Genomic DNA, 139,321 nt, shown 5'->3' with positions numbered 1-139,321 from the left:
TAAAGATAATAACTAGAAGTATGGTTGAAGTGAGTCTAAAACAGGTAAGCCAAAACCAAGCATGTGCTGCTAAGAGATCTGTGCTGAGAGAAGTCTGTGGTGTGGGCCAAGGGTGGGGTGTTAGTCCCAGCCGGAGCCCGCAGGTAGTGCTGGGGCTCCTCTCGTGAGCTGGCCTGGAGCTGCCGTTGCAGTGGGGCTGGGATGGAGCTGCCAAAGCACTCTCTTCTGCCAAGAGATCTCTGTGTGAGATAATAACTTTTCACACCTATCCTTTGCTATGGAATTATTTTTACATAGTAACACCTTTTAAAGGCTTGTCTATCTAGGTGCTTTGATGAACACTTCTTACCTTTATTCAAGCTTCCAATAAATTCTTCTTCTGTATCTCTGTTCCTTTCAGATTCCTACACATGCCTCTGTACCTTAAGACCTATTAATTTATTTTCTTTGGTTTTGCATCTCTCTTTTACCTCTGCTCTGCAGAGGAATAATGTGACAGTATCATCTGTCTGCAGGAGGGAAATTATTATTTCCTCACTTTCTCACTGTGAGAGGCTCCTTGATGTATCCTAATAAAGTGGGTCCCCATCTTCAGGAAAACCCAATCTGTTTTTCCCACTTCCTAGCACAGCTACAAACTCTTTAACAATCTGTCCAACACCTTTTTAAACAGAGGTAATTCAAACATATTTGTGAATTCTGCTCCTTCTCCAAGTACAGTGATAGACAGCTGCTCTGATTCAAGCTTAGTCAAATGTAACAGTTCAGAGACCAAGAAATTAAACAAACTTAAGGCTAAGGCTTGTTTTTCTGAAAAGATTTTCCCAGCATTAATTTACCTAACTCAAGCCTGCTTTTGAGACCAGACCAGGTTACTGGATGGGTAGATGGAAGCAGCTCTGTCAATGACATTACAGCTTCATACCAGCATGCTGATTGTGCACGTAAAAACATTTTTAGCATAGGTACACACTAGAATATAATTGTATAACCACCCCCATCCAGTCGCATCTGCAGTAACCAACACATTCAGAGCATGGCATTCAGTTGTATTAATCAGTGTCAGGGCCCTGAGTGCACTAATGAGCCTTGACTGCCCTGGCCAGTCTCACCTGGGGCTTCCACTCACACACCCTCTGTGTATGGCCCCAGTGGTCTATTCAAGCTCAGGAATGAAGGACATTCACATTTGGTGTATTGTAGTTGTGTTGCTCCTGAGTTGATCTGTAAAGTGTTTCATTATCTTGATATATCTAAGTTTGTTAATAGATCTTGTTCCAGTCACTACCCCTGCTCAGGTAGTGTGGTACCTCACTGCAGCCTATGATGTCACTGCATTGCCCATGTTTAATGTTACCCTCGCTTCCTGATTAATCCTTTTTCATGGAGCCATCCTGTTCTTTTTGCTCCTTGACAGCTGACATCCATCTCTCTTTCTAGCCATAACAAATACATATTTGCCACTCTTACCTGTCTGGTGCAGATAGTATCACTTGGAAATAAGAGAGCAGAGCAAACTGTCAGTATTACAGGGTGACCAGAAACACATTTATTATGCCTGCTTTACTGCAAACTGGAAAAAAGGAGGTTGAGGGGAGACATCGTTCTCTGCAACCTGAAGGGAGGTTTGTCACGAGGTAGGTGTTGGTCTTTTCTCCCAAGTAACAAGCAAAAGGACAAGAGGAGATGGCCTAAAGTTGTACCAGGGGAGGTTTAGATTTGATATTAGGAATTTTTTTTTTCACCAAAAGGGTTGTCAGGCACTGGAACAGGCTGCCCAGGGCAGTGTTTGAGTCACCTGGAGGTACTTAAAAGATGTGCAGACATGGTGCTTAGGGACATGGGTTAGTGGTGGACTCATCAGTGCTCAGTTAGTGGTTGGACTTGATCTTAAAGGTCTTTTCCAACCAAAACAATCCCATGATTCTATAATTTATTCTTTATGAACACAAACAAATATAAATACACCGAACTGTACTCTCACAAAATCCTTTCTCCATCATTAAGCACATGTCCACAAACATGTTTCCCTGTACTACTTTCCCACTGAGGTGACATCATGGCTGTGGAGTACTGTGCTGATCTTGGCTTGGCTAAGTGTAGTGGGTAACCACTGCCTTATTTTTCCTTTTCTCAGCACCTCTGTGGGTGGGAGGGGGAAAAAAAAAAAAGATGGATTCTGTTGTCAAGAGTAGGAGGTAGATCAAAAGGTTTGTGGGTGAAGGTACATGAATCTGTAGCAGCCTTTGACATTTCTTGGTTACACACATGCATTGGTGCTCAAAGCCACACAGCCAAAATGGGAACCCTGATATAATCTTCCTTCTGTCTCTGATGTTTGACAGCTGCACAGTCAAACAGTGCAGAACAATCTGCACTGCATCCAAAATCGTTCCCTTTCTTTCATGCCTGCTTTGAGGCAGAGCCAATGCCAAGGGTTGCTATATAGCCTCCTGTTCAGGGAGAGGAGAGTTTAACTACCTGGGTATAAGATGTTTCAGGTTGCTTGGATTTGGCAAGTAGCACGTTGAGCCTATGGCAGCTTGGCCAATGCTTAGAAGGCCAGCTCCATCTTCTCACCTAGTCACAGATGTCCAGAACAAAATGTACTCACTTTCCTCACCTCTGTTCATATCCTGCAGAGGAGCACCAAGCATCCTGCTTTTGGATGCTCAGTAGTGCAGGCTAGTGGAGGGATGGCAGGGATGGCTTTGACAACTTAATTGCACAGTGCCTCAAAAAAAAAAAGTCTTGGCAGAGGAGTCCACTGACCCCTGCAATGCAGCCAAGAGGGAATGACAGAGTCTGTATTTCAAACTTTCTCGTTCCTTTGCTCCACTTAGTGCTTCCTATCTGTTTCTTGGAGGCAGAAGTAAGTCTTCATTTCTGTCCTGTGCTAGGTATGTGTCTGGGTGTGGATCCATGTACATTGTGTGGAGAGACACTTTCCTCAAGATACAAAACTCCTTGAAAAGGAGTGGAGTGGAAGATGGCCATGACAGATTTGTTGAAGAGAGGAGTTGAACCTGAGATAACTGATGTTGTCAGAGCTGTGAACACAAGTCAGGCTGGGCTGTGGAAACAAAAGGGGAGGGATAGTATGAGCTGGGCCTAGGAATCAGGAAAGGAACAGTCCATGTGTCTCAGCTAATGCTCTCTGGCAGAGTAGCAACGCTAATGGATATTAAAAGTGTCAGCTTCAAGATTTAGCAAAATGGTACCTCTCCTGATGCATCTCATCCTGGCACCAAGAGCCCAGAGCAGAGGAGGAATTAGGGCCAACAGACTGTATATGTCGAGTATGGGATTGCCCTTTCCTCTTGCCAGGGACCTTACTCCTGTGATTCTGCATCTCAAGATGACAACCCTGTGCAGTACTGTTCGCTAACAGCATGCCTGTTTCTAGGTGGGAAGCCATTCTCCAACACAGAGAACTGCTGTCCTCCTCTGTACCCAATGGTGCCTTGCCCTTGAGAAGAGCAAAGGGAGACATGTCCATCCCTCAAAGGGAAGGAGGAAGCTTGGTATGGAGCCATCTCCCCCTGCCCCATGGAGTGGAGTGAGGTGGAGCAGGAGTGGCTGGCTGCCGGCTGGAGCTCTGTGAGTTGGGTCTTTCCAGCCTATCGCCTGAGGGTGGCGATACCATCCTCAGTCAGGTATGACTTGCTTCTCTGTAAGGGAGAAGCATTTCCCTGCACACAGGGAAATGAGATAATGCCATTCCCCAGCCTTTGAAGATCCTCTGTGGAGAGGTGGTGAAAGGAAGGGTTTCGCATGCCTTTCCTCACTGAGCATTTGGGACACAACTGCATACGGGGTACCAAAAGGAAAAAGGAAAGTGAAGAGCATTTAGGGAGAGGTGGAGCCATGTACCCCTTGCTAGCTCCATCCCTGCTCTCCCTCAATCTGCTCTGCCTTCCCCTTGTATCTGGGGTAGGGGCAGGGAGTGGTGGGGATTTGGCACAGCAGTGTGGGCAGCTGGTGTCTGATTTGGGACAGAAGGCTAATGAAGGAGTAAGAATGATGCCCCAACCTTCTGCTGATCATAGTGACACTAGGATTCACTCCCATTTATCCATACCCAGGCCTCACCCTCCAGAGTGCCAAAGAAAAGACTCAGCTAAGTTTTGTTCTTCTACTGCTAACCAGCCACAGCCTGACCTGACAGAATTGGACTCCATCTCCCTCCTAGGTTTCCTTTGGCTGTGTTATGAATTGATCCATCTTTTCCACAAGCAGCTGACTGCCACACTGCCAGCACTGGAGATGGATGCTCTTGTTACCCAGCCAGGGAGCATTGCCTCTGGGGCTCTGGCCAGGCAAGTTGTTAAGCAATGCAGTTTTCCTTCAAGCTTGCCCACAGCTGAAAAGCAAACCTTCAGGTACCTTCCTGGCTTCCCCTGGGCTAGAAAGGAGCAGCATGCACAGAAATGCCTCACACGTTCCTTGTGCTGATGCTCACCATGCCAGAATGTCACATGGGGCACTTTAAATATTCCAAACGGCACTGACAGATCTTCCCTTACTGTAACCCACATCTCTTGCACTTCCACTCAGGCTTACATTTTGGGTTGAGGGGGCTGTAGAGGGAGGGAAGCTAACTCCAAATCTGTCACAATGGCAAAGCCTGGGGTCAGGTGGGCTTCTGTGACATCTTGATGGCAGATAAACCAAACCAGTGTGGCAGGGATGTTGCCCAGAGGCATCCTCACTCTTCCCTCCTACTCTCCCTGCCTGCCTACTCATGGCAGGGGAGGAAAAGCCACGCTGGCTGGAAGCCAGCCAAGTGCAATCCCACTGAAGGGCTCAGGAGAGTGCTAAGGAGTAATCATGGGAATACAGAGTGGGCAAAACCTCAGAAGAGTGGATAAGGAAGGGGGATATAGGAAGGAAAGTGTACATGAGTAGGAGCCAGGTTCTCCAGAAAGTCTATCAAATTGTAATTGTTCTTATGATGAAGAAGGTATCTGTGAGTCTGCAGTCCACTCTTTTGGTTACAGGTACCAGGGTTATTTCCAGTAGCCCCAGCAAGAATAAGAGTGTCATTGTATGCAGGCACTGTGCAGCTGTAGTAAGTGCTAGTTACTCCAAAGCGCTTGCAGCTCAGTAAATGAGCAACCCGTGGAGAAGCAAAATGGTTACTCCAGTATAATGTCTCATTTTAGAGAGTCAACATAAGGAAAAGGTAAAGCTGAAATAGCAAACCCCCAGCTACACTGGGAGGTCTGGAGCTCAACTCTCTGAAGGCGAGTTCCTTGCCTTCTAATCCAATGTGAAGTCTGGGCCTTCAAGGGTTAAGGGAGTGAAAAATCCTTTTTGCCTTTAAGAGAGTTTCTGAAGAGGCTGTTGGGCCCTATTTCTCCTGGCATCCAAACCCTCTCCTTATGATGAGGTGTTTTCCTCCTGCCACATATTGTATGCTCAGACTAAAATTGTCAGGCAAAGGAGGAGACCACAGCAACACTGATAAATAAGTGTGAACACAGGCTGCCCTGGTACCTCTCTCTGTAGATCTGGCTGCTTTCTTCTCACTTTTTCATTATTTTGTTCTTCCTTGCTGATCTTCTCTTTCAGTCCTAATATTGTCCATACTCCTGTTTTCTGCTAACAGCAAACACATACTCCAGATCTAAACAGGTTCCCTCAACCCTTCATCTGCACCCCAGAGTCAGCTCTGTGGGACAGAGATAGCTGCAGTGCCTGAGGTCTCCTGATCCAAAAACCACTGAGACAGTAAGGCAGGAGTAAGTACAGTAACTAGGCTTCTCCTCAGTTGTGCAAGCCCTGCCACTACCTCTTTTGTCCCTAATGCATGGGCATCTTAGGCACTTTCCCTTTATACATTCCCCTTGTTGCAAAGTCTGAGCCCCACCAATATATTTGGGTGGTTCTCCGTTCACCAAGCTGTGGGGTCTGGGAGGAAATCTCAGACCTTCCCTGCCCTCACCTCTTCTGGGCAGCTGCAGAGGTGGGCAGGTAGCACAATCAGCTTAGGATGGTAGCTCCCAGCCTTGGAGTCCCATGCACGATAGAAGGAGGGTTCACTCTCATATCCACCCTTATTTTGCATCTTGTTTTCTTCCTTCTAAGTACTACAGCTGATTAATCAGACACAGAGATTATGGTCTCTGCAACAGTAGGGAAACAGCTTTGCTAAGTGTCTGTCCCCCAGAAGACGTTTGACCTCCTCACCTCCTCCAGGGCACAGGATGTAATCAGATGAACTCTATTAAATAATTTGCAGAGGAGAGGCAGATCCAGCAGAACAAATCCCAGCTTCCTGATTACAAAGTGGCTTTTTCTAAGAGAAATTCACCCTGTGGGAAATAGTGCAGATATACACCTCCCTATAATGCACATCCTGCTCTCCCCTGACCACATACTGCAAACTCCTGTTCAGACCCAGTGCTCGCCCTCTCACAGACCCATTTCCTGGGTACCCTTCCTCCCAGTGACAGGGCCCTGTCCACATCCTCCTTAACCTGAAGGTATCCCTCCCCTAAGCTATTCCTTTGTCTTTCCCTGGAGCATCCCTCCTCCTAGTTTTGCTCCATGCCTTTCCTTCATGTCCCATTTGTCATTTGATCTGTCTCTTCCCAAGCCTCCTTTCCAAATGCATCTGACCCATCTCCCCAGAAACTCATTTCCTTGCTCCTTCATCCTAAGGAGCAATTCTGCCCTGTCCCTTTCATGGCTGATGTATTCCCACCTATAAAAGATCCTTATTACATTCCTAAAAGGAGCAGAGGAAGAAGCCAACAAGCCTGTGGGGCTTGGGTGGGCTCGAGGGGTGAAGCCCCCCTTCCTCCTGTACAGACAGACATCCTTCTGAAGCCTCAGGGCTGGGATATGCCCTACAGGCGGGGGAAGAGGGACTGGAGCAAGAAGGAGGTATTTAAAGCATGCCTGATGAAGCAAGATGCTGAGCTGGTTTGGGTATTCTGGTCACAGCACCATGCAAAATCCCATTATGACTTTAGTATGGTGAGTTTAATACTCTGAACCCTGCATTGCTCCAGCTGCCCCTGCCAGGCATCTCTGAAATTCACAGCAACAAGTTTTCAATCTCTTAGCAGTTCCCAGCTCACTGGAGCAGCCTGCCTGCTCTGGGGAGGGGAGAGGAAATATGCAGCATCTTTCAACTTACCTAGAAGCCAGCAGCTTTCCTCTTCTTCCTACCCCACATCAAAGGCCTCAAGGCTTTGCTAAGGGCTACAAGAGCCCCATGGTTTCACCTGCAGCTCTGGGCGCTGGCTGCTCAGGCCGACAAGCCTGGTTCTGCAGGGGAGAGAGCTGCCCACAGCGTAACAGTGTAGCTGGGCAGTATCTCTCACAGCTAAAGGGCTGGAGGTTGGGCTGTGGGCTCTGCAAGTGCAGGGCTTTAGAATCACAGGGTGGTTCAGGTTGGAAGGGACCTTTAAAGATCATCTCGTTCCAACGCCCCTTGCAGTGAGCAGGGACATCTTCAACTAGATCAGCTTGCTCACAGACCTGTCCAACCTGACCTTGGATATTTCCAGGAATGGGGCTTCTACAAGCTCTCTGGGAAACCTGTTCCAGTGTCTCACCACCCTCATTGTAAAAAAATTGTTTTTAGTAACTAGTCTAAATCTGCCCTCTTTCAGTTTGAAACCATTGCTCCTTGTCCTCTCACTACAGGCCCTGCTAAAATATTTGTTCCCATCTTTCTCATAGGTCCCCTTCAAGTGTTGAAAGGCTGCAATAAGATCTCCATGAGAAAACACATCATTTCATGCCACTTCATGTAATTCTTGACATGAAAATTGTAGCCTTGCATTCTGCTAATCAGACTGAAGGAGGCGGTATCTTTTAGCAGCATGCTGAACACTAACACTTTCTGAATTCCTGATTTTCCTCAGGGTACATGCTACGTCTGGTTCCTTTATTAATTTGGGCAGCAGTCATAAGAAGGTATCATGGAGGAGTCTGTGCCATGGACGTGTATATGGAAAAGCTGGGAAGAAACTTGGTACCTTGTCCTGTGGCAAGAAGAACATTGGCCTTTCCTTTAAACAAAGTTACAAACAAACAAACAAACAAAGGTATTTTCTGTGTGTGATTTCAAGGGACTAAGCAGAGCTGCTTGTGGTACATAGAGATTTTGGTCAGGTGCTGGGGAATGCAGGAGGGCAAATATTCGGGACAAGACGTGAGTGTAAGAGAATGCCTCTCATCAGGAGGAGAGGTGTCTGATGAAAGGAGTGCATCGAAATGATGCAAACTCTCACCATTTTGACCAAAGCACCATGATATTTAACATTTTCCTTAAAACCCCAGCACCTGGAGTCAGGTGACTCCAGAACAGACAATTTCAATTCTCGTACCAATTATAAAAAGGAAGGAAGCACGATTTGTTTTCTTCAGAGCAACAAATTATACTGAAAATCTAACTAGGCAAGGTTCCCCTGGACATTCAAATACAATTCTGTGATTTTCTAAAAGTCCAGTCTTATGTTTGGAGAAGTTGGTGATATTTTGGTCTAGCTTGGGAAAGATGAGGAGGGGTCAAATGGGTATAAGAAAGTATGGTAGTGGAAAAGGATCGTGTGTGGATGTGCATGTGTTCCTAGAATTACAGAAGGGTTTAGGTTGGAAGGGACTTTCAAAGATCATCTGGTTCCAACCCCCTTGCATGGACAGGGACACCTTCCACTGGACCTGGTGGCTCAAAGCCCAATCCAACCTGGCCTTGAACATTTCCAAGGATGTGGCTTCCACATCTTTCTTCATCTTTCTTACAAGTCTCATTCATATATTGAAAGGCCACAATAAGGTCTCCCCGAAGCCTTCTCTTCTCCAGCCTGAACAACCCCAGCTGTCTTAGGCTGTCTTCATAGGAGAGGTGTTCCTGCCCCTCTGATCATCTTCATGATCCTCCTCTGGACTGACTCTAACAGGTCCATGTCTTTCTTCTGTTGGGGGCCCCAACACAGTACTCCAGTTGAGGTCTCACAAGAGTGGAGTAGAGGGCTAGAACCACCTCCCTCTACCTGCTGGTCATGCTTCTTTTGATGCAGCCCAGGACACAGTTGGCTTTCTGGGTTCCAGGTGGACATTGCTGGCTCATATGCAACTTTTAATTCACTGGTATCCCCAAGTCCTTCTCTGCAGTGCAGCTCTCAATCCATTTCTCATCCAGTCTGTACTGGTACTTGGGATTGCCCCAACTCAGGCACAGGACCTTACACTTGGCCTTGTTGAACTTTCTGATGTTCAAGGCCCCTCTGGATGTCATCCCTTTCCACTAGCATGTCAACTGCACCACTCAGCTTGGTGTCATCTGCAAACTTGCTGAGGACACATTCAATCCCACTATCTATGTCATGAATGAAGATATTAAATATTTTCATTTATATTGGTCCCAGTACTGACCCTTGAGGAACACAGCTTGTTACTTGTTGTCTACCATGGGTTGACTACTGGTTTTCTACCATTGGCTGACTACTGGTTGTCTATGCAAACCTATGTGTTGTCTATCATTACATTAATTTTCACTGCATCAGAGTAAAGGCATCACTTTATGGGCATCAGGCTTTGTGAGGTGAAGCTGTGCGTGCCTGGGGATGAGGGTCAGCTGGCATTTCCAGGAACCTCTGTGTGCACTTCTTCCCTACAGCATGTGGCTCTGAGCTGCTTGCTTCTCCCTGCCCCTTCCCGTATCATCTCTTGAAGTCCCTCTAGCCTTTTTGTGTGTGAAGCACACTTTCTCCTGCTGAATGCCCTCTGCAGATGAGGCCAAGCAGCTCATTAGCTCCTGGATATTGAAATCACAGCATCTAGAGCACAGTGGAGCAGCTGATGAGGAAAGTCAAGGACTGCAGCAAGACAAGCAGAGCTCTGCAGAACAGAGCCCTTGTTGTATATGATGATAATGATTTCAGGCTTGCCAACACTCCCTTTTCTTTCCTCCCCTGATACCTTCCTGTTTATTTTTGGTCTATATTGGCTCCCATCTTTGTACTTTCTCAGTCCTGTGTTGGCTCAAGGCCAAGCATCATCACATGAGAGGAAGGGAACCTTGAATTCGAAGGATCTTTCTTTTACTGTGCCACCAAAAGCCACAGGATCCTTCCCATGCAGAAAGTGAAAATGTGCAGAGCTGTCTCTGTCCCTCTCCCTCTGCTGAGTGCTGGAAGCCCTACTGGAATTTGGGGTGTTTTTTCCCATTCAGAAGGCAGCAGGAAATGGGCAAATCACTGTTATCTATGGCTCTTCTTTCTCAGGGAGGGCTGTGTATTTTTTTCATATAGGTAATAACAGGCTCTTGGCAGTGCCTCCAGCACAAACCCAGCTGCAGGTGAGCAGCAGGAGCTGAAGAGTTTGGCTCAGGTTTAGTTAGGTTTAAACTCACTTTCCACTGATAATAAGGGGTTTTCCCAGAGCCCTGCCAAGGCAGACTGAGTCTGTTCAGGGAGCGGGGGGGCAGGAGAGGCAGCATCCCTCACCAGGAAAAGAGAAGAAGTGGATTTGTTGAAAGTAAGAGGACAGTGGTGAGGAGAGGGCTGAACAAAGCACAGAGGACAGAAGTCACCATGGGAAAGAAAATCCAGAGAGAGAGGTGAGGTGAAAGTATTAGAGCAGGGGGAAAGTAAAAGGAGAGAACAGGGGGTTCTGGAAAGGAGCATACACGTGGGCAAATTTAAGAAGTGTCAAATTTCTGATGATGACAGAAAATCCCCAAAATAGTATTTCTTTAGGACACACAACACTAGCTTTCTGCACAGTTTATGCCATATTGGGAGAAGGATCAACTACAATCTCCAAGAAATCCCTGACTGTTACAAGACTTTTCAAGCAGTTGCAATCTGTATTTCTCTCCTTTTTATTTTCTCTCCCATGTTGCAATAGAAGATAAATGAGAAAGAACACACACACAAAAACAAAGAACAAGCTCAGACTCAGTCATGGGTTAAGTTTTTTAATATATCAGACTATTTCAAGGTGTCTCTCCCCAGCCAGTCAATTTTAAAACCCCAGTTTTTCCTCCCCCAAGAAAGAATTTAATGTGCTTTTCCATGTGCACATTGCCCATGTGCCTCCCATGTCCAGCAGGATGGTTATACCTTTTGGGCCTTTTGCCCCAGTGGAAGGTCTGTGAACCCCAGAGGAGGCTGTGGTTTACCTGTGAATGTGATTCCAGTCAGAAGTGACTTCACTGTCACTCAGAAGCTTGCTGACTAGCAATAAATATTCATAGAACTGATTAGACATTAATTGCACAAATCATTACCTCTTCAGCCAACCCCAGGAACCTTGCTGTACCCACCACAGTTAAAGAACCAGCAGAAAATGTCTTTCCTGTAGGTTCCTTAAGGTCAAACTAATACTTTAGAAGGACATAGCCACCAGAGTCCTTCCCCAAACTCTGCTCCAGGTGAAGGCCTGTGTTCCCATTAATGTAGCCCCCATGGGGCAGGAGTCCTACAGTCTCTGTAGACCTCACTGCAGTCTGTCCTGCCCCCACATGCTGGGGGAAGGACTGCCCTTCCCTGCTCCACTGTGATCTCCCGTCTTCCCTTACAGGTTGCTCCAAGTCTCATCCAACCTGGCCTTGAACACTTCCAGGGAGGGGGCATCCACAGCTTCTCTGGGCAACTTGTTCCAGTGTCTCACCACCCTCAGAGTGAAGAATTTCTTCCTAATGACTTATCTTCCTTGTTGCTGTCAGTTGTGCTGTCCCCACCCTGGAGATGAGGTGAAAGCCTTGCTCTTCTCACCTGCAAGCCCTTCTTCATCAGCTGCCCTCACAAGACCCAGACTCCTCCATGCTCCCTGAGTCTTTCCTCTGTCCCACCATACCCAGCCTCCTTGCAGTTAGCCTGGTAGCATCAGCTTTCAGGAGCAAACTGATGTCTGCATACAGGCACACGTGCACGGGGAAGTGATAACCTAGGACAGGCCACATTCATCTTCATCACAGGGAGGCAGCAGGATTGGAAATGGCATGGCAAGATGAAACAGCTGCACACTCCTGTCGCAGAGCCACTACAGATGTGACAGCAGTGTCACTGCAAGAAACCCCAGTCTGCTTGGACTTCCTCCACCTCCCTAGACTGGTCCTCTGTCAGGCTGGAGACAGAAGTGAGCCAGAACAAGGTGCAGCTGAGAGGTCATGGTGCCTTTAGAGCCATCCTGCCCTCTAGCTTTGTGCTCTGGACTTTCTGTATGAAATGCATATTCAAAGAAAGTTTTAAGAGGAAGAACTTCAGTGGATCCCCCATCCTCAGGTAGTAAGTTGCTTTCCAACCACCAAACGTAAAGGACAGGAAACAGGAAGAACTGCTCCTGTTGGACCCACAAATCTGACTGCACTGTTCAAACCAGTTCCAATACCATGGGGCTGTGCTCCCTTCCATACAAGTGTCTGATCCTAGTGGGTATGAAGTTTGGTTCTCATCCCTCTGAGGCCCTTGTAACAGCCTTCTTTTCCTCCACATTTATGGAACAAGCTGATAAACCTGTTGACCCTTCCTGTTGGCAGTCCCTGCACTGCTATGGAGAGGTGAGGTGCAGGGGCTCATACACTGTATCAGAGGGAGCTGAAAGGCTGGCAGTCCCACTCCAGAGAGCCCTGTTTCACTAGCAGAAAAGAGCTGCTCGATTTTCCTTGAGTGCTGAAGGGTGTGTGACACACAGCTGAGCAGTTTCAGGCCTGCCAGGCAGGGACTGTATGTCAAATGGGTGCTCCCACCCCACCACTGACCACCACTCCTCGCCAACTCTCTTGCAGCCTCTTGCTTTCCTACTGGCCTCTATTTGCTCATGAGCTCCCATCATCAAGGGTATTTACCTCCTGGAAAATGACAGGTTCAACTCATGCCCCTTGATGGGTTCTGAATCCATTATTCAGTCCAGCCTGTCTCCATCTGTGCACTGCCTTTCCCCTCCACCTCCCAAGAGTTTTTCTCTACCCTTTGCTGGATACCTAAGCTGTGCTGAATGAGACTGCTGGCTCCCCTCACAGATGCTCTGTCTCTGTCGCTGCAAACAATTTCTAGAAAGCCTTCTAAAAATGTAATAGCTTTCCAAAAAGGAGCTGATAAACAGGGGACAGGGGGAAAGGAAAAAGGAGAAAGAAGGCAGGATGCAGTGATATGGTTTATTCCACATATCTGCAGTATTCCTCTGCCAGACCTTTTATTAAAATAGATGGACATTTATTATGAAAATGAATTACTGGGTGTGTGCAGGAGTCCTTAGGCAGGCAGGGAATAAATTAATGTCTATGTGAGCCACATATGCTGCCGATGATGAGAAAGGGGAACACGCCTACCAGGCAGCAATGTCAGATTTAGTACCTGAAGGGCTCTGTGTATGTCTGTGTGTCTGCATTCACGTGTGTGGTGCTGCAGTTGCCCTCAGCAACAGGAATGTGTGGTGGTGGCCAGCAACACATTCACTGGTGGTGCCATGGTCGTTGTACAAGTCTTTCCCGTCATAAATTTGCCAGGACTCCAAGCATGGCTGGCAAAGCACATGGGTATGAGTGAATGGTCATTTTACAGACCTGATCTGAGACACCTTGGCCAATACCAAATGCACTGGTATTCAGCAGGCATGAGGTCAGGAACAGTGCCCAGTGAGTGACTGTGTTGTGTTGCTGGTGAGCAACATCAGCTGCCACTGTGCTCATGGCACTGAGGAGATTTGGGTACGGTATGGCAGGGAGTCTGGAATTGAATTTTCAGTTCTGGAGCTAAGGAAAGGCAATGGAAACTCAAACCTACTGTCTCTTTCTCTACTTCGGTTTCTAGGAGAGAGAAAACCTGGTCCATCTCCACCTGACTCTTGTGGTTAGTTTAATGGATGGAGATTGCCCATCTCTGTGCATTGTTTCACCTCTCACAAGTTGTCCTCCCCACCCTGTCCCCACTAGGAATAATTCTGCTTTGCAATGCATGGGTATTTGGGGGAAGAAGGGAGGAGGAAGGGCATAGCCAGCCTGAAGAGAATTGCAAGCATTTGGGATGAGAAGGGACTGGGAAAAGCTTGGATAGACCCTGCTGTCAAAGGAATGATCCAGGTAAATTCTAGTGAGGGCTTGGCCTGGATTCCCTCACCCAACCACCAGCTTGTGGGTAGAAAAGTGGCTCCAGGCTATGTTTTGATGGCTTCTGTCACACAGAGCATGAACCTGACTTTAGAGCAGACATTTCTCACCCAAATCCTAGGCTCTGGGGCATCTTTCACCAACCAAATGCATATTGATATTTCTCTTACATATTTTGGAGATGCTGCCAAGATTAAGGGCCAGATTTCAACTTCTCCTCCCACCTTTGGACAGGACCCTGCCTCCGTGCATTGAACCCGAAGCAAGAGTGAGTATGTGTGTGTGAACACACGTGCTCTAGAGCAGCAGGCAGCAAACTCACTCTGTATCACATCTGTGACACAGAGACTCAATGCAGGAGACCTTTGCAGGCGCGAGCAGAAGAAAACCTTCACGTTCCTTCTCCAGGGTGAGCGTCTGCTTCAACTCCCAGATACGTTCCCTGCCTCTTGACATTAATTCAATGTTCCTGTGGCTCGGGCAAAAATAACCAGAATGCATAATCGGGCTGTGCTGGCCCTGTTCTGGATTGCCTGGTAGATAGAGCCCTCTGCAGGAAGGAAAAAAGGCAAGAGGCTGAGACAGCACGGCTGGGTACTCGAGGAGACGCGAAAGGTGAGGGATGAAACAGTCACCGCTTATTGCCTCCTTTACCCCTGCGGGTGTAACTCCGGATGATTAGCCTCCGTGCCGGTTCCCAGCTGGCAGTGTTACAGCTCCCTGCACCTTCCCTGCCGTCCCAGGACCTGCTCCCGCCTCCCGCGCTGCCCATCGCTGCCCGCCCGTGCCCCGCGCCCAGCCCGCCCGCACTCGGCGTGCGGGAACCCGGCACGTCCTCTGCCTTTGTCACCAAAGCGATCGCGTCACCCTGAGTTTTGGGCTTGTTTCCAGCACTTTTATTTCTTTTATCTATTTATTTATTACACAAGAGACAAAACCCCTTTGATGCGTGGAGATGGGAACGCCTCTGCGTGTGTGTGTGTGTGTGCTTGTGGTGTGTATGCACCTCCAAACTTCTGTGCCTTTCTGGCTGCAGGTCTTTCAGATACAAAGATCAGACCCCTGGGATGGTATAAGGAAGGAATTTGTGCCACCAGCCAGGAGGAGAGCCAGCGTTTGGGTTTCTTCCCTAAGGAGACCTGTGGTGGTCCCTGAGCCTCAAAACACAGACAAAAGACCTAGAGCCACCTTCCTGGAGCCTCTCGTCACTTAGTTACCCCGTATCTCTTAATCCAACATTTTTAACTTTCTAAAACCAGTGATTCAGCTACAGAGCAGGGACTTCCCAGAATTACAACCCTCATGGCTGTAGAGAGAGGTAGAGACAGCTCCTTATCTCTCTGAACAGCTCTTCTGAACACAAGGCTTCTTATCTTCCCTGGCCTTTTGTTTCACAGGGGGGTTCTTAAACATTAGTGGTCCCTTCTCCACAACCACTACACATCTGTTCATGGAAAAGAAACCACTGGAGCTTTTTTGCACTGCACCTGACTGGACGATGCTTTGCTGCTCCTAGAGCATCTACATGGTCCCTCCCAGAAAAATCTCCAGGCCTGGTTTGATGGTGGGAGGGGCTGGAGACATCCTGAAGACATTCTTGTCTCTCCTCAAATCCTGTCCTACATGCCTGAGGGTGTATGGGAGAACCCAAAGGCCAGTTGCTGTTCAGCCTCTAAAATTTGGACATAGGAAACACCATATCCAGGGTTCTGACAGTCCTCAGGGGCTTGCACCCTGCACCTCTGCCTTCAGTTTGGAAAGGGAAGAAGCAAATCTGGCAAGTTGTCCTGTCCATTATCTTCCTGCCAAGTGGGAGGCAGAGGGAACCAATGCTCCCAGATTTCTTCACTGGAAGAATCCAGTGAGGAAGGGAAGCTGTCCAATAACCACATCTTCCTGCTGCCAGTCACCAGGTTAGTCCTCAGTTTTTGCTGGCAATCTTTTTCTTACGGGCAGAGACCAGATCATAGAAAGGATCCTGTGTGATGCTAGTCCTGGAAATAAGAAGAAATGAGAGTAAAGGTAAGATATTTAATGCTGGAGAACATCAGAGGCAACCTAACTGAACTTGCACAGAGAGACCCTTCACCAAAATGTAGGACTGGAGATCTGCAGACCCACAGAATTTAGCTGTCACTAGAGATTCTCCAGAAGGGACCTTGAAACACTCTGAAGTCAAGAGGTGCTGCAGTTTTTAGACTGCAAACACTTCTTTCCACCCTCTTTTTAGAGCTCTGGTAGCCAAATCAACTGCATGACCATTTGTCCCTGGGGCTGAGCAAAGGCAAGCTCAGGCCTCCAGTTCTGCTCTCCTCACCGTATTGCCTCAATCCACTCATCACGTTCTGCTGGTGTGGCTGCTGAGATCTTGTAGGACTGATGCTTGCCTTCAACCACCTTCCCATCCCCATCTGTTTTGCAGGCTTTGATCTTTTGCCCTCTGCAGTTGGGATTGAAGAGCTCAAAGCAGTTCTGTTAGAAAGGGAGTAAAATGAAGCATTAGGGGAGGACAGGGTGGACCAATGAAACAGTGCTGCCTTCAACCATGGGTGACAGGCTCAGAGAGGTTCCAAAGGGGAGGAGAGCATTCTGTCTCTGAAATGCAACAGAGCCAAGAATTGTGCTATGAGTCACATCTCCAGGCCCTCTCTGTGGGGTGAAGGGCTAGACACTTAACATGTATTATGGAGAGATGGAGCATCAACAGTTACCAAAAAACACCTTATGGGATCTGTCATTCTGCTCCACTCCTGAACATCCTCCCCTCTGCCTGCCACCACACAGACAGAAGGCAGTTCTCCCAAGGTAATGCCACATCAAAAAGTGATTATCCATAGGAGATGCACAGGAAAGGAGTGCCACTTCCTGAGCAAGTTTCCTAACACCGTAACACTATCTGGTCTACACATGCTGTACCTCATCATGGAGAGTCCTGGGAAGAGAAATTGAACCCACATCCCTTGGTGCAAAATGTGTGGGGAGTCAGCTGTGTGCACTCATCTCTGATGCACCCCCCTACACAGACACAGATACACAGACACACACAAACACATATGATGCACCCAGCCAAACAATACATCTCTGTTCACACCAGATCTTCCCTGGTAAAATATAATAACTTTTAAATACTGTCATGTTTGGAAGGGGTGACAAAGCAGTGTGGAATGGCACCTTCCCTCTGAGAGGCATAGTAAGAATAGAGTGTGTCAACCCCCTCTTCCCTCTTACAGCCTGAGAGCCTGTGTTGGCAGAGTACCAAGCAAAGGAGACTTACGGGCTTTTTGGGATCATCCACCTTCCGGACTGACAGGTTCTCCAGGGGGATAATGCCCAGAGGTTCTTTGTCCTGAAGGCAAAGGAACATGAATTAACTCTCAGCATGCTCCCCATTATCTATGCTACTATTTACAGCCTCTCTGTTTTCCCATACGTGTGTCTTTGTGAAGGTGACAAGGGCAGCGTATGCCTGGGGAGTCCGTCTCCATTTTCACAATGGGAAGCTCTGTTAAGAGGAGACCCCAGCAAGAGCTGCAGTGTCCAGTCTCCCTCCTCCTCAACACCAGAGGTGAGGAAACATCACAGGAGACAAAGGAGGTCTGAGTTTGGTCTGAGAGCATAGGGTTGGAGGAGTTGCCCCCTACCCTCTGCTCTTCCCTGGCCCCTCAGAGGCTCATAACCCCCCAGGACACAGTTTCCCAACCAGGACTTAAGCCTTTACCGTGGTGTATTCAAAGTAGTACAGGCAGTTATCGGTCAGAATGAACCAACGGCGTTTCCAGGTTTTCACACGTCCTCCTAAAGGCAGCAAGGTCCAAGAGCCATTAGTCACCTATTTTGCTGTCCTTCCTGTGTCCCTACCCCTGCTCTCCCAAGCTCCAGCCATGCGCACACAGGCACACCCTCCCGGCTCTCCCTGTAGATCAGCCCTAAGGAGGCAACCAACCCTGGTGCTCACTGTTGGTGATGCTGGATTGTGGACAGGCACACACAGGGAGCCAGTTTTACTCTGATGGAAATGGGGAGGCGAGGGGGTGAGGGATATCTGTCTAAATCCCTTTTTGAGCAGCTAGAGTCTGCAGGAGACTGGGAGGAGAGGGTAGGCTGCTGGTTTCAACAGCAGGTGTCAGCCTCTCCCCACCACAGCAGACCGGAGTGAAGGAGGGTGGAGATGCTGGTGGGTTCCTGGGGGAGATCTGTGGTGGCAGGCAGGGAATTCAGAGGTTTGAGGGGCATCCTCCCCCTTACCTAGTTTCAGGAGCCAGCCCTCACGGTTAGGGTTGAAGAAAGTATGTGTGAGGTCATTCCCATCGTCCTCAGGTATGGAGAATGGCTCGTTCTTGATGCTTTCAAACAGATTCTGCCCCAGGGCATTGGTGAGGGGAAAAAGAGAGAAAGATTTCTGACAAAAGTTTGTACACAACCCTCCTGGGTCTATCTGGTTCATCACTCTGTTTCCACAGGGGCAAGGGGGTGGATGGTGAGGGGTGAGCACTGGGGTACAATAGGCCTCAGTCTACACCTTGCAGGATCTCAAGGGGAATCACCAGCTCGTTTCTGCTTCCTGTGTCAAAAAAAGAGACCCCTTTTGGAAAGCCACAGACACAAAAGTGAGTACCCATATCAAAAGAGGCTGCAATGACTGACCCCAGCATGTTCCACAAGTTCTGCCGTGGGTAGCACTGAGACAGTGCTGGGGACAACACAGCAGAGACTGCAGCCTCATTTAGGTCCTGGGTTGGTAGTGTCAAATGCTCTGCTAGGATCTTGCATGTAGAGACCAATACACACATCTGCATGACCACCAGGAGGCATATTTCATAGAACCAAGGCATTTCCACTGAGAGGGACACTGTGACATTTGTAATAGCAGAGCAACAGGGAGGCAGGTTACCAGCTTTCAAGGGGTACTGAAATGTTGCTCACAACATTGGATTTGCCATCATTTATTACACAAATCCCAGAGAAAAACTGAGAGTACAGGCTCCTGTAGATTCCCTCAAATTGCCTGGAAGAAACAACATTCTGGAGAAAAATCTAAAGCCTTTCCCCTGAGGGGATGCTGCTCAAAAAACTCAAGTGTGGGATGTAAGAAGCCTCTTTGATATAAGACACAAGTTATTCTCCCCAGGCTGGTTGGGTGAAGCTAGACACATGTAGGCAGGATGTCCCTATCTATCTTGTCTCACAGGGCAGAGGTTCCTTGCCTACTGAGCCCTTGGGAAAATGGTAGCTTCAGGTTTATTAATAGGTGCATCCCTTGTCTCTCTCTCTCCCTCTGCATCTTCATCCTCTGGCATCAGAGACATCACGGGCCTGCTGAGAGCTTTACAGATGTTGGAAGAGATTCTGGAAGAGATCCTGACACCCACCTGGGACTTGTTGGTTCTACTCACTCAAAGATATATCCTAGTGCAAGAGAGGTCAGGCATTGGTGTCCTGACTGATGTGAACACTAGAATCAGCTGAGACATTTAGGTACAAATGAGGGAAAGGGATTAATAATGTGGGCCACTGTAGATTGCCTCTCACACACACAGACACACAAGAAACAGACAGTCCCCTTAGGGGCTGGGACTTTCAAAGCTGGCCAAAAGAGTCAAATGCCCAGCTGCCTCCCACAGAGGTGGGTGCTCCATTCACACAGCCTCATATCTACGTGACACACGGACACACAAAGCTTGTGTCTTCCTCTCTCACACAGCAAGTGTATCTGTTCCTCTTTCCACAAGGACACACTAGAAACACAAACTTTCTTAAAAATAATAGTGCTGTTCCCTGAATGTCTCCCACCCCATCTCTCTTGCTCCATGTCCTCACCAACACAGCCCCTCTCCAAAGCGTTTTCCACACTTTCCAGCTTTGCTTTTGTACAAACTGCCCTTTTTCCTCACACAGCCCATCCCCTTATATGGTAGAAGGTCAGCAGGCCTGTGCACCTTTGCTTCTCAGTGGACCCCAAGCCAAAAGAAAAGAGGGACTGATGAGAAAACAGGAGGTCTTCTTACCTTTAAGAGCTCTTCTGGCAGGTCTCCTCCATTGTCAATGCCTCTGTTGATGGCTACAAACCTTTCAAAGGCGGGTTTGTCTTTCACATTGGGGTTGTGCAGGCTGGTGTTAAGCATGATGATAGAGAAGGAGAGTATATAACAGGTATCTGGCAATGAGAAAACAAAATAGGATGGGTGGCACTTGTCTTAGAGGGCAGATCAATCCACACCCTAACAGGTGGCTTTGTGTCCAGTCACTGGAGAACAGCATCATGCTCTCAGCTGTAGGAGGAAAAGGAAGATGTCCCCTCTGTTAAGAGAGACAGAGTTGATTTCCTATGATGGAGGTGATTCCATCCCCTCAGGGTAATGGGGCAAGTCAGATAGATTTGGTCTGATAATGACTCTGCCAGCAGCAAAGTTTCTACAGACCCATGTCTGTCAGTGCTCTCCTTGCTGCGATGAGGGTCTGGGAGGACTTCTCCAGTCTATTGCCTGTGGGGATGGACTGGAGCACAGTAGCAAAAGGAGGACTGAAGACCCTCAGCCTATTGAAAAGCTTCACAGGAACCGGGCTGCCTCCTTCAGCTTAAGAGGAAATGTCCAGGGTTCCAAGTGATGCCCTCTGCGCTTTGTGAATGGAAAAGGAAGGCTCCCCTCTCTAGCAAACAGTGGAGCTCAGCTTTATAGGCCTTCTTTTCCCCATAACTACCTGTGGACTGGAATACTCCCGGGTTACACTTGCAGTACCAGTTGGCAAAGGCCTCCATCATCCGGTCAATCTTCTGCGCTTCCCCAGGCAGCCGGAAACTCCACAGGAACTGTCTATCAGGAGCAGCATGCCAGAGGGTTAGTCAGATTATGTGCAAGGGCCTTTTATCCTTTCCCTCAACCCCTGGGACACCATTAAAATAAAATAAGTAATCCCACCACACTGGGAAGACAAGAGAGTGTATGAAGCAGGAGGTCTCCTCCTCTATAAATTGCCTGGGCTCATCAGCCTCAAGCAAACTAAAAAGAGGCAGCAGGACTAAGCATCCTGGAAATCATGCCTCCTGTTCCTTAATGAGTGCCCTGCAAGGCAGCAGGGACCTCAAGAGAGAGTCCCACCAGGAGGCTGGCCCATCAGAAAACAGGATGACATGAGACAGTCACTTTGTCACTGACATAATAGGCACTGTGGACAGGCCTGTTTCCTGGTGCAAAAAATAACCTGCCCCATTCCCCCAGGCACTGAAGCCATGATGATCCACCTTGCTTTCCCCACCTTCTCTGCATATAGCCAGGCCAGCCAAGGGGCCATGAAAGAGTTCCCTCAGAAAAAGGCATTAACACCTTACAGAGCATGTCTGAGAGCCAACACACACAGCAGGGCCTTGGAAATCCCTGTTCCAACCCAGTAGGGCTTCACAACCTTCCTGGGTGGTAAGACCCGGTGGCTGAGCAGGCTCCTGCTCCATCCCCTGCATCCGGCGTGCTCACTCACCTCAGTGCCTGCACCAGGTTGAGGTTGGCAAACTGGTGACATGCCACAAAGGCTTGGAGGATCTGAATGTTTGTGGGGTCCCTGGAGAGGATACAGGGAAAAGGTCAGAAGAGAGTTTTGACCCTACTCCGTCTGGATGCCCCTTGTTGTGATAACATGCACCTGGCTCCATCCCACCCCCCACTTCCCCTCTGACCAACAAAAAGCCAAGATGCATGCACTTTTCTGGGAAGACTGACCCCATTGCAGGCAGAAGGATGGGTAGCCCATACAGCCAGCCTTAGCCGCACTCCAAAGCCCACACCCTGGGGTGTACTGCCCACCCAGCCCACTGCAGTTTGAGGCACATTCAACCCCAGCACCTGACTGAAGTGTGCCAGGGGTCATCTAAAATGGTAGTTGAAAGGGGCTAGGCAGGACAGGGCCTCCAAAGGGCCTCCTCATCCTGGCTGGGTTGCTCACCTCCCACCCAGGTAATCCCCAATGGCTGTCTTGTTCAGGCCTTCACCCTTGTGGAGAAATTTGGCGATATCCTGCAGGTCTGAGGACAATACCTTGTGCTCAGTCAGGTACTGTATCCCCTAGGGAAAGAGAAGCAAGCTAGTGAAGTCAGACAGCTCTGTGGGCTGATGAGAAAGCAGGACCCCAACAACTCGATCTCAGCCTTCTTTGGCTTTGATGATGTTGCCTCCTTTGTTACTCTGCAGTCTCTTCTTGGGAGACCACAGCCACCCTTATTCCATCCCTCTTCATCCACCATGCTGGGTCAGTCCCACTTCCATTTCATCCCTAGATTTGGATAAATGTTTTGCTGGGATGGAGACTCAAGCAAACAGAAAAAGGGAAATGAAGGCTAAAAGTCCAAAAGCTCAGTAGATTTAGGGCAAAGTAAAAGTAGTTTGTTCATTTTAATATTTTCAGTGAAAATATGTCAGTGTTCTATTCCTGAATGTCTTTTTTTTTTTTTTTTTTCCAAATTAACTTAAAGAAAAAATGTTTGTTTAAAAAAAATTACACAATTAAAAAATGCATTCAGACAAAAATACAGGCTTGAGACAACGCAAAATTATTTTCTTCTATGCCACAGAACAGAAAAGTGGGCAGTCTTTTAAGCTCCAGCCCCATCAGTCAGCAAGGATGGAGTATGTTGGTTTTTTTTTTAATGAAAGATAGAGGGTCTGAGTTGGGCTGTGCAAAGAGTAAATACTATTTTAGAGGGAATTTCATTATTTTCAAAGTCACAGAAAGTTGAGATTTTGTTCAGGTTCTTAGCAATATCCAAAACCCACTGCAATTCTCCAGACCACATTGCTATTCCCCTCACAAAATACAATAAAGGAATGAAAATTGTTTTAGATCCATCAAAATGTTCTATTTCAACAGAATCAATTCACTTTGCCTTGTAATATATAAGAAAGTATTTCTAAAATGCCCCAAAGAAAAAGGAGTTTCGAAAGAAGAAATTGAAATATTTGTGAGGTTTTTCCACATTATTTTCCTTCTTTTTCCCCAGACAGAATTTTGGTAAATTCAATTTAATCTTGAAAAGCCTTGCAGTGACGATAGGGCTCCATTTTCCAGAAGAAAATGTTTCTCCCGGAAGATTTTGTTCAGCTGGATTGCTGACGCTTACCTCCTTTAGCCTCAGGAACTTGCCCTGAGATCTTGGAGATAGGAACTCTAAGGTAGGGCATTGCATGGATGAAGCGTCACCTTAGCAAGGAGGGGCAAAGAAAGTTCCTTGGATTGCAGCACCTCTCAGCCTGTGGCACGTAGCAAAAGGGGAGCAATAAAGAGAGATCCTCATATGCTTTTTCTAAAGTAAAAATACAGGCACACAGAACAGCGTTTTGATCAGGCTGATCAGCATTGAACCAACAAAGCTAAACTGGTTTGGGTCAGAACGAGCTCAGGTGTTTCTGCACAGCATGGCACAGTGCCATAGAGAGATGCCTCTAGGGCCTCAAACCAAGGTCAGTGGAAAGGCAAAATGAAACCTGCTCTCACACAGGCTGTAAGTACTGATATCACTGCTCTGAGACAGCTCCCATGGGTGGAGGGATGTCTAGGGGACTGGAAAGCACTCCAGCTGTGGTGCAGACACTGGGGAAAAGATACTGTCTTGAGGGTCTCAGCAGGGCAGAGGAGGAAGCATGAAAAGCTGTCACTCAGACCAGCAGCCTCCCAAGATGCTGGCTGGGGTTGTTAGCTGGTGATGAGCAATTGTTCAGTCACAGCTTGTGGTCTTCCTTACAGAGCTCAAAAAAAAAGGTGCACCAGTGAGGAGGAAAGAAGAGGAAATTGTCTTTCTCACATCTTCTCTACTTATTCATGACAATTTTAGAGCTTTCTGCAGAGGGCTGAAGTCTGAACCCCACTGATCAGGGTCCCAGAAAGTAAAAAACCTGGATTCACTCCACAGTCCAAACAGTACTACCAAAACTACTTCCAAAATTACAGAGGCAGCTGGTCCTCCTTCATTATAAATGAGCCAAGAAACCTGGCACTCTCTCAAACAGCTCATCTTCTTAATTCAACCTCCTCCACTATGGGCAGTTCTTAGCCTCCCACAAACAAGAAGAGCTGGGCTGAAGGAGATTAGGCTCTCTTGACCTATTGACAGTTAAACCATCCTGTCTTTATTTCTCTTAGTTTTGGGCTGCATCCCGTGGGATGGCCTATAGGATCATGGTGGGAAGAGGCAACACAGCTGAGCATATCAGGAGACCTTATTCAGGGACAGGAAGGAAGTTTGTACTAACTGGAGCCTTTGTGAGGTAGGAAACCAGTCCCACAGTCCCATGCCCTAGTTCCTTTGGCATGGGTAGCTGCAACTGGACAAGTTAGCCAACAGAAGCTCTTATTCCCAGTTTTACCGTTATTGGTGAAATGAGCAAATCCTACCTTTTCAGGATCCATATTGAATTTCTTCCGGCCCAGGGACAGAAATTTATCCCTCTCTGACAGTTTGCTGTAAACACAAAGAAGAAGGAAAGGCAGACTTAGAAGAAAGGGCCATGTTTCAGTTCACTCACAAGGTACCTCAGAAATCTCAAGGACAGGTATCTGACTATCCAGGAATAAAAAGAATATCAGAGGAGAGAAGGGCATTCCTGGTCTCATTTCCCCGTCCTTGTTGTGATCCAGATCCTATTGGTATTTTTGTTTTCTCAACACCAGCAGAGAGACTTTCTAAACAAAGGAATACCCATTGTTTCCCACTTGCCTGATTTGCTCCCCAGGATTATTGTCTGCCTTTGGCCTCTCCTCTGCATTTTGGAAACACTCAATTTCTGCAAACACTTCAGCAATCTCTTCCTTCAGCTTCTGCAAAAGAAATATCTGGAAGATGAAGGTGATGAAAGGAAAAACAGTGGACAAATACAGAGCATGTCTTACTTCTTTCCTCAATTAAAGGAAAAGGACAAGTCAGATATCATGACCAGCCAAGGATGTTTATGAAATGAGCACTGCTCTGGGCTGACTGCTGGATTTAAGCTGAAAATAATGGGAAACAGAGGCAGAAGGATGTTCTCATGTCTGTTGTTAATCAGGTTTGTTAAATGAACCCTAGCCAGTGTGGAGAGTCAGAGAACTCACTCCAGCATTGATTTCAGTTCCTCAAACAATGTCACATGTGAGACATCTTCCATTGTGCCCATTTCCTTCTAGCTTTTACTTTGCATAAGACCTTCTACACATCCAGGAAAGGGGAAGTGGAACCAGTAACTGGGAGGTCAGTATGAACCTGAAGTGGCCACATTGTGAAATACAGCGTTTTCAAAGCACCTATTGTTCAATAACAGTGAGCAGATACCTGTTAGAAGAAAGAAGAGAGGAGGAATAAAAGACAAATAATTACTGCCTTTTTTTTCAACTGAATTGTAGAATTCAGTTTCCTGTAGGCCTGTGACAGACTGTGGCCACCTTGGCTAGATATTCTGTGTTACCAAGGTTATGAACGTCTGTATCTCCTTGCTTCCATCCTGTGGTTATGGTCCCCCTCAGAGCCAGAGTGCATCACAGCTGTCTTCCAGGAACCACCGAAATTCTTCCTCATGCAAGCCAGAATAGGCAGGGAAGAAGATTTGTTTTATGACAAATCCTGACTCAACAAGGAGGGAGGATGTGGTTGCAGTATGCAATATCCCATAATTTAAATGAGGTTCTGGATTTCAGTTTTGGTTTGGCCTTCATTCTGCTGTGTTTCATCAGTCTCCAGAGCTGGGAGTGCTCCTTACTAAGATTCAGGTATTGCAAAAATGTAACAATGCTGTGATCTTAGCTCCTGAATTTAAAATTATTATCAGTTTTGTTATTTTATTCCTTGCTGCCTTTAGGCAAGTCTCAATCCATCCTCTTCCCTTCCTCCTTCTACCCCTCCAGACATCCCCTCAGGTCTTTGTGTTTAAGGGTATTGCTATATGTTTTCTGAAGAAATTCACCTGGGAAGATTTCTCTAGTTCTAGGTACCTTTCCACCTAAACTCATCCAGCTCCACCAGACAATGCATACTCCACTGGCTAATGGCTTTGGGATTTAGAGTATGTGTCTGTATAGTCCGTAGTCTAGCAGCTTCTCTCTGCCCATAGTGGGCAACAAATCTAGTATTTCTATTCAAGTACCCTGCCTCCTACAGTGTCCATTGCCTATTCTGAAAATTGAAGTGATAAGAACCACAGACAAGCAAACCACACGCACATACATTCATAGCATGTTTTGCAAGAAGAGACAAGGCACCACTCTGATTTTGCAGCAGGGGTGATGAATATTGGAAGCTGAGAAATTACAGGTAGTTTGGCTTAATCCTTTATGCAAGGAAATATTGCCCTTATTTCCTGAGCACCTGGACATCTTCGTGTCGTGGGAAAATCAGTGCAAGTCCAAAGATTCACTCTTAAATGGGAGCCCACATTCCATGGTTGTGGAGACAGAGCAGAGTTGAAAGTCTACAGCACCGTGCAGAACTGTGACTGTGATACCACTGTGATGTGGTATTGCTGACTAATTTTGAATCTGTCACTTTCGGACATTTTAGGAGTCAGTGGAGAAATGTTTGTGTCTGCTAAAAGAAAAGAAGAAAATCCAGTTCAACCATGGAAAGATGTGTGGAAGGTGCTGCCATCACACCTCTCTAAAGAGACAGGATCCTTCATGAAGGACTTGCTAGAGATCTACAAACCAAACAAAACCTTGAATAACACAGGGGGATGCAGCAGGTAGCTAGGACTGATATGTCATTAGCAGATAATCAGTAATTAAAATAATAAATCCTGAGCCAGATCACTGCCAAGATGACTTAGTAAAGTCATACTAATTTCTTTGATCCTAAATATGCAATCCCAGCTCATCCCTACTAATGAGCTGACCAGCCTTTCTCAAATATCCTATTATGGCAGTTGAAGACTCCTTCAGCAGAGAATACCACAGGTCAGATGAACACTGGTGGCAAATATGCCAGGGCAGCTTGAAGCTCAGGGTTCAAGTTGGATCATCCCAGACCAAAGGTCTCTTGTGCAGCAACACTTCTTCATGGCCTGGACTGTTATGTGAAGGCATTTTTTGGTGAAGATAGTTTTGAGAAGGCTAGGCAGACAGCAGGAACAGGATGGTCCTTACCTTAATGTCCTCCAAAAGCTCTTGTCTGTGCTGCCTGATTGCCTCTATTTCAACCTCTTCAGCCTCACTCAAGTCAGTTGACCCTGGAAGAACAAATAAATGCCTGTGAGAATAGTACAGGGATCAACATATCACAGGAAAAGCTGCCTCAACCTGTTAGCATCTATCCTCTCCTAGGGTGATGCCACAGCAACTTTGATTTCTGTGTTCAAGCATCTGTCTTTATAGAACCATAGAATGGTTTGGGTTGGAAAGGATCTTAAAGATCATCTAGTTCCAACCCCCCTGCATGGGCAGAGACACCTCCCATTAGACCAGGTTGCTCAACGTCCCATCCAATCTGGCCTGTTCTTTGCTGTTGCAGCCACTGCACCTCAGCTTTGCCTTACAAATGGTTCTCAGTCCAGAGTGGGCAGCACAGACCCATATACCCCTCCTAGCAGCCAGCCACTGTGCTAGTGGCCTCTGATTGAACCCTGCTGCAATCTACCCCACCTACTCAGCTGATTTTCCTCACTGCAAGCACCGTGAAGAGGTCTTACCAAATGCTCTTTCGTGGTTTTTATGTCAGTCACCCTTATGTACAAGACCCTTTATCTCAGGAAAGCTGTGACCTGAATACTTCATCTACATCCAAACCTCCCCTGAGGAGCCACTGGCTTTGTGGATTGATCCACCATGGCAAGAGACAGAAATGGCTTAAGAGACAGAATCAAGCTTTTTCAAGCTTGAGGGCAGGATCTGGGGAGATAAAAGCCTTGCTGCAGAGGGAGGATCTGTAGGAGGCCGTTGTTCTGTGGACCACAGACAATGCAGAAATACAAGTAGGTTTCCTTGCAATGTACAGGAAGTCAAAGAGATACCAGCAGAGCCAAGGAGGCCACAAAATGATTCATAAAAGACCTAGACAAACTGAGGTGACAGCACTGCTGCTAAATATAATTCAGGTGAAGCACAGCCTCTCAGCAAGGAGAAAGAGGAGGCTGCAACCCTGGAGAAGCAAAGCAGGTGGTAAGCCCCACCTGAAAACAGAGTCTCACAGAAGGCTGAGAGCACTGGAGCTCCCAGGAGGTCACTGAAGAGCTTGCAGTCAGGGTCCTTGCTGCAAGAAAACAGTGCAAGACAAAACTTCCCCAGGAAGCCAAGGTCAGATCACTGGATGCCCTGCTCCACTGCTTCATAAGCCAAAATCCCCCACACCTCCCGTCTTCCTGGAAAAAGGAGAAGTGGCACCAGCTGCCTTGGAAATTATCTTGGTGTGGATCTCATATGCAAAACCACTGCTATAAATAAGAGTGGGGAAAAAAGGGGAAGGAACCAGCCAAAACAGGCAGAAGGAAAAGGGGGCAAGGGCAGTCATCCCAGAGCCCACGTGCTTCTTTCCTGTCATGGCCGCAACAGCTCAGAGGGACCTGCCTTCCCTGATCCTAATCCATCCCCCAGCCTGAAGGCTTGTTGAGTTTCCATGTGCTAAGTCTATCCTATAATTTTTATCAGTCTTCAGTCTCTCTCTGTCACTCCTTCTGCTGTTTTCAAGCTTTGTATTCCCTGGGGAGAGGCTGCTGAGCCTCCAGGAGGAAAGCACTGGGCAAAGAGCCAGCATGAAGCCAAGGTTGGGAAGGTCCCCCATGACCCTTCCCAATTCTGCAATCAGCCCTCCTGAAGAGCTGAAAGAAGCTGACTGATTGCTAGAGCCTGTTAAGAGGGGAGAAAAACCTGCAAAACCCAGCGGCTTGCAATGGCCAAATCTGTGTGTGAGGGGAAAACAATCAAACAAACAAGCAAGTAAGAAAAAAAAAAAAGGAAAAAAAAACCCAAAGCCTAACAAAAAGAAACAAACAAAAAAACCCCAAACAAACACAAAAAAACCACTGTGCAGTGGCTTTGCTGCTTTTTAGGTTGCTGACTGCCACTTGAATGCCAGCCCTGTGCCTGCGAGTGCTGCCTGTGTCTCGTAGCTTATTTTCTGTCTCCCGCAGTTCTGGCATCCATGGGAGATGAGCCCAGGCTCTCTGTGTCCCCAGCATTGTCTCTCTCACCCCCTACAGGAGCTTGTAATTGTAGAATCACTGAGGTGAATCCTTGACAAATTATCACTAGGACCCTTTGTCCTTTATTGCTTTCTACAAAAGCACCATACTAGGACATACCTGAGGAACCTCCTCTTCACCCACCCCATCAGCAAAGTCTGTGGTGTGACTGGTTGCTTTGTTTCAGTTGTTCTGTGTCTACTGAAGCAGCCCAAAGCATCTCAAAGAGATGTGAGGCTTGCAAAAGACACCATCTCACCCACAAGACCCCCACCGAGACTGTAAATAGCTCAGTCCTCCTGAACATCTGAAACCCCAACTCCCAAGGGTTTCACCTGCCCAGTTTGTCAGAATGAGAGAAGTGTGGGAAGGACTGTGTGCATGGAGAGGGCAGGGGAGAAAAAAACATACAAGTCATGGAGAATGGGAGGGAAGCAAGGGATAGAAAAACTGGAAAGGGTGAAATAGCAAGGAAAAATATAGGAATGGATCAAACTTTCAGAGCAATGTAGATTGAGGTGCAGAGTGGACCTTGTAAGGTTTCCTAAGTTTCCTAAACAGCTTATACCCCTGATTGCTTTGGAAAGTAATTCTGAGGTCAGAGCCTGCATGAGAAGGCCTAAAGCTCTGCTCAAGGCTGTTTTGAGGCCGTTCATCAATGTTATTGCACATGTTGTGGTCTGCAGCTGGGGTCAGTGCACACAGATTTGTCTGGGGAACAGTCCAGAGAAAGGCACAGAAGGCAGCAGAGGCAGCTGAGCAAGGAGCAATGAGATAATGAGAGCAAGCTGCTTTGCCTTTCCATCCTTCACACTGAGAATGAGCCGAGCCAGCAGAAGAGGGACTCTGAGCGAAGCACTGCCTGGATTGCTCCAGACACTTGAAATGGAAGAGGGAATTTAACCCTGCACCTCGGGACTGAGGAAAGGCTCCAGCCTCATCAAAGTCCTCAGTACCACCAAGTTCCACTTCCCTCTAGGGCTAGGTCAGGACACACATGAAGCATAGCCCTGGTCAGGGTTCTCTGCACAGGGGGAAATTTCACCCAGATGAAGAACACCCCATGAAAACACATGCAGATTTCAGGTGTACACTGTCAGACAAAGCAATGCTGAAGTCTTCCAGTTCAGACACAAGATAAAAAGCTGGTTAGCATCCTCTCCAGAGAGAACATGAATTTATTTTCAGAGACCAGATGTTGAGAGGAAAGCACATCAGTATCACAATGTGGGGCTTGCACCTGCTCTTGAGTTTGCTTCCCCAGACTCAGAGCAGACCCAGACAGAAAGATCCGAGAGTTTCTAAGGAATTGCTTAGGCTTGTATTTTTAGTGCTGTCACTCAGAACACAGACTTCAGTCCCAATTGTGGTGACTTATGTCCTCAGTCTCCCCATCAGGAGACAAGTTGGAGTTACCCTAAAGTCTGGGTACCCAGGTAGCCAGCAAAGAGTACTGCTGTGCTTGCTGGCCTCATTTCCCATTGCAAAGGGCTGTGCAGAGACATCCAGGTACCAACCGGGGCTTTCAATCCCAAGCAGAAGTATAGGAATAGGAAGGTAGCTTCTGGAGCACAGAGGAAAGTAGGGACTACCCAGGAGAACTGGAAGGGCAGACTACAGAAACAACAGGGGAAGATGATGAAGAATGACTGTAGCACTGTTACAGACCACCCACGTGTTACCCACCCACAGGGTAGCAGCAGAGGTTCAGCTGGCCCATTTGCAAGGCAACGTGGGGCTCCGAGTGTGGCTGCTGAAGGGCTTGAGTGCCTCCACCCATGGCAGCAGACAAGTAGAGCAGCCCAATGGGCACTTGGGTGAGGCAGTCTAGTGGAAAAAAATAATCTGAAATTTCTTTTCTTGTTTGATATGGCTGCTGTGTCATCTCCAGTACAGACCATCGCCTACCCAGCCAGGTACCAGGTTGGTACCAGGCAGATAACAGGAAGCCTTCCAGCTCCTCAGTTCCCTCCAGCTCAACCTGCATCCATCCTGCAGCTACTCCACAGTTCTCTTCCAGTTTGTGTCAGAAGAAATTCAACGTGAACCTCATGCTAGTTTCATTTGCGCATTCCAGCTCTGTCTGAAGAAGAATTTATGTTGTGTCCTGATCCCCTTATCCCATGTGACAACGTACAGCAGTTAGGAGAGCTTCCAGCCACTTTTGCCTATGGCATTCACCCCACACATCCTAGCACATGATAGCATGGTACAAGCCTGCTTTCCCACACACCCAGCTCAAGGATTTGGCATGCAGGCTCTGTGGTCTCACCCAGATAGTCACTAGACGGTCCCGAGGGAAACTGGAAGAGGACTTCCACTGCAGAGACAGCAGTCTCCCCACACACAAAGGTCTCAGCTGCATGCAGCTGGGGCAGACAGGTACCTAACAGGACCATAGTATCTCCAGGTAGGAGCAACTCCAGGAAAAGGTATATGTGCACCTTTGACCTGTAGGAAAATCCCACCATAGCTGCAAAACTTGAAACACATCCAAGGCTCTAAAGCTCACTGGAAACCTGTATCTGGGGGCAGCCTTGCCTCTCAAGGTAGAGCAGCATAACACAAACCCACTTTCCCCCCCAGTTGTTAAGTAACAGGTTGGGAAGGAGCAAAGATATCCTTCAGAACCAGCGTATCTCTTCAGGCATTGCCTGTCTTCGGGGTCTGCCTCTAGCCAGAGCTGGGCAAACCCGCAATGTCCCTGAGCAGGATCTCATTGTGCTACTGAAGTGTCTAACTTTAAAGGTGTCATTAACTCAGTAACACATAACTTGAGTAAATGACTGAGCCAGACCATCAGTTCTGAGATCCTCAGTTGCTGTAGAATTCACCCTTCAAAATAAGTAGCAAAACATGAAGTATCCCCATCCTCCTGCACAGCTTCTCCTGCAGAAGATTTATTTACAGTTACTTTCAGGAGGTGAGGGCTGGGTGATGTGAAAAGACCTGCCTTCCCCAGCATACATGGCCAGATGCTGGTGGGATCTCAGATCCCAAAGGTCCCACAAGCAAGGCTGGTGTGCAGTTTAAGCATGTCCTTTCCTTGGCTACCCACCTAGGAGCTAAAAAGTGCAGAACTTGAAAGCGGGCACTGCTTTTTCCCTTCACTCTGTGCTCTATATCCTATACTCAAAAGCTTGTGAAGAGGGAGTCAGATGTAGCAGAGCCATTGCAGGATGATCTCTTTTCTTCCTGGCCCTTGTTCAGCCTATTCCCCTTCGGCTCTCCCTGTTGCTGCCTTTGCACAGGCACACGCTCAGAGCTTCCTCAGCCAGAGGCTACAGATGTTCAGCCTGGCAGTATGCCTTTCCATGCTGAATCCCAACCACTTTATCCACCACCTGCCAAAGCAGGAAATAAAACCGGAGCTCGCTCTCAGTTCCTCAGATGTGGCTCATCTTCCCCCACCCACATCTGCCTTTTGAGATTATTTCAGGACCAGGCAGGCACACCTGCAGGTCACTTGGAGTTGCTAGAACCTTAAAACAGTCATTTACCTTTAACATAAACATAAGCAAGAGAGGCCTCAGTACCAAAAGCCTTGCAAGCATGTTGCACTGGGACACCAAACTGCATGAGAGGCTCTGCAAAGGCAAACCAGCTCTTGGGGGCTGCAAGGAAACACCACTGAGAAACTTGTGAGCAATGCTAGAGCTGCATGAGGAGAAGCCAAAGCTTATAGGAGCTCATCCCAAGTGTCACATATACCCTTGATGCCCCTGAGTTAGTTTCTAGCTCATCTCGGGAGCATCAGCAACAGACACTCTCAAGCACGAAGGCCATTCAAATCAGTGGGGAAATTTCTCCTGATGTGACACGAGTTTGCTTACAGGAGAGCAAGTAAAAAGAAAAGCACGCCTAGTGCTCAAGGCTGACAAGCAATTAACTGCACCACCAGGGATCTTCCACCGTCTCATTCCTCCAGCTACCAGCTGCAGCATCCACTCTAGCTGGTGGAATTTCATGGTGTGCTCTGCCCCATCAAACTGACTGCACAGCCCTCACAGAAAACAAGGCAAAAGACAGTCAGGGCTTACCAGCAGGACAAAAGTCCATCCTGAAGAGTGCAATGTATTTTCAACAAAGTGTTGTTATTTCTTGCCTTCTGCTTCTTCAGATGCTTCACAGAACTGAAACAGCTTGGAGCCAGTGACCAAGATTGAAGCAGCATCGGGGGGGCGGGTTGCCCTGTGGCTCCGCCCTTCCTCTCCTCATCCCTCAGACCACATCTCATGAGCTTGCATCAGTGAAGGAAACTGGATGTGCCTACCACTCTGAGCTAAGAGGGGCTCCTTGTCTTCCTCTGAAATGGAATCCACAAATGCTTTTTCATGCCAACAGCTTTTGGAGGGAAGCATCTGTGTTTGAGGGGACTGAAATGAGCACTGAGAGGCTGAGAGTACTTTGGGCTTTTGTCTGAGATACTGTGAGGAGAGAAAAGGGAAGTTCTTGATTTAGAAAACCCATCTGATTCGGGAAGTGGTTTCATTTTAAAGGAAAGATTTTTCCTGTCAATTCTGCAGCAGTTTGTGGGGGAATGAACACTCTGAAACTGGAGCATGGTTAATGGAGATGAGAAGAGAGTATTTTTCTTCTTTTCCCTCTTGCATGGCCCACTGGGTGGCTAGTAGTCTGAGTCTTGCTCCTTTTTTCCCCTTAACAAACTGTTTTTCTCAGGAAACCTCCTAAATCCAAGGAGGAAAAAAACCCTCTCTCAATGTTAAGCAATATTCCTGCCAGTGGGAGAGCTGGCATTAGAAAGACAGATTTGAACGAACTTCTGTTCATCTGAGAGGCAGAGAGATGCTCATTTTCCTCTACCCCCTCCACACAGCCCCAGAAGGCTGTACACAGACCCTTGAGTTAGTTGCATTTAATTGATTTATGTAGTAGATCTTTGATGTAGGCAATGTGGGGAAAAAAGAAGTGTGCAGGAGAGCACCATGTCAGAGCCAGAAGAACTAGTGACTGTGAATAAACAGGTCAAGGCAAAATTTCAACCAGGTGTGATGCCCAAACAGGGTTATTGCCTCCTCCAGCAGGACTGAAGCTGTAGAGGGGCAGCTCCTCTCTACATACCTCTGAGGCACTCTACATCCTGAGGTCCCTGAACTGTTGCTGCACTTACAGTAGGCCTTGAGCAGGACAGGAAAACTGATCCTGACTCCTACCATCTTTCCATGAGACAGCAAGGTAGAGTTGCAAGAGCACTGCATGTGTAGAAAAATAAGAACTTACCCTCTGACTTAATATGCTGTGGGAGCTAGCATCTGTGTACACTTGCCACCATGTAGAACAGGCTTCTGTGAGGCTAAAGGTCCTTGACTCACTAGGAAAGGAAGAGCTACTACCTTTCCCCATTCCTGTTAACTGAGTCTGGTCTGAGATCCTCTGGAGAGAATAACTTGCCCTTGAAAAGGGTTGGTGTAAAAGGCAGGACCTGCCTGAACACTCTGGCTAAGGCTCACTGCTCTAGGGCCATTCAGCTTCACAGAGAAAGGCACACATGGTCTTCCCTCCTGCTCAGTCTCTTGCATTTGCTGTTACCCGTGGTTATGCTATAGGTTCATTGCTGTTACTGGAGAAGAAAAGTGCTGCAATGAACCTTCAGTGAAGAGTGAGAGATATTCCAACCTTAAAGATGTCAAACAGTGGCAGAAATTCAGGAAGATTCCACACAGGCAACTACAGGCAAGTTCACAAATAACCTATGATCTTTAGTAAAAGTCAGTGGCAAAAATTTAGCACACACTTTCTTCAAAGAAGAAGCTAGCAGCTTATTTGGGAGGGATAAAAGGAAGAAGAGAGCAAGCTTTGCTAATGCAAACTGATTTTGAACAATTACACGTCTGCCCTGTCCTTCATTACACCCAATGTTCATCCTTAAAATTTATCAGGGGCCCGCCTTTGGGTCACAAATTGCCAAGAGCCCACCTCTTGTAAACTCAATTTCTGTCATGAGAGTCTGGGCCACATCAGAGGAGAATTCACTGCCCCCCAATCTGGCTCAGTGTCCCAGTTCCTGCACTGGGGCTGGCTCCAGCCTGTCACTTCAAGTCCTTCCATTGTTGTTCTCCACAAAAATTAATTTTTCAGCAGTGTTGCAACTGACATCAAGCAGACACAACAACTTAAAGCACTTTCTTGAAAGACCTTATCTTGCCTGCCTCAAAGGTAGGTGACATATATAAAGGCAGCTTGATCAGCTGTTCTTAGACATGTGTCTGTGGGCAGGTGAAACCACAAGCACCCTGCAAACACCAAAACTGATGCCTCTGTGCACTGCAGAAGTACTCTCAGCCACTCCAGCAGAGAGCAATGCAAAAGCTGTACCTGTGTCTCTAATCCATACTTGCTTCATCTCTGAACACCTCGATGCCTCCTTCTTACGGCTTCTCTTGCCTGCCCATTGGAATCCTTCACTGCCCTGTTTTGACACCTTACCTACTAATTCAGTTCAGTGATCACCTCCACTACTTGCATTCTCCTGGTCCTGGTAGCCTTGCTTTTAACAGCAGTTGCCCTTGATGCACTTTAAAAGGTTTTGGCTATTTTAGCCATAAGACTCTGAATTGGAAAAGTACCATTAAAAAACTGCATAGCTCTACTTCACGTAAGAATGAAACACTTGTGTGGTCTTTTCTCATGAGAGTACCCAAGAAGTGAGACAAGATCATATAACTCAACTTAGCCTAGACCACCTCCCCATTCTCTCCAAAGTGCAGGCTAAGTATGTCTCCCTCTCCAGGTCCTTAGTCCCTCACCACTCACATGGCACAGAAACTATCTTGCTTCCAGGCTTACCCTGGAGCAAAACAACCAGTTCCTCTCTTGAGGAAATGTAGACCCAAGTGAGAGGTGAATTCAAGTGAGCAGCCCAGACAGACAATATGGATCTGTCGTGAACCCAGGTGGATACAAATACCATCCCAGCCAGCAATGTGTCTGGAAATGCCCTTAAGGTAAGTGGTCATGCCATGAAAATACCATTAAAGGGCTACAATACAACCTTCTCATTATTTCCAGAGAAAAAAGGTGGAGGGAACCAAAGGAAAAAGCAAAGGCAGAGAGAATAAGGTAGAACAAGAGGGAGGGAGGAAGGAAGGGAGGGAAGAGAGGAAAAAAGAAGAGGAAGGAAGGAGAGGAAAAAAAGAGGGATTAAAAGAAGAGGAAAAAAAGCAGGAAAGCTAGCAAGCTCAAAAGAAAGCAAGAAAGAACATACAAATTAATTATACCCCAAGGGCATAGAAACATCAAGTGGATCTGAGGGGAGATAAGATTTAAATGCTGTGCAGTTTGGTCAGAGCTAGCTCATAGCCAGTGTCTCAGAGCACATGGGTTCTCCTAATGGTGTTGTCAACAAGGCCAGCACAGATACAGACTAGGTCAAATACAGACGAAGCAAGGAGAATTTGACATGCAGCAAAAATCAACTTATGCTCACATTCAACCTATCCTCACATTCAGGGGACTGACTCTTCTATTGGGCACTGATTCTGGCATCTTCATCCTTCTGGACAAACTTGTGGTCGGTACATTAAAAAACTCCACTATGATGACTGCTGCAGTATCTGGGAAAGGAGCAATCCATATGAGATCAAGGCCTTGTCTCATCAAGAAATACATGCTGTGGAAAAGTGAGAGACTGGAGAAAGAGCAAAAGAACATTTTCTAGGTGACAGAGATTATTTTAATAGGACAAAGTGTAGAGCTGTAAATGGCCAGTCCTTGCTCCAAGAGGTTCCATACATGGCTCAGAGGTGCAAGCAAAGTTCTCAGCTGTGCAAGAAGTGCCAACAAGGGAACAAGAGGACCGGGTGGGAGTGGGTGTTGAGGGGGCTACACAATATCCAGGTGAGTGAAGGTGACTGGGACAGGTCAGATATGTCTTGAGTTGGATTGGGGTGGGATTTGTCCCTTTTTGTCCCCTCCTACTCCTCCCCTTCACATCCAACACCTCACAGGTAAAGCATTTCTCTTGTCTCTCCAGAGCTGTTGGGAACAGGGACAGGAAAAATCAGATCCCTGGAAATAAGGAATTCTGGTACAGGACTGGGATTAGATCCAGTAATTGCTACTGCCACTGCACATCCTTCCCAGCTGTGGTTACTTCAGGCCGGGGCTGTGCAGGCAAGAGATGGGAGCATGTGCCATGGGCTGGACCAGCAGTCCTCATCTCATCAAGCATGGGCAGACTGCTGCAGAACAATACTCCAGGCTCCTCGCTGTTCCTCCTGTGCCACAAGCTTTTCTTTCTCTCAGCATGTTCCCTGACTGTACACAGAGGCTTAGCCTGGAAATATCTGCTGTTCCGGTGGTCACAAAGGGAAATACCAAACTGACAGGGTGGGTGCACTTTTCTAATACTTGGCATTGGCTTAAAATAATTGTGTCAGTATGAAGGAAATATAAATATTTCTGACTGTTTTCAAGGGGGTAAAGAGAGTGACAAAGCCAATGCCAAATATTCCTCTGTGCTGAACGTCAAACTGTACTCCTGCAACTATCCACAGAGATGCAGCACAGGTTTGTACAAATTCACCAGCCACCTCAGGAGGTGTCAACTGCCATTCAGGTTGGGCTTAGGGATTGCAGGATGTCAGGAGAGAGCATTACACTTCTTAAATGGTATTGTGGGGATTAAGCACTGCACAGACAGTATTTTGTTGCAAGGTAAAACAGAACTAGAGCAGAGACAATGACAGGATTTGGAAGAAAATAATTCTTGTCCAGTGTGAGGAGCAACACAGACTGTGACAGCCAGAGCAGTAGCTCAGGATGCAAATGTGCTGGCAGCAAGTAAGTGCAGAATACCTGGAACAGCCTGTTCTCAGTTGCATTTACTAATTCAAGGAACTGGAGTCTATTTTGAAGATAGAGAGATGGTGAGTATAAAAGGTCACAGGGGAAAAAAAAGACACCCTCTTATAAAGATGACAGAAGCATCACTTAAGAGTCTGATAAACTTGAATGAAGATTTTTTTTGTTGAGATTTGCTGTTTTGAGGGATTTTTTTGTTGAATTCTGAAGTGCAGCAAGATTGAAGCTTTATGTCTTTAAAAAAAAATTGTAGAAATCAAACAAACTATTTTACTTTGGTCGTTCAGGAAATATTAGTCTTGTAAAACAGAGCATCTATAGCTTTCCTTGGGACTTTAAACAGCTCTTTTCATCCCCCTGATGCAGCCGTTCTAGAAGATACCACAGCTTACTAGTAAAGATATGTATTAGATCAGGTTTTACAAAACATAGTATATCTAACATTCGATAACATACAAAGAGTGGTGGCAGGCAGAGGAGTCAAGTGAAGCAGTTGACATTCAAGTTACTATTTACCACATGTAATCTCTAGTCCCTGATACCTTCCCTCTACAATAGGCAGGTGAAAAATGCTGTTGAACCATCTGAACACGTTGTGGGAAAGTATGCACAGTCAGATATTCGTCTGTATTTATCTCCACTAAGCAACAGAGTGGTATCAGCAAGATGGGGGTTGTCACTGGCTGAGAACGAACGGTCTTAAGACTGGAAACCCATATCAGAATCACTGGGGACTTGCAGAAGTACAGAGAACCAGATAAGGCCAAGACATAATTATTTAGAATCTCTGAAAAACTTCTCAACTGAGGGAAGTGCAAATGCGAATCAGCCATCACAAAGAACTTGATGCCCAAAGGTCTGTGCCAGGGTCTTCTGCTTACCTGGGTACATAGTGGAGAAATGGTGGAGGAGGTGGGTATCCTTCGGTGCTCCAGGTAAGAGGATGATGGTGGACCTGCTATTTTTGCCGAAAACTGGAAAGGCTAAGTGCAGGCACAGCGTAAATATAGAGGAGCCTCCACAACACAGTCTATCAGGAATGGACCCCCTGCCCCTGAATGCAGTAGGGCTGGTCTCCAGAAAAGCCCATGAGCAGTAAGACAGGTCCAAGACACAGTAAACACTATTTGCAAGTTGAGTTGCTTATGACCTACTGGGTAAATGTGGGTAGTTCAGTGAGGCTAGATTGGAAACTTCATTATTTTCCTTAGCTTTTGCTTGACCAGGTAAATTTAGGCTAGAGAAGCTTTTGGCACGGCCATGTTACAAAACAGACCCTGTATGAAGCAACTCTACAGCTTTTACCAGGGCCTGCAGCACATCATGGCCTGAGGTGCATCACCCCACTTCAGATATGATCTGAGCTCTGAATTCAGGGCAGGCTTTGCAGGCGAGCATGGCAGCCACTGAGAAACCACAGCAGTCAGGGGCGCAACGGGGAGGGGTGGGAGCTGTAGAGAAGAGAGCCAGCAAAGCAAGAACTAAAAGCAGGCTGCAGATGGTATAAAGCTGCCTGAATGGGGAAGTGGGAAGACACAAAAAGGGGAATGTAGCAAGCAGGGACAGTTTGCAGCCCAGCCAGGCTGAAGGAAATTGCTCTCTTTCCTGGTGGAGGCCCAGCACACACAGAAAAGGTCTCCTGGCCACCCAGCGTTGCCTGAGCAATAGCTCACATAAAATAAATCCTATCAGGGCCCTGACTAATGGGAATACCTGCTGTGGCCATGTCCTTTGAGTGCAAATAAATGAGCCTCATGCTCCTGCCAGGAAGGGATTCCCCCTGCTACTCCGTCTATGCTGAAGAACAAGCCTCCACGCCCGCAGTTCCTGCCCTCCTGGGTAGAGCTGTGAAGTGCAAAGGTCATTTCTGAAAGAGCCCCCTTAGTCTTTCTCCATCCTCCCTGAGGGACCAGAACCCCACAGAAAGCGGGGGAGAGATGGAGTCACTCCAGTTCCTCACTGTTTTGGGTCCTTGTGGGAGGAAAAATGGTATCATGCATTTCCTCCCTTGCCTGCTGCCCACATGGGTGCTGTGCACACCCAGCACAGATGGGTCACTGGGAGGTGATCCAGCCCAGGGCCCTGAGAGTCTCTCAGAGCAGAACTGTCTCACTGAGCAATTTTTTCCCATTAGCATCTTCCTCAAACGCAGCAAAGGGAACAAGAAACCCAAGATGAGTGCCTGCCTTCCCTCAGCCCTGCTGCACATGCAGAAGGAAACCCATGTCTAGAGCACCTCTTGGTGGTTTGAGAGGACATCAAAGCAGCAAGAGATCTGTACATGTTCAGTTAGGGGCTACAGAGTTATTTCCTGCAGTTTCCTTTCCTTCCCTGCAGCAGGTATAACTGAGAGATTTTAATACAGCAGGTGCCAGTTGTTCTCAGAGTGATTATAATATGTGTTATTCGAACAGAAAATCCCATTTTTAATAAATTAAATATGATGGAAAGGAAACCCCTAATATGATGGAAAGGAAACCCCTAAAAGCTTTTATGTAGATCCCTATTGTCCCTCTACAGTGGCACTGGTGGAGGAAGGATGTTTATAGCTTCACAACACAGACCTCTAACTTGAACAAGAACTGACTATCCATAGCAGTAACAGATGATTATCTTCCAAAAGTAATTTGCCCAGAAGGGGAATGGAGATATACTTTCTTTCCAGGACATCCACAGCTCATTGTTGGGTATACAGAACTAAGGTGTCTTTGATATGGGGCTCACCTGGACATGGGGTCTCAATAACTGTCCCTCCTTCCTGACTGATTTTAACTTAATTTCTTCTTCCCCACTCCCTTCCACACTGCCAGTCTCACAGGCCCATATGCCAGACTACAAGGACAAAAGCACACACTGGCAGTCATGAGGCCAGTGATCCTTGTTCAGGCCCACCACCACATGTGCCACTGGCCAGTTTTCTGTCCTGAATCCCATAGTCTGAATCGCATCCCTCTCCCCAGTGTCCTCACATAACTGTTACTCTGTCCCAGGTAAGACTCAATGTATTGTCCACCTCTCTCCAGCCCTTTTCTCCTCAGTCTCCATCCTCCCTCAGGACTCCACCTGTCCCATCTCCCTGGGGCCCTCAGTTGTCACCCAGATGTCTCCCACAGAAAGCTCTCAATATATCTAACTGCACAAGGAGCAGATTACCATTTCAGATGTCCCAAAAATTTCCAGTGGAGATGTAAGCTTTCCAGACCTTTTTGGCAAAGGGACTGTCATCAAAGCTCAGATTTTTTCACTAATAACTGTGCCCCTCGTGCTAACAAAGTGCCCACGGGTTGCACGTTTTTTGCTGGCTAACTGTACACCTCTTTCTGTGGCCTGAAGGCACGTCTTGACACTTAGTGGGCTAGGATCAGGAGGTAGAATGTGGCACAATGCCAGCTCTAGTATCAATGCTTTGTTTGAGGATTCCTGCCCTAATTCAAGTGGTAAGTGGTTTTTTCCATCCCCTGGTAGCATTCTTTAGAACCAGATATACCTGTCTTCTCTTCTGACTGAGTCCCAATCCCCCTGCCCACTGTATTTCTACACCTGCCTGTTCTTTCCAGCACCTGCTCCTGCTCTCTTTGTAACAGCCTTTGTCACTCTTCCTTCTGTCCTTCTCTGACATGTATTTCTATGGCCTGCTCCTGCTCTCACTTGCAGATGTGTCAGTGGGTTTCCTTCTTCCCCCTTCTCTACCACCCGCAGAGGGAACACCTAGTACAGCTGGTCACTTTGTGCTTCTGAAATAGCTACAAGACTTGGAAACATTCCACAGCTGAAGGTTTCTGGGTTGAGGCCAGCACTGAGTGATGGATGGGAGAGCTCTCCTTCCGAGTAGGTCAGTCATAACAGCCTCCTGTGCCTACAGCAGTGCAAAGGTCACCAAAATTTGGAGAAACACTTTTCCTCAGAATGTATTCCTTCAGGAACATCCCAGCTGAAACCCACTCTTGTTGGTCTAACTGGCCTCCTGAAAAAGCCTGGAAAGTCTAATTAATTTTGTGTGATGACATCCCTTCTGCTTTAAGGTGCATCTCCAGCCCATCCACCCATCAGTTCAGGCTGGAGCACACAGATGTGCACACACTTGCACTCTTCCAGGCTTAACATTGCATGAGAGGAGAAGGAAGGAAGAGGAGGCAGCTCCTCATTTTGAAGGGAAAGGAAGGAGTGGAGCCCCCTGGGATCTTTCACCTTCTTGTCTCTGGGGATGACTGCTTCCTTCTTTTCCTTGCTGCTTAGCTCAAAAACTCTTTTTATCTTCTGAGGACAAGATGGAAGAGGTCTGGCAGCAGCTCTCACGGGCTGCTTTTGCAGAGAGGTAGGGAAGAGTGGAAAGGGAGAAGCTGGTTTGCAGGGAGGGGCTCCTCTCATCCACCAGCTTTGTCTCTCACAGTACTAGCAGTGGAGAGAAAACAGGTCATTGCATCCCTTGATGCATTGGCTCCACTTCATGGTGAGCATGCAGATTCCCACAAAGCTTTATACTAGTAATCTGAGCAGGTGGGGAACAGCAGCAGGAGTTTATAAACACAGAAGAGGAGGGGTGGCTGCTCCTTCCTAGAAGCTGCTTAACTTCCTTGTTCAACGTTGTTCCTTGTGACAGTTTGTCATTGATGCTCAGGAATACTGGGAAGACCTGAAAAAAATCTTTATTGCCTTTTGTCACCTCCCTAATCCCACTTCAGATACCTTTGCCTGTTTACTCCTCTTCCAAAGTTTGGGTGATAAAAGAAGGGAGGAAATCCTCCCCTCCACTTTCTCCCCCTCCCCCTCTTCTAACCCTTGTTCAGTTCCCCGTAAAGCCAGGCAGGTGCCCCCAGCCATTCACTGGGATGGGATGGGGTGGGAAGGGAGTGGGCGAGATGCGTGGGGAGAGAAAAAAAACGAACCCAAATGCCAGCAGTCACCATCCCAAGCCTGAAGCCACGCACGCCCCGCCTTCGGCTAACGGCCTTGGCCGCAGAGCTGCTGCTGCGGTGGGAGGGAGGAGGGCCCGGAGGGTGATCATCGAGTCAAGTTCCCTCTTCCACTTCCTCCCTCCCTGCAACCTGCTCCTCGCGGCAGCGTGAGGGCTGGTACCCAGATTTGCCCGTCTCCCGCGGCTGTTCGCCTTGGCCTAGTCCTCCGCCACGGGTCCAGAGACATGCAAGCCATCAAGTGTGTCGTGGTGGGAGACGGGTAGGTACCCCGCTGGTTTGCTGCGGACGTGGGGAGGGAGGGGTGGTGACAAGGGGGGAGAGACAAGGTGGCTGCTTGGTGAAGCTTCCCCAGCTTTCCTTCTGGCCTCCTATCGACTGCTTTTCCCTCTCTTGCTTGCTCTTCCTTCCCCAGGGCAAGGGAGCTTCCCCTGGGGAGGGCATAGAAGATGGTGTTTTGAAGGGCATCTTCAAAAGGGCATGGAAAGTAGAGCAGGTCTGTCCCATGCACAGAAGGTGGTGGTGTTGCTGCCAGGTTCCACCTGTAGACAGGAGTCAGATTAAAAATCCAAGAGACTCAAGTGCCTCCCTCCAGGGGAATGGCCACTTGGAAGCCATCTGCTCACTGGGGCTGACCTAGAGGGCACAGCACTATGGTCCTGATGAGATGTCCCCTGATTTCTCTGTGTTAAGCTTCTCTCAGCACATTATTTCTGTATCAGGGTGTGGAGGAGACTGTTTGGCAAAGGGTTTTTGTGCGCACAAGGAGGAGGAGCTCTTTCCACTGAGATAGGCACTGAGTATATGCCACTTCGGGAGTGGAAGGTAACACAGCTTTGCCTTCACAGCATGATGGCGTCACTGCCTGTGTCCTGTGATCCCTGGAAATGACCTGATCTCAGCCATCAATAAGTGAAGCAGCCAGTACTGCTGGGAGTGGGAGGCATGGGGTGGACATGACCTCCTCTTGCCCTGTGGGATGAGTAGCTGTAGGGAATGGAGAGGAGGAGAATCCACATTTGGAAGGGAGTAGGTTAATTCATTTCCCAGTTAGGAGCTGGCTGGACTCTTATCTGGGGCAACTATCAGGTAGCAGATGAAGAGACATTTGCAGCAGCCCTGCTCCCCACAGTCACTTCCTCCTTCAAAACTTGCCCAGGGAAGAAGAAATCTGCAAATATAACAGTACATGTTAGACATATTCTCAGGGGCTGGGGCAAGGGGATGAGGAGAAGGGCCAAGGAAGGACAGAGCCCCAAAAAAACACTGTTACCTTGAAGAAAATTCCCCTGAAGGCTGCGAGCTCGAGCTGGATGAACAACTCCACTGGGTATTAATCTGTTGCCCTGTTAAACCCCCAGACTCCCCCTCACACATTGCACCAACTCTGTAACCATCCCTCAAAGTGGTATTCCCCTCATATCATGGCTAGCCCCTCAATACATCCTGCTCTCAACTGCTCTGACTGCAGCTCCTCTTAAAAGTCTTCTGTCATTTTGCTTCTCTGAACCCTGCACCTCCCCTCCCACTATGTCACAACACAGCAGTCCAGTCATCACCCCATAGCACTGAGCTCTTGGTTCATGCCCCTTTGCATCCCTCCCACTCATACCAGCCATGTCACCCTCTGTCACTTGGACCTTACAAACCACAGGACCTCCTGCTGTCCCTCTGCTAAGCCGCTCATGTCCCCCCATAGCTCTTCTGGCTCCATCACACATCACTGACTTCTTAACACTCCCTGAGCTCAGTCCCAGGAACCTCCAGGTGCCACTAACCTCACCTCATCTCTTAATAGCTTTGCCATAACCTTCACCCCTTCAGTGACCCTTTGTTCTCTTCTCTGTTCAGCCACGCTAGTTCAGAACTGTCCCTCCTTCAATGATTTGACCACCCTCCAGCCCCACAGTTCTCTTGAGCTCCCTGTAGAGCTCCAGGAAGCCTTTACAGCCCTCCTTGATAAGAAGGAAGCAAGCAAGCTGGGGAAAGAGAAGGGGCTCAAGAGGGGAGGATCTAGGAAAGGGAGGTGGCAGGAGGAAGAAACAAGTGTCAGACCACACTTAAGAGTTCAGTTTCCCCTTCAGCTTACCCACAGTGCAGTGACAGAGGTGGGTCCTTTTTGACCAGGGCAAAGATGCCAGTTGTGCCTGTCAAGGGAAAGGGAAAAGGCAGGGCTGCACGAGGGGACTTTGCAGGTACAGCTGAGGTGGTCGGAGCATCCCCAGCAGTGGGACTGCAGCTTTCCCCCCAGGAAAGGTGTCTCACTTATCCTGCTGCTGTGTTGGTAGGCTGTGGAGGCAGGTCTCTCTTAGCACCTCCATTTCACACATGCTGTAACTGAAGCATGGCCAGACTTTCCCAGGGCACACAGACCCGAGAAACAGCAGCCCACCAGGAGAAGGATTCTCCTTTTCACACGTGTCCTGGCTGCATTCTCTCCTCCCAATTTCTCTCCTCATCTTCTTTCTCTCATCACAGCCTTCACTTTGCCCATGGCACCTTCACCCCTTGCTAGCCTTACTTGATAACCTTTCCCACCTCCCTCACACTGATGCTCTCACCCAGTCTGCACTCTGCTGCTACCCTGGCTTATTTGCACTCCACCCTGCTGCAGCGTGGGTGTGGGGCAGGCTGAGCACAGAGGAAGCACCAGCTTCTAGCTCAGAAATACCCTCAGCAGCCTCCATCAGCCACAGGGAGAAACACCTGGCTGGCTGCTTACAGCTCTCTCTGTGGGTGATGCTGCAGCTTACTGCAAAAAGGCAAAGAAGGTGATATGGCCAGGCTGAGAAGAGCCTCTGGTCCCAGCACCTGCAGGAGCAGCCTGTCTTCAGGGCCTCTAGCCAGCTGGACAGCTTTGTCATGGGACTCCCCCACCAAATCAATACACCTACCCTGGCTGTGAGCATGTGGAACTGTGTGCACACTGCAAAATGGGATCTCGCCTCCATCTGGAGGGGCTCTGGAGCCCCCAGCACAAGAAGAACATGGACATGTTAGAGCAAGTCCAGAGCAGGGCCACGAAGGTGATCGGAGGGCTGAAGCACCTCTCCTAGGAGGATAGGCTGAGGGAGTTCGGGTTGTTCAGCCTGGAGAAGGCTCAGGGGAGACGTTGTAGAAGCCTTCCAGTACCTGAAGGGGCTACAGGAGAGCTGGAGAGGGGCTTCTTTCAAGGGTATGTGGGGAGAGGGCAAGGAGGAACAGCTTCAAACTGGAAAAGGGTGGATTTAGATTAGATATTAGGAATAAATTCTTTCCTCTGTGCATGGTGAGACCCTGGCACAGGTTGCCCAGAGAAGCTGTGGATCCCCTCTCCCTGGAAGTGTGCAAGGCCAGGTTGGATGGGGCTTGAAGTAACCTGGTCTAGTGAGAGGTGTCCTTGCCCATGACAGGGGGTTGGAACTAGATGATTTTTGAGGTTCCTTTCAACCCAAACCCTTCTGTGATTCTATGATCTGAAGGTAGATGCAATTTAGCTGAGTGATCTCTGTACCAGAACGTAAAAACAAGCCTTCTTTCTCAAAGACAACAGACTTTTTTTGGGTGACGTCTTTCTTCCTGACAGTTGTCTAACCTATGGTTATGTGCTCTCTGATCCTCCAAATGTGTTTCTGCTTCCAAGGGTCTCCTGACAGGGCTGGCATAGAGGTGTGGAAGGATTGCCTCATCCCCATTTCACCCTACAAAGACTGCCTGCACTACCACGACTTCTTTATATTTTTTTCTTTCTCTTCCAGAGCTGTGGGAAAAACCTGTCTCCTTATCAGCTATACCACAAATGCCTTCCCAGGAGAATACATCCCCACTGTGTGAGTAATGCATAAACAGGTCCTGGGGTGGGTGGGAGGCATGGACAGTAGGGTGCAAAGAGGTACAGAATCCTCCCATTCTGCACTCTGAAGGCAGTGTCTCCGTCTCTATGCCAGCAGAGGAGGGGCTGCCAAACTAGCAAAGGTGCCTCTACACTTCAGATCTGTCACCTTTCACCAGAAGCACAAGTGGCCTTACAAAACCCTGGTATAAATGGGACATTTGGGAGAAACAAACCAGCCCAAGGATCTACTTACCTGCTAAGTTTATGAGTAGTGGTTAGGGTCCTGCTAGGCAGAACAGCTAGCCACCAGGCTACAAAAACTGGGCCAGAGCCAAGAGAAGGTGGTTGGATGGACAGGAATCCCCGCTTCCTTCCTTTGTCCAAGTCACTGTCTGTCTTTGGAGCAGGAACTGATAACCCTGGTGGTAAGAGTGCAGCATTTAGCTCAGTGCCAGAGCAGAAGCACTATGTAATCTGGAGGATCTATCTGTGAAGCTGGGATGGACCTGCAGGCTGCTGGGATAAGGAGCAAGCTTAAGGTTGCTTTAGTTTGACTGATCAAATGCACTTGACCCCCCACAGTGCATGGGAATATGTTTGGGAATAGACACCACACGTGCCTGTACCAGACCACTGGAGTGTAGAGTATAACTACATACTCCCCAAAGTGGGAAAAGGAGCAAGGCACAGTGTGTCAGACTGTCAGCTCAGGTTGAGGTTCCTTGGGAAGGACAGGCACAGGAAAACCTTTCACTTTTTTCTCCAGACCAGTTTGCAATGAATGTTGCAAAAAATGGTTGTGTCAGCAGGAACCCATCTCTTCTCAAAAGCTAGATTCTTGAAAGGCACCATCCCTTCCTAGTGTGTAGCCACAAAATGGCCATGGCTTTTGTGTGCCACACATTGTTTCTCCTCCTGTCTGAGGAATGTGTCTGGAGATGTGAAAGAGAGGCCATTTTGTGCTCCTGAACTGCATGGCTCATCTTGCAATGGTGGCATGAGCAGATTCACAAGCTCTTTGTGTTGGTTCCTTCCTGTCACTGGTTTCCCTCACCTTAGCCTGAAAAAAAAGTATGCAAAAGGAACAGGAGATAAAATTTTCTAGGATGAGGGGAGGAACACCTCAATTGATTTAACAGCCTTTTTTTTTCCAAGAAGTTTTTGCTCCCAAACATGCAATGCTGACAGCTGCTCTCAAATATTTCTAAGGTTTTAAAAGAGTAAGGGGACACACCTTGGCATATTGGTCTCAGTTCCAGCAGAGGTGCTGAGGAGTGAAGGGCTTTGGGGGAGCTCCTGAGATGTGTTCTTCTTCACTTTGAAGAAAGTGGATTTTAGAGCACAAAAGACAGGGGTTTGACTAGAGCAAACACAGTTGTGGGAAGGATACTGGGGAAAGAAGTGGGAAACTGAAGGTTACCACCACATGAAAAGGGGTAAAAGTGGAGCTGCAGCCAAGTATCTCTCCAGGACAGTTGGGTGATGTGGAGGAGGTTGATGCTGAGTGGGATGTCCATAAGCTAGAGGCTCACAGCAAACTGGAATCATCCAGGTGAGATGAGAAGAGGAATCATTCCCCTTTGCTCTGGGCTGCACCCAGCAAAACCCACCTACACTGCTGGAAGGGCTCCCTCTTCTCCTGTTTGAGCCATGGCCTATGTCTCTGTGTTTCAGGTTTGATAACTATTCTGCCAACGTGATGGTTGACAGCAAGCCTGTAAACCTGGGACTATGGGATACTGCTGGACAAGAGGACTATGACAGGCTGAGGCCGCTCTCTTACCCGCAGACGGTGGGTCACTGCTCCTCCCTCACATACGGCTCCCTCCCCCGCTGCAAAATCCACATTTGCTGCAACACAGTGACAGGACTGTTCCCATCACTCATTTTACTTTTCTGGGAATGGTTTTGTTGATAAATGTGTGCCTTGAAATCCTGAACGTGAAAAAACATCTAAAGCTATTTTGGACCTTTATCTGAACTTTATTACTGGTGTAACTTAGTAAGAAAGCTGAGATCTTCAAAGATACTTACGAGCCCAGCTGACACTGGTTTCAGTGTGGGACAGATGCCTTACACAGCTCTGGGACAGAAAAAACAAACTCCTGAGAAGCTGAAGTGGTTAAGGGAATTTAGAAGCTGAGTCAGGGGCTTTTCATAGTTCTGTGAACCTTACTGTTCTGGCTTCTGTCTTCAAAATAAATCAGATGTGTGGACGCATGACTTTGATCTGCTGGTGGCTCTAACAGAACAAATGGATGCCTCTCTGCAGATACTGTGGTTACCGGTTTTTCACCACGTTGACAAAGTGATTTCAGGGTTTCAAGATCACCTTCCCTGGAGAATTTCTGTTCCAAGCAGCCTCTTGGCAAACTCAGAAAGACCCTGCTGCCTCAGGCATTGGTCTGAAGGTGGCCACATTGCAACCACAAGGGCTGGGAATTGAGGGCACTGCTTGTTTCAGCTAGGTTCATCCAGCTAAAAGTTGGACACCTGGTCTAAGCTGCTTGCCTAGGCTCCTTTTGCAGACCAAGCAAGCAGGGGCATTTCTCAGCAAAACACTTGCACCCACCCTGGGACACATCCCAAAGATGAGAGCTGTTCTCCAGAGTACTTGGTTGTACTCCAAGGTACTTGCCTCTAACAGCTGTAGAAGTATAGGAATGGATATGTTGGGCCTGACATCCTTGTTTTAGCTAGGTGAAGCTGCATGAAATAAATATAACCCTGAAGAGCTGGTTTTGTTTTGTTTGGTTTTGTTTTGTTTTCTTTTTAGTGGAAATCCCAATTCCACCATGCTCAAGGAGAATCACTTACATGAATAACCAAGGCTCTTGCCTCATTTACATCCCGTGTGTGCACTTTCTGGGCTGAGCCAAGTTCTGTCTCAATAGCAGTCAAAATTGTTTTGGCCTGAAAGCTCCCTGGTGTTCTGTGAGAAACGGGCAGGACAGAGTCAGGCCATTTCCCATGAGGATGAGTGTGCCTACCACAAAAACCCCATCCTCATAGTTAAACATGTGGCTCTTCTGATAATGGTGGCTATGGTTACCGTGAGTCAGGGGAGCAAATATTCTTCTCTCCTCTAGGGGCAATTATCAGCAGTCAGAACTGTGTTACATTGCAAGGGACAGCTTTCCCTAGCATGACCCTCTGCTGCAGAGGGAGGATGCTGCCAACCCAACCCTTTTCTCCCCTCCCTGGCTCTTGTCGTGCAAACCCGTGCTCTCGTCCTAACTCTGCTCCATGGTTGTATGCCTACAGGATGTCTTCCTGATCTGCTTCTCCCTTGTCAGCCCAGCATCATACGAAAACGTCCGTGCTAAGGTGAGACAGAGTTATCCTGGTCCATCAGGGTGAGACTGGTGGTGGTCTTGCAAAGAGAGTGACTGTAGGTGGAGATTGCTAATAAGATGTCTAGATTCAGAAAGGTAATATATTTTTTGTGTCAGTCAGAAGGAACTAAAATATCAGCCTCCTTCAGATGTTTTTTCTGAGTCATCTCAAAGAAAGCAGCCAACCCAATTAAAGGGTTAATATTCATCTTGCTGGGCTATTCAGCTATGAGACCACAGGCTTATGTTCTGATGGCATCTTTCAGCAAAGACTGTCCCAGCACAGACACACAGGATGAGTTCATAGGGTAGGAGAAGCAGATACAGCCTTTGGATGCAAAGGGAGGGAAGAAGGGAGAGATTGATGGAGAAGAGAACAACGTAGTATTTTCTTTCTACCACTTTCAGGCTCCTCCCTGGGCTTCAGGGAGCCAGGAAGGGTGAAGAGCAGCTTGTGCTTTTGCTTCACCGAATTTGAGCTCTGTGTCAGGGATTCTGCCTGTGAACCCAGCAACAGGGGCTTGTCTGGGCCAGGCTATAGTACCCAACACTAGATGGAAGGGTTGTGAGGAAGGACAGGTTGTCAGCTATCTTGCTGACATTTGTTCAGGAATGTCTCCTTTGTTACCCTTGCATATGCATGCCCATACAAGTGATGACTTCTCACGTCTTTGCCATTTTGTTCCCTTGCTAGTGGTTCCCGGAGGTGCGGCACCACTGCCCTAGCACTCCCATCATCCTGGTGGGCACAAAGCTGGATCTTCGTGATGACAAGGATACCATTGAGAAGCTGAAGGAGAAGAAGCTATCCCCTATTACATATCCTCAAGGCCTTGCTCTGGCCAAGGAAATCGGTATGTGCTTGGGGCAACATCTTGGACCCACTGAAAGGAGAGACGAAGAAAATAAGGGCTTTCCCTCGGCCTAATGAGATTTCCTTATAGATACCTCACAGTGATATCTCTGAGGGACAGAGGGAAACCCATCAAGGGTCATGGCACAAAACATATTTCAGAAGGTTCAGGAAGGAGACCTGCCCCTTAAGAAAGCCTCGGCCCCCCAAGGCTCTGTTTTCTGCCTCTCTCTGGCCACTTTCCTCCAGACGTAAACACACATAGACACTGGCACGTTCCCCTCCCCTTTTACTCTGCTGTTTCTATCTGGACCAATATTTTTCTGTGAAAGCCGCAGCTGCTGTGTGGGCAGAGGCCTCTCCTCCACATCCGGAAACAGGCAGAAGAGTGAGTTTTCTAACATCTCTCAGGAAGAGTTGCAACTGCAGCTTCCTGCCTCTTATTACTGGGGTTCATATGTGTAACCCTGGCTATGTGTGTCTCACCTCACCGTTCACCTCAGGGGCATCAGTGCCCGCCTGTATTTCAAGACAAGCACAAACACCTGTTCCAGGTAACTTCTCAGATGCAGCACGAAGGGGTGACAGAGAGGGTGGGAAACACAGCTTCAGGGAGAAGTTTTCAACCAGGAGTTCAGAGCAGAGGGTGTCCAGCTAGGATAACACAGCCAGCCTCATGCCATGGCTCTGCCTTGGCTACAAGAGTGGCGAACAAGCAAATGTTGGGAAGCTTTGCCCTGAAGTCCAAGCTACCCGAGTGAGTGAAGTATGTCCTGAAAATGTTCAATTGCTTTTATCACCTGAGCTGTGCTTATTCAATTCAGACAAGATCCAGATGCCTTGCTTTCCAGCACAAGGTCTCTAAGAATGTGGGAATACAGAGTCCCAAAAGGGAGATGCCATATGATTTGTGATGCCCCCAGACATGCTTGACACTCAACATCTGAGAAGACTTGAGACCTCATTTCAAGACGAGACTTAAAGTGTGTTTAGGTGGTGTTTACATGCCTCAGGATACTGTAAATTGGGCACCGAGGGAGGAGGGTGCTGTGGCTCTGAGGTGATGGGAGCCAGAATTGTACCAGTGATACAGGCACATACATCTCGCTCTCCTTGATGCAATCTGTGGTATTCCTCCCACATGTCTCTTCTGGGGACCCTTTGCAGCAAAGTCCTGGGTACTCCTCTTCTCTTGCTCCCCATCACAGCACCTGCTTTCCTCCCAACAGACTCGGTGAAGTACCTTGAATGCTCAGCTTTGACGCAACGCGGCCTCAAGACAGTGTTTGACGAGGCCATCCGGGCAGTCCTCTGTCCGCAGCCCACCCGGACAAAGAAACGAGTGTGCAGCCTCCTCTAAGCAAGTAGGTCTGAAATGATCCCTGGGAGTGACACCAGTGGCCCTTTCCTGCTCCTGAAAGGTCAAGGCTGCTGCGTTCCTGTGTCCTGCTGTGCCAGATGGGATGGGTCCCCTTCAGAGAGGGAGAGGGAGACAGCAGTCCTGCTTGGCGAAAGGACAGGACATAGTATGATGGGGCACATAGACCCCTAAACCACTTCCTCCTCCTTGCTGTCTGTCCATAGGAAGGTTTTTCCCCATCTCCTGGTCCAAGGCAGCCCAGGATTTTCCACCTCTGCCTTCACAGAGAAGAACTGGAACTGCATCCAGGCTGCCCTGGGAATGACCTGCTGTGAGAGCTGGGAAGCTCTTTCCTTTGCCTATAGGGAAAAAAAAGTCCGTTCCCATGACAGCTGGCTCATGGCCCTTCCTCTTACCAGGCCCTGCTCACCTCAAGGGGGTATTTGCGGTGCTGTTCGTTGGCAGGCAGCAGCCCCAGCACTCCTTTACTCCTGTTTTCCTAGTCTGCCCTTACCCTTCAGCTCAAGGCAGCAGAGAGAGGAGAAAGATTTCAGGATGAGAGGCAAAGCTGGCCAGAGACTGAGGGGAGAGGAGTGAGATCTTTTTAACTGAGACTCTGCCCCTTCATTCTCCCATCATCACTGGGGTGGAGGGAGGGAAAGCAGGAAAACAGCAGAGCTGGTTTCACAAGGTCTGTCATGTTTTTGGCTACAGATCCCGGCCCCATCCTGATGCCAGGCTTTGCCCAGCACGCAGGAGAGCAATGGCTCCAGCATCCCAGAGCTGATGGCTCCAGCATCCCGGAGCTCAGTACCTTATGGCAGCCAGTGAGCTTTTTACTTCTGCTGGCTTGAAAGACTGTTGTGAGTCTGTAGCACTCCTTTGTCCGTTTGCACAACTTCCCCACACTCGCCCCACCTCAGCTGCCCCTTACTTCTTCACTATCCCCCAGGTTACAATGTAGTAAGTAAGACCCAATAAACAGACCATACGTTCTTGTCCTGTCTGTGATGTGTTGCATCTTGGGGAACACAGCTGAGGAGCAGTGAGCCACAGGATGGATGGGCTGGAGGCACCTGCCAGCTGTGCCTCTCCTTCAGCAGTAGTAACCCAGGCAGCATCACACTGAGCTTGCTACCAGGGAGCCCCAGATGTTGTAGGATGAAGAGACTGGGCTGATTCATGCACCGAGTTGCTACATTCTCAGCTGAGCCCCCTGCACTCATAGAACCATAGAATGGTTTGAATTGGAAGGGACCTCAAAGATCATCTAGTTCCAACCCCCATGCCATGTGCCGGGACACCTCCCACTAGGCCAGATTACTCAAAGCCACATCCAACATGGTCTTGAACACTTCCAGGGAGGGGCATCCACAGCTCCCCTGGGCTAGCATTTTATGTGTCTCCTCACCCTCATAGTGAGGAATTTCTTCCTAATATCTAATCTAAATCTACCCTCTTTCAGTTTGAAATCACTCCCCCTCATCCTATCAATCACTATATGCCCTTGTAAAAAGTCCCTCTCCAGCTTTCCTGTAGGCCCTTTCAGGTAGTGGAAGGTAGCAATAAGGTCTCCCTGGAGCCTTCTCTTCTCCAGGCTGTGCAAACCCAACTCTCTCAGCCTGTCCTTGTAGGAGAGGTTCTTCAGCCCCCTCACCATCTCCATGGTCCTCCCCTGGACTTCCTCCAACAGCTCCATGTCCTTCTTGTGTTGTGAGCATTCCTGTGTAAGGTGCAAGTATCATGTGCCAGCCAAAGACAGCAGGGTGATCCCACCTTGGCTTTCGCCCATCCCCTTCTCAGCCTCTGTGTGTTCTAAGGAAAAAGGTGTCTCCCCCCAGGGTCACACAGAGGATGAGGTGCAGGCTTTGGGAGGGGACACCCAGGCCTAGACTCCCCTCTGTGGGGCTGCCCCTGTGGGTTGCTGGGGACACCCTTTCATCAAAACATGTCTGCATTAATGCTCCTAAGCTCACGTCACAGACAGTCATATCAGTACCAGCACTTGCTCACACTGCCAGGCACAGGCAGAGTGAGAACAGGAAGGGGGAGGGCAGGGGGAAAAAAAAAGAGCGAGGAATGAGTCACCAGTTCAGACAAATTGCCTCTAAGTCACTAAAATTAAGCTGAAGAGAGCGGTCCCAGTGGTATGGATCTGGCAGCTGTGAGCACCTGCTTTCCTGGTGCATTGCAGGGACATGAGAGTAAGGAATGTTATGGGGTGGCTGCCACTGCCACTGCATGTGGGTGGGAGGAGGGCTCAGGGTGCAATGATTGGCACTGCAAGATCCTTCAGTCCTTGGAGGGCACAAAGAAACTGTGGAGTTGAGCCAGCTTTCCACTCCCCAGTGCAGCACCGCTTCTGAGTTTCAAAGGCTGCTTCCTGCACTGAGGAGGCTACATATGTGGTGTAGGCAACAACCTGCCACAGTGAAGCCTGAGGTAGCCAGGGAAATTTCTGCAAATTCAGTTCATGGTCAGATCTGACTAAGGCAGTTGATTCAGCGATGTGAAAGATTATCCACCGATAAGATCCAGAACAATTCTGGAGGACATTCTGTGGCAGCGAGTTCCACAAGTGTCTGCATTGCATAGGAGCTGCTGGATGAGTTGCGCAGGCCCCGTGTAAATGCAATGTAAATTGTGTTAACACAAGTCTAGAAGAGCAGAAATCAAGTCTCTGCTGTGGGCATATACCAGTGAAAGGATAAGGGATACAAAGACTGAGATCTAGCTTCTCTTAAACCATCCTAAATGTTACTCAAACCAATGCATTCCCAGTGGGTTATTACTTCCCTTTCAGTCTCCAAGCCCTGGCTTGGAGCCCTCTCAGTCTGTTTTGTTCCCTGTCACATATAGCAATGAGAGAGGAGAGGCTCACCAGGTGCCTAAACAAAATTCATGTATCTGCCTGCCTGTGGAAGGACACAGGCTAAGCTCTCCTTATAACACAGTTCAAGTAGCTTGCACAACCCCATTGGAGTTGAGGCAGAGGATGAGGCAGGACTCTGAGGATTGAGGAAGCAAACTGGAGACCTGGAAGTTGTGATCCTATGACTGTGCTTATGCTAACTAGTCCTGCAAAGGGTAGCTGGCCTGGGTAAAGCTCTGCTGTTGCATGGCTTTGTTCCTTCTGAGATGATAGCTCATGGGCTTTCTGCATGATGCTGCGGATACCTGCCTTGCCATGACAAAGATAGCCACTGGGTGCTGCCCCTGCCTTTCCTTCTCCAGTGATGCCTCATCTCTCCAGTGTGTATCCAGACAGCACTATGGCCAAGACCTAGACTAAGGCTTCCTGACAGCTTTGTAAGCCCTGCACTGCCTTCACCTGTTCACTTTTTGAGCAGTACTGGCTGGACACAAAATTGCTCAACCAAATAATGTTAAGGGCCATGTTTTAGACCCCGTCCTATGTTCTGCTCTGAGAGATAATCCCTGCTTCTGTTAGGGCTGGAGTTGACCCTAGGAGCTCAAATGCTCCTAACAGCAGTGCCAAACATCAAGAGCTCTGCGACTGAACAGCACAAGGAGTCATTGGTGTTGGCTGCAAGGCAGAGAAGAGGGTGAAGACTACAGGGAAGCACTTTGTGCAAGGAATAGAATGGGATGGGGCAATCCTGATTTCCTTCTTGGGAGAACTTCTCACACAAAGAAGCTGAACTGTTCCCACAAGGGAGCTGAATTTCTTGCCCTGTCCCATTTCTTCTGGGTCCACTCCTTGCAACAGAGATGATATCTGGTGAGAGAGTTTTGGGCTATTGAATTGGGACTTTTCCCCAAAGGAAATGTAAAAGGCATGAGATTGTTCAGGGAGGAGGAGGAAGAGAGTAGAGAGAGACAGCCCCCCTGTTTGTCTATCTGCCCTCAGCTCCATACAGCTAGAGGTGCTTATAGGGTAGAGCAGAAAAGGTTTGTGTGCTCAGCACAGAATCAGAAAATAATTTTTGTTGGAAAATACCTTTAAGATCACCGAGTCCAACTGTTAACCTAGCACAGCCAAGTCGACCAATAAACCATGTCCCTGAGCATCAGATCTACATGTTTTTTAAGTATCTCCAGGGATGTTGATTCAACCACTTTCCTGGGCAGCCTGTTCTGGTGCCTGACAATCCTTGCAGTGAAGATATTTTTCCTGTTATCCAATCTAAACCTCCCGTGGCACAACTTGAGGCTATTTCCTCTTGCCCTATCATTTGTTACTTGGGAGAAGGAACTTAAATCCACCTCTCAACAACCCCCCCACACACACACCCTGCTTTCTGAATACCTTGCCAGCCAGAAGACTTTGCCATGTCCCTGCACCTCTGAGCAGCACGGGTCCTGCCCGCAAGATCCTCGGAACAGGGAGTCCCTCTCCTCTCTTCCCGCGGGCATTTCCAAGGCGCTCTGCGCTGCCACAACTCCTCCCGCCCGGGGGAGCCGAGCCGAGGCCCCCTCCCGCCACGCCGCCCTCCCACCGCACCGCTGCTCTCTGCATCCCTCTCTTCTTTCTCTCCCTCTCCCCTCCGCTGTCCCCAGCTCCTTTTCCCGCACTCCCCATTCCTCCATCCTCCCTTCCTTCGCGCTCCCCTCTCCCCTCTTCCTGCAGCATCCCTCTCCCCCTTTGATTCTCCGTCCCGGTCTCTCCCCCCCGCTCCTCTCCGTTCTTCTGCCCCATCCTCCATCCCCTCCTTCTTCTGCCGGTGTTTCCGTGCCTGGTGCCCATTGGCTGCCGGCATCCGTGTCGTCCCCCTCTCCCCAACCCCCGCCCCCCGGTATCCCCCGCTCCGCTCCGGCTGCCCGAGCCCGGCAGACGAAGCCCCTTCCCCCGCAGATGGCGAGGGGAGCGCGGGGGAGAGACCCGCCGGTGTGAGGGTGAGGGTCGCACGTCCCCGGAGGGTCGACACCGGCGGGGCACGGGGGGTGGGCCCCGGACCCACCCCGGTTGCGGACGGGGGGCGATGGGCAGGTCCAGGAAGAAGGACTCGCGTCTCTGGTAGTGCACGGTGGGACTCACTCCCTCCTGGGACTGCTTCACTCGGTTGCTTGAAAGGAAGGGGAAGGGGGGGGAAAAAAACCAAACATGACACGGATTCACCCGCTGCTGCAGAGGAAAATGTACATCCCAACGACACGTAAGTACCAGGCGGCTCTGCCCGCTCTTCCCAGATGCCTCCCTCGGGCGTGAGTCCATGCAGAAGTTAACTCTGCAGTTCTGCAGTCCCGGGGAAGGAAACCTGCTGAGCACCCCCGCACCCCAGCCCCAGGCCCTCCCGACTCCCCAGTCCAAGCTGGTTCCCACCAGAGAGCTCAGCCCCGAGGTAAGGCTGGGGTGTCCTGAGCTGGGACAGGGCCGTGGGAAAAAAAGGTTGCAGGAGGGGAGGGTGGCAAGAGGGTTGCAGGTTCTTACTGGACTCAGTGTTCCCTCCTGTTTTGTAATCAGGTCTAGGCTCAGCTTTTACCACCTTCCTCCTCCTCTCATTCAATGAAGAAATAATGATTTATTGTTTTTTTTTATTCTTATTATTTTTTTCATAAAGAAAGCAGTGGCACCAATTTCCCATCTCCTCCTACCTCTCTACCTTCCCTTTGCTCTCCAGATGCAGACCAGGTATATTCTGGCAGCACCTGCTAGGGGATCCCAGTCCTCTTACAGCAGGGGCAGTCCACGTCGAATCACAGAACGGTTTGGGTTGGAAAGGACCTTAAAGTTCATCTAGTTCCAACCCCTCTGCACAGGCAGGGACACCTCCCACTAGACCAGGTTGCTTGAAATCACTAGAGACAGACCCCAAACAGATGACAACACACTTTTCAGTCTGAGGCCAAGATTCCTCACCAATTCCTACCCATGTGGGTGCTGCCAAAGCAGCCAGCAGAGTGGATCCAACCCAGCTGAGACACTGGAGTCTAGCGGGTTTTTTTCTGTCAAAATGGCCAGAATGTTTGATACGGCGTTTGAGCTGGTAAATGGTACTTGACAAAGTTAGAATGGCAGAGACAGACCATACCTGCTTAAAGACAAAGTTTCTTCACTACAGCTATCTGAGCAGGAGAATGAATTTATGGTGAATCATTGTGTTGCATGCATTTTTTATAGGGCTTTTGGAGCCTTGAAGCTGTGTTTACTTTATTGCTAAACCACAGCCTGAGCAAGCAGCTTTGAGGTCTGGACCCCAGACTCTTCCCCATGTGCTCTCCATCCCCAGCATGAGTTTCCTCATCCATGTTGATGTTTGTAGGGCTCTGTCTGCAAACACTTTTTTAAATTATTATTATTTTTTATTAAATTCCTGTGCCTGCAGGAGGAACATCTGAAGGAATTCATAACTATGCCCCTACCTTTTAGAGGACCATCTCTTTATGAACATAATGTTCTGGTCTCTGCCACCCTTTGCACAGGGATCTTTGTCCCCAGAGCAGCCACTGCCCTCCCCTTTCCTCCAACAAGTGACTTGCGTCACTGGAACAGCACTGGAAAAACAATATCAAAGGAAAGAGCCTTAGAAAGGTCAGTGTGTCACAGCCCAAGGTACCTGTAAATAAAAAAAGTCTCAACAATTCCTGTCCTTCAAAGCTCATTGAAGTACAGCAAGAAGCATTTATGCCTGTCTGATATCCAAGGAACCCACCCAAAGCTCAGGTCTCCCCTAAGCTTTCCAGCAGTTGGAATGACATCTACAAAACCCAATAAAAGCTGTGATACCATGATGTGAATGAACAAAGCTGTGATGCTATGCAGAATCTCCTCTAGTAGAAAAGTCTCAGGAGTATTTCTGGCCTCCTGAAAGTAGTAAATATTGGAAGACCTTTCCTTTAAGGTCCTCAGTATTCACTTCAATAAAAAGAAGCTTCAGAGATATAAGAGATGTGCTAGGGTGGGTAAAGGCAAGCCTTACAGTCCCTGTTCTCTTCCATTAAATCATCCTCACTTACAGGGAGCTAGTTCATGAAGACAGTGACCCCGCCAGTCCACACTTCCAGAAAATTTTGCCAGAGTCTGAGTGATCCTGAAAGCATCGTGATTCTCCTGCAAAAGTTTGCCAGGGTGCCTCTGATCTGGAATATATGCTGCTCTCTGTTCCTCACATATCGTGGAGCCCTGACAAAAGACAAAAGGCACGTCCTTCCCTTATCTGTCTCTTCTCTTCCTGCAGCTTCTCACCCACGGTCAGCAGAGAGCTGGTGGAGAGCTTGTTTGTTCAAGGCTCTCTCTGAATGAGCTGAGTGCTGTTTCCATGCCAAACCCTGATGTGATGGGCAATTGGGCACCTCAGATTAGGAGGGTTGAGACACTGCTTTGGTGCTGCAAACAGTTGGGACAGGCAGAGCCTCTTCCATTAGCAGTGCGTTGTCAGGGCCCAGAAGGAGAGAGAGAGAAAACAAGAGAGAAAGGGACAAGAGAGAGATCTGAACTGATCCTTCTCGGTGTACTCAAAATAATCTGGCACTTCCTTTACTCTCAAACTGGCATAGCACAAACTAGCTACCCTCCAATGGAGGCATTGAGCTCAGCCTCTCGGCTTGGACTGAGAGTAGAGGTGCTTTAATTTCTGCTGGTGGAGCTAAGATCCTCATAGTAAAATGGCTGATGAAACAGACCTTCCACAAGCAAGAGGATACTCTGTGAGTGGGGGAGCCACAGTTGGAACTGCACTTAATCACTGGATGCTCTTCCCTCTTTTATTCATAAGGCACCTCACCCTCCTAAATGAGGCCCTGGGTGACTATGTCCTGAGTATTGGGAGCCATTAACAGAAAATGACAAATTTTCTGTCCCTAACCTGTGGTTCTTTCCCAAGAGGATCCATCTCTAGGGGAAAGGATCCATTGTCTGCACATTGTGCCATGTCCCTTTTGGTCTCTCCATGCCAGCTGTACCTCCCAGGACTAGATGGGGTCAATATTGTCCTACATCTTCCACTGGCTGCCGGCATCCACAAACCTGCCTTGACTTTTCTATACGGTGTGTAGCTCTTCATCTACACACTGATCATGTGGTGATTTTATCTGTAGCTTGCTCAGCTGTCATGTCTACTGTTTCAATGGCATTTTTCTTCTCCTCTCACTTCCAGATTGCTAACTGATCCTGCAAGGACACTCCCCCTGCCTTCTTCCCTGCCTCTGCTATGGACACTTCTGCTTTCAGCCTCCCCACACCGGCAGTGTTGGAGGAGGGGAATGCCTCTAGCAGCTGGGCTGGCTTCACCACCCCCAACAGCTCCACCACCCCCAACAGCTCCACCACCCCCAGCCCTGGCGTGGTTGTCAGCGGTGTCCTCATCCCCCTGGTCTACCTCATTGTCTGTGTGGTGGGGCTGGCTGGGAATTCTCTAGTCATTTACGTGGTCCTGCGACATTCCGTCAGCGAGTCGGTGACCAATGTCTACATCTTGAACTTGGCTCTAGCTGATGAGCTCTTCATGCTGGGCCTGCCATTCCTGGCTGCACAAAATGCCCTGTCCTACTGGCCTTTTGGGTCTTTCATGTGCCGCCTGGTGATGGCTGTGGATGCCATTAACCAGTTCACCAGCATCTTCTGCCTGACAGTGATGAGTGTTGATCGCTACCTGGCAGTGGTCCATCCAGGGAAGTCCTCCAAATGGCGGACAGCACGGGTGGCCAAGGCTGTGAGTGCAACTGTGTGGGTGCTCTCTTCCGTGGTAGTGCTGCCCGTGGTGGTCTTCTCAGATGTCCCCTTAGGGATGAACACATGCCACATTCAGTGGCCAGAGCCTGCCTCAGTGTGGAGAGCTGGCTTCATCGTCTACACTGCCACCCTGGGCTTCTTTGGGCCACTGCTAGTGATTTGTCTCTGCTATCTTCTTATCGTTGTGAAGGTTCGTTCCTCTGGCAGAAGGGTGAGGGCTCTGTCCTCCAAGCACAAGCTTTCAGAGCGCAGGGTGACTCGTATGGTGGTGGCTGTTGTGGCTGTCTTTGTCCTTTGCTGGCTCCCCTTCTACGTCCTCAACATAATCAATGTTGTCTGCCCACTGCCAGAGGAGCCATCCCTCTTTGGTGTCTACTTCCTCGTGGTGGTGCTGCCATACGCCAACAGCTGTGCCAATCCTATCATCTATGGCTTCCTCTCCTACCGCTTCAAGCAGGGCTTCCGGAGGGCCATCCTCAGGCCATCCCGCCGAGTCCAGAGCCAGGAGGTGCCAGCATGCCCCCCAGAGAAGACTGATGATGAAGGGGAAGAGGGTGAGATCAGCAAGATCACCCAGAATGGTAATGAGAGGCAGCAACACCCTCTAAGCAGTGGGGAAGGAGAAAGCAATGAGCAAAAACCACTCCCTGAGGAGCCTGTGGGATGCGAAAAGAGCAGCAAGTTGCATGTCAGTTATTTATGATGAAAGGGATGGTGCAGGGGAAAGAGACACTGGGACATAGGATCCTGTTCATCCTCTGTGCATTTCTGCTTCAAAGGCAACGGGAGACATTGATTCAAGGGAATATTAAAGGCCAAGACTCTGTTTGAAGATGAAGAGGGCTTCATGAACTTGTGGGAAAAGCATTGTTCTTGGCTTTGGAAGGGACACCTGGGGTTTGTGTGGTACCACATAAAGGGAGGATTGCATCCAGGGAGACCTGAAGAGGTGATGGGCACTGACAGTATGGGAAGAGCAAGGTCAGCTCTAGCTTGCATGGTATGTCTTTAGATCATCCAGCTGTGAAGGACATCAGCTGCCGTTTGATTGTGACACCTCAAGGAAGTCCTCAAAAGGCATATGCAACAAAAAGGCATCCCAGTGCCTTGATTATCTTCCTTATACACATAAGAAGCCGTTTGCCCTAAAAGAAAAACCCCAAATGAAAAACAGGAAGGAAGGATGTCTGCAGTGAAGACATACCAGCCAGTTGCATGAATGGCTGACCCTTCTCTAGGTCTCCAGTCAGTCTTAGGGAGAGCTTTCCTACCAATGCTGTTTGTGGTTGGAGACCACACCGACTGCTCAAAGCCTCTGCTTTCTCTCTAGGGCTCTCATGAACTCTTGGCAGCTTGATGAGATCTACCTGGGAGAGCAAATGGAACATTTCTTTCCTGAGCCTTTTGTTCTTCAGGGTTTTCCTGATGCCTCTGCATCCTGGTGGAAGGTATAAGAAGGGTAGAGAAGAAGACAATGAGGTATGGGTAGGAGGCAGGGTTTCTTATAAGCTGAAATGGCCTTTCCCTTCTCCTCTCCCTAAGCCGTGTTGTAAATAAACAAAAAGCTTTTGGACTTAAAAGGCCAATTGGACCGAATCATTCTGTGTATTTAGGGAAGGGGGTGCTATAGATTTGGCTTTCCTAAGAACACACGATGTCTTGGAGATGAGTTGGTGTCTGTATGGAGTAATGTTTGGCTGGTATAGAAGATGAAGGCATGTATCAGTAGAGGACAGGGGCAGGGAGCAGAGAGAGTTCATGGGACCTCCAAGTGTGTGAGTTGATTTGTCTTATGGGGAATGGTAGGGTATTTGACCACAGGACTGTACGTATGTGAGAACGGCTGAAGAGGGTGAGAGACCAGGGAGGCAGTGCTGGTGGGAGATGTGCATGGGTTGGGCACTGATGCTAACTGTGAATGGCCGTGGGGTGTGTATAAATGTGTGCAAATGTGCCTCAGGGGGAATGCTTGTGTTTAAGTGTACACAGGCTCAGGTGGGGAAGAGTATTTAAGTAACTGTGAGATGTTTAGGTACAGATATGATTGTGTAGGCATACAAGTGTATATGTATATACAGAAATGGGCATGCCTGGGTAAGAGTGCAAGAGTCTGTGAGTTGCTGTGAGTGGTGGATGAGTGCTTGCTTCTGTGCATCACTTGTTGGAGGGAAGTTGTGGGTGGGCCCATCTGTGTGCTGGCTAGAGAAGCACCAATGTGGCAAAAGGTTGGGTGAAGGTCTCTCCCTCTACTTTGGCTTCATTCCTGCAGGCTCTGCTAAATGTTTGTTGCCACACCTTGAATTTCTCCATGAATGCTCCTCTCCAGGAAGAGACGTGCATCCCTGAGGTCAGGAGATGTTGGAGGAGCTAGTCCATAGAGGGTCAGTGATGACACCTGGCTGGGTGATGGAAAGATGTTTCACGGGTGGCTTGAGAGAAGGCATAAGGTGGGAAGGGATGGCATGGGGCCAGGTGCAATGGAACAGAAGACAAACGCCCTGGATTAGAAAGCAGAACAAGCAGCAGCAGCAGCAGAGTATGGGAACAGAATCACTTTATGAGGAAGCAAGAGACAAGGTCACCCTACGGTGATGTGAGAAGAAGTGAAGGCCTGGTAGGCATCAGGGGAACAGGAATGCAGGACATCTGAGTTCAGGAAAAGAGCATAGCAGAGCATCAAGTGAGGAGACATATCCTAGCCAGGACAGAGAGCAGAGGAAGTCTGGGAAGGAACTGCAAATATGACCAAGCAAAAGACATTCAGCTGTGCTCTCAGACACGGGTATAGCCATCACTTTTCTTACAGAGGTGATGATTGTCCCTATGAATCTTCTTTTATTTTGTCTTTGAGCCTGGGATACCAGTGCCAAGCTGGGCATACCTGTAGGCTCAGCCTCAGGATCTGAGCTACCAGGAATACCAGACAGCTATTGATTTGCTTCTCTTACCAAGTGGGCTTGCTCCCCTGAGCCTGGGCAGCCAGACACACAGGAGTACCAGCTCAACTAATGAGGAAAATAAAGTGCTTGGCAGCCATTTTCTATCCTCTGCTGCCTTTTCACCTCTCCTTCTTCCATCCCCACATCAGCTCCTGTGGAGCCCTCACTGTGGGCCCCAGTGAGGGAAGCACCCAAACTATTCATGGGTGTGGGATACACAGTCTGTTGGACTAAAAAAGTATCTTTTTTTTTTTACCCTTTTTTTTTTTTTTTTTCCCCTTGAGGAGCTCCTGCAGCATCCACTGGGTGAAGCAGTCAGGAAATCCTAGCAGAATGAAGATGAACTGCAAAAGCTCCTCCCTCTACACAGAGCAACAAGCAGTAAGAACATTAAAAGGCCTGGCTACTGAGTGATCAACTAGATGAGCACTTTAAATGGGGGTCTGTGTTGCTCCTCTTGGAGGGAGGAGCAGGACAAGGTGAATGCTGGGCACCACTGGTGCAGAAAGCCCTGCAGGACAGAGGAGAAATGCTATTAGCTGGGAAGAATGTAGCATTGTTCATGGCTGAAGACCAGGCAGTGAAGAATATATGTGACAGTGAATGATGACCTTGCAGGAGGCAGCTCAGATGGTGGCGTGCAGGTATAGGAAGGGTTTCCTTCTCCACAAGGTGGCTACCCAGCTGCTGTGGGGAGACAGGGAGTTCCCTGGCTGCGAACACACTTACCAGAGACTCTCCTTCACCACTGAATTGAGCCGAGACTTCATTTTGCACACCTTTGAGCTCCATCTGCTGCAAGTCACCACTCAAGAAACTCCACCGACTGAGTGGCTTCTTAAAATACCTACATCTCTGAAGAGCCCAAGCACTGCAATGCCAGCACCGAGCAAGTGCGCCAAGGAGACATCATTTTGATGCATGGAGTCTCAGCTTACCAGCAAGGCAGCTCTGCAGGGGAGCCTGCTGTGGAAAACAAAATGTTTTCCAGGGACACCTGCAGAAAACAGGAGATCTTTAGTTTAAACAGGAGTTTAAAAGAAGAGAGTCAGAACTATCGTATTTTTTTGTCTTGTGTTTTCTTCTCCCCCCTACACCCCAGTCTATTTTTCAGGGAATAGGGACAAAAATGGAGACGAACCAAAAATAAGACTGGGGGAAGGAAAAGAAAAAGCTTTTTTTTAGTCTGAAATGTGTGAGGTGAAAACAAGCACTACAAAATTCTACAAAGATTAAAAGCTTGTTTTTCATAGGAGCGGATGTTTGGAATGATGGTGGGTACCTTGGTGCCTCCTGACCCCTGCTTGCTGTCCTCAGCTCTGTCTCCCTCCTGGGGATCCTCCAGCTTTGTAGTGATAGCATTAATCTGGCTGCCTTTGTGATCCCTTTCCCTCTCCTAACGATGGTGTGGTTGACTTCAGACAACCCAGAGGCCACCAGGACCCTGCACAGTGGCTAAGTGAAATTCTGGCCGTGCTCTGGGGGATTTGTTCCAGTCAGATATGGAAATGGATTTTTCTATTCTGGATGCAGAGACACGGAGATAAGGGCTCCATCAAGCCCTGTGCTGCACAAAAGGTTTTATTCTTGTCACGTAGACATCAGAGCTGCAGGACTAGAAAAGGCCGCAATGACTTCAGCAGCATTGTGCAATGCCTCTTCCCAGCTAACGTTTGATCATAGATGGGGTGTTAGAGCCAATTCTGCCAGCTGCTCAGAGAGCTCATGTGCACACGTCAGAGTGCACAAGAGCAGATCTAGAGAGATATATGTATGTGCTGTGTTTGCACGCACACTAATGAGTATTTATGTGATTGCATGTGTGTGTGTGTGGGTACATGTGACTGTGTGAGTGTGTATAAATATATATATGTGTATATACATATTAATATCTGTGGGTGCTTTGTTCCAATATATCTATCTGTGCATGAGACCATATGTGGCCACCCACAGAGATGCATGCATACCTCAGCTTGCATGTATCCCTTGGCCTAAACATGAATGCAAGACACAACACACACAGCCCACGCACGGACTAAAACCGGGAGATGACAACTTGACCTTGCAAATGACCCTCCACACACTGCCCCACCGTGTGTGCACACCCAAGCCCACTTCTGCCAGCCCACCAGTTGCCTGGGGCAGCTTCAGATCCACCCATCCCTTCTGCTCTGCAAGGGATCTTCAGAAGAGAAACAGGAAGGACAGTGAATGGTTTTTGGGAAGGGGTTCCAGCATGGGTAGGCGAGGGTGCGTTTCCAGGCTGTTACTAACACAGCCCACACTTAATGTCATTTGAAGCCGTTGTTAGGGAACTGCTTGTATTTGCCATCAACAGGGAAACACAGCAGCTCAGCTCAAGCAACAACTACTACAAGACTGTGGAACAAGGAGGTGTGGGGAGGGGCCAGGAAGCAGTTAATCAGTTGTTGGAATAAGTTGTCCCGTAGATAAAAGAGCCACCGAGGTAGAAGAAATGGAAACACCCATGAAAAGAAGATGCTCCTGGCTCTCCTGAGGATGCAACAGAGAATCAAAATGTTTTATCTGCTCGAACGAGTGGAAAATATGCAAATATTTGCTCATGAAAACTTGGTGTTCTTTGCCTTCCCAAGCATAAAATATGCAAACGCCACGCACAGCGCGGCCGGCTCGCTCAGATCTCACACTTACCCCGTCATGCACAAACACACACACACACAGAGCACGTCAATGCAGCCAGCTAAAGATACACGCCTGTGCTGCAGCATGTCCTCCTATGCAATGACAAAGAGGAAATATTTATGCCTTGATTCACGGACTGTGCCCCTTCACTGCTCCCCTCGGTGGTCTTTAACCGCAGCAGCGGCTAAGCTGCCAGCGGGGGGGGGATTTGCAGAGGGGACAAAGGAAAGTGAGCCCACCCAAGTCACCCAAATCACCCAAGTCACTTGGTGGTGAGGCGGTAGCACGGGTGCTGCGCGGCTCGTCCTGCAGGGGGGAGTCGGCAGCCGCCGGCCGGGCACCGGGAGGGGACTGGGCAGGGAACCGGGCAGGGAGACGGGAGGGCACCGGGAGGGGAGCCGGGCAGGCTGCGGCCGAGCCCTGCCCGCTTGTTGCACACCTGCTCTTTCCCCACCTGGAAGTGCCTCGGGCTTGAGGCAGGGCTGTGCCCGGCGGGGGTGCTGGGCAGATGGCTGGTCCCAGCCCCCCTGCACGCCCCGCGGTGTGCTAACTGCAGGAACAAGGATGTTGTGGGGACTTCTGTCAAGAGCCTGATGTTTTCTCGGAAATCCCATGTATGCACCACGCGGGGTAGTGGGCCTGGAGACCCATGGAGAGCCAGCTCTCGGCTGGACCCTCAAGAGGCACTGTAGATACTGCAAGGCATCCATTTCAGCAGTGTCTTGTCTCACTGGTCTTGCTGGCAGAGTCACAAAATAGGGGTAGGAAATGGGAGACTCAAGTTGGAAAAGCTCCTTATGGGGAGAGGGGCAACCTGAGTGATGCATCCTTAGCTGCAAGGCATCTCCAGCTGGCAGTTTGTCAGCGAGTCTCCTATAGACCATTCAGCTGTGTCTGGCAGACATGAGGTGCCTTGGACTAGCTGTGGGGGCAGTAGGAAGTGGAAGACAAGCTGCTGCTTACATGCTCAGTGCTGGACATTGCCAGGTCTAACATCAGCTTGACTCTAGTGACAAGTACAGGTGAACAGCTCTTCCAGCTGCTCCTCAGCCACGTGGCGCTTCAACAATGCACAGCAAAAAATGTACAGCTTTGCCAGGCCTTGCTCTGTGTGTGAGACAGTCCAGGCTGCTGAGCAGCCTGCAGCAGAAATCCCTGCTGGCAGAAGTGCCCTCAAACTTGGCGGCAGCCTGTGGAAAGTCAGGGAATGTGCTGTTCCTGGTTGGTCCAGGCCCCACATGGGCAGAAGTTATGAGAGAAATGTAGCCACGCAGCTGACGTCCAACAGGCCTGCCCAACCTCAGAGAAGTACAGGATATTCTAAGCCAGTAATTTCATACCATGCTGGTGCTCTTGAGTAACAAGGGCTGGCTGTTACACAAGCCTCATGCACAGCCGTGGAGTCCACAGGCTGGAAAAGATTTGCCTTTCCAATCCGCTCTGCAGCCTGTCTGGAGAGGCTCAGCCATACCCATACAGCAGAGGATCTGCTGCTGTTACTGGGTAACTTGGGGCCGCTCCAAAGTACCAAAGCATAAAAACACAGTGCCACCTTTCTATGACTCAGGTGCCCCCCTCCCTGTTTGCAGGCAGGAAAGGCAAGCCAGAGGGACCCAGCTGCAGTCAGGCAGTGACGGAGAGGAGGTGAGCACGGAGCAGCACTGCCCATCGCTTCCCACCGCTTGAAAGTGTGAGCTCTCTTTCAAGGGTAGCAGTAGCAGTAGCTACAAGCCTGAACTTTGCTTCCAAAAGGAATCAGCTGTGGGGCTGAACAAATGGTGATGCTGTGTGGGGTGGGTGGAAGGAGGGAGGGAAGAAAGGAGGGAAAGAGCCAAGCTGATACGGGCCAGAGCAGAGGGGGAAGGCACTCGCAAAAGGCCTTGAAGGCAGGATGGAATAGACAGTAATTACATAAGAGACTTGGCCAGCATCTGGCTGAAGTCAGCTGGGCCCTGCCAGCCCTCCCTCCCCGTGCTCCTAACCAGGAGCAGCTGAGGATACGGATAACCCAGCGCTGGACCCCTCCGGAGGGGAGCGGAGGTAAGAGGTCCTCTGCTTCCTCTCCAGGCTTGCAATGCTCTTGGAGAGTGGGGCAGAGGGCAAGCAAGAAGGGGAAAGACAAAGCAGCTGTTGTGGAGGAGAAGCAGCCAGGAAGGGAAAGAAAATAGGCTGTTTTTCTGCCTCTTGGTGGGGATGATACCTTTGCTCCAGAGGTTTTGGTGAGGGAGGAGCCTTGAAGGATGAGTTGTGTGGGTGTTAGTGGGTGGATGAAAGTAGGCGTGTGTGTGTGTGTGTTGCAGGGCAGGGGGTCCACATGTGCAGGGGGGAGCTCAGCTGTACACAGGAGGTAGAAAGGGAAGGAAACATCAAAGTAATTTCTGTCTGTACCTGTGGTAAACAGGGTTAATAGGATGGAGATGGTCACTGGGGATCAGTCAGGCTTTGTCCTCCTACTGTGCTCCATGAGGGGAGCATTGCAGGAGAAGGGAGGAAATGTAGAAGGAAGATGAAGCAGCTGCTTTTCAGCAGGGATTGTTGTAGTCCAATCTTGCCAGAGATTCCCTGGGCTGCCTCCAAAGCAGAGTATGTGATGAGGGAGTGGGAAGATTGTTGAGCACAAGAGGTGCCTTCAGGCTTGGGTTACACTTAAAAGCATGGCTGGCACAGGGGTTTTGGACAGCATTCTCAAAACTCCTGTCTTTGAGCACTCAGCCATAGAAGCCAAAATCTCTTGCAAATGGGGCTGCCCTGGCAAAATGTTGCTGGTACAGTGAGTCCCCTTCAGGGAGAAAAAAGTGTCTTTACTGGCATAAACTGCTGCCTATCTGGGCAATGCCACCAGCACGAGGCTTTGTCTGCTGGCTCCCGATGGGTCTCTGATCAGCTCCAATGAGACATTAAATGCAAAGTCCTGCTCACTGCCCACTGTAGGCTGTTCTTGCAGTCAGATGAGAAAAAGGCAAAGGCCCAGCTGATGAGGTTCTCCATGAAGAATGTTTGCTTGGTTGTGAGTAACTCAGGACTGCAGATGGAAAGATGAGATGGAAACAAGGACAATGGTCCTCCCTGCTACCTGTTCCCCTTGCAAAGGTAGAGGGGGCAAGACATAAGGCACAGAGCTGCAAAAGAGGGTAATGTCATGCTTGGAAATAAGCCACACAGGAAAACCTAAGGGGGGAGCTACTGCAATAGTTTTGATGGGACAAAGAGGAGCTCTGTCTTCACTGCCAGTCTCTGAGTTTTCATGCACCCCAGAAAATTTATGGGCTTTCAACAATAGTACTATCAGCTGCCGAAATCTCCAGAAGCAGCAGACAGGAGTAGACAACACAACTGATCACAAAAAACCCACTTCTGTTAGCTGGCAAGGCTCCATTAGCAATAAGTGTTGCCCCAACCCTTCCCCCTCTCCTTTTCCAAAAGGAGAAACTGAGGCACAGGTAAACGTGGGGGATTTACAGTTGGTCTCATTACGTGTCAGTGCTGGAACCCAGCATGGAACTCATGAGCACAGCAGCTAATTTCTTGGTCCTCTTCCCGCCCTGACTAGGAGGCATGTTCGCTCCATGTTCATTGAGCTCCAGTCTGACAGGCAGCCTGAGAATATCTCCAGGCCTCCCAGCCCCCCTTCCTCCCTTCCCCCCAGCTTGCAGCACATATTTTCCCAGAGTTTTCCGCTTGCTTCTCCAGTGGTGCTGGGGTCCTGCCAAACGCCAGCCACTCTCTGGGAAGCAGGGCCTCCCATTCCCAAACCAAACAAATGGGAGAAGGAAAACAAAGAAAAAAGTCCAAGCACACGTAGACACGCACAAAGCCCTTCCCCCTTGGAAACCTTGGAGCCTTCTCCAGCTTCTCTCAGAAACTGCAGGAGGCCCAGTGCTGATTTGGCACTTCTGGTCCCCACAGAAGAGAGCTATTGCCCATCCTTCCTTCAGCATCCCAAAGATATGTATGTGCATGCCACCAGGGAGAAGTTTACAAATCTGGTTTGCTACAGGGTAAGACCCCCCCAAATCCTCTTCTTGGCTGATTCTACAACGTAAGAAAAGCCTCCTGTGTTTCCCCTCACACGCCTTCACCACAAAATGCCTTCATTCCCAGGTTCTGGTGCAGCCACATAGCACGTCAGCTTTGGGCCAGGCTGAGTGCAGAGATCACATCAGGGTTTGCTCCAGATCCTCAGCTTTGCTGGCTTTCCTTCATGCAAGGCACACCCCTCTCGTGCGAGCTGCTCAGCCAGGGACCTGACCAGGGAACACGACCAGGGAATGAAATGGACCTGACCTCTGGATATGACCAGGGGATGACATGCTCTGGAGTGCAAGGCTTGGGGTTCTGTCTAGGGAAAGTAGATGACCAGAGAGGGAAGAAATTGATGCCTTTCCCACTTAGCAGATGAGCTTGCTAGAAATATCATGCCTCAGGCAAGAGGCTGCAGTGACGTGCAGAAGAAATAATGCAAGAGATAATGGAAGATTAAGAAGTTTGAGGACTAAGGGTGGGACCAGCACACATGGAGAGAGCAGGGCCAGCCAGCTTAAGGGCTACTGCATGGGACAAGGGACTAAGGCACGGGAGTGAGAGCAGAGTCCTGCACCATCCCACCTGAAGGGAAATCTGTCTTTTGCAGCGATGCACCCCACCTTACCCACCTTGAGATGCTCATGGTGGGACACTGCCCTGCTGCCTGCCCACCCTTTACACAGGGTGCAATCTGTGCTCCCTGCAGTTTGCTGCCCAGGGCTCAGCTGTTTGGAAGAGAAAAGGCAGAGAGAAACAATCAATCAAACAAACAAACCAAACTCAAACAACAACAGAACAACCAACAACCAAAACAAACAAACAAACAAACATAAACAAACAACCCAGCCCCCCCAAAAAAAACCCAAACCAAACTAAAACAAGACAACAACAAAAAAAAACAAACAACAAAATATATATAAGGAAAAATCGCTACCGAAGAAAGAGTTAAAAGGCGCCGAGGAAACCCAAGCCGGTTTGCAGTGGGGAGCGCCCAAAGCCAGGGAGAGAAAGGGAGGGAGCGGAGAGGGGAGGGAGCAGGTCCAGGCCCCGCTTGCAGCACCCAGCCAGCACTCAGCAGTGCCTGTGCCAAGAGCCAGCTTTCTTAAAGCCATGGGCTCGGGGGCCGGCGGTGCAGGCTGCGGGGAGCCCGCCGGCAGCGGCTGGGGAGCGGGGCAGGGAGCCCGCAGGCTGCGGGGTGAGCTGCCGCGCTGCGCCGGGCGGCAGGCGGAGGGCAGGGGCAGAGGCTGGGAGAGGGGCTTTCTCTGCTTGTTTGCGTGGCTTCTTTCGTAAGCGTCCCTCTCGGCAGGCTGCCTGCTCCCAGCTTCGCTTTCTTCGCCCTCTGCGGCGGCGGAGCAGCTCCCCTCTGGTCTGCCTGCAGAAGGTCTGGCGCTGCCCGCCGCTCTCGGAGGAGCGCTCTGGGGAGGTGCTGGGGCTCGGCTGAGGACGAGCTGGGCGTCGGTGATGGGGGGGCTGAGGCACAGAGGGATGGGACTTGGTGGGGGAAGGAGGTGGGGGCTGGAGTTCAGTTCTCAGCCCACAGGAGAAGGGGCCTCTCTGCGGACAGCTGTGGGACAAGGGGGTTGTTGGGTCAAAAGAGTTAATACCCACTGACTGGAGGAGTTTTTTACAGCTCTCGGGGCAGATCGAGCAGCCTCCTGAAATGCACTTTTGCTAAAAGGACTGTGTGGCTTGCCATGGCTCCTTCCTCTATCCCAGCCTGGGGACTGATTCTTCTAGTGGCTCCAGTGGTCTGCCGAGGGAAGGTCAAGCCTTCTTCCAGGGTTGGCACCTAGTCTCCACTGGTCTAGGCAGAAGGGCGTGGGACATCCTCTTGGTTCATGTGGTTGGTTCTCAGATTGCAGCCTTGAACCTCCAGGGACAGCATGTAAACTTCCTCCACAGGACAATGCTATTTCATCCTACCCCTGGCTCCAACCGCAGAAAGATGTTTATAGTGATCTTTGCTCCATTCCCCGTGTCCATCCCTTCTTATACCTCACTCTGACGCTTGTATCTTCTCAGGTCACCATGGGCATAACTTACCTGTGCCCACCCCTGGTCTTCCTCCTTCTCCCTCTTGTTGTGCTTGGGGCACCCACTGATGAACCCAACCTCACTGAACCAGCCCCTGGTGCTTGCAAGCGCTGTTGTGACCCGCTGGACTCTTCCACAGATGTCCCACCACTCCCTCCCAGCCACCACCGCTTGCCCTACCCAATGCTGGAGGTCCGTCCCTATATCAACATCACTATACTGAAGGGTAAGTGCCCATCTTGGCCCTGGGATGCCAAGGCCTGCTCGGGTACTGGTGGCACTGAGGTGGAGGTGACAGCTGGGCCTCTGGCATGCTGGTTATGCTATCCTGAAGGGTAGGTGCCCACTCACACCGTGCCCAGGGTTTTGATGTTTTGTGCTGTGATCAAGACTAGCCCAGGGGGAGTGAAGTCAGTGCATATCCAAGTGGTGACCTTGATGTCTTAGGATGCTGCCTGCTACCAGCTCTTCCTGCCAGTTAGCACAGGAATGGCTGTGGTAGCTTCTTGCTATGCTAGGAGGTCACCTTCCTTGCCTCAGACTTCCAGAGTCCTGTAGTGGCTGAGGGAAGGAGCAGTCTTTATACAGCTGAAAAATTCTGTGATAAAATCAGCAGGTTTGAAGTGTAAGCACTGTTCCCCAGGAAGGTTGTAGGGAAACCTTCTCCAGCTCCATGGGTTACATGCACTTTGGAGCAGGAGGAGGTCAAGGGAAGTCAGAAGCTATTTGCAAGCACCTCCAGGCTAACTGGCAGTGACCTCCAGCTTGTTCCACCCTGCTGTGGCTGGCTTGGCTAATGGGAAAAGGCTCCCTATTTTAGATCAGCTCCTCCCTTCAGGGCTCCCCTTTTAGCCTTTGCTGTGGGCAAAAGCCTGTTTCCAGCTGGATCCTGCTCCACTTGATTGTTGTTGCTCTGTGGTTCCTCTCGGCTAGCTGGGCAGATACTCCCCTTTCTCTGCCCAGCCTGGAAATAGCTGAAATCCATCAGAGCTCAGAAGTGTGTCTGGGGCAGATAGAGGCCTGGACTAGAGTGGGGTGTTGCAGGGGGACCTGCAATACCATGCAGGGGATGGAGAGGAGGAAAAGAGCAAGGCACAAATTTGGGATGCTGTCACTTGTGCTGGAGGCTGCTCTGACTCCCATCTCTTCTCTCTATACACAAAGTACATTCTAGTGCTGCTTGCTGTCTGTATTGATGCATGTCCAAGTGTGTGTCAGACAATGCACAAACCCCAGTATTGATTATACAAGATGCTCAAAGGATGCTGGTATGTCAATGTACCAGCCCTCTAACTTGCACTGCACCCTCTGCCAGGTCCAGCTTGGATCTTTTTGCTCTGACTCACCTCATTGTCCCTATCCAGTCATTAGCACTTCTTCCCCTTCTCCAGCCTACGGCAAGAACAGTGTGCACACTACGTGGAGAATTGGGTCATAGGAGAGGTTTGTAGGAGGGCAGGGGCTGTGGTGGAGGTAAGGGAAGTCAAGTGCCCCAGTGGTATTTGCCTCCCTCTTAGGTTGAAGTCTCCTAGGGACAGGTCCTGGTGCCTCCAGCAATGTAGAGAGGAGGAGAGGGTTCATAAGAGAAGAGACCCCAGTCACACCCAGAGCTCTGCTAGCTCCTTTCCCATGAAGCACAATGATATCATGACTCTCAGGACCTTCCTTCTTCTGGCATTGTCCCTTCCTTAAGCAATCTTCTGCTTCCTCATTAGGCTTTATCTCTCTGGTATCACACAGGAGTTGTGTCCTCTGCTTCCTGTTATAGGAGAGAAAGGAGACCGGGGAGAGCCTGGAATGCCGGGGAAATGGGGCAAAGAAGGACCACGAGGTGAGCGGGGTGCCCAGGGCCAGAAAGGCAGTAAAGGACAGATGGGCACAGCAGGAGAACCCTGCAAGCACCAGTACGCTGCCTTCTCTGTTGGTCGCAAGAAAGCGCTACACAGCAGTGAGGGCTTCCAGGTCTTGATCTTTGACACCGTCTTCGTCAACCTCTACAGCCACTTTGACATGTTCAATGGTAAATTCTACTGCTATGTAGGTGGACTTTACTATTTCAGCCTCAATGTCCATACCTGGAACTTCAAGGAGACCTACATGCACATCATGCACAATGAAGAAGAGGCAGTCATCTTATATGCCCAACCCAGTGACCGCAGCATCATGCAGAGCCAGAGCCTCATGCTGGAGCTTCAGGAAAATGATGAGATCTGGGTGAGGCTTTACAAGCGGGAGAGGGAAAATGCCATTTACAGTGATGATGTTGATGTGTACATCACCTTCAATGGGTACCTGGTCAAGCCCAGCCTTGACTAACTGCCACTCCTCCTCCTTGGGGCCTCTTTGGCCTTTTCCTTCTTCCTTTCTCTCTCTCTCTCTTTACTGCCCATAACCACTGCAAATCCCTTGGAAATGAGCCTGTCAAGTCTCAGGCACTGAGTGTGAAAATTGCCCCACTGACTCCCACCTCACTCTCTCTTGTAGCCAGGCCTGTATCTGCCCACTTACAGCGTGACACTACCACCTCTCTGCCTCTCACCTCATGACCCCAGCTTAGGTTATTGGCTTCTTCTAAATCTGCCAGTAAGCTGTGGCTGGCTTTTAGAGCCCAAGAGCAGGAGGAAAGCCAAAATGCTGCTTCTGGGAACGTGTCCCTTCTCAGGGCTTTATACACAAATGACTCCAGTGTAAAGGGCTAGAAAGTCCCCAATGTCCAGGTGCATCCTGGCTTCTCTCCCTTTCAACTAGATATGCCAGTTTTGTAGCCTGCAGCATGGCCTTCATGTCACCTCTCACACCTGTAGTCTGGAGAGTGGACTGGGATCTGATAGATTCCTGTAGCACAAGGAATATGTAGGAGTAGTGAGAGATAATACTGTCTTTCCAAAAAGGGAGCTGTTGGCCTTCTGAAGTTTGTCATTGGCTTTCCTTAGGTCCTCTTCTGGGTCACAGAGTCCAGATTGGCTGTAAAATCTAGACCTGGTGGGATTGTCCTCCTCCATGCCAGCTCAAGCTGTTTGAGGAGATAAAGGGCCAGACACTGAGCCAGACCCTTCAGAGGCGTCTGCCATGGAATCAGTAGAGCCCACGACTCTATTCCAACCAGGAATTGTAAGTACAGAAGAAGATAGGGAGACATTCCTCCCAAACTTCCTTCCTAAACCACCCCTGGGGTTCTACTCGGTCTCAGTTCCCCAGCTGTGGAAAACTAGTCTGAAGAGTGACCCTGAATATGTTGTCTTCTTTGGCAGAGATGCACCCATGCTCTTCCATTGGTATCAGCAGTTATCCCTAACACTTGCTTATGTGAGGAGAGAGTCAGGTGCCAGCTTCTGTGTGCCTTTACCTTGTCCTCCTGAAGGTGGTTCTCCCACATTGGTATTGAGGGACTGCCGTGTCAGGACTTCAGCTGGAGGTTCAAGTTCCAAAGTTGGGCAGGTTGGCACCTGTTTGCTTCTGTGATGGAAAAGACATGGAGGCGAGACTGCAGCACTTTGCCCCAGGGTTAAAAGCTTCCCTGCCACATGCTCTGTGCCCTTTTCTGGCAGTCTCATCAGAGCAACTGAGAAATCATGTGCTTAAAACAAACCCTCGCTCTTTTTGTCAAGTTATAGGTGTTGCAGTGGGAAAGGAATGTGAGCAGTAGGGTTTTCTAGTACCATTTGTACTGGCCTCATGCTGCTTTCACTCACATTCATCTGGGATTGCGAGAGGCCTGGGGGGAGCAGGTAAAGCTGACTCAGTACTTTGGGAAACCTACTTCCACATATCGTGATGCTCCTGTAAACAGAAGTACCAGGAGTTGTCTCTTTTTTTTGAGTCTCAGGACAGGACAAGCAGGAGAAACTGTATTTCTCCTCTACCCATCACTGGTAATGAAATCTTCTGACTTATTTAGCTTCTGCTGCCTCATGATTAGCCATGGTCTCTGCCTATAGTGTCTGGGACCACCAGAGCTCTCCCATAGGAGAGACGCATCATTATACAGGACTAGGTCCGGAACACTCAGCCCGGGATGGCAAAGGCACAGGGGCCCAGGCTGAATATTAAAAAGGAACATGAGAGAATTGCAGGACATCTTCTCTCTTGCCCTGTTTACCTACCCTCCCTGCTTTGCTAAGGAAGTTGTACAGACTGGAATGATTTTCAGGTACTTTCTGGATGGACCTGGATCCTTCCCACTAGAGTCACTGAGGCAATGAGTATAAAACCAAGGTTTCACTGAGGCATAGCTGGGTTTTTCCCAAAGACACATGATGGTGAGATCATGGGAACTAAAGGAGACTGTGAGTTTCTTCCCCTCCCTTGGCAGGTCAAGCATGTGGAATTGCTCAGAGACAGGATTTCAAGCACTAGAGAGGAAGCAGCATGCTGGAGGTGATGCTCAGGACCGAATCCCTTCTCTCTTCCTCAACAGACTACAAACCCAGATAATGTCTATTTACAGTGTATCATGCCCCTGCATCTCCCTGAAATGAACCAAGCCTCTCTGACACTGAGTATCTCCAGAAAAAAAGCTTCTTCTTTCCTCCTTTTCTGTTTGGTGTTTGAATGCCAGTGATAGGTCTCCTGTGCTGCCCACAAGCAGCCAGATGGTGCCTGATGCACAAGAGAGGAGGGCAGGGGGACCAAAGGGTATGTTTAACAGGCTTCTTGGTGCTAAATAAGATGGTAATCCCTTGGTGCTAAATCAAATTTCAGGAGTATTGGGTGCTTTCTGGAAGGTGTAGTAGGCTGTGTTGTAATGTACTGTGGAATTAATGGTGCTTTATGTTACAAAACCAAACAAACTCCAAGAACTTTTGTATATATATTATTTTCAGTGGTATTAAACTTTTTTCCCTGGTTGTTTTGCACTTAGATCTGCTATTCCTTCTAGCTCTGGTTATTGCTGAATAGTCCAATAGAAAAGACATTGACTCAAAATAGGTAAAAAAATCTAACTCAGGTCTGAAAATTCCATGGGCTTTCCTTGGCAATCTTCTGTTTCCTTTGTTGAGAACCACAACTTTAAAGCTATGTGCTACTTTGACACTTCTAATTAGGACTCTCCTCTCCGCTGGGAAAGCTTTAAGCAAATTCAAGGAAGGATTCTGTGGAAATTAAAAACCAACAAACAAACTAACTAACAAAAAAAAAAAACAACCAACAAACCAGGACAACACAATGGTTTGTAGGATTAGGCTTCAAAGTACTTAACTGATTCTATTGAGAAAGGCTGGGCTAAAGATGGACTTTTCTTAAGGGCAATCAGACCCTTTATCTAGTGAAATTTTTAGCACATCCTTCTGCCAGGTACTTAGTAAGCATGTGTGTCTTCTGTTTTCCCTGTGGTATTTCTCTTTTCTCTGCCATGAGGTTAAAGCCAGGAAGCACAGGCATAAAAGGGACATGGAACTGTTGACTAGACACTTGTGCTTGCTAATAATGGGGTGGGTGGCAGTTAGGGAGTTAAACTGGACACACATTTTTATAAGCCCTGTGTGTGGGAGGCTTGAGATTCAGGTCGGAGGTGGAAAGGCAAGTGGCAATTGCCCATAAAGTTGGGGAAAATGAGGAGACATGAGGGTGGAGTGAAGACTTAGAGGCTTGAGTAGAAGATCTAGGAAGAGCAGAGTCTTAAGGACAAGAAGATCCCTATCAAGGTCTCGGTGCAAGTCAAAGAGGTAAGTGTGAGGGGGGAGAGGGTAGCATCTTTAGGGTTTGAACTGAGGGGAGGAATGGACAAGAAAGCAGGAGTAGATGCCTATATAGGACCTTCTGTTTTGAGTTAAATTCGTCTTCACATAGCTTCTCCTGTGGTTTGACATGTACCAGATGCTTCATTTGGCAAGGAGTGGAAAACATAATCATACGCATCCTTACAGGCCTCTGGTCTTGTGTCAGGCCCAGAGCTGGGGCTATATATATCCTAGTGAATGCAATACTCTGTCAGATCAGGAGCCCAGCCTTCTTGGGGTTTTTTATTTACCTCTGAAGAAGCAGATAGAAACAGGTCCTCAGGAAGTGCAGGGGTTGCACTCGTGAGTGTTCCTGGCCCCTTGAGGTGAGATGCTGGCAGATTGGAGGTGCCTTTGTCACACTCAAAAAAGGTGAGGAGTGAGAGAGGAGTGGAAATGTGTAGCCAGACCTTCTAGAAAAGTTTTCTGTTATTTAGTCCTTCAATCTGCTCGCCTGGAAAAGAAAATGCCACCTGAAGAGTCTCTTCAGCCAAACCCCTTGGGGATAAGATGTATGTGTGACGCATGGATCCTGTACCTGGTGCCACCCATCACACCATGGGTGCCTGACTACGTAGTTGCCATAGGTAAGGCTCAGCTCAGGCACGGTGGACCCTGCAATGCTGTTGAAGGAATGAGGGCTCAGCTGGGTCAGATAAACCCTGCTGCCCTGCCAGTGGGTGCAGCCGTGTCCTGATGGCCATGAGACCTCCAGTCACCTTATTCACCCCAGGGCAGTGTCCCTTTCCATCCAATGGGACTGCCCTGGGGTAGGTGAGCCTGGGGTTGGTGACAGCTGGCAGCTCTCTCCTGGGCAGAGCACGAAGCATACCCCAGAGTGGTATAGCTCTGGGGCCATTCGTCTCTTTTTCCCCTGAAAGACAGGTCCAAGCTCTGCTGCAGAGGGCTCTGTGGCTGCATCTCAAGCTTGCTCTAAGTATGGGCCAAGGGGTTAGCACCTAAAACTGGTTTCCTGCAGGTTTCTGGTCTTGCAGGTTTGAAAGGGAGGGTGGGAGAGGAGGTACAGGGGAAGATACGATTCTGTCTCTGGGCAGGAAGCGTGTGTCAGGGTCAGCTCAAGTGTCCTGGTTTGAGCTGAAGGCCCTGCAATACCTCCTTACAAATGGGGAAGAGAGAAGCAGGGCAAGAAATGTGGTATGAAATGAGACCTTTGACCCTGCTGCCAGCATTTAGGTGCATGTGCCTGCACCCCTAGCACCAGGGAGGGCAAGGGTGCAGCATGGCAGGACCTGGTTCAGCATCTCCCCTGACTCTTTGTCAAGGGTGTGCCCAGCAGGTGCCAGCAAAGCCCTCACCTCCCTCCAGCCTCTGCTTCATAGCTGGATGTCACCAATGCATTGAACCTGCCCCAGATCCTCTGTTTCTCACCTTCCCTTTCCCATTGCTAGCTGGAATCTGCTCTTGGGCCCAAAGAGCATGGATGCAGACCCTGCCCATGGCTCTGTGGGTGACGGGGCACTGATGCAACACAGGGGGCCATCCCTCCACCACCTTGTGTGGCAGGGCCCTCCTCTGACCACAATGGGAAAACGGGCATTTGCCAAGCCATGCCAGGCTTCAGAGGCCAGCTCAGTGCCATGCTCTGCTGTGACACCCACACACGTATGCACACACACGTACCAGCCCCTTGGACATCTCTCACCTTCCTGCTAATGGAAACTGTTGCCCTTTGCAAGCCTGACTCGCTCTGAAGATGCTATCAGGAGGCGGGTTGAGGGAAGCTGAGAGCCCAGGCCTCTTTGGTACAAGCACAGCTCCCTCATTTCGTGACATCCCCCCCACCTTTTCCCACAAGCCCTCTGTGATCTCTCTCCCTGCAGTTATACCACAGTGAGTGCCAGGCCAGCGAGTTTAAATCAAAGGATTCTGACAGTTTCTCAACCCACAGACCAGGCCCGTCTCTTGAGTTTGTGTCACTTAACTCGCAAATGACCATGAAATTATTGCAAAGTCTCACACCTTTCCCAGTTTCTGTTTGCAGTTACTAAAATGGGAAGAAATAGGATGCAGAGGTCTTGGGTTGGAGAAGCTAAGGAATAGGGGGGCTTCCCATCCACCTTGGAAGGCTCGGAATCCAGCCTTGGGTGAGTGAGAGGAGAGGGGCTGGGTTGTTTCTTGATTCACTTTAACCTATTTGTATCCATGCCTTGGAGAAGTGAAGCTGACCTGCATCAACCTCAAAGCTGCTGAGGTGCCTCAACTATCAGGGAGGCCAGACAATGCAAATTGCAATGCACTTCTAAGGCTGGACATGTGTCCAAGACTCACTGGTTGCTACTGAGGACAGTTGCAATACTTGGAAGTAGCCAGGGGAAGGAAATGCCCAGGAAGAAGGAGGACAACATGTTTCCTTTCTAACTCTCACCCACCCTGTAGGCATCATTTTCACTGTACTGGTCACCTCCCCTAAAGTTCTGATGACTCTCCAGGTGTTTGACATAACAATGTTGCAGAGCAAGACTTGGGCAAACATCTTCCACAGGGTGCCTGACGTTCACTGCATTTTCCTGCTTGCCCCACATGTGCTTTTCCAGGCTCATGGCATTCTCTCATTTGCCCCTACACACATTCCCCCCCCCCCCCACCTCCATGTGTCCTCAGCTCTTTCCCTGAAGTAGTGGAATGGAGCAGAGCCCTAGAAAGGACTTCCCAGGCAACCAAGCCCTGTCCCCTGCAACCACAGGCAGCAATTCAGCAGATCTTTTGGGCCAAGGATCCACAGATCATCATTACCACAGTCCAAAACACCTTCCAAGCCCTTGCCTGACTCCACTTCTCTCTGAGTGGTATATTGGTGGCATTGTTTGGCTCTTTAGAAGACTTAGGCAGGCTTTTACAATTGCACCACGTTTCAAGCTCGGTCCTGCAAGGCTTTAAAATGTTTTTGTTTTTTTAAAAAAATCCATTTGTTCATGACCTGTCAGAATCTGAAGCATTCCTCTGACCCTAGGACAGGCTTGCTTCTCCTCCCCCATCCCCATCCCCAGCCCTGCCAGTTCTGCCTTCATTTCGGTGGCTACACCAGGCAGGGACAGTGGGGTGTTCACTCAGCCCATGACTCCCTTGTCCTGCAGGATGACAACCCGGGGAAACGGAGGGAGGATCACCGCATTGCTTTGTCTTTGCTGCAGGGCTTGTTCTGTTCTGTTTTTTCCACTCTCTCGCTCCTTTAAACTCCTGTGCCAGCCCTCCCCGCCACGGCGGAGCCCCGTGCAGAGAGCTCAGGGAATGCAAAGTGCGGGGGAAGGGGTGAGAAGGGTCAGGTGGGGACCGAGCAGGGCGAGAGGAAAAGGTCAGTGACGCAAGCCCGAGGCGATGGCTCTCGGCTGAGCCGCTCCGCCGTTTGTCCGCGCCGCGCTGCGCTTCTGCTCGGCAACAATTCACACATCTGGGGACCACAGCTCCTTCCACCGCCCACGCTCTTCCTCCCCCCCTCACGGGGGCTGAGGCAGGGGAGGGGGGAAGGAGGGAGAGATACTGCACCAGGCTGCCAGCATAATTTCCAAGACCAAAGGGGAAAAAAAAAAAAAAAAAGACAAAACAACCAAACAGCCAACCAAGCAGTCCTTTTGAACAGCCACCTTCCCTCTGGGCACTAAGCATCTCTGATGAAGGAACCTGCTGTCTGCAAAGAAGATGGGGAGGATAGGAAGAAAGGGGAGATTCTCTCTCTTGGAGTGCAGGAAAGGCCAGCACTGGGGAACTGTACTGACACCGCTGTCCTGGAAACATAAAAGCAACTGTATAAGTTTCCCCTTAGAATTAATTGTAGAACCATGAATGGTTTGGGGTTTGAAAGGACCTTGAAGATCACCTGGTTTCAGCCACCCTGCCAGGGGCAGGGACACCTCCCTCTGGACCAGGTTGCTCCAAGCCCCATCCAACCTGGCCTTACACACTTCCAGGGAAGGGGCAGCCACAACTTCTCTGGACAGCCTGTGTCAGTGTCTCACATGAGTAGACTGTGGCTAAGAGAAGGGACTCTGGTACCTGTGGACCCATACTGTCCTTGGCCTGTTTCCAGGGTAAGCATGTGAGTGGAGCCAAGCACTTCATCCTCTCTGTGTTTCCCCACTTGGCTGCAGCTGTGTGTGCTTATCCCTGTGTGTGTTTATGAGCTCAGATGTGTGCACAGGTGCAGGCAGAGGGCATTCCTCCCCTGACCTTTCTCCACAGCCTGCTCCTAACTATGAGGCACAGCACCCTGCCTAAAATAGCCCACCTAGCCCTGTGCTGGCTGTGAGGGCTGCAATCAGTCTTTGGAGCTGCAGGGAGAAGGAAGACAGAATTATGAACTGTTTCAATGTTCTGTGCTCTTTACTGCTTCTTATGCAGGAAAACACGTGCTGGAGCAACAGGGAATGGTGGTATTCAAGAGTGCACTCCTCTCCTATCCATGTGTGCTGCTCTTAGGAATGGAATAGGAGGTGACACCCTGGTCTTGTCTTTCTCTCAAGGAATCAAGTCCCATTTTCCCAGAGACGTCCACGTCCCATTTCCTAAATACAGGTGCAGGTGTAGTGAGATGTGGCTTGGGCTATGTGTTTACAGCAATGAGCCTGGAATGTCTCACACATAATGGACTCAGTATCACATCTCTCTAGGAGCATCTTCAGGCTCCTCAGTGGCCACAGTGGGGCAATTAGTAACTTCCACACTGCTTGTTTTTTCTCCAAGTGGTGATTTTGCAGTGTTCACCAGGATCTGGTAACTAGTCTCCAGGAAAAAGCAGCCCTTCCTATTCCAGCCCCATCCCAAGGATGGTCTCTTCAATTGCATGTAACCATACCCAAAAACCTCATCAAGCTGCAGAGTTGCTCTGCTACAGGCAGTTCACCTCAGAGGAGGGCTCCCTAGGAGGAAAAGTCAGTGGAGCAAGCCCAGAGCTCAAACCCTGACAGAAGTGGGCTCTCAAGATGGATGAGGAGCCCTTTGGGCTGTCCTGTTTCACAAGGCAGTACATCACTTGGGGGAGTGAAGTGCTCTCAAGCCCTCAGCTCAGGTTGTGGAACTGGACTTCACCATTCCCTTCCATTCTTTCCATCCAGGGACACTCGTTGCTGCCATTGCCTTTCTCATCATATCTTGTGCCTCCCAAGGCAGGGAAGAAAGAGTAAAGTGCTCACAAGAAGTGATGCTAGAGGGGCAAATAGGGAAGGAGGAGTGCAGGTGTGGGGCTGAGCCTGGGAAACCACAGAGCAGAGGAAAACATGTCTCCCCTGACTGAGCCCAGGGGAGAGACAGGAGCACAATTTCTGAGCACCGAGCTGTGCAGAGACAGGCAGCTGCATCCAAACAAGTAATTTCTGTTGAGGCATTTTAATGACATGGAAGATAATAATTGCCATAGTCACAAATCAGTAACCCCCAGGAGGGCTGAAGGAAAAGGAGGGGGTGGCCTTTGGATAAGCATGACATCATCAAGAATATTTTAAAACAAAACCAACAATCTAATTAACTCCCTTTCTAGAAACTGCTCAGGCACAGAGATTAAGGAAATGGAGAAGGAGCAAGGAGAACTCTGAGCAGAATGGGGGTGGTTGTTGTAATGATTTTTTCCTCTAGAGAAGGAAGGGAAATGTGATTACACTGGGAGCAAGCCTCACTAAGCAAAGCACTGTAGGGATTTTTTCCCAAGGATCTCCTTGCAGTATCATGTCTTGCCTCTAAGCATTTTTGAATGTACAATAAATCTCTGAATTCCTTTCAATTTATTAGGTCGGGAAGCCTCCCATCGTTGCTTCATATTAGGCTTGTCAAGCATTTGCACACAAACCCCTTTAACTTTAAACAGAGAGAGATATAAGTCATTGGCAGGCTGCAGAACTGAGCAGGGCTCTATCTTTCCAGGACTGCCCAGGTAACAAGGCAATAATTTCCCTGAAGGACAAGAACATTTTCTGGTGCTGAATAGCAAACTGGGCAGTATTCAGTTCATTATCTTGCTCTGGCATGGATTTGGTGTAAAGCTGGTCTCTGGATCCAGTGCTTCCCTCCTGTAGATCACACAACTTGCACAGACACTCCCTCTTCAGTACAGGTCTGCAAACAAGTTCAGTAGGTGCTCTGGCCATGCATCTTCAGCATTTAGTGCCAGTGGAACCCTCATGGACTTGCAAAGACACATTTTAATACTAGAAGTCAATAATGTTCCTACAGATCTGGGCAGTGGACACCTGCGTGCAATGCAGGAGTTGTTGCCTGGTCTGCAAATCTCAGTTCTTGAAGAAGATGGGAAGACGTCCTTTACACCCCTTTCTCTACTGTGGAAATTGAGACTCAGAGAGGATGTGAGAGCTGTATAAATACATTAATAGTCCCACGGGTACACCACTTTCCTTCCAGTTCACACTGGTGAGTTTTCCATTGCAGATGTGCCAGGCTAAGATCATCTGCACACACAAACGCCACGATTCAGGTGACGGAGGTCACTTGACACACTGCTTTGCCTCAAATGCATTCTGTGCCTCATACATTATGTCCACGGGCTCAGACAAGGGCATAGATACTGGCCTTCCTTCATGTTGCTGAGCCCAGGGGTACTGAGGCACACAGAGTGCTAGGCCCAAGGTGAGATAGCCGGTCTTCAATTAGTGTCTCTAGGGAGTGACACCAGGTCTGAGCAGTCCTTGTAGCACCATAAGTACCCATTTGGAGAGGCAGGCATCCACACCTAGGAGTTCTCTTAAGCCTTGGGTCTGCTGTGTGGGCTCCAGCCCTTCAGAGCAGAGTCCTCATACTATCTAGTTCTACCCAAACATAAAGAGGAGCTGGGGCTCAGGTTCTGAGTGGGAGCACCTCATGACAGTCCCGTGCTCATGCTTGTGAGTTCATAGCTATGTGTTCACAGCCAAGCAGGCTGTGAAGCTGCTCAAAAGTAACATGCTTTCCCTCCCACGCTTTTTCCTCCACTTGTCTGGGCCCGTGACCATCACTGGTGGGGAGTGAAAGTGAACACCTCCTCCATCTCCTCCCACCTGTGGCCCCAAACTTGCCGCAGCTGAGAATGCCTGCAAGTGCCTCAGCTTCCTTCCACATTTGCCCATGTTCTGCCGTAGCCTGCAGGGCTAGGGAATCCCTACTTTTGAACATTTTCTGTATTTCTGTCCATATTTTATGTCTTCTGCTTTTATCAGGCTGATCTACCTGGACAATCTCCTTGGGACAGAAGTCGGAAAGGAAGAAATGCAGGAATATCATCTGCTGTTTTAGGTGAGCTGCCTGGAATAGCTGCCATTGCTTTAATGCCTCTCCACTTAAACACTGTGACGGAGATAAACCTGAGGACAGTGTTTGGCCTATAGCAGTAATATCCCTAAGGATGACGGAGCAGGAGGAAAAAAAAACAACTTGCCTTTTTCATGCCATCCCAAGGTTGCCATTTTGATACAAAGCAAAGCCTCTTTTAGACCGGTAATGTGAACAAATTCAATAAAGAGCACACTGATAGACTAAACTGCGGTTCCTCGCAGGGCCTTTTTTTAACACACTTTTTTTTCGGAGTAGAACCACGATTTAAGGGCAAAATAACGGCAGGTGTAGAACAACGTCGTAGTTTTTGAGAAGTGCACTTATACGAATGGCAGGAAATTCAATGTAAAGGTTATAGTTGAAACAACATTATTTGGAAAGTACCAAAAATAACCTACAGAGTGTCTAGAGATCTTCACAGTGTATCCTGTCAGGAAGCGAACTTTGATGGCCATCATGGCATCTCTGCCCTCATTCCTCCACCTCCTGCAGGCTCTGCACTCTTCACATTGCTACATTCCAGAGCACCTTAGGGACAAGACACCAAGGTGGATCCACTGAGCCCTCTACTGAGATTGTCCCCGGTGAGCTGGGTGGTTTGTAAACTGCAGGTGAGACTTCCCTGTTAGCCTGGGACTCCAATCTGAGCTGAGAGCCAGCAAAGGGAAGGGGTGTGCACTAGCCTGATGGCAGCTGAAGAGCTGATGAATCGTGGGGTAGTTTGACAGCACATGGTTCTTTTACCCTTCACACTTCACTCTGTTTTCCTGTTCAACTCTGCCATTCTGCAGAGACTGTCAGTGGACACACAACTGAAAATGAGAGGTCTCAGCAGCACTGCTCTTCTCTAATGAAAACAGAGATGGGCAGGGGTAGGGGGGAAAGGGGAAGATGAGCCTGCACAGAAGAACTTGCCCTAGCCTTGAGGATTTAAAAAACTTACATTGCTTCTGAACCACTGGTCTGGCTCAAACAAAGCCTTTATTCAAACCTCCAACATCACACTCTTACCTGCGTGCTTTAGCACTGAACAACAATGCTGGCTAGTGAGTTTGCCCATCTTGGTCACCGCTATGGGGACAGGAAGGTAGTTACAGGAACACCTCACGTGTGTCGCTCTATATGAGGTTTTGTTTGGCTTCTCACGTTATAAATGGCACCATTTCTAACAATGTTGGTGTTAAGGAGATAACACGTGCCAAATTCTCAGTAGCACAACATCCTGGGCAATCAAGTCTGAAAACTGTGCCGAAAGTGTGTCTGTAACAGATGGAGTCTGGATACAACCATGGTATCATGCCTGTGTAGGACACCCTTTCTTACTTATGCTATGCAGTTGTTGTTTTAATACATTTTAAACTGTATTTCCAAAGGAAATTAAACATGCTGAGGCAGTCTGTGTGTCCACACGTCAGTGTTTGTCTGTCTGAAACATGTGAAATGTCACTGTCTTGCAAACTTCCACCACTCCGCTGCTGAAAGAATCAGAAACTACAGCCCCAGACTAAACTGAGGTAATGGTTTAGTTTAGGATCCTGGGTCCTCCACCACCTTTCTGAAATTAATCTCATATCAACTGCTTGGGAAAAGCAAGATTAAGACAAAGGGGAGCTGAAAGCCTGGGACTTGAATTGAAACTATTTGTCAGACAATCCTGCCTCCCTCCACCATTTTGGAAAATCAATCAATTCCAGTCACACTTGACAAAGAGGTATATCCCTTAGTTCTGTTAACCGAAGGTAGCTAGAAAGAGGAAATCTGGTGCTCTGTTAGGGACCCCACTGGGAAAGTTTTCAATGGGACATCAGTCCTTGCCAGGTAAAAATCTGCATGAGAGACCCAGATCAAGAAGAAAAAAGTCTCCAGTGAACTGGCTGATGAGATAAATCCTTGTTTTTAACTGTAGCAGCTGCTCATCTTCTCTAGGGACTAACTACATGTTAAGTTCTGCACTTCTACTATTTCAGGTATCACAGCACACAACCAACCTAAAAAATCCAAAACAAACAAACAAATAAAAAAACCAACAACAACAAAAACAGAGGAAAAGAGAAAAAAATAAATTAATCCGTGAATTGGTTTGGCTTGGTTTTTTTCTATGATAAGCTGAACAATAAATGGGTGGTTTGAGCTCTTAGTTTCCCAAAAAGATCTCCAGTTTGAAGGAAGGTGCAGTTTTCTCAGGCTGAAGGACAAACAGGAAAAACAATGGTTAACATGAATGCTGCATTGCAGCTGCAGAGTTGGTGATATCAATAAATTACTCACAGAGCACTTCATTGCTTCAGCTGAAAATTTCTGCAACAGAATAAGCTGTATTTATTTTGAGTTCATGGAAAAGGTGGGCTGTGATCTGATGATACATGCCATTCCAGCTCCAATCTAGTGGGAGCCTCCAAAGTATAACAATCACTCACCCAGTGATTACCAGAGCAGGAGAGCACTCAGCTCACGCTCTCCCCTGCACCTCTTCAACAGAGGCTGGCTGGTCAGGTTCCCTAGTTGCCCCTCACAAAGGAGTCTTCAGACAACTAGCAACAGCATCCAAATGACACCTCTCAGACTTCTGGTCCATGTTGTGCATGGTGAGAGAAGGGATGTTGCACTCCATACAACCAGCTAAGTGTACTTGGTGCTGGAGTGGAGTTTGAACTGAAGTGTTATGTGAGCAGAGCTGTGGAGAAGGAGGTGAGTGTACTGGTGGATGGAAGCTGGACATCAGCCAGCAATGTGTGCTCAGAGCCCAGAAAGCCAACTGTATCTTGGGCTGCATCAAAATAAGTGCGACCAACAGGTCAAGGGAGGTGATTCTCCCTCTCTGCTCTGCTCTGATGAGACCCCAACTGGAGCACTGTGTTCGGTTCTGGGGTCACCATTACATGAAAGATATCAACCCACTGCTGAAGTGGGTTCAGAGGAGGGCTGTGAAAATGAACAGAAGGCTAGAACACCTCTTCTATGAGGAAAGGCTGAGAGAGTTGTGGTTTTTCAGCCCGGAGAAGAGAAGGCTCAAGGGAGACCTTATAGCTGCCTTCCAGTACTTAAAGGAAGCTTATAAGAAAGATAGGGACAGACTTTTTAGTAGATCCTTTTACAACAGTACAAGGGGTAATGGTTTTAAACTTAAGATGACAGATTCAGAATAGATATAAGGGATTTTTTTAATTATTATTATGAGGATGGTGAAACACTGGAAGAGGTTGTTCAGAGAGATTCTAGATGTTCTATCCCTGGAAACACTCAAGGTAATTCAGGTTACCCAAAGAAGTTGTGGACTCTCCTTCTCTGGAGACATTCAGAACCAGTCTGGATATGTTCCTGTGTGATCTACTGTAGGTAACCCTGCTCTAGCAGGGGAATTGAACTATATAATCCTCAGAGGTCCCTTCCAACCCTGACCACTCTGAGACTGTGTGATTCTGTCAGGTTGGATGGGGAACTGGGCACAATGAAGACAAAGATGCCCCTGATCACTGCAAGGAAGTTAGAGTAGATGACCTTTAAAGGTCTCCTCTTCCTCAAACTGTTCTGTGATTCTTTGATTCTCCCAGAAATGATCATAAGGATCCACTATTGCATCTTCCTTCAGAATGGCTCAGTCCATGCTTCCAAGTCACTGTTATGCTCTGAGACTCTTACTTTTTCAAGTCTGATGTCTTCTGAGATCCAGACCCTGGGCTGGGCTGCCCATGACTAAAAACTAATTCTCCCACACCCTTTTTCCACTACCTGAAACCAAGATCTGTTTGTTGTTAAAGGGGAGCCCATCCTCCAGGTTTGTATAGTCTTCAAAAAGCAACTGCCTGAAGACTTGAGATTAGTCTCTGGCAAATTTTGGTCAACAAAACTTGCTTGCTTGGGCCTTGAGCTGCTCTAGGAGAGAAAGGTGAGGAGCGCAGAGTGTGGTGACCACTGTGTGTATAAAAGGAGATTCTCCTAATCTGGCCTCACACCAGTGCCCATCTTCGTGCTGCTCAGACCAGACAGGAAATGTGATGTACTGCACTTCAGAGAATTATATTTGTGTCTGGAAAAAGAGAGGTGTGCAGGGACATGTAGGCACGTACATGCCTATCTGGTAACCGGACAACAATTGGGCTGTGGATTTTTGCATTTGTGCATCTCTTTTGGCTTGGAAGGTGAGGGCAATGTGTGCTGAGGAAGATGTCTGGTTGAGGCAAACTGATCTTCTGAAACTAAATATGCACTGCAGAGCACGTGAAGGGTTATCTCTCTGCAAAGGTGAGGGCACACAAAGCTTTGGAAGAAGATGGACACATGTTTTGCATCCCTTTCTGCCCTGTTGAATGGACAAAGCATGCCAAGCAGGCACTGCAGCTACTGCAGGGCAGTGTTGCCTGTCTGGAGCAGCTATGAGGCTCAGGTTGGAGGGGGTGATTCTCCCTTTTGTGGAGTGAGTGAGGCACTTAGCTGGGTAGAGAGGCTGTAGGATGGGTGTTCCTGCAGTGTCACACCATCCGCAAGAGTTAGGGTTGTACCTCAAGTTCTCTCACACTTGGCTCTGCCCTCATCCCACTCCTACTCTGACTCAGAATGGATCCTCTGAAGCTGGGACACTGGTGGGTAAGCTGATTTCATTCTGGTGTTTCTTAGGTCAATGACTCGAGTTATTTTTCACAAAGTGGTCCACAGTGCTTCTGCTGCATGTTGACACCTATCTCTGGTTTCAGATTGATCTGTGCATGTGGGCAGATCCTGAGAGTCTGGGTATCTGAAAGAGGAAGCTAAGGGTCTCTTGCTGGTTTGCCAAGAGGACAGGTCCTTCTCTCTCTCAGTTCCCAGCAATAGTTACAAACTGGTCCCAGTATATCTGAGCACTGCAAGCTAACACCTGATCCCTCCACCCTTGTTTCTGCACCTATTGCTTTACCAGCAGGAAGTAGGACGTGGTTTGGGGCTTTTTATTCTCGGCCTCACTAGCCTTTTCGATACTTCGGGGCCTCGTCTCAGTCTGACAAGGCAAGCAAGCGGCAGCTTCCTGTGCAAAGGTGAGAGGGAGAAGGCAGAGAGACCACACACCTACAAGAGGAACAGCTCCACAGCAGAACTGCTGGGCTGGAGGCATCTTTCTTACTCCAGCAGCATAGGCTGACAGCTGGACATGCATTGAGCTAGGATATCCACCTCCGTCCCTCTCCCTTTCCCCCCCAACCCCACTGCCCTCAAAGTCCAGCACCTGCTTCCGTCCAAGACCACGACCTGGTCCCTGGGGACTCCTTTCATCTGGATCACCAGTTGCCTGGAGCTGGAAGGTAAAGGGGGCAATGCCAGCTGTCTCCCACACAGGGGTGACTGATCTGAAAAGTGTCTTGGAAGGAGTTTCAGTCTGACAAACTGAATCTCGTCATTGGGGAGGGCTGAGCACGTATTTATCTCTCTGTCTCTTCACATTCCTCTCAAATCATACCCACATCTCACAACCACACCACCTTTCTTTCTTTCTCTCTCTCTCTCCGGTTTGTATGTCAATGTGTTGTCATAATGTTTTTCTTCCTCTGAACCTAATCTTCCATCATGATGGGAATTGATATTATGCCCATTATGCAGCCCTTTATAAACCCTCTCCTCCCGCTCCTGTGGCAGTCCCAGCAAGGTTCAGCAGGGCTCTGCCTTGTTTTGCTGAGCCCTGCCTGGGCTCCGGGCTTGCTGAGAGGTGAGGGTGGCCCCTTCTCCTATGGGCAGAGGCAGACCTCAAGGTAAGGGTGTCCATGTGGATGGGGAGAGTGGGAGGCTTGGATGAGAAGCCTGTAAGCCCAGGTTGTCTAATATGGAATATGGCTGTACAGGCTTTGTATGATAAGGAGTCTCCTTGGGTGCCACAGGTGGATGAGGGGTGCTGAAGAGTTTCCTAATTACAAAGCCCAAATTTTCTGCTACACCTAAAAGCACAGCTCCTTTCAAGGCAGTGCAGGGTCTTCTTGGCAAGGGTGGTCCATGGTTTGTGCGTGACTATGTGATATTTTGTGATATGATGAAGCCTTGACATTCCAGAACCTGGTAAACTCCTACTTCTCCCTTACTTCCTCCCCTCTCCCAAACACGCCATTCAAAACCTGCCTCCTGAGCCACGAGCTTGGCAACTAACTTTTGTCAGTTGCAGCCAGAGACCTTGCTTACTCAGTGAGGACCTAGTTATTTCAGCCCCAGGGCTTGCCTATCAAAAAAGCAGCTCTTCAAAACACAAGCTCTACCTGAGTCAGCAAGCAGCCTGAAACAACACACATGGACTGCTGCGCGTGCACACACACATTTCCCGCAGGCATTGCTCCTCCAAACAGCCCATCTGTGTGGCACTGCCAAAGCTCTGAGCAAAGCACCCAAGGCAGGAAAACACTGAGGTGCTGAGGGAAAAGCACCGACTCCAGAGTGGAAAGTCTGAGTTTCTGAGCCCAGAAGGCTGGCACTGGCTTTGAACCCTGCCCTGAGACAGAGGATGCCTCCTGTGAGATGACATCTTCCTAATTTGCATTTCCGAGTTATGCTGGAGGGGCGTCTTCTCTCTTTCAAGGTGTCACCAGTACAGATGAAGTCCTCTTTGCTGCTTCTGTGTCACCTCTGGCTGTTCAGCCCCACACCTCTCTCACAGGCATCAGACTTAGCACAAGGTAAGAAGTGATTCTCCTTCATCTGCGCTAGCTGGGTGAGCAGGGAGGGGGGTCAGCCGGAGGAGCTTGTGTGCCACTGTGTGTGTTGCTGTGCAGTGATTGTGGTGTAACATACAGCCAGAGGAAGCTGCAGTAGTTAAAGGTCTCTTATGAGCACATCAACCTCCTAGGACACAGAGAAGTGCATGGCTCTGCCTTCCTTGCTTTGAGACAGTTGTCCAGGAGACAAGTCTGTAGTTTTGGATGGGGCAGGATTGTTGGGGTGATGGTTAATGTCAAACATCATTGCTAATTTAGTCATGCCATTGTCCATCACTTCTCTGCTGGTAGGCACCTCCAGTCTAACATGTTGGTATGACTCACGGGCAGCTCTCTTCTGTGACTGGAAGCCAGGCAAGGACCTGGTTGAAGCATCATGCCAGCTAGAGATTTTGTCGACCTTCCATCTTTGTGACAGGTGAGTGGCTAGAGAAGCTGATGAAAGCCAATGCTTTGAATGAAAAGTATCCTGGAAAGTTTACCCCTTAGCATAACTGAAGGCTCCCCCTTTCCCAGGCCAGATGTAGTGGAGTCATATAGCCAGGAGGCTGTATCTTGAACTCCGTCTCTAACCCTACATGGGCTGAGATGCTGTCCAATGCCCAGTCAGTCTAACACAGCCCATCTTCCAGCTCCATAACTCTGTCTGTGCATCGTTTTTCAAAAATGCCTTTTCCTTGATAGCCACCCTCTGGACTGAAAGGCATTTTCAATGGGAAAGGAGAATATATAGAGATGCGGGTGGAATTCAAGTTATATAGGGGCCCTTTACCCATTGTTTAAGATCTTGCACCCTGAGTGACAATAAATGAAAGGAATTATTGTTCCCCTTATCTCCCCTGGCCCTTTCATCTCTCTTGGTTCATGATGTTTACCTCACCCACACATCTCCCAGCAGAGGGGTGGGTGTGTGGCCAGTACCACAGTGGGGTTTGAGTCTCTGTGGTCTCCAAGTATGACAATTTCAGCCAAGTAACTTATCAGCCTCCCTCAAGGCTTCCCTGGGTGCCTCTCACAAGGACAGGCTGGGTGTGATTCTGGCAGTGGGTGGGTTGCTCCTGACTGTCATAGAGACATCTCCAGTGGGGTGAGATTGGCAAGTATGTTCTGGGGCCTGGTGCACGGGACTGACAAAGTAAAAATATTTCTATTGCTCTGTGGGACTGAATCGCAATGGCTGTGCATGGAATTTGGGCTGGATTTGGAACTGTGCCATTGCTTGACCAGGGCTCCAGGACTCCACCTCTTCCAGCCATCAGCAAGTCCCAGCTTTTCTGACCTAGGGCAGCCAGCTCAGTCTGGTAGCCCCTCAGCTGCAATCCCACTCTGTCACCCCCTGTGCTATAGCTCAGCTTAGGCTTTCCAGCCATTCTTGCCAGATCAGAAGAGAGGTTGTGGTGTAGCACTACCGAGTGTGATGTACGGTCCTGGCTAACTCAGGTGGGACCTGGTTCAGAAGATACATCTCACTTGGTATCTGAGATCCTGCAGGACTATCAGTAGCTTGAAGGAGACATGTAAACCCTAGAGGGCCTGAAGCAGGTGCCCATCTTCCAAGGCCACATTGGTGTAGTTGTGGGCAACAGGTGTGTTTGGGCTCTGTGTGACCTGTGATATCACCAGGAAGCAGAGAGGGTAGCGAGAGGGTTTTCCAAAAGCTTGGAAAGAGGAAAACCTACTGTCGTACTTTTGCTTGAAATAACTGGGATGCATTGACTCTTTGTGCTTCAGCATGTAAAATTTGACTGAGTGATGCAATGGGGAGGGAAAGCGGAATTATATGCTTGCTGTAACCTGTTCAGCAAATGTGGTACAATGCAAAATGCCTTGAGAGACCTTTAGCATTACATACAGTGTAACTAAATACAAAATAATCTCTGCTGCTCATTGGAGTTCTCCTGCTTAAAACCCAGTTTCTCACATAAAAAATTCAAGGAGCACTGTGAGTTACCCAAGGCAGAACACATGACAGGACTGAGGAGATGCATCAAGACCTTCAGTAAAAACAGCAATGTGAGTAATTTATCTGGGATGTCTGGGCTAAAGACAAAGTGGAAAAGATTTGTATGTGGATGTGGGGGTGTATAAACAGTGTGACATTCAAGAGCAGTATAAAAAGCCCAAGCCTAATCCGTGACTTCAGATCTGGGATTGGGTTGAAGTTGTGTGTTGGTTTTGAAGTTGTGGGTTGTTAACAAGGTATTGCCCTTGTGGGATCCTTGGCTGGGAGGACTGGCTTTGCTGTGAGCTGGGCCATGCTGTCCTGACACATGCAGAAGAGGTGGGGGGCAGACAGGTCACATGCAGTATCTTATGTCTCAGTTATCTAAGTTTGGCCCTAATCCCTTCCTCTGAGGAGGGATGGACATCACCACCAGCTCTGAGGTCACCTCTTGACCTCATTTTCCTTGAAGAGGTCAGTACCATTTTCCAGATCTTTAACTACTGTGAAGCCTGGTTGGGTGTGTCAAATGCAAGATGCAACAGCAACACATCAGTGGGGATAATGGTAGTGCAAATCCTCTAGCTATCATTCTTTATTTAAATAAGTCTGGGTTTAGACTCATTATGTACTTCCTTCAGTCATATCCAGAATTACTGTAGCCCTTCTGTTTTCAGAAAAAAAACCCACCATATCAGCTAATTCTCCTCAAAGATGAAGTCACAACCAGTTCAAACAACAGACAAGCTTTCTTACTTTTGCACATCATGTGCAAATTGTAGGGTTGTTAAACAGCTGGGAAATCTTTTCTTTCTAATCAAGTTGATTTCCCTATTGTTTATTTAATACCGTATGATGTATGTGGCTCTTTAGAATCATTGTATTTCAAGAGTAATATTTCATACTAATGTCGTCTCAATCTTACCACTGAACATAAGATATTTTAGTAAAAATATTTTTTCTCAATAAGTTGCCCTCATAGAAAGTCACTTCTTTCTTCCTTAGTCAGCACATACAGCAATCCTAGCAAACTAGCATAACACAATATATTGTATTCTTCTCACCAGTGAGCAACAACAAGAAAGTCCAACCACATCAAGTAGAAATCTTAGATTCCTCTACTTACCACTGAGGCTTATGCCTTTCAACAACAAATATAATCCATATTTATTGTCAAGTATTTCTAAACCTATTATAGGTAGGCGATGCATGCCTTTTTGGTGAGGCTTTAGGGTCGCTAATGGTAAATTTTCCTTGCAGACTCAATGCTTCACCGCTGCAGACCGTCTGACCTTGTCTGTCCACTGCAAGATTGGAGAGAACAGGTCTATACCTGTGCGAATAGAAAATTTCAGTCCACTTGAAAATAGTGAGTACTCATCTGTCTTGCAGTCTCTGAAGCTTCCTCACAAAATGATAGGTAATTTCTCCTCCCCATCCACTCCTATGCAGCCCCCTAGCTGATTTTAGACTTGTGTCTTTTCCTTGTCTCCTGCTACAATTAGCACAGATGAACCATGTTGACTCCTGCCACTTGCACTCTTAACATGCAATGTCATGCCAGGCACTTTCTGTCCTGTTCTGTATCTGGGACACTGTTGAATGAGATTGCTTTGCACTAGGAATTCTGGCTTCAAACAGGCAATGACAGCTCAGCTGACCTCCTGAAAAATTCATGTTGCAAGAAGGAGGGAAAGTCTTGCTGCTCTTTCCCTGCCCCTCTTACCAGATACATGCTTCCATCGCCCTTTAAGCCAGCTTTGGCATGCATCAGTCCTTGCTGAAAGGATTCAACTCACTAATCCAGCAGAAAAAAAACATCTTCTTGGGTACTTTTTTTTTTTTTTTTGGATGCATGAGTTTACCTAGCTGAAGGAGAGGTCCAATAAAGCTGCTGCAAGGTGAGACATAGGAAGGCATGGCTGGATTCAGGAGCTGGGAAGGATCAGCCCAGACAGTCTGTGTAATTCCATCCCCTGTGGCTGTAGCTCTCTGAAAAAGCATCTGGGAAGCAGCTGTCACCCCAGCCATGCTCCATTCATGTCGGTACAATTGCCTGTGGATCATCCCTACAAGATAGGATGCATGGCCCCATGGGCTTGCACTGACTGCAGGGGCCACTCTCACAGGCTCACAGGAGGAGATGCCTTTAATGCAGACCAGAGAAAACAGGCCTGTTGCCTTCTGTGACAGTGGGGAAGAAGGAGGAACAGAGAGGGGGAGCTCACTAAGCATCTCACGTGGCCATGGCTGGCTGGAGTCTGTGAACACAATCAAGACACCAGACCTGCTGCAGTGGGGCTTGTGGTGGAGCCCTGTTATGGACAGACACTGTGGAGGTATCACCCTTGCTCCTTCTCTCTTTCCAGTAAAGCTGAGGCCTCCAGGAAATCTTCAGCTGGTTAGCAAAACTGACAACACCTACAACTTAACGTGGAGCCTGAATATTTCCTCTCACTATTTGTACGGGGAACGGGAATATCAAGTGCGGTATCGGACCACAAATCAGTGCTGGGAGGTGAGTACGGTGTGAGGCACTAGGACCTGTCACCTTACAAATCCTGGTCTTCTTTATATCCCCCAGGATGTGCTCCTGGGCCTCCCTTCAGCACAAAAAAAGTGTTAGTGAAGCTGGAGAGCAGATGACATCTCGCTACTCTTATCTGTGTCACCTGCTGTCAGTGTTTGGTGACAACATGGAGGCAGACAGGAATCCTATTCTACTTAGTGCTGTCACAAAGAAATCCAGACAGCTTCAGGACAGACCTGAAAAGGATGAAAAAAAAAACCAAACCAATAACAAACAAAGTGAAGAAGTCTTGTCCTCCAAGGAGAACAAGCAGGGCACAGGTTGTAGGGATCTGAGACAGGTCCTCTCTGAGGGACTTGGAAGAGATAGGTATGTGAGCCTATAAGCCATGGCGGGGTGTTGATGATGCTCTGATTTTACCTTTATCCCAGGAGGCCAAGAACTTCACCATTGTGCAGGATCAGATGTGGGTTGTGCTTGAGAGCCTCTCCCCTGGCTTGAAATACGAGGCAGCTGTCCGTGCAGGGCCCGGTGCCTCGAGTATCTGCAAGGGCGTCTGGAGCGACTGGAGTGAGACGATACTGTGGAGGACACACGCTGACCGTAAGGATCAGACAGGCAGGCTGGTTTGGAGGGGAAAGAGGAAACTCAGGGAGAACAAGGTGGAAAGGCCAAGCAGGCAGAGAAGCTGGAGGAAGATGGGTAGGAAGGGTTGTGTTAATACAAAGGAATATAAAGGCTGGAAGCAATCTGTCCCTCCTAATCTGTTAGGTCACACTGGGCCAACATGACTTAAGGGCAAAGACCGCCCTGACCCCAAAAGAGCCCCTCTGACTTCCAGAAGCCAAGCAAAATCCACAAGATGGTAATCAAGGACTGGTTCCCCAGAGCAGTAAGGCCAGATATCTGACCTGCAGCCGCAGCCACCAGGACTGACATTTTCCCAGGTATTCCTGTGACCTAGGAATATAAATCCAGCTTTCTAAAATGGCCCGGTTTGTTGGAGCCATTAGCAGTGAACTGCAGTGAAACAGAGTACTCAGCTTTTGAACCAAAGGAGACCTGAGCCTAGGAAGCAAAGTCTCACAGAGAATGAAAGAGACTTACATGCATGTCAGTCCCTTCCAAAAGTGTCTCCTGATACTGACATCAGTCATTACCATGAACCACAGCATGGAGGACACCTCCAGCCTTGAAAGACAGAGCCCCGAGCAAGTTTTTCAGTGAGTCATTGGCTGTGGTCTCTGTCATTTCTTTTCTGAAAAACAAGCAGATAGATGTTATTCCTGCTCATGCTGCTCCCACTCTGCCCCTACCCAGTCTCTCCCTGTAGTGCTTGCTGCTGGTATATAAACAGAGGAGCTATGTTTAGTAAGGGCACTGTGTTGCTGTGGCGATCAAATTTTGACAGTGTGTGATGTCAATGAACAGGATACAGCCGCAACCAGTTGTCATAGCAACCAAGACCCAAAGATAACCAGGGTACCAGAGGCAGAGGAGACAAAATTATCTTAGTAGCATCTCAAGGACAGGCAAAGAAAGGATGTCCTAAAAATGTCTCCCCTTTCTTTCATTTTGATCTGCTCCCTCACAACTACTCCAGAGGAGCTCTCCAGGCCCAGACCAAGGGGTACAAGGGATGGAGAGAGATGGGGGTGGCAAGCAGAGGAGACAAGAACCAGAATAGAAAGACCAAGCAAAAGTGCTCTGGGGAGATGTGTGTGAAAGAGACAGATTAAGGAAAGTTTGAGATGATTCCAGACAAGCCTGAGTAGTGCTGGCAGTGCTGGCAATGTGGGAACTCAGTCTCTTTCTCCTAACCCTACAATCCAAATACCAAAATAATCATGTGGCAGAAATCTGTAACCTGCTTAGCATCTTAAAGCTCTCCTACACCTCTCCAAAAAAGAAGCCAGCCCCTTGATCCCTAATCTTCTCTATCCTTTGTCCTGCCTTCTCAAAGACCCATAAACCTCATGAGGCTGTCTTCCTCACCAACTCATAATGCTGTTTGAAGTCTTCAATCCCACCCAAGCTGATTTTAGGACTTCCTGATTTCCTTTGCAACAAGACGGACAGGTTGACGGACACTTCAACCAGTAGACTGTGCCACCTTGTGTGTGGCAACCCCCAGCTGTAGTTTTGTTATGAATAGGGACTTTGAGTGCAGTTCAGCACAAATTATCTATTAAGCAAGGAGAAGTAAACTTTGAAAAACACCCTACACAACAGAGCAAAATTCATTTATCTAACCTGTATATTACAATTTTGTGTCCCTGACTGGCTGGAATTGCTGTGGAAGGGCCACAGATCCTACCTCCAGAATTCTAGCTAAATTTTCACAGCAACTCACTCGTTCTTTCTTACCTTGCAGAAAGACCCCGGGCAGTCTTGCCAGCTTTTATAGTGAGCACCTGCATCTTTGTGGTCATTGGGACTGCCTTCCTTCTTAACTTACGGACTTCAAAATGGTAAATGAGAATCAATTTTTCCTCTCTGTTCCTCTTCTGTATCTATGTGTCTTCTCAAAACCAGGGTTATTTTTCACTTGGTATTACTCAGGATAGAGAGTGACTTAAAAAGCTGGTTTATAGCCCAACCTTTTGAGGCTGACATTTGTCTGGGAAGTTATATGACCACCCAAGATGATATGGTTCCACAATCATCATTGTATTGTGCTGCACTCCTGTGAGCTGGTGCTGTGCCATGCCCTGGCTGAATTCAACACAGCTGCCTCAGCATTTCTGTTGTCCAGGGGTTAGAGTGGTGTCCCCTGGCAGGGATGCACCAAAATTGCCTCTTAAAATGCAGACCACTGGGTTGGGCGCCTCTTCAATAAAAAGGACCAAACAATCCAAGTACCTCTATCTTCTCACTAAGTTAAACACTCCAGCAAGAGCTCAGGCAAGACTTGGTGACATTTGATCTGTAGTCCAAACCCAGAGAACAATTCTTCCTCTCCTTGGTCTGTGCAGTCCTGAAGTATCTCATCACATACTGGTAAACATCTACACAGTGCTTTAAAAGATCTCTTTGCAAGAGTTTCTATCCAGGCACTGCTTTTATTCAGGACTGAATTCAGGACTGAAAGTGTCTCACGAGGTTACTCCATGCACTGTTATGGAGAGTGATGCATCAGCATGGTGAGGTTAGAAATGGCTTCAGGCTTTCCCATCTCAGGACAGGGCAGAGAAGCAGGATGCTGATGTTGAAGGTGGGGAGCATGGAGAAATATTCTCACAGGGATGAAGCAGCAAAGGCTGTGATGGCTTCTTTGTAAGGAAAGAAAGAAATGCATATTGAAGGAAGATGGATACTGAGAAAGTCACTGGTCACTGTGTTTTACCTTGAGTCATAACACAAGGGTGAGGAAGGGTTAGCTACATGGCACAGAAAGAGATGAAAAGAGCTCCTTTCTCCAAGGAATATAATTAACCTGGGGGAATTGGCTGGCGAATAATGCTGAGGTAAGATTCAAGGAAGGATTAGACATGCATGAATAAAAATAGCATCTGCAGTGATGTAAGGTAGTATATATGCAAGAACTAGCAAATTCTGATGCTTCAGAGAGTACACTGATTGCCTTCAGAGGTCAGGAGGGTTTTTCCTTGGAGCATCCCACACCAAAACTTCAGCAAAGAGCTGACAGGGTCAGCCAAGCTCTCCAAGGGTCAGAAGAGCAGATTATTCATGCTGTCTCAGAATGGCAACGCTCCAGATCCAGTAAAGAAGAGGCCACTGTGTTGGTGCAAGGTGTGCTCAGATGGCTTGCATAGCCCGTGTGTCTATCCATACCATGCAGTGTCCTGCTAACAGATCAGACAGGCAGTTGTGGCACAGCCTTGCCAGCAATGGTCCCATTCAGGGCATGCAGCTCTTCTGGTGGCAGCAAAGCAAAGAGGGGGCAACTGACAACAGCTAGAGCTTGGAAAGAAGGAAGGGAGACCTGCCTAGCTTGTCATCAGGATGAGGGTTTAAGGGGAGCAGGTGGAGAAGTTAAGGTGACAAGATAAGGCAGGGAAGAAACTAGTGAACTGCTGGTTGTGCTTCCCTAGGGAAAAGGATGAGGGGAGTATATTGTCCAATGTCAGGTTTAACTGCCTCATCTTTATAACTTTCACCCTTAGCTAATGCATTTCAGGCCACTCATGAGCAAGGACATCCCTCAGGCTTGTTCTTATTTTACCTCTCCTCCATGCCAACGTAGTACCCATGAGGCACGATGCCCTGTTCTACTCCCACCACAGTACCAGATTACTCAGGATTAGTCCCTGCTTCATTCTGCCTTCTCATTCTTTTTTCTCAAGGTGTAAGAATATCCTGAAGACTCACATCCCAGACCCTGAGAAGTTCTTTCCCACGCTATTTGCAGTTCATGGAGGTGATATTCAGGTATGGGACAGGGGATGAGGCCATGTGGTTATGAGGGAGAAATGAGGAAAAGAAGGGTCCATCTGAACACACTCGGGACAAACAGCTGGTCACCAGACCTACATGTGCACACACCACACATGTCCCTGTAGCACCAGCTGCTGGGGTCTCCACTTGAGTTTTATTTGCTGACCTTCTGAAACCTGGCATTCGGCCAAAGCATCTCTTAATTACAGAACCGAGAAACAGCAAACCACACAAACCTCAGCACCCTGCTTCCCTAACAGGAAGCCTGAGAGAAAACAGGGGACCTTCAGGAAGGAGCTTGACCTCTCAGAGCCGCTTCCACCCCACTTCTGTCCCTCCCTGCCTGCCCAAGGCTGCCCAGCTCTTCCCCAGATTTCCTGCTGTGATCCCTGCCTCCTGGCTCTGAGCCTCATCTGCTCCTAATGTGAATTGCCATCATGCTGGATGGCATTTCATGGTTTTCTGCATTCTTTTTCTCTCTTTCTCTTCTTTATACACTCCCACTTTCTCCCTTCCCCTAATCTCTCCATGAGTATGGGCAGCTGCAAGGAGACAATTACCATTCTGTGCAATATTACAGGGACTGTCGATACAAGACGTGGGAGGTGATCCCAAGGGGGCATCTCATGATAAGAAGGCTGGAAACAAACTGCAGAAGGTCCAGAGAACAGCAAAGCTTTGGAAAAGCCTGAGCTGAAAAGCCTTAGAAAGCTTAAACTACAGGGGAAGAGTGTGGAGTAGGTGCAGAGTGTGTAGCAGGCACTGAAGACACTTTCCCACTGCAGGAAAAAAGAAAAGAAAAAAAAAAAAGCTGGGTATTATCACAACAGGTTTATTTTTAAGGATAATGATGCATTGCAGGATGTCAGTCATGATAAGTGTGAAAATCCAGGCACAAGGAGCCTGAAAAAGTACTTTAGACAAGAAATCTCTATGGGGCCATGTAGATTTATCAGACACTACTTCAGGACCTAGGAAAAGTTGGCATGAGAGGCATCCCAGTGCTGCTTTTTATGTTTCCACCTTCACTTCTTGTTCTGGTCTTGTAATTTATTTTGTCTTCCTTTCACTTTACTTCTCCATCCTCTCTTCCCCCATCCAGAAATGTCAAACTATAAGCTTGCAAGATCTGCTCTTGATTTCAAAGTGACAGAAAGATATACTCTCTCTGAAAATCCTGCAGATGAGGCATCACAAATGTGAATTTCCCTCCCCCTACTTCCGGCACCTCTTGCTGGAACAGAGAAAAGGTCATTTGATTGTTGTGGGCACTCAGGAGAAGAAGCCTTTGGTTCCTCACTGGGTGTTATTCTTTGGGTGTAAGAGTCTCTCTCCTGTGTTTCATCCCCATCAGAAATGGCTCTCCTCCCCATTCTCCACATCCTCCTACTGCGTGAACAGTACAACCTCAGAGATCTCCGTGCTTGAGGTGATGCAGAAGAATGACCAGGAATCCCAATTTCTACTTTCCAAAGGAACCCTGACTCCTGATCCTCCCTTAGAAACAAGTGGGCACTCTGTATCCAGTTGTTTCACCAACCAAGGCTACTTCTTCTTCCACTTTTCCAACTCCTTTGAGGTAGAGCCCTGTCAGGTCTACTTCACTTATGAGCCTTTCACCCAGGAGGGCAGTGGCAGTGAGGATGGTGAGTTTTATCATGCTCTCCCCTCCCCAGACCTCTGCACACTGGCAGAAGACATGCCCATGTTGTCCCACAACTTTCTTCACTGTACCAAGGCAACCCAGGGCTTCCAAAATGGCTCCTTCATGGAAGAGACAGAAGGTAAAGCTCAACGGACTATGGCTATTTCTAAGGCTCTGCAGTCAAGTGAAGACACCTCAACAGCACCAGTTCTGAAGCAGGATGAGAAGGTGATGGACAAAACAGCTTCACAACCTGCCGAGGCCCTGTGCAAGCTGGACACTGACTTTCCTGACCCACCAGATCTTCATGACAGAGATACTATTGATGCAATGGAGGGGAACGGAGAGGCAGGCCCTCCAACTGATCCCTGTACACCAGCAGCAAACACTGTCTCTTCTTTTTCTCAGCCTCCACCTCTAGAGCAAAGCCAGGATGAGAACCCATGCAGAGCAGCCTTCTCCAGCCAGGTCCCAAACACTGGTGCCTACCTTTCTCTGAGGGATCTCCAAAGCCAGTACAGCCATTGTTCTGTCTAGGATCTACCAGAAGGAAATTCATGGGTGGGAAAGGCCTTCTCTTCAGGGAACTTTTTGTATTCAGGACATGAATGTCACTTCAACATCAAACCCATTTGGACTATTCTTTCTTTAACAAGGCTGGAGAACACAGTTACTGCAGAGGGCTGCAAGACCAGAAAAGGGATAGGATGGACAAGGTGTAAATTCATGGATGGCTACGTGGGTAGCACTAGTTCCTCAGGTAAAGGGTTAGTGAAACAGACTGCTGGAAATGAGAGGACATGGAGAACTTGGCTAGTGGACAGTAAAGCAACACAGAGATAATGCTGAAGGAACATTAAGGCTGTTTAGTGGCTACACAGCTAACAGAGACACAGAAACCTGATTCTTGGATATAAGGGCCAACAAGAACTCACCTTCACAACTGAACCTGTTTCTCTGCTATTACTGGGTCTGATGGCATAGAAACCCCTTCCTACACTGCTCAAGTGCCATCCCAAACCTCACCAGAGTGATTTTTCCAGCCCAGTTCCTGGTAGGAGGCTGTGCAAGCCCTTCCACACTCCTCATCTTGCTATAAAATAGCACTCAGCTATCAGGTCCCTTTGCATTATCCCAGCCTAAATAACCTCTAATGAGAGAAAGAAATGCCTAAGTAAGTGTATATGAAACTTTGTACAAGAGACAGTAGCACTGCCAGTCAGTGCTGAGGCCAATAATAAAATGGAGGAAGACATCTCCTCCTGACTGAGCAAGGGTGTATTTAATTTTTATGTTTTCCTCACTTCAAGTTTTAATCAGAGATTATGTTCTGAGCTACTCAGTCCAGCTTTAGACTGGAGTCTCTAAGGTCGGCTCAGAGCAACAACCGTATCAGCTGTCTAAGCAATGCAGTGTAAGAAAGAAATCCCCATTATTGGGTTAAAAATACTGAGGAAATCCCCTTCTTCCCCCCCTCCTCCATTTTCCCCAGGTCTGATGATGGCAGTGAAAAGAACGTGCACAATTTCCCATTCTTGCTGCAATATTTTTCATGAAATCGAAAGCCTCTCTGCCCTGCTGGCAAAATACATTTATTTGACTGTGATAAGCTGATTGCAGAATAGTTCATCCCACATCCTGTATTAGTGGAAAACATCGCAACGGTGCTACCCATTCCTTCCATTGCTCAAGGGAAACCATTGCCTAATTAGTGGCAAAGATGTGGTGAATGAGCCCAGAAAACTAAACCACGAATCAGCACCTTTGCTGAAAAGAAAACCTCAATCCACTCACAAAGAATGGGGATAGCAAAGACAACTTTCTTTTAAAAAAAAAAAAAACCAACACAAAACAACAACCCACCTTTTACTCTTCATTTGCTCCTCTGAGTTAAGAAAAAGTAGCACATCACAGAAGAAAAGTGGCAAGACAAAGGAAGAGAAGCTCTTCTGGTTACATCCATCCTTGCATTGAACATCTGCACTGGCTGTCTGCTTTCTTGCCATATTTCTGGTCTATTCAGCAGTGGGAAAATACCAGCCCTGTGCTAAAGATCTTTTTTCTAAGAGTTTTTATAACAAAAAGGTCAAGGGTATAAGAAGTGTTGGTACTTCTGTCACCCCTGTGAGTATCACCCAGAACCAACTCTTCCCTACCTCTATCTGTACAAGCACGGAGCTTCCTTTTTGTCCTGCTTGCACACTGTTACTTGACCTTGCATTATGCAACCTGAATGTCATTATGGGTCCCAGCTATGGGGTCACCCACTGACTTGGGTTTCACCTCAAAAAAGCTGCTCAAAGGAGTTGAGTCTGTCTGCAGCTGAAAGGGCTGGGGGAGCTATACCTTGCTTGTCATCAGCTTCTTCACTTGCCTCAAGAAGGGAATTGCTCTGTTGCCTCCAGGATACAGCAGGGGAAGAAGATTCCACAGCTTCCCAGACAACACCTGGCTTGCTTAGCAGTTAGCTGTACTTTTAGAATCATCCCAGGTGGACTCTTCAAAAAGAGACACTGAATCCCTTGCCCTAATGAGCAATTTCCTATCTGACATGGACCAAGGATCCTGGTTGTACTGATTGTTATACTGTCCCAATGTGGATTTCATAAGCATCTCAATTATTCTTGCTGCTGAGTACAAAAGAAAAAAATTACCTCTTTGTAAATAAAATAAATATTAAGGAATCTACAGTGTTTTCCTGTCCTTTGGGCTGGGGGAAAAGGATTAACAGCTTTTCTAAACAGACAACTAAGCAAAGCTTTGCTCAGACTAACATACCTGTAGCCCTCCCTCCTGCTCCCTTCCCCAGGGAACTCAGCCACCTAAACCAGAATGCAGAGTTGGAAGCGATCCTGCTGCAAGTCCCTGAGGACCATCCTGCTGGCTCTGGGTTCCACCACCACCACCCCCTTTAGTGAAAATGCTGACAGCTTCGGAGCTGGCAGGCTGTTAGCACTGCACTGGCAGCCACGCTGGGTGTGAATGTGTGACACACTGCGGCAGGAAGCGCTCAACATCAGATCTGGCGATAACCGGACCTTTCTTCCAGGAAGACAAGATCATGTGGTCTCATATGTGAGTAACCCAGGTCATGAATAGCAAAGGCACAACAGTTTCAGTGGTACAGGGCCCTTTCTCTGTCGGGTCCCCAAGAGCTTGTTGGAAATGTCACACGGGGAGTGGTCCCCTCTCAAGACAATGTGAACGCATGGTTCACAAAGCCACAGAAAGGGGCTATGACAGCGTCCAGCAGTACCAGAGGCAAACCAAAGCTGAACACCAGCACTGTGTGGAAAATACCGAGCTTACAGCCACAAATATGAATCCTCTCTGTATCTTAAGCCCGGAGACAGCAAAGATAGCTGTCATATCTCCCATCTCCCTCCTTCCAAGCTACCTTGTTCATAAATAGGCGACATCAGTCTCAGTCCACTCCCACATCCCTTCCCTTTTTTCTGCTGTGAAGAAGCAGAAAGTAAAGGGTACTTGCAGTAAAGGAATTCTTCTGAAGTCACATCTGATCAAGGTTTTGGGTCCTTGTTTGATTCAAAAGCCTGCGGTGACTGATGTGGTATGCTTGCTTAGATAGATCAGATTGAGATTCTATATTTTTTTTTCTGCTGAAAACACCAGAGAAGGAAGATGCTTCCTTCCAAGAAAGAGGGATACAAGGTCTCTGGCGTCAGTAAATACCCTCAGCTGGGTTCTGACACACTGTGGCAAGCCCTCATAGCATAAGCTTGGGAAAGCCATATATGTATACATATAAGCCTAAAGATGCAGCTGGTACCCAGTTAACTGCAGAATTTGTGGCTCAAAGTCACTTTTAAAAGTGAAATCTGGTCTCTTAAATCTCTTGAGCAGTTCTTAAAGCATTTCTTACTGTCACTGCATGCCCCACTTTCCCATACGTACGACACCGAGTTAGCCAGGATAATCACACCAACACATTCCCAGTAAATACTACAGCTTTTCATCCATCTATAATGTTTATCTGCTGGAATCCACCACGAAGCAACTATAGCAATGGCTTTTGGTCTTCATGCAGTCCCAGACTAGACCTGAGCCAGTGGCAGAGCTGAAAAGAGATATACCTGCCCAGCTGCCAAAATGAGCCCAACTGAGCCCTGGTCCAAATGAGCTCAGTCCCAGTTCACTGCCACTGGCTGGAGCTCAGCCCCAGGTCAAGAGTTGTCCGTGTCCCCATGCCCCAGCCATTTATTGACAGAATAACTCTATTTACTCTGCTCTAGCTGGAGGGTAGTTGCTTTTTGTGAAAAACAAGAGGCACGTACATAGCTGCAGGGCTGTAAGCAGAAGGTGGTGCAGGCAAGGTAGGTGAGGAGGACCCGGGGTTAGAAGAAGGAGCAGATGCAGCAGGGAGGAGCAAGTGGTGGTGCAACAGAGTGTGGGGAGCCCAGCATCAGGATTCTGGCCAGGAAGAAGTGCAAGAAGAGCAGGGGGCGTCTTGCAGGTCGGTACTGAGAGACATCGTCCTTCGCTTTCATCTGCATGACTGCTGTGGTGACTGGACCTGCTGTCAACTGCCATCTTCCCTTCTTCAAGCGAGCTGTACCTGCTAGCCAGTGTCTGCTCCATCCCTGTGCTGGGGAGCACACACCCTGTGTTTTGCCTTTCCCTCCAACGGGACCAAGGCTAAGAAATACAGCAGTTGCTCAGCAACTCCCTGTCCCCCGAGGAGGACAACGCAGGCTAACTGCACCAGCCTCCTGGCTTGTTCTTCTCTGCTCAGCTGGAGGTGTTCCTACCCTGACTTCTTCCAGGCTCTTCCTTCTCAGCCCACAGATCTTTTCCTCCTGCAAGGCACTGAAACCTCAATTTCAGGAAAAAAAACCCACCCTGTTGGAGGGGGTGCACTGACCCATCACAGCAGGACAAAGGACAAACTGAAGGGACATGGAAGCAGGTTATTGATTGCTGAGGAGACCTTGAGCTTGGGTAAATAGATGTACTCCTCTCTCCCCCCTCCATGCATGTGTGAGGTGGCTTGCACAGGGGGGTGTGGGCCAGGCCTCATGGGTGGCAGCAGGTTTCAAAGGTTGGTCTGCTCTGGGGGAAACCCCGGTGCCTACCATCAAATCTTCTAACAAAGAAGCTCTTCTGCTGCTGCTTCCTGCCCTCCTCCCTCCACCCCTCCATCTGCGGTTCTTTGCTTTTGCCTGCTGTTTCTGAAGGGATGCTGTGAGCGCAGAGAAGTGCCCTTGCTCTCCTGGACTGCCCACCCTGGTTCATCAGGGAAGAGATCCCTCTCAGGGGTTGCACAGAAAGGTGACCCACAAGAAGCAAGGGAAGGCAGTCTGTGCTGGGCCTGTTTGTGCCACCTACCTCTCTGAAAGGGCGCTTTAGAACAAGCAGATATGTGGCTGATTGTCCAAGTGCTGATGTTCACTGGGCTGGGCTTAATGTTCCTGAGTGGGTTACCTGGTGCTTACCTGTTCTGTAAGCATGTTTCCACATATATTGCAAGGCAGCCTGGAGGGCCTGAGGCTCAGTAACTGGGGGAAAGCAAGGAGACCAAGAAGCCCACTCACTCCTATAGTGAGAATGCTCCAGAGTATCCAAATGGGCTAAAATGGGTGTGAGGCCAACCATCTCTCCCCACAGTTGCAACAAGTCCCTCCTGTGCATTCAAGTCCACACAGTCACACGCACCACTGGGTGCGAAGACAACTCACAGACAGGTAGACAGGACACAGACATGCCCCAAGACCTCTGTGCCCTCCCATGTGGATGCATTCACATCCCTTTCCTCTCCAGCCACAGAAATGGGGAGCACATTTGGGGGCAGGTGTGTACTGGGTGATAGCAGAGGACAGGAGAAGGAAGGTGTCTCAGATAACTAGGAATAATGTGGCTCCCTTGGGCCATGACATCTTTTACCCTCGGAGTTGGGGGCTGGCAGAAGAGCACTCAGGAGGAAGCAAAGGAATCAGCCTGGGGTAGATGAGGGGCAAAGGAAGACAAAAGGTACCCCCTGGAACAGGCAGAGGATGATGGATGGTTGAATGTTGTTCAGGTGCCCTCCCCTCACTAGCTCATCTAGCAAGTCAGTGCCAGCATGGGCTTAACCCTGGGATGTGTGGTCTGGTGGGAATGGCAAGGTTGGCTTGCTTTTAGAGACCGAGAGCAAAATGGCAAAGCAGGCAAAGTGCAACTTCAGGCTCCCAGGCCGTGGCTGTTGCGTGCAGCTTCTGTGTGCATTGCATTGCATTGCATTGATTTCTAGGTCAATAAAGTACCGGTTTTAAAACCATTCCCAGCCTGGGAGGACAACAGTTTTATCTCTGGAGAAAATCATTATTGTACTCATTTGTGGTTTTGGCAGGAGCAAAGGCCTTTGAAAAATGAGGGATTACTCAGGAGGCCTAAACAGGACAGTGTTCTGGAAGCCTCTGTCCTACTGAATTTGGAGTTTTATTCACATTTGCACTGAGCAAAGCCTGTGATGGTTAGCACACAGATCTCTCAGGGCTATAGCTCTTGGGAGAGGAGCACAGAGGTGGCAGAGCACCTCCAGAGGCAGATGGAAAGGGATGCAGAAAACCCAGCCTGACCACGGTGTGCTGTGTCACAGAATCACAGAATCTTAGGGGTTGGAAGGGACCTTGAGAAATCATCTAGTCCAAACCCTCTGCCAGAGCAGGATCACCCAGAGCACATCACACAGGAACGTGTCCAGGTGGGTTTTGAATGTCTCCAGTGAAGGAGACTCCACAGCCTCTCTGGGCAGCCTGTTCCAGGGCTCTGTCACTCTCACAGTAAAGAAGTTTTTTCTGATGTTTACATGGAACCTCCTATGCTCCAGTTTGCACCCATTGCCCCCTGTCCTATCAATAGACATCACTGAAAAAACCTGGCTCCATCCTCTAGGCATTGCCCTTAACATATTTGTAAACATTGACAAGGTGGCCACTCAGTCTCCTCTTCTCCAAACTAAAGAGATCCAGCTCCCTCAGCCTTTCCTCATAATGGAGATGTTCCACTCCGTTCATCATCTTTGTGTCACTAGGTGCTCCTGATGGAAGCTGAAGAACAGGAGGAAGATGCCAGCTCCCTCTCAAAGGACGAATCAGAGACTAACTCACGTGACTGCCTCCGCTATGTGGCCCTGGGGATAGCCTTCCTTTTGCTGGCTGGAGCTGCTGCAGCAACCTGGTATTATCTAGGTAAAACTTCAACACGTTTTGTCCCCACACAGGAGGTGGAGAGGGTGTAGTCAAGGCAATGCCCAGCCCAAAGCGTGTTAGTGACTCTGGGTGATCTTTACAAACTCATACACAGAGGTAAAACCCTCTGTCCTATATAATCACCAAGTTAATCCAGTAGTGTCTTCTGTTGGCAGACTACAGACCGTGGCACCTGGAACCAACCATCCTGCAGTTTTACTCTGGCAGCCTCCAGGTCCTGAATCGCGAGTACTCCCTGGACCTTGGGCAGGTGGAGTCCAGCGCATTCTGGTTGGAGTCAGCTAAGCTCCAGAAGATGGTGAGGGCAATTTAATTACCAGAGCTGGCCCTGAGGCAGTCCAGAAAGTAGAAAGAGGAAGGGGTCAGGTACCCCTCTCCAAGTGACAGACGTGGTGGGTCTGTACAACAAGAGGGATGAAGCGTAGGGTTGGCCATAGGTCCTTTGCCACTGTGTCATGGCACAATAGTTATCAGACGACATTCTCGTTGCAGCTGAAGGACCTGATTCGTGCCACAGAACTGGGTCGATATTACAACTCGAGCACAGTGTATGCCTTTGGGTGAGTAGCACCCACAGGATTTTTGCTTGATCGTTCGTGAAAGCTTCCAGTCAACTGCACTCTGGTTTCACTGAAATCTGGCCAAACTGCTGGAGACCCCACCACAAGCTCTCAGCTAGGCTGGGCAGTGCTGATACAGAATGGTTCCAGTATGACAGATCTGGGGATATTTTGATGTTTATTTTCATCCAAAAGCCAAACTGAGACATTTCTCAGAGAGGCAAAAGTTCAAGAGAAGAAAAATATTGACTGGAAAAAAACTGGAAAAAAAATAATTAAAAATAAATAAATAAATCCAGGCTTGCATTCTTGCATTCTCAGTAGAAACAAAGCAGCTGGAAAATAATTTCTCATTCAAGAAAGTCATGTTATGGTCTGATTCTAGGCACCAGAAGGGAGAGGCCAGAATGCACCATGAAAAAGGTATTCCAGCCAAGAAGTGTAGTCCATGTGGGAATAGGGTAAAAACAGAATGGGGAAGATGTGGGACTACAGCTTTCCAGGTCATCACAGTAGATAAAGAAAGTGGGAATAACTTCCAAACTGATGTATACATTGACTTCTGATGTTTTCCCATGGAATACTACACCTCTAAATGTGTCCTTCAGCTAAGGACTTGTCACCACTGGGAGGTGAGACAATGAAGTCCTGAGTGCTTCTTCTCAATCCCTGGTCAGTAGTAACCAAAGGTCACATTGATTACTCATTAGGCCCATCTTGATTAATTATCACATTAATTTGACCACATATGGTCATCACTAAAGGCAGGTGGCATAAAACAGTTTCCTCCCCCAAAGGACTGAGCATGAACTAGCACCTTGGACATAGTAGCTCTCCTGCCCTGCTCAGAGTGGTTCCTCTGGGTCACAGCAGTGAGCTGGAAAGTCCACACAGATATGTATGATCTGTGGAAAAAGTGGTGGGGTTAATGTCTGGGGTTTGCCTCTCCAGTGACTCCAGAGAGGAAGAGAGAGGATATTTAACATGCTATTTTTCTCTGTTAGGGAGGGGGCTCTGACCTTCTTCTTCTGGTTTGCCCTTCAAATTCCTGAGAGTCAGCAGAAGGAAGTGACTGCTGAGAGGGTAAACACGATGCTCCACCAAGAGCTCTCCACCAGGTTCAACAGCTCAGACAGCCTGTCCTACCAGATGGAGTACAGGGTCAACCCAGACTCACTGGTTCTGCTGGGTAAGTACCAGCTGCTCAGCAGTGGGCTGAGCAGTCAGAAATGCTCCAAGAGTTACGAGGTGCTGAAGGGAGTTTAGGAGAAGAGGCCTAAGGAAGGAAATAGGAGAAACCTGAAAAGTGGAAAAGGATATACGGATATAAGTATTTCTTCCTGATAGAGGAGAACCAAAGTTTGATTTAAAACCAAAATTAAATCCTTCCTTTAAAGGATTAAAGATTATTGGAGATACAGCTGACCATGACCAGCTAGGTAAACTTTTTTTTCATCTACCATCATCTTTGGCTTCTGTGGAGTAAAATCTTACACACATCATGACTTTGATCAGCTCAGCTCAAAAATAACAAGCCATTTATTTTTCTACTTTTCTTTATGAAAAGGCCATTTGATTGAGAAAAGAATAAAGGCAACATATCTGAGTCACCACTAGTCTTCCTCTGAGACAAAGCATTGTTTCTACTTCAATTCTTGACATAGAGCTCTAAGGATTATTTATTGTTGCCCACAGTGAGGATCAAAGACTATTTAAAAAGCCAGTCCTACAGAACTGCCCTAAAAAAGGCTTTAGATAAAGGATTAGGGATGTGTCTATATTCAATACATCCAAGTCCAATGGAACTTGTATTTGGTCTTTATAACAAGACTTAACTTCTCAGTCTGATCTGATCCCTCTTACAGAGTCCCAAACCCCACAGGTCTTAAAATGCATTGTGTTTCTTCTCTCTAAAGACTTTCATTTCCAAGTTTCTTCTTCCCATGAAATGTTACATCTTCAAGTTGTTGTTTTTTCATACATGTTAACTTGCATTTTTCTAAGATGAATCCTATTTTAATATATCCTACCCATATTTTCTTTAACTTTTCCTTTCATATCTCAATTGTTTTGATTTGGGGATTGGGTTTTGGTGTATCCAAAGAAAATTTGATTGCCTCAAAGTGATTTTCACTCTCATCCAGACCATCATGTTGAGATCTTATTCTGAAGCTGCATTTGCATCTCATGAAGACATCTCATCCCGCAGTTAACATTAGTCACATAATTCTACTTGCAATTTGTTTCCAGCACACCAGACCCTATGCTCAGCCAATTTAAATTAACTTTCAGAAGAAAGATATCGTAATATGCTAAATGTCTCCAAGTCAGTCCATCTAGCATTTCCCCTGTACTTACTTCCTAATGTAACTCATAAACAAAAATGACAGTGCCATTCTTTTAGCCTTTCCCTTTTCCCTCTTATTCCCTTCACATCTGTTCCACTGATTTATTCATTTCAGCAGCCTGCACTTCATTCTTTTTTGGAATTAACACACCAGTTGCAGTTTCTCCAGCTCCTTCTGCTTTCCCTGGTCCTTTTCATCTCCCCCTCTAGACAGAAGCACAGTCTAGCAACTAAGACAAAAGCCAAGAATCTCTTATACTGCTGGGCCAGAGTGACCTCAAGCCAGTGACTTAACCCCTGGCTTCAATTACTCTGTAAAATTGAAGTGAAAAAATAGCTAGCTAATAGCAAGTCATTAGCACTTAATTGCTTTCTGACAGACTCATTTGCTGACCTGCTTAGCTCTGAACATCAAGTCTCACTACAGCCTCCCTTAAGACTCAGCTGCAAACCATTGACTAGTGCAGAAGCCCCTCCAGCACTTTGTTTTTACTAACTACTACACTCACCCCAGGACACTAGCTTCCCCTTCCCCCCGAAGTTTCAGGACTTACTTCTTACAGGAACTCAGTTTTATCACCTTTCGATAAAAGAGCACTTAGTATCAGCTCAGCATACCTCCCTCCCTCCAGCACATGAGCTTCTCTTGGAGCCTGCTTCATTGCCTGCAGGATCATCTTTTCCACAACATCTGTTTTTGCCATGACAAAAAACTGCTCAGCTCTCCCCACAGAATTGCAAGCTCTGCTTAGGAGCCGCAAAAGACCAGAGCCCTGACCTAGGCCAACCCCCAACAACAATTCTCAACACCCAACTGACCTCATGGTGCCTTTTATTTTGGCAATTATTCCCAGTAGCACCTGATCTCTGGCCACTTCCAGGTCAGCTGGGAGACTGGAGCAAAGCCCAGGTCTCCTAAAAGCGTTGTCCACCCTGTGACTGTTTTGCACAGATTTACAGTCCTTGCTGGTGGCTTTCTCTGCATCTTGCTTCTCCAGAGGTGACTCTATAAGAATGTTGAATCACTCCTCTAACAGCAGTCATCTAAGAGACTTCTTTCCCCACCTTCAGTAACTCCCGTACTTTTCAGTGAGGGTCATTCAACTACTCTTGTCTAACTTTTCAGTGAGAGATATTTAACTATTATTGTTTGACTTTTCAGGGAGGGAGAGCATGGGAGTGGGGAGCAGATGGTGAAAGCTCTGGGAAGAGGGCTTGTGCCCTGTAGTGCAGCTGGCAGAGGAGGGGGTGGCTGCCTGCAGCAATGCCCAGCCCTTCCAGTGGGAAGGGAAAGAGGTGCTGGCATAGCACACAAAAAAGAGAAAGGAAAAAAGGCAGAGAAGCTGCTGGTGGGCTGGAAAGCATGAGCTGGAGCTGTTGGATTTGGAGCAGAGGCCAGAGAGGTTTCCAAGATAAATGAGGTGGGAAAGGCATGAATGAAACAGGTCTCAGAGCACAGAGAAGTACCTGGGGGGTGCCCCATGCCAAAGTTGCAAGAGAGCCATTTACATAGGAAGGAAGGGAGTCACCACCTACCATGCTAGCATTCACATACTACCAGTTTATATTTTTGTTTTGTTTATTTTTCTGTACATATTTCCTTTCTGACAGAATCCAGTGTGAAAGACATAGTAGTGCTGAAATCCACTCTGGGTAGGCCACTTTTTCCTTTCCTTTTGTTTGTGACTTTATGGGAGGGATCTTTACCTGGGACAGAAAGCTTTTTGGCTTCCTGAAGTTGTAAATCCTGGGGAGGAGAGGTGAGAACAGTAGCAAAGGAGCAGCAAGTCCTGCTGCTTGGCCAGATCCAAGCTACGTGATGCAGCTATGAGCTGGACTGCTCTGAGCATCCTGACACCCCTGGCCCTGCAGCACACCACTGTGCAGAAAGCCCAGCTCCCAGGGCAGTGGCAGCCACTTTTAGGCTTGTCCCTGTCCTGATGGGTCCTGTCAGATAGCTTGGTGTACTGGTACAATGGTGCTAATTCCAGTCCCCATCAAATTCTTCTGAGTGGGGTGGGTGTTTCCTCCGTGGCTCGGCACTGGGTGGGCTGTCAGTCATTTAGGAGCCTGTTGTCTCCATGATGTTTGAAGATGCTTTTAGTAATTTCAGTCAGTGTTTTAAGTGGTATGGCTGGCAGCTTGCATTAGTTATGTTATTAGAAATTCACTTTTAAGCTGACTTTTACTCAAAAATCCTGATCTGGAAGCCTCCTTAAATCTGGAAACTGGACCAAGGGGGTTGTAAAGCCAGGAAGAATATGGGGACTGAGAGGAGAAAGAGGTGGAAAAGAAAACAAAGGCAATGGAGTATAACTGTGCTGTGCTGATATTTACAGCCTGAAGTAGTATGAGCTTAACCAAGGAAAAGGGGACAGATTATTATAGAGAGAAACTGGGGCAACGGTTCAAGGTGCCACCAAGACATATGTTAAAGTAAACTGAGATCACTGAGATGAGTCAGCCTTTTCCTGAAATAAGGTTCATACTAATATACTAAGTGACATTCTCATATCTTAATTTCCCTTACAACCAACCCTAAGCCCCACTTTGCCCCCATTTACATCACCCTGAGCTTTAAATCCCTCTACCTTTCTGCTGGATTCAGATTGCTACAGGTACAGCTATGTCCAGGAGGATGACATCCTAAGACTGGAGGGTCCTGACTACCTGGCCTCCAGTTGTCTTTGGCACCTCCACAGCCTGAAGGGCTACATGATCAAGATACACCTGGAGTGGACTCTCCCGGACTGCAGGGATCGCCTGGTTATGTACGACGCAGCCGGGCCCCTGGAGAAGCACCTCATCACCTCGTAGGTAGCTCCTGAGCAGGGTGAGCACAACAGGGAAGCCAAGAAGGGTGGCAAGACACACCACAGGAGAGGAAGGTGTTAGACTACATCAGAGGAAATTCTCTTTGATGCAGAACTTGCCTCTTGCTGATCAGCTGAAGTCACTGATGTGGGATGTCACACAGCCCGCCGTGCAGTCTGAGAGATGGCAGCAGCATGCACTGCTTCTCTGCTGGCCCTTTACTTGGTTCAGCTAGTGCCTAACCACAGGCCTGTGCTGTGGATAACACATGCCTCCATTGTCTTTCTTTCTTGTTCTTCTCTCCTTTATTTGTAGCTTGCTTCACTCCCATCCTTTTATCTCTTTCCCCTGAGGATCTATGGCTGCAGCCGGCAGGAGCCCGTTGTGGAAGTCCTTTCATCTGGCCCTGTCATGTCTGTTGTGTGGAAGAAAGCCATGTATAGCTACTACGACCCCTTCATCCTGTCGGCGCAGGCGGTGCCCCTCAAAGGTGGGAAGGCTGGAGGAGAGTGGCCATAGACACAGGAAGGAGACAGGTCATCTCCTACAACATCACCACACCTAGAGGTGCTCCATCCCCATTAAGGGCCCAATTCACTCCAGATTGCAAGGGTAGAGAGGGTCAGTAAAAAGCAGATTAGATGTTGCTTCCTCACCTGGACTCGTACCTTAGCATCTGGCTCAAGCCTTTACAGCCCAGGCTCTGGAAAGCAGAACCTGAGTGACTGCAATACTTCAAGAGAAGACCAAGCTCTCATGCATGGACAGAGCAGATGTGGCTTGGACATACTTGCATAAGATTCTAAAGCAGCAATATCCATTACCATTACCCTTCTCTAGACAAGAGGAGGAGGCTAGAATTCTTGCCAGGTAGAAGTTGCCTCTTGAAGGGGGATGGTGGAACATTCCGGTCACCTTTTGCATCAGGCCTTAGAGCCCCTTCTCTCCCCCACTATGGCAGGGGAATACATGGCACCCCTAGGCTGAGGATGAGCTGACAGGTAGCAGGGCTTTGAATGTCTGTCTTTACAGCCTGCACAGAGAATATAACTCTGCGTGAGGGCCTGGAGCCACAGGGGAAGATCAGCACCCCACACTACCCCAGTTACTACTCGCCCAACACGCAGTGCACCTGGCACATGACGGTAAGAGCCAGCTCCCACGAGAGCATGTACCCCATCCCTAAAACCCATGCAGCACTTCTCACATTAGGGAGGGCACAGCCGGTGATCTCAGTCAGATCCTCAAGAGAAGCAAGCAGGGGGTGGCAGGCGGCCACATGATGGGTGTTTCTGAAGGGGATTGACTCTCATATTGCATACCAGTGCAGAGATGCCATAGCTGAGAAGAAATATGAAATCTGGTCCCTAGAGAAGTTCTTCAGAGCAGAACAAGATTGCTAGAAATTGATAGCCTATTTTTTATTTATTACCTTGCTTATTATCATGCTTTCACACCACGGCAGAGCCACCCTGGGCTGTGGCAAGGTCCTAGTTTAGAGGGTGTGTGAATAGGCAGCTCTTCCCCTCACACCTACCCTGCTCATTCCTGTCATATGGAGCAGGCTGCAGCACTCATAGGAGCTCTCTACACTCTGCTCTGGACCCCCTTGCCTTGCCTGCAGGTCCCATCCCTCGACTATGGGGTCACACTGTGGTTCGACGCCTACGCGCTCAACAGACAGAAGAATGACCTGCCCTGTACCCAAGGCCAGTGGATAATTCAGAACAGAAGGTGTGTGCTGGGGTCCTGGTTTCTGTCTCTCACTTCCCACCTGGGATTAAACTGAGATTAAATCTCTGCAGGTTCCCTGATCACTTCAGCCACCAGGTCTGAGGAAGCAGAGCCTATCACCACACCCAGTGGCCACTGTTTGTGCTGGTGCCTCTTGCTTTTCTACTTCTTTTTCAGTTTCTCTTGTTCACAGGCTCCCTGGTGAGCATATTTCTTACAGATTTGCTTCGAGCTACCCACCTGCCTTCTCTGTCTTGCTGTTTGCATCAGGCTTCCAAGTTTTCTCCTCTGTGTGTAACCTTGGTGTCCTCCCACGTCTCCTGTGTTTGCAAATCTGCCTGTCACCACCTCTGCAATATTATCTGTGTGTGTCATGGCCCTGCTTCCACCTCCGTACAGATCTTCCACCTAGCTCCATATCCTACAGCCACTTCCCTCTGTAGAACTGCCCAAAATTAGCATCCATATATAGCTGGGGCTGCTCCCTACTTCTGCCCAGGTGCAAAGGACCAAGAGCTGCTGTGCTCCCATCTCCTCAAAGCATGCTCTGAGACATGGCTTTTGTTTTTCCTTCTACTTACTGCAAAACTCCCTTTCCCTCCAAAACTTCCCCCAGCTCTTCTCATTAACTTCCTCTCCACTGCTCTTGTGAGGGTAACATCTTTTCCTCTGAAGGGTCTGATCCAGTAGCTCTGTTCCCCTGGCTTAGGATTTCCACTTTTTCTCTCCCTGCTTCCTCTCTTAAACTGTCAGTGCCACAGTTTCAACAACATGGCTTATTCAGGAAGATAAATGTCAGAACCTAATTGCTTTGTGTGGCTTGAATCCAGTGCTTGCCCAGAAAGTGGAAATGCCCAAAGACAGTAGGGTCGCTCTAGACTCTGTATCTCATGCCATATTGGAGGTGTTCTGTCTTCCTGGCTCCACCCCCCCACCCAGTCTGTGCGGCCCCCTTCCCACCCCAGCTTCACCGAGCCACCTTGTCCCACTTTGTTATCTTCTCCCTCCCTGCCCAAGACATCCTGCCCGTGTTTGCTCCTCAGGTTGTGTGGCCTGAGGACCCTGCAAGCCTACGCAGAGCGAATCCCAGTCACGTCCTCTACAGACATCACCATCACCTTCACCTCACAGATCTCCTTAACCGGCCCTGGCGTACAGGCAGCTTACAGCCTGTACAACCAATCTGACCGTAAGTTTTGGCTCCTCCCTGTTCCTTAGTGGGGTGGTGGCTACCAGCAGCCTCTGTGCACTTGTTTTGTGTGAGGAGAAACACAAGAAGCATCCCAGGAGCCCTGGGTGCCATCTGTCCTTCAGGCACATGCTCACAAATCAGTGATGCACACACCACTAATCTCCCAAAAAGAAGAAGCATTTCTGTGCAAAGCTGCTTCTGCACATGTGGCCCTGCCTCGTGTTGCCAGAGCATCCATGTGCCAAAACCCAAGGTCAGAGTTATCTGTAGTCTCACTGTCCATGCCTTCACTGTGGACTGGCCTTGGGAATTCAACGAGAGACCATCTCTGGCTTGAAGCAACTTTTATTTCATTTATAAGGGCTCTTAGAGAGACCTGTTTTCTGCTCATCTTGGAATCCAAGTGAGTGAGAGACAAATAAAACCACACACAAATACACATACACACGTATGCAAATGCACACCCACGGTCTCTCTTTCCAAGGTTTCTCCATCTCCCTCCTAAAGGGCTCCTGTAACACGTACCAGTTTCTGAATGCGTGCCCCTGCCAACACGTCTAACACCAACCCCTTCAAGGCTCTGACCAAGTTTTAATAACAGCTCCAAAGAACCTGTTTTAGCTTTCCTACAGCATTCAGGAGACATGAAGCAGTGTTAAACCAGAGGTAGGGCACACCAGGAGTCTGCTTGTCTTGGCTCTTGCCCATGGATACAAGAAGAAGCAGAGGAAACAGCCTCCCTTCCCTTGGTGCATAGCCTGGTTCCAGCTGCCCTTGTTCAGAGCAGATGATGGGGCAGATTTTGGGGAGCTGCAGCACACGTGCGGTCAGGAAGGTGTGCAGCCCCACGCTCCGCTTTCAAGCCACAGTTCTCTGCTGCAAGGAGGTTTCCAGTCACTGGGGACTAACTACTCGCTGGTGGTTTTGCAGCCTGTCCCGGGGAGTTCCTGTGTTCGGTGAACGGCTTGTGCGTCCCAGCCTGTGATGGGATCAAAGATTGCCCCAATGGCCTGGATGAGAGAAACTGTGGTGAGTGATACCTTCCCCCTGATGATCCTTGGTCTCAAGCTGGACATGGCCCCTTTCTCCTTCAAAGGTAGGGAGAGATTCAGAGGATTCATCTGGCGTAGGTACAGCCTTGTACCTCCCTTCCAGGAGCTTAAACTTCTGCGTTCTTAAAGGCCTCATCTCACTGCTGTATGGTTTCAGCCTGCTCTGGAAGGAGCAGCAACAATTCTTGCACCCATGCACAGCACAGTCTTTCTGGGAGAACCCCCTAGTACCCATGAACCAGGAGCTCCAGGCAGCTTGAAAAAAGCTCCTTGCCAAGGCTGTCCCCCACCTTGTCCTGCTTTCCCCCCACTCAGGCCAGACAACCAGGCTCAGCCCTGGCCTTGCAGCCCCCTCTGCTGTCACACCACTCAGCATCCCCCTCTCCACCCTCCCACCCTGCCAGCATCCCCCAAGCCCACCTGCTGCCCTGCTCTCTCCCGTTTCCCCCAGTCTATTTGTGACACTTGGTCTGTACAGATTCTCACCCATATATTGTGCCCCAGTTTGGGAGCATCCAGGTCTTTGACGAGCCATCAGTTCTTCACTCCCAGAGCAGTTAGTGCTGATGCAGACAGCCATCCCTGGCATCCCAGGACTCCTGCAAAGCTCCATTCTCATAAGAACCGTTCTTCAGGCTCAGGCATAGCATCTACTTCATCTGTTCTCCCATCCCTGCTGTGAGTGGGGGGGCTCATCACATTGTTGCCACCACTAATTTGTCATTAGTTGCCCCCTACAGCTGTTTTTTCACAGACAGAAAGGTCTCTGAACCACTGGAGACGGTGGCCAATTCTGAAAGTCTCAGAGGGAGGTTCAGAAAAGTCTCAAGTAAAAGGAAGGAGAAATCTTTCTCAAGGAAGTTTTTACTCAGTGCTGGAAATGTGAGAGCTCTCACAGGACTACAGGGGTTGGGTTTTGTGTTGTCTGCAGTCTTGCTGATGGTGCAGTCTGTCCCATCACCCAGATGTCTGACATCAGGGATTGCTTGCTTCCCTCATGCAGACATGGGGATATATGCATCCTTATGAATACCTAATCCTTTCCTGAATCCTGTTAGCTTCTTGGGCCCAGGGATGTCTTGTGTCATTCAGTTCCACAGTTGAGCACAGAACAAGACTGAAAAAAAATATTTGCTTCTTGGTGTTTTCAAACATCCCTTTGTATTTGAAAAAGAAAATAGAAACATCAGGATTTCCTTCTTTTCTTGTACTCTTGCCATTGTTGCTTATTCAATCCATGTCTGTCTTTAAAATCAATGTCTGCGTTGCCTCAGACCTTCATGTGTCTTTAGTCATCTAGAAGCCTCACACTAATTACTGAAGAAATTCTAATTATTGCAGTAAGAAAATGCCTGGGAGGTATTGGCCCATCATGCTGGGTGCTGCACATAGATACACACAAACACAGGATGAGTTCCTGCTATAAAAATGTATAATCATAAGTCTCTGTGATGGGTAAGCACCTTAGGTCCATATCCATCCTGAGCAGCTATTGGAGCTCAGGGACATCAAAGAATCCATCGTAGTTCAGGGCTTATCTATCAGAGAGCAAGGGGAGCAGCTGCTCTGTAGGGGAAGGTGATTAGTGAGCCGAGGGTGTCAGCAAGGCAGGAGGAACAGTGACCTCACCAGACAGGATGCAGACCTGCAGGCCTGAACGAGGCAAGCAGACCAGGTCTGGTGGTGGTAGCCTGCAGGCAACCAGGCATCGGTGACCTCAAGGCAAGCACATAGTGATGATGCAGGTCAAAGGCCAAGCCAAGCAGTCAAGGAAAGTTAAGTCAGCATGAGCAAAGTGTGCAGGAGCACCTACAACCTAGATCAGGCAATGATTGTGCAGCTGCACTACACAAGAGCTGGTCTTAAGCACACCTTACGAGATGGGGGAAGAGGTTGCAGAGCCTACTGGTGCACTCAGGACCCTGACCTCACACCTGATGCCTTGTCTTCCTTTCCTAATTCCTGGGTTCTTCCCTCTGGCACAGTGTGCCCTGCCAAGTTCCAGTGCCGCGAGGACAGCACGTGCATCGAGTTCAGCAGGGTCTGCAATGGGCAGCTGGACTGTGCCAATGGGAGCGATGAGGAGCACTGCAGTGAAGGTAGGGAGGGGATGGTGCTGGGCTGGAAAATACCTTCCCCTATGCTGCAGCCAAGGCTGTGGGTAGCATATTTCCCTCTTGTGAGGTAGAGGCACCAGCTGGGAGCTGACACTCCTGACCTGCTCACAATGTTTGCTCTGTAGCTGACCAAGCTTGCTCAGGAAATTTCCTGTCATCTTTTATGGAGTTCCCCCATCTGTTGCCTTTTCCCCCCTCTCAAAGGATTTCAGCTTGTGTCCACACCCTGCCACCTTTCCTCAGCCTTGGCTTCCCGTTCTCTTTGCAGGGGTCCCCTGCGGTCCTTTCACCTATCGCTGTGAAGATGGGACCTGCGTGAAGAAACCCAACCCCCTGTGTGACACCACTGCAGACTGCAAGGACCTGTCCGACGAGAAGCGCTGTGGTGAGGAAATGCTCAGTTGCACATCAGCCAGGCAGGTCCAGGATGCCACAGAGCTGCAGGTTGCCCCCTTCTCCCCCCGCCACCCCAGCATAAGCACTCGCCCTCCCTTGTTCCACCACCTTCTCCCTACCCCAGCCCCGTGGCAGCAGTTCCACAGCTCCACCCTGCAGTGGCAGGGGCAGCAGCAACGAGCCAGCTCTCTGTGCTGAGCTATGAGCAGGCATTTGCTCTTTGGACAGCTGCTCCCCATCTCCTTCAGGCAGAGGCATCAGGCCAGATAGATGTGTCTCACAGGCCAGGTCCTACCCACAGGCTGCCCGTTGGACCACTCTGCTGGCTTATGTGAAGTAATGCCATCCTGCAAGGCTCCAGCCAGGGAAATCACTGGCACTGGCAGGGAGAGAGCTTGTGTTTTGATTTCTCTGCTTGGTTTCTCTGGAGCCTTGGTGGGCAGCAAAAGGGAAGGGCTGCAAGGGTTCCCCTGCCCCAAAGGCATCCCCAGGCTGCAGCTGGAGGTGGGGTAAGGCCGTGCAAGTATCAGTGGAGGCATGTTCTGGGAGGGAGTGTTTGCTGGACCTATCCTGGATAGCACATATCCTGGATAACACCCCTGCTGGCTGGGTAAGACCAAACTCTTCAGTCAATTAAGTAGGAAAGGAGAGCAGGCACAGTATATCATGTTTCATTCCTCCCCTGAAGTAACTTCTGTGTCTCCTCCTCCTCAGACTGTGGGCTGCAAGCTCCTCTCAACAGGATCGTGGGTGGTGCAAATTCTGTGGAAGGGGAATGGCCATGGCAGGCCAGCCTGCAAGTTCGGGGACGCCACATTTGTGGGGGGACACTCATTGCTGACCGCTGGGTGGTCTCAGCTGCACACTGTTTCCAGGATGAGAGGTAAATGGAGAGGGGAGGGGGATGGACAGAAGGACTTGCATTGCTTCCCATGTCATGCATGATGGGAGAATCATCCAGCTTGTGAAGATGTCACAGGGCAGCTGCAGCCCTCATCTGGCACCTGTGCCGTGCTTCTCCATGGCTTGGAGCTGGAAAAAGGGATGTAGATACACACACTAGTACTTGGGTGTGCATGTGGGGAAAGAGGGGCTGTGCTGGGATTCACAGAGCAGCTTCAGGAGGGCAACAGTAGTGGAAGACACTTCACAGCTCTGCCCTTGCCTTGGCCCTGGCTTGTACCCAGCCTGTCACAACCATGGAGATGTCAGCATGTGCTAGGCTAGGATAGCATTAGCTGTGGAGGATGCTGTTTGGGTCTCATGATGCCCACCTGCAGGGCCTGCCCCTTCCAGGAGGAAGCACTGTCTCTCTCCCAGTTCCTTCCACCCAGCATACATACCACCACAGCAGCAGTAACATACAGGTCAGGGGGGGTTCACTCATTCTTTCAAACTGGGAGGTAGTGAGGAGGAGGAAGGTCCACAGCTATACTAGGGAGGGGAAGGGGGGGGGCTGCACTCTCAGGCCCAGTCTCCACCTCCTCCAAACTCCCCTTTTCCTCTGCCAGTGAGCTGGTGGGGATCTCCTACCTTTCCAGCTACTACTGCTGGACTTTCCCAGCTGCCTTTCCCCCTGATGCTATGTGAGTTCAGGCAGAGGAGCTGCTGGTCATCCTCAGTATCCTGACACCATCCTTGATAGGACAGGGAGCGCTTTGCAGTTGCTCTTCTCATGTCGCCCTGCTCCTGCCATGCTTCTATCTGTGTCCTACAACCTTGCAAGAAAGCCCACCAGCACTGGGAGCAGGTCTTTCAGGTGGTCCATATGGGCTGAATTTGGCCATTTTGGAGTGTCCCAATGCAGGATGGATGGAGCTAGCACCTCACTGTTGGCACATGTCAGGGAGAGAACTGAAGTGGTGTGAGAGATAAGGACGGGGAAAAAAGGAGGAGCAGAAGTACAGCAGCAGCCTGGGATGGGCCATGCTATGGGCAGCAGCTTCTGCAGGGAATAGCCTGGAGTTGAGCCCTGAAGGGGAGTTTGCAGCAAGAGAAATTATCAAACCAAACCAGGAAGCTTTTTGCACCCAGAGGGGCAATGTGGGACAAAAGAGCATGTGTAAAGCAAAAGGTGCACAGCACTCTGAGTCTAAAACCATTCCTCTTCTTGCTTCCTCCTGCTCTGGTCCAGGGTGAGTTCTCTGCTTCTCACCCTTCTGCTGGAGACAATCTCTCCTTTGGCTTTTAGCTCTTAGCTGTTCTGTTCTCAGAGGTGTCACCTTGTTAGGCTGTCCCCCTGTAAAGGGCTGTTATGCCTTTTAATGCCCTCACCTCTGAGCTGCTTTTCTCACCTCACTCCCTCTTAGAAATTTCTCAGAGCTTGCTCCCCTTCTCCACATCTCCTTCTCCTTGTACCTTTGCTTCACCAGCTCAGCTCTTGCTCTCTGCCCTGTCATAATCCCTTGTACACAATCAGCCCCTAACCTACATACACCTTTTAGCCTGCTTTGCTAGGGATAATCAGCAAATATGAGCAAATTGCTTGTGGGTATGAGTGTCTACCCAAATCTTGTCCCACTGTACAGGCACATCAAGGCATCAAAGAGATGTCCCACCTAGTTTATTGAAATCAGTAACCAAATAAAAAAAATAATAAAAAAAAAAAAGAGGGCCCTCTGAGGGAGATGATCATCCATATCAGAGATTCCTCAAAAGGCTGAGACAAAAACAGACAGGCTCTTCCCATCCTTCTCTGTTCATGTAATGAGTTATCTTCTCTCCTGTGTCCTACAGACTGGCCTCCACCTCCATCTGGACCGTTTACTTGGGCAAATATTTTCAAAATGCCACCAGCCACACAGAGGTGTCCTTCAAGGTGATACACCTCTTCCTCCACCCTTATTACGAGGAGGACAGCCATGATTATGATGTTGCCCTGCTCCAGCTGGACCATCCTGTGATCATCTCACCTTTAATCCAGCCCATCTGCTTGCCTGCTCCTTCTCATTTCTTTGAGCCTGGCCTTCATTGCTGGATCACTGGCTGGGGAGCCCTCAAGGAAGGCGGTAGGTGCAAGGTTGCCTACTGTAGCAAAGCCAAGGTGAAAACATAGGTTCACATGTGGAGCAGGCAGAATAGGCTTCTGTTCACCCCAAACCATTATGTTTTCTTCAGCCCCTTTGATTTTGGGTCATGGGTTGGCCAAAGTTAACTGCTGAGTGCCTTGAAACCTCATTCAGAGAGGCAGGCGTGAGAACCAGGTAATCCATATGGGGACAGCATGTGTTCCTTCATCCAAAGATTAGAACAGCTCTTCAAGAATTAGGGGTTTGTCTAGTGGCTATTCAGCTGTGGCCACAGTATGGAGAAGCCCCAGTCCCAAAGACCAGCCCCATACTTACACAGACATGTGGGGAACCTATTGGGTTGTTCCTCAAGGACAGTGCCTGACTGGAGAAAGCTGAGATAAAAAAACTGCTTTTCATCAAACCAGGACTGGGTCTCCTGGGAGCAGATGTTTGCAGCCCCTGTAGCAACATTTTCCCCATGTCAAAGACCACAGCACCTGAGTCCCCCCAGCAACACCTGTACTAGTAAATTCAACAGGAGCAGCACAGGGTGCCCTGAGGAACACACTGTGTAATTGTGAACATGCACTCTGGTACCATCTGACTATTTTGACCACAGAGCATCCACACACTGCTGGGGGACAGGATGGGCCAAGACCTGTTCCCATGGGGATGAGTCCATTCTCCTTTGTGAGGAAGAATTTAGATACACAGGCATGGATTCTTCATGTGGCCTCCCCACAGGGCCAGCAAAACAGGTCCAAGCTGTTCTCTAGTAGTGCATCACACAGGAATATAAATGTGCTCACCCAGGTCAGTTTAGTGCTCACTCACTCACACACTTGTTCCAGCTGCTTCCTACATGGGAACACTCAGAGGCCAATCCGTGACTGGACACTCCTGGTTTGCATACTTAGCCAGAAAAGCTTCACATCCATTTCAGTGAGAAGCAAACACAAAACTCTGACATCCCAGAGGTTTCCCCAAACCAAAATCCCCCTTGTCAGAAAAGCTGAAGTTCCCACAACATATCCTTATAGAGGAAGGGACTGAAGGGGAATGTTACTCCTTTCATGCATGTGATGAAGTGTTTTGCTGAAAGTCAGAGACTGTGATGCCAGTAGAGAACAGAACAGATATTCAGATGGCAGCTTTCAGTGAGATGGGCATGGGCTGGGAGGTCACGGTAAATGGTGGGAAGCTTCATCATTGCTCACCTGCACTAATTTTGGCACTCTGCTCTTCAGGGCACATCAGCAATGTTCTGCAGAAGGTGAACGTGGAGCTCATCCAGCAGGACATCTGCAGTAAGGCCTATCACTACATGATTTCACCCAGGATGCTGTGTGCTGGGTACCAAAAGGGCAAGAAAGATGCCTGCCAGGTGAGAGAGGAATTGTGGGACTAGGGTTGTCTACCAAAGGTGGCGTGTGTCCCAAGTTCTCCCATATGCACTCCATAGCCTGAAATGGTGGTGAAAAGACCATAAAATGCCTGACTGTCCCAACACTTCCTCTGATCTAAGTGGTGAACAACAGGTCTCTGGACCACAATTTTCCCATCCCTTAGGCAGGATCCAACTACACTTACACTTCTCCTTTTCCTTTTTCACCCCGTTTTGGTCCCAAAGCATTCCATGATTCTATGATTCTCCACTCTTTACCTCCTAATTTCAAGTAATGTGTCTATGTCTTGGCCTTCAGCCTCTTTAGTAACTTGTCCCTTCATTATTATGTATCTCAAGGAATTCCTCTGTCTCCCATCCCTCCGGGTATCCAGTTAAATTCCATCAGCTTCCTTGCTCTCCACATATTTGGAAATGCTGCACAGAACAGAAGGAAATAATTGAGCTGTCAGCTTCTTGGAGCTGTCTAGGGGGAGAAATTGGCATGATGAAGGAATGCAACAATTGGGAGGATATTTGCACTGGAGGCTGTTTTTGACATCTGCCTAAGGTACAAGGAATGTTGCAGATGTTCCAGGCATGAGTTGAGGAGAAAGAGGAATCTGCATACAGAGGGGATTTAAAGCCAGTGTAATCATCCAGCAGGAGAAGCTGGTGGATCCACTATTACCCCATTTTCCTCTCCCTTTCTCTAGGGTGATTCTGGAGGTCCGCTGGCCTGCAAGGAACGCAGTGGCAGGTGGTTTCTGGCTGGTTTGGTCAGCTGGGGAATGGGATGCGGACGTCCAAATTACTATGGAGTATACACCAGGATTACTCAAGTGCTGGGCTGGATGAACCAAACCATGAGCTGAGAAAAGTGCATCTCTGCCTTCTCCCCATGAGACCTACACTCACATGGCACTCATTCCTGATCTTGCTCATTTGCCTCTCAGAGACAATTTCTGTGTGGGATGTTGTCAGACCCAGGATGCTCTTCTGAGCTGGGTAAAAAAAAAGCTTGCACTAGGGATTGTAGAGAAAAGCAGGCAAACCCTCTTCCCCCTCAGTGCTTCCCAAGGAGCATCCTAAGGTGTTTTTAGGCCACCCATCCAAAAAATTTGGCAGTAGGGGGTGGGGGCATGACACACAATAACAGTCTCAAGTTGATGGTTTCTGAGGAAAGGAGTAAGGGGAGCTGAACTTTCCATGAACCATGTGATTCAGCCACAATCTTATGCTGTAACATGCTGAAAGAGAATGACTGATGTAGTTAGAGATTCCAGCAACTGTGAAATCAATCTGCCTCCCTCTTCCTTCCTGCTGCTCAGTCCTTCTTCCCTCTTCCCCTCCCATCACTCCTCCTCTTCCATCTCCCTAATGCTTCTTTTCTTAGCTGGCGTGTGCTGCTCAGTGTGCTGTTGAGCTCAGCCAAGCAACTCTTCACATCTCACTGACTCCCAGGCATGAGACCAGCATAACACCCCCAAGCACATCCTGCCTCCCTGCTGGAGCAGCACCCAGCCCCCACTGCTGCACTCGGGCTCCCTCAGGCAAAGGGAGGGCCCAGCCCCTCGTTAGAAACACGGGAGCAGTCTCCTGTCCCTTTCCCTCAGCCCTTCTGAATACCTTTAAAATGAGGGCATCTCAACGGCTTCCATCTCCTATCTTAGCTAAGCCAGGTAGTGAAGGAGAAAGCTTAAGGGCACAGTGCTTAAATGGTGACTGCCATGGGTTTGGATTTTTTTCTAAAGATAAATATGTATCTACACACATATATATATGTGTATCTCTACATATACACACACACTCTGGAATTAGAAATAAAATAAATGTGAGGCCTTTTTTGGCTATAGTTTACCTTACTCTGACAAAAATAACCTTGGGATTTCTATCTTTTGGGCCACTCCCCAGTCCTGGCACTGGCAAAAGTTTCCTGCCCTCCCTCCCAGCTGTGTCCCAGGCACAGGGGGGTCAATAGGCAGCTAGACAGGTAATCCTCACTTACTGTTATGATTTAGGGGCATAGATACCAATAAGCAAACCTGCTGTGTGGCCCAGCTGCCTGCAGTGGGGATGCAGCACTGATGCACCTGCTTCTGATGAACCCACACTCTTCTCCAGCTCCCAGCCACTTCTACCAGCAACACATTTCTGCCACTTGAAAGGAGAAGGCGGCGAAGAGGAACAGACTGCGAATTTTATTGAGGAGTTACAACCTGGTGTCCTCAGACAGAGCATGAAGCCAACGACCCGCTTCCCGGCGCAGGGGTCTCCCCACGCTAGCAGACATGCCATCCGAGGCTGGCGTGTTCCCAGTACCCAGGCAGCCCTGTCAGCCTCCTCACCCTGCCAACATAGAGCTGCTTCGGGGGACAGGAGCATGGTACCCAGCACAGGAACACCCCGAGAGCACTGCAGGCAGCCCAGCGCAGGGCAGCGGTTCCGCATTTGCCCTCTGGCCACAAGCCCAGACCAGCTGCCTGCAAGCCCGAAAGGGCAAGGTCTCGTCCTACTGCAGCTGCCACGACCTCGAGGCCCCAGTCACATCCAGGGGGTTCAGGCTGCAGTGGCTGATCCCTGATGTCCCCAGCAGGGGCCACTGTGACATTAAGGAAAGCCAGCCTGCTACGCGTGGCAGGGGGCCCTGGGCTCCTGCCCTTGCAGCAGCCCAGGGGCTCCTCGGAGCATCTGTCCTCCTCCAGGGCTGGGGCTCAGGCCTCCGAGGTGAGTTTGTAAAAAAAGAAGGGCTATATGTGAAGAGTGAAGGGGGCTGGGGAGTGTCACTGGGAGGCAAGGGGCTGCTGTACACTGCAGTACAAAAATAAAGATATAAACCAGAAATTAAAAGGCAGGAGTGGAGTGTCAGGATCACATCCTCAGACCTCTGGCTTGTAACAGCTAGAGAAGGGCAGAGAAAGAGAGAAAGACAATCAACAGCTGGGAAAAAAAAAGCAACTGAGCAGGGAGGTGAGAGTGAGAAACAGGAAAAGGGAAATGACTGAGAAAATGAGCACAGAAGACAAAGAAAAGAGATGAGGAGTGATGGTGGGAGAACAGAGAAAAAGGAAGGAAAAGTCAGCATGATTAACATACACTGACTTTTAAGAATAACATTCAGGTCCCACAGCCACAGACAAGAAGACTCTTGAACAGAGGAAGAGAGAAATGTCAGCCAGCACTAACAAGTGCCCTCCACCAGGATGGAGAGTGGCACTGAGAACTTTTGGTTTAACAAGAGCCAGTTTTCCAGTATGAGAGAGGAAACCCCCTTCTAAAGCTTTCTGTACTCAGCCCCATGCAGCTCAGCCAGGCAGCCTCCCTCAGCAGGAGGCAGAGCCCAGAGGCTCATTTTGCACACAGCTGTGAGAACATCTGGAGCAGGGACTGGACACTTCTGCTCTGCCTTCACCACCCTCTCCCACTGCGCTCTCACCCTGGCAGAGGTGGTGGGGGAAAAGCCCAGGGAAGTGAGAGCAAGGTGGGGAAAATCTGCTTCTGCAAACAGCTCTTGGGCTGGCAGGCAAAAGAGCTGTGGATGGCAGTGTGGGGAAGAGAGCTGGCATGTGTGTCAGGCAGACACGTGGCAGACTTCTCCCCCCCATTCCCTGTGCCACCCCTGCCTGCTTTGCATTCATTTCCACCCCTCTTCATTTCTACCAGCTGCACTCTCCATTCTGCTGCCAGAGCCTCTGGTCTGGAGCAGTAGGACCTGCTTGGAGGATAAAGGCACACACAGGATGAGAATCAGAAAAGACACTTTAGGGATGAGTCAACCTTCCCTCCCTCCCCACGCTCTATCAAATGGGGCCATACCCACAAGAGGGAAGTGAGTCATTCATGCAGAGCTCAGGCTGGCAAGAGCTGAGAGTGCGGACAGGTAATGAGAGCTGAGACTGCCGACAGGTAACGTACCTGCAGAGGAGGAAAAGTGAGGAGCAGAAAGAGGCAGGGACCACTCTGAGCCCTGGGGGGCAAAGACAGAAGAAGGAAGGATGCTGCAGGCCTGGGAGTGGGGCAAGGTGGGAGGCAGGTGACAGTGGATGGAATTGGAGGGGAGCAGGAGGGAGGGTCAGAAAGAGTTTAGTGCAATACCAAATAGATGGACAGTCTGCAAATAAAATTATAACCATAGATAAACCAAGCAGTCTAAAATATAAAGCAGCAGCCACAGTAACAGCTCTCCCCTGTGGGCTTTATCTCCAAAGAGATTCCTGCTCCTGGAGAGGACATCCCCCACACCCCGCACCTGCCCTAGTCCTTCCCTGATGCTAGCTGTGAGCTCTCACCAGAAAGGTGGATGGGTCTATGCTTGGGGGGTTATTTTTATCATTTTCCTCAAGGATTTGCTGCACCTTTCTCCTCTGCTTCTGCTTCTGCCTCCTCCTCCACCTCCTGCTCTTCCTCCTCCGGGTCCTCCTCTGTGCTCTGTGGCCCAGCATGCAGGACAAAGGGAAGAAAGAGTGGAGATACTTGCAAGACGAGCCATGGCAGTTCTTTCTGATACACAAGGGAATAAACACTGGAATGTGGTCACGACACTGGAATAATAAGAGACCTTTTCCCAGCTCAGGGTCAGGGAGCAAAGAGACTTTTCTTCCTCTGGAGCATCACATCAGGGCTATCTAACCCAGTTACAAGTGCTGTAATCCCATTACCTAACAACTGCCATCAGTCGCTAGTGCTCCTTCCTGTATCCTAGGAGTCCACAGGATGTCATGGACTGCCACACATCCTTCCCTCAAAAGGGGAGCAGGTAATACCATGCTCCTCAGGCTGGGACTCAGCAAAAGGAAAGAGAACACTGCAAAATCTTCAGGGAAATCAAACCCTATCAGCAGTGACACACAGCATGGTCATGAGGAGGCATGAGGGGGATGTTAGAGAAGCATGAGAAGAGCCAGGGTCACTTGCTAAAGCCATTTGCTGCACACAGCCAGACACCACCTCTCTCAACAGATGCACTCCTCCTTTTGGGCAATGGGTGTAATGCCACGGTGCTGAACACCTGCACAAGCCCCTGTATTTCACCACTGAGGTGTCCCACGGTCACAGTGGAAAAAGAGGAAAGAAAGAGGGAATGAAAGATCTCATTTGCAACAGTAGCAGGGCCACAGCAAAGTTGGTCTCACCTTGGCTTTGTGGCTGGGCTCAGAGCTCAGGCCACTGGGAGTGTTGTACAGCTCTTTGGAGACCACACACAGGAACTCTGTCTGATCCTCATTCCCATAGTTATAGGATGAGCCAATGTTCACAAGCTAGAAAAGACAAGAGCAAGTATAACAAGTACCTGGCACTGCAAACATCCACTCCACCTGGAAAGCAAGGCAGAAAGCCCACCACACAGCATGGAGTCCAATGCATACACCCAATAGAAAGACTCATAAGCTGAGGAGGCAGGGCAGAGAACCAGGAGATGAGTCAGTCAGGATATAAACCATCTTAACCTCACACAGTATCCTCTAAACCTCTAGAGAGGGGGCAAGAAAGAGCCAGTGTGATAGCACCATCAGTGACTGACCTAACATCCTCAAAGAGGGAAGGTCTTGCCTGGGGACTGTACAGTATCCAAGATCTTTTCCCCAAAAGACAACTCCTTCCCATCCTCTTCTACCTTCTCCATACCTGCTCAAAGCGCCATCCATCTGACATAGTGGAAACCATCTGAGTGAGCTCCTCCTCCTGGCACTGTAGCACACGGTAGACATGCTTAGGAGGCACCTGACAGCAAAATTGCAGAGCATGTTGACAACAGTCAGAGGCTCAAGCCCCTCCTGCAGAATGAAGTGGTAGTACCCCTCCTTGACAGACCTGTCCTCTTCTCCATGTCCCAGGTCAAAGGGGAGTGGAAACCACAACCCAGCTTTCTACTGTGCTGTCATGGGGAGCAAGAACAATGATGTTTCTCCTGGAGAGGAGAGATTGAACTGAGTGCTTCCTGCATTGTTCCCAGAAGATACTGGGTTCTTTCGATGGGGATTTTGCATTTGTCATTACAAAATCATGTATGCAAATGCCACAAATGCTGATGGGGGTTTGTGAGCACAAAGTGACTGTGTGGCTAGGGCTTACAACCTGAGGCAGACATGACGAAAAGTGAGGTATCAGCCACACTCTCACAGAAAAGAGATTTTAAACAGTTATTGGCCAAGACAAAGTGTGATTGTACCACAGGACTGATTCTTTGTGCCTCATTGTCTGCACTTACCTCTTCCACAGACATCTCTTCCCCAGTTCCCTCCAAGTTTTTCTACAGGTATCCCCATGCTCTTCACTGTGATTACACTCCCAGGACTCCCCACACCAGAGTGCTCCCTTCCATGTCACCTTCGCTTTCCTCACAAATACTCTTCCATATCCTACAGCAACCAGCTACCTTCTTCCAAAAACTAGAGGAACAGATTTGGTTTTAGGGGCTACACCCAGCATTACTTACAGGGATGCAAAACCAGCTTGTAACTTGCTTATTGTAACTAAAATGGTGGTAGCCTGTCCCCCACAAGATTTTGCTATGCAGACATCAGCACATATACTCTAACTAGTTGTTTCTCCCTATTCCTTGCTGCTTCTCCCAAGTTTGCTCTCTCCCTAGACTCACCTCTCCCTTTACACATTCCCTCCTTTACCCACCCCACTCACTCTTTCCTTGTCATTTCTATCCATACCTGAGTTACTGTGTAGTCCTTCTCCTCCAGTCGATCCTTGATTATTCGGATTAAAGGACCAATGTTATAGAACTCAGCTTCTTCTAGGACCCCTGAGAAAAAAAGACAGAAAGACCACAAAGACAGAAAGTTAACAGCCTGTCTTTGTATTTTTGGCTTGCAAAAGATCATTTCTGAGCTTCCCAAGGTCCACAAGGAGAAATGACACAGCGGCCTCTCTTTCTTACAGGTTTCTGCTGCTTGAAGCTCTTACTGCAGAGAACTGAATCCTAGCTCTCTGCATTACATTTCTAATGCTCACCCCCATTTCCTCATGCTGCCTGCTACTACAGAAACAGGCTCTCCCAGGGAAGGCTTTTGCTGAGGACTGCTAATACCTCTCCCAAATAACTGGCCAAGAAGAATAAATGTAGGCTCCAGCCTCTCTCAATAACCACTAGTCATCACGTTGTTCAGGCCCTCTTTTTAAGGCAGAGAGCATGATTTGTTCTGACATTATCACCAAAAGGCCCCAGAAAATTCCAACTTTCCTCCTGGGCCAGATGGAGCTGCACCCACCTTGCAGCCCCACGTTAGTTCAGGTGACCTTTGGCTCTCTCCTCTGTGCTTCACCTCAGAGAAGGTAAACAGAAAAGTGTTTTGGTTCTTTCCTGTATGGTGTCTGCATCCACCTCCTCTCCTGAGACTCACCTGTTTGCTAACAGGCCTTCAGGGAAAGGGAGCTATATTCCCAGAGGTATGGTGAGGGAAAGGCAGCTAGAAGCCAACATTTACACGTCCCCAGGGCAGTCCAAAGACAATGCAGGGGGGGAGGCTGATCCCCATTCAGCTGTGAATCATCTAACTGGTTAGTTTTATGCCAGCCTGAGCTTTAGCAGCAGGAACAAAAGGCAATGTTAACCTATGAATGGGAGTCCTGTTATGCTTCAGATTTTATGTTAAAACCTGTGCATGAACTCCATCTGACCTCAGGATTACAAGAAATGTCCTAGTAAGAAACACCCCAGAACTGTGTTTCTTACAATTCTGTACTATTGCTCAGATATATTTTTGGAATCATAAATCATAAGAAAATTCTGAAGAAAAATCTCCTTGCATTAGGTAAAAACCCATAAGAGAGAGAGGCAAGAAGACTAATGAACATTTAGAAACTGTACTTGGCAAGGGCTGGACAGCACAGCCTGTCTCCGGAATTGGCTCCTTGTTCAACTCTAGCTTCCAAAAAATAACGAGGCATAGGGGACTGTTGGCTGGTAACACTGTGATGTTACTGAAATATCTATTGGATAGGATACTGAAATATCCTATTGGACTCCCTGCCAACCTCAAACGAGGGATTGGTTTGTTTGGCTTGCTCCACTGGAACTGCTGCAGTTCACAACCCATCAGAGCACTGGTAGCATACAGTGCAAATCACTGATTAACGACCGTCTTTATTACAGTCAGCAGAAGATGAGTTTGGTTTTGTTTGGTCTTCTGGGGTTTCATTCCTTATTAGAAACAGTAACTAACAGAAAACTCAGTTACAGAACCTGGTTAAAAGTGGATCAGGAACAAGTGAAAAATAGTTTACTGAGGCTGAGAGATCTTGCATACTACTGCCTTCATGACATCTCTGCTGAACAAACAGTCATGAAGCCACAACACCTGCAGGATGTCTTCCTCACCTACTCAGAAACTCTTCAGTAAAAGAAGCATTGGTATGTTTTCCAAGAGCTGCAGGGAGAACCTTCTCAAATCCCTCCAGATCAATCTCCAGAAGGAGAATGAGAGAAAAAAAGGTCAACAACAAGTCCTGCTGTATCCTGGCTACAGCAGTGATGTTAAGTAGGAAGTTTTTGAGCTCCAAGACTCACCCTCTTCAGCCATATCTTTATCCAAGACCAGCTTCCCATGACGGAGGAAATTCAGAATAGGTCCAAAGTAAGTGGGGTCCCGATCTATTAGGTATGCACCAGTCTCATCCTAGCAACAGAGATACACCACAAGGAGAAAAACTCCATGGGAAAATTGTAACCAACCCTCAAACACTCAGGACTGCAAGAAAATACAAAACTAGGCAAAACTGTCTACTGTTTCTAAGACTCCTCAGAAACCATAGACTCCTGAGAGTCCCTACCCAAGTCAGGTCAGCTTGGATTTTAACTCCTCTATTGGTATGCTCAGCATGCCCACCTCAGCATGGACCAACCCAGCTGAGAAAGCCAAAAAAACAGGCCTCAGTCTCCTTTTGCAACCATGTGTGCAGGCCCAGTGCGAGAAAGCAGAGAGGCCCCTTATAGGGAACAAGGCTGAGTCAGGCGGATACAGCTGGGAGACTCCAGGGATGTGGGGTAAGGCAGGGGTGAAGGGGACATGGCCTCCAGCCTTGGAAGACAAGTGCCAGGCTACACCATAGCAAGGTGAGACCTGGCAAGGGGAAATCCTTCCAGGGAGTGGGGGGAGAAAGAGCAGGCATTTTTCACTCAGGTTACTCCTGCAGCTGTTGGGGTCTGGCTCCATCCCTGCATCACTCCAGCCCTCCCCATGCTCAGTCGGGGACGGCGCGGGAGGCAACCCAGCTGCCTTACCCGGTCCGACTGCAGCTCCTCGCCCTGGCACAAGCGACACAGGAAAGATTTCTGCTCCCGACACAGGGTCTGCCTGGTGGTGAGGAAGACGGTGCCCCCCACATTGAGCCTCACCCACTTGGCCTGGATGCCAGAGGGTGGCGGGATGTCCCAGGTGCAGCGTAGCCCCACGGCGCCCTGCATCTCCTCCCCGCCCTCCATCCTCATCCTTATCCTCCTCCCCTCTTCCTTCGGCGTGCAGGGACTGCCGCAGGTGCTGCCCGCCGGAGAATGCCGGGATCTGTAGTTTATCTGCCTCTCCGTCCGCAGCAGTGGTGTTTTCTGGGGGGCAGGGTCTTTCCTCTGACCTGCCCGGGGGTCCCAAGGGGAGGTAAGTGTGCCCTGTGCTGGAGGATATCGCTGCGGCTATTAGAGGCGGGCACAACCACAGCCCCACAGTGCTGAGCCTCCCTGGCTTTTCCACTGTTCCTGTTCTCACTAACCAACAGCCGGCCAGCAGCTCGGAGGTGCGGGGTGTAACGCAAAAACCTCCGGCACGTATTTCCACAGACACATCCCCCCCCCCCCCTTCTGGCTCATTAAAAGGTTCTGGGAACTGTAGTTTGCACAAAAGGTTGCTGGGAACTGTAGTTTGCCCAGCCCACTGTCCCTGCAACAAGGACGTTGTTGAATGAAGTGGGTTGCACTGGACTACACGACCCCAGCCCTGCAGCTGGTAGTCTGCCTGCTTCCAGTCTCCGGTCTTGCCTGCAGGCTTTCTTGGAGTCAGGAAGAACAGCCCGCTCCCTGGCAGTTAGCAGATGTACTGTACTCCACAGCTTTCCCTCCAGGAAATCCATTACCCCAGGCTCACAGCTCAATGCTGCAGCAGTTGCCACAATGTTCTTGCTGCAAACTGTGTAGACAGTTGCCTTCTTGCGAACATATGTAGAGACACTTCCTGGGAACTGTGTCCTGGATCTGCATGAAGTGCTGGCAGGGGGCAGGATTAATTTTTCTTCCAGCTCAGAGGAGCTGCTGACTCAGCAAACTCCCCCGTGCTACCCTACTAGCACTAACCATGATAAAGACCCCTTGTGTCCTTCCCCTGTGCTCCTGCCATCCCTCTTTGTCTCTGGACAACGAAGTGCTCAGATTTCAGCTTAGCTCTGTGTGGAGTTTTACCTCTGCCCCAGGCAGGTATCACCCGCTGAGGCCAATGTGCCAATCCTGCTGTAAGGAATCTAGCCCTGCCTCTGCCACTCGCTCCTGTCAGGCCGAGCCTGGAGCTCAGCAAGTCACGCCCCATGGGACTCTATTCAAATGCACTCCCTGGCATGGACACAACCTGAATGAGCTCCCTCTCCAGCAGCTCAGCTTTTCCCACTCCCATCTAATAAGCACAGCCGTGCTTGCCAGCAGCTCGAGCATATTGAGAATGGAAAGGAAAGGCTGAGGTTTCACCTGAATGTGGCCAAAAGCTTTCCTTCACCTAAGCAGCTTCCTGGCTCTTCCTTGCCAGGGCAATGCAGCACTGCAGAGACACCGTGGTGCCTTGCAGACACTTTATTGATTTTGCACCTAGGTGTTTGTGTCTTTTCAGGTGGGTGTTTATTGAGGGAAGAGGGTGGATAAAAAGAAACATTATGGTTTATAGTCTTTTTCTTCTCATCCTTCCCTCTTCTTTTACTTACAAATTGCTCCCTTTTATTACTACAGACCATTAAGGCAGCTTCACCCTTCCCCCAAATGACCCAGGACTTCTTTCACAAAGGTCTAAGTGTGTACTTTGCTCCTTCTGTGGAGGAGTGCAAAGAGGAGGAGGGGAAGAGAGGGTAATACAGAAAAGGTTTCCAGATTGCTGACCTCCAGCTAATTTAAGCACAGGAACAAATCAGCTGCTGCAGGGTATAAATTCAAGTAAGTCTGGATCTCCATGAATTTATATCAGGAGCTGGCCAGCACTACAGTGACCAGTAACAGGGAGAAGATGAAAAACTATTTTTGTCCACCTATATGGAGCAGACTTTGGCCCAAATTAAATCGCAGCCCTTGGACCAGTCTCCACTGAGCAGTGGTGCATCAAAGATGCTCAGACTAACACTGACCTGAGCTGAAGCATCACACAGTGAACACAGCTCTGGGATGAAGGACTGTTGCCTTCCTACTTTTGGCTCTGAGTCAAACCATGACAAACTTGAGAGCCCTGCCCTGCACTCTGGTGTGCAAGAGATGCAGGACCCTGTCCGTACTGGTCACAGCTCCAGCAGAGAAAGGAGGTGAGGAGTGTGGCTTTCTGATATGAATGCAGTATTTGGGTGGCAGCACTTAGCCCCTTATCTTGGCCTCCAAGAAATCTGCCCTGCCTTAGTTTTCTTCTTTCTTGTATCAAAGGTCCACCCTGTCCCCCTTTCCTCCTCTCACGCACAGCCCCTCAGCCTCTTGCGCCTCTTTAAGTCCATCTCTTGTTCTCAGTGCCTTCTTCTCCAAACTTCCCTGTGCCAGTGCTGCTCATGGGTCAGAGATGGTCTGTATTCAGAGCACACCTTCCTCCATTAACACCAGCCTCCATCCCTGGCCAGCACTTCCAAGTCTTGCTCACCCCAGGGTCAAGGTGTGAAAGGTTAGTCAGTAAACTCTAAAGAGGTATACTATGAGTAAGTAAAGAGGCCAAGGTAAACCACTCTTATCCCCAGAGCCTTCTTTTCTGCAACACACAGCACAACATTTAATGGAAATCCCCTAGACAATGGCATTCCCCATAGTACATGAAAATCCTCTTTAGAAAGAAGTTAGTCTGGGGTGAGTTACTAACTGACACACTACGATGAGTTGGTGGTGTGGGCTAAATACAGGCCTGATTTGCACACCATCACCAGACATAGTTCTGAGATGCAACTAGCATGCCCTTGTTAAGGTCCATTCAAATCAAGCAACAGAACAGAGGAGAAATAAATTAAAATAATCCAGTGGCTGTTCCTCCTGCTTTGATGATAACTATATATAAAATACATGCACAGAAACAGAGAGATAGCAGTGAGCAAGAGCTTACATGGGGCAGTGTGACCGTGTAATGCCACACAGCCCTGCCAAGTATCCAGTTAAATCACAGGGACAATTGCACAGAGGGCAGGAAAAAGTGGCCAGCCACTGGGTAGACAGGGGATGGGGCTGAGAGAGAGTTAAGGAAAACAGAGCAGGGGGTGAAGTGAGTTTCTTGGTTCAGCAGCCAGCGGGCCTGTGGTGCAAACCTATGGAAAGCTACACGCACTGCAGTGCTCTGTACATGCATTGCAGCCTGATGAGTCTGTTGGCTACACAGCATACGATGCATCACTGATGCTGCAGAGCTGCTCTTAGGGAATTGTTGCACTGTAGAGTGGCAGTTGGAGCAGGGATCACCATGTGTTGGCACAGACAGTGTCACCACTCTGGCAGGTTGGGAACACATCTGGGTTTAAACCTGTGCAAGCATTTAGTTCACGAACACACACTGTGGCATAAGGCACCAGAGAATACTCTCTCCTCTGTCTTACT

General features: G+C 48.8%; 7 protein-coding genes and 1 long non-coding RNA gene across 16 annotated transcripts; 5 read left to right on the top strand and 3 right to left on the bottom strand.

Moving 5' to 3' along the window:
• Positions 1–15,014: 15,014 nt before the first annotated feature.
• CYTH4 (cytohesin 4) lies at positions 15,015–33,315 on the bottom strand. Its single transcript, XM_051608016.1, has 13 exons — positions 33,234–33,315; positions 27,164–27,246; positions 24,771–24,871; positions 24,449–24,515; positions 22,007–22,125; positions 21,545–21,625; positions 20,771–20,883; positions 20,077–20,225; positions 18,317–18,428; positions 17,790–17,866; positions 17,346–17,417; positions 16,389–16,543; positions 15,015–16,065 (listed from the first exon to the last, which is right to left on the bottom strand). The coding sequence occupies exons 1-13, from the start codon at positions 33,250–33,252 to the stop codon at positions 15,993–15,995; spliced, it is 1,221 nt and encodes a 406-aa protein (XP_051463976.1). The 5' UTR covers positions 33,253–33,315; the 3' UTR covers positions 15,015–15,992.
• Positions 33,316–43,062: 9,747 nt separating this feature from the next.
• RAC2 (Rac family small GTPase 2) lies at positions 43,063–53,261 on the top strand. The gene is made up of 7 exons (XM_051621285.1): positions 43,063–43,191; positions 46,667–46,738; positions 48,418–48,535; positions 50,008–50,070; positions 50,773–50,932; positions 52,161–52,295; positions 53,006–53,261. The coding sequence occupies exons 1-6, from the start codon at positions 43,157–43,159 to the stop codon at positions 52,289–52,291; spliced, it is 579 nt and encodes a 192-aa protein (XP_051477245.1). The 5' UTR covers positions 43,063–43,156; the 3' UTR covers positions 52,292–52,295; positions 53,006–53,261.
• A 7,126-nt stretch (positions 53,262–60,387) lies between these two features.
• Positions 60,388–61,626, top strand: SSTR3 (somatostatin receptor 3). Its single transcript, XM_051607969.1, has one exon. It carries the CDS (start codon positions 60,403–60,405, stop codon positions 61,624–61,626), a length of 1,224 nt encoding a protein of 407 aa, XP_051463929.1. The 5' UTR covers positions 60,388–60,402.
• A 2,544-nt stretch (positions 61,627–64,170) lies between these two features.
• On the bottom strand, positions 64,171–71,600 carry LOC127396414 (uncharacterized). Its single transcript, XR_007891997.1, has 3 exons — positions 71,484–71,600; positions 71,179–71,274; positions 64,171–64,859 (listed from the first exon to the last, which is right to left on the bottom strand). It is a non-coding gene; the product is annotated as an uncharacterized LOC127396414 (long non-coding RNA).
• Positions 71,601–71,885: 285 nt separating this feature from the next.
• On the top strand, positions 71,886–75,610 carry C1QTNF6 (C1q and TNF related 6). The gene is made up of 3 exons (XM_051644071.1): positions 71,886–71,930; positions 72,572–72,809; positions 74,352–75,610. The coding sequence occupies exons 2-3, from the start codon at positions 72,578–72,580 to the stop codon at positions 74,897–74,899; spliced, it is 780 nt and encodes a 259-aa protein (XP_051500031.1). The 5' UTR covers positions 71,886–71,930; positions 72,572–72,577; the 3' UTR covers positions 74,900–75,610.
• Positions 75,611–92,074: 16,464 nt separating this feature from the next.
• IL2RB (interleukin 2 receptor subunit beta) lies at positions 92,075–103,834 on the top strand. Its single transcript, XM_051628654.1, has 9 exons — positions 92,075–92,201; positions 92,532–92,658; positions 94,154–94,253; positions 95,443–95,551; positions 96,552–96,700; positions 97,144–97,315; positions 99,087–99,183; positions 101,020–101,104; positions 102,465–103,834. Exons 1-9 carry the CDS (start codon positions 92,075–92,077, stop codon positions 103,290–103,292), a joined length of 1,794 nt encoding a protein of 597 aa, XP_051484614.1. The 3' UTR covers positions 103,293–103,834.
• Positions 103,835–107,026: 3,192 nt separating this feature from the next.
• TMPRSS6 (transmembrane serine protease 6) lies at positions 107,027–128,430 on the top strand. Of its 4 annotated transcripts, none has more exons than XM_051627749.1 (18): positions 107,027–107,229; positions 109,786–109,942; positions 110,119–110,261; positions 110,456–110,523; positions 111,528–111,712; positions 114,482–114,523; positions 115,479–115,683; positions 116,038–116,174; positions 116,717–116,829; positions 117,309–117,418; positions 118,462–118,607; positions 119,541–119,639; positions 121,648–121,761; positions 122,048–122,164; positions 122,890–123,058; positions 124,912–125,183; positions 126,434–126,570; positions 127,287–128,430. In XM_051627749.1, exons 2-18 carry the CDS (start codon positions 109,795–109,797, stop codon positions 127,443–127,445), a joined length of 2,364 nt encoding a protein of 787 aa, XP_051483709.1. In that variant the 5' UTR covers positions 107,027–107,229; positions 109,786–109,794; the 3' UTR covers positions 127,446–128,430. The 4 variants fall into 4 exon arrangements, with proteins under 4 accessions (XP_051483709.1, XP_051483717.1, XP_051483699.1 ...); XM_051627757.1 differs by having other exon boundaries at positions 107,027–107,714; positions 119,541–119,636; XM_051627739.1 differs by having other exon boundaries at positions 107,027–107,714.
• A 308-nt stretch (positions 128,431–128,738) lies between these two features.
• KCTD17 (potassium channel tetramerization domain containing 17) lies at positions 128,739–136,035 on the bottom strand. Of its 6 annotated transcripts, none has more exons than XM_051627781.1 (7): positions 135,806–136,035; positions 135,092–135,200; positions 133,236–133,327; positions 132,196–132,291; positions 131,703–131,828; positions 130,486–130,537; positions 128,739–129,381 (listed from the first exon to the last, which is right to left on the bottom strand). In XM_051627781.1, exons 1-7 carry the CDS (start codon positions 136,010–136,012, stop codon positions 129,083–129,085), a joined length of 981 nt encoding a protein of 326 aa, XP_051483741.1. In that variant the 5' UTR covers positions 136,013–136,035; the 3' UTR covers positions 128,739–129,082. The 6 variants fall into 6 exon arrangements, with proteins under 6 accessions (XP_051483741.1, XP_051483753.1, XP_051483785.1 ...); XM_051627817.1 differs by lacking the exon at positions 130,486–130,537 and adding an exon at positions 130,860–130,998 and having other exon boundaries at positions 129,364–129,381; XM_051627810.1 differs by lacking the exons at positions 128,739–129,381; positions 130,486–130,537 and adding exons at positions 129,410–129,471; positions 130,860–130,998.
• Between the last annotated feature and the right edge of the window lie 3,286 nt (positions 136,036–139,321).

This window comes from Apus apus, chromosome 1, assembly GCF_020740795.1.
Source record: "Apus apus isolate bApuApu2 chromosome 1, bApuApu2.pri.cur, whole genome shotgun sequence".
NCBI lineage: Eukaryota > Metazoa > Chordata > Aves > Apodiformes > Apodidae > Apus > Apus apus.
This window is presented reverse-complemented; position numbering and strand designations above follow the sequence as displayed.

Coding starts and splice junctions, on each gene's coding strand:
- CYTH4 (XM_051608016.1), bottom strand. Junction 17,867..18,316: donor GGGCTGGCTCCTGAAACTAG/GTAAGGGGGAGG, acceptor TGCTGCCTTTAG/GAGGACGTGTGAAAACCTGG. Junction 16,544..17,345: donor TGGATGATCCCAAAAAGCCC/GTAAGTCTCCTT, acceptor CCTTTCTAACAG/AACTGCTTTGAGCTCTTCAA.
- RAC2 (XM_051621285.1), top strand. CDS start 43,157: ATGCAAGCCATCAAGTGTGTCGTGGTGGGAGACGG. Junction 43,192..46,666: donor TGTGTCGTGGTGGGAGACGG/GTAGGTACCCCG, acceptor TTTCTCTTCCAG/AGCTGTGGGAAAAACCTGTC. Junction 50,933..52,160: donor TGCTCTGGCCAAGGAAATCG/GTATGTGCTTGG, acceptor TCCTCCCAACAG/ACTCGGTGAAGTACCTTGAA.
- SSTR3 (XM_051607969.1), top strand. CDS start 60,403: ATGGACACTTCTGCTTTCAGCCTCCCCACACCGGCAGTGTTGGAGGAG.
- C1QTNF6 (XM_051644071.1), top strand. CDS start 72,578: ATGGGCATAACTTACCTGTGCCCACCCCTGGTCTTCCTCCTTCTCCCT. Junction 72,810..74,351: donor CAACATCACTATACTGAAGG/GTAAGTGCCCAT, acceptor TTCCTGTTATAG/GAGAGAAAGGAGACCGGGGA.
- IL2RB (XM_051628654.1), top strand. CDS start 92,075: ATGCTGGAGGGGCGTCTTCTCTCTTTCAAGGTGTCACCAGTACAGATG. Junction 97,316..99,086: donor GTGGAGGACACACGCTGACC/GTAAGGATCAGA, acceptor CTTACCTTGCAG/AAAGACCCCGGGCAGTCTTG. Junction 101,105..102,464: donor TTCATGGAGGTGATATTCAG/GTATGGGACAGG, acceptor CATCCCCATCAG/AAATGGCTCTCCTCCCCATT.
- TMPRSS6 (XM_051627749.1), top strand. CDS start 109,795: ATGGAAGCTGAAGAACAGGAGGAAGATGCCAGCTCCCTCTCAAAGGAC. Junction 116,175..116,716: donor GCAGGCGGTGCCCCTCAAAG/GTGGGAAGGCTG, acceptor CTGTCTTTACAG/CCTGCACAGAGAATATAACT. Junction 119,640..121,647: donor CCTGGATGAGAGAAACTGTG/GTGAGTGATACC, acceptor CCTCTGGCACAG/TGTGCCCTGCCAAGTTCCAG.
- KCTD17 (XM_051627781.1), bottom strand. CDS start 136,012: ATGAGGATGGAGGGCGGGGAGGAGATGCAGGGCGCCGTGGGGCTACGC. Junction 132,292..133,235: donor AGGACTACACAGTAACTCAG/GTATGGATAGAA, acceptor TTTTGCTGTCAG/GTGCCTCCTAAGCATGTCTA. Junction 130,538..131,702: donor AGCCCAGCCACAAAGCCAAG/GTGAGACCAACT, acceptor TTTGCCCCCCAG/GGCTCAGAGTGGTCCCTGCC.